At 43.1% G+C, this 144,179-nt stretch overlaps 1 protein-coding gene across 1 annotated transcript; it reads right to left on the minus strand.

Moving 5' to 3' along the window:
* Nucleotides 1-1,579: 1,579 nt before the first annotated feature.
* CASTOR2 (cytosolic arginine sensor for mTORC1 subunit 2) lies at nucleotides 1,580-114,120 on the minus strand. Its single transcript, XM_079324926.1, has 9 exons — nucleotides 113,687-114,120; nucleotides 52,334-52,404; nucleotides 9,647-9,840; nucleotides 8,824-8,956; nucleotides 7,439-7,562; nucleotides 6,740-6,850; nucleotides 5,293-5,375; nucleotides 4,258-4,352; nucleotides 1,580-1,710 (listed from the first exon to the last, which is right to left on the minus strand). The coding sequence occupies exons 1-9, from the start codon at nucleotides 113,797-113,799 to the stop codon at nucleotides 1,645-1,647; spliced, it is 990 nt and encodes a 329-aa protein (XP_079181052.1). The 5' UTR covers nucleotides 113,800-114,120; the 3' UTR covers nucleotides 1,580-1,644.
* Nucleotides 114,121-144,179: the final 30,059 nt, after the last annotated feature.

Consider the following 144,179-nt stretch of genomic DNA (forward strand, 5'->3'; position numbering starts at 1 on the left):
TATCTGTGTGTGTGCTTGAATGTCCTACTCACCAGTACAAACCATGGCCACAGCATGATCCCAGTGCTTCCTTACTGCCTCCAGATGAATGCAAAACCCTGGCTCACAGCTGGATATGGCACAGCCTCAGGAAAATCCTGCCAGAGGCTGTCTCTGAAGCACAGCTGGAAAACCCTGGAAACTGCAAGATCTGCAAATTATGTCAAGACTGAAGTGGAAGAAGTGAAGACATGCAAGATATGCTGGGGCTGGTAATCACAAAAGCAAGGTGCTCTGCAGACAGCTTCTCCTTTCAGCAGCCCTTGCTGCATGGTCACACGTGAGGCAGACTGCTGGCAGCCACATCCTGGGTCACACCAGAGCACTGGGCTCTGCTGTCCTCACACTGCTGGCAGTGGCCATGGGCACAACCTGGACTCTGGTGCCACTATGGCCCTTGATGCCTGGCCCTCAGCTGTGGTACAAGCCAGAAAAAACACACTACTGCTGCCCCATGAGAAGAGCCCTATCATATTTTAGGCATTTTCAGCACCATTCTGCTTTCCCCAAACAGCAGCAATTTCCACCTGTGTGATGAAGGAGCTGATGAAAAACTGCAGGGGGTCCCCACAAGACTCAGGCACCCTCCTGGCCCTGGCAGGGGAACCTGCTGTGGCTCTTGGCCAAGGTGGCCTGGGATGTGCAAGAGCAGCTATCCAGGGGCTCTGGGCAATCCTTTGTTTCCCCATGTATGCACACTGGATGGGAAAAAGCCTGAGGGGACAGGAGAAAAGCCTTCCCCCTCCTGCTGGCCCTGGGGAACAAGGGCTGGGGGAAGGCTCTGATATGGGATAAGGGGACAGCAGCTGTCCTGGAGCAGGGGTTATGGCAGGAGAATACTGGGAGCAGTGAGAGGGTGACTGGGAAAAATTGACCAAAGCCAGACAAGTTTCAATGCAGACACAAGTCTGGTGACACCACCTGCCAGGAGCTGGCCAGAGCTGAGCTCCCCTGCCCAGGCTTTCTCAGAACAGCCAGACTTTGACTGCAGGAAGAAAGAAAAAAGGGGAAATGTCAAACAACTGGATATCTTCCCCTTTTCCAACACCAAACTGTTCTGTCAGGGGAAACAGAACCCTTTGCATCCCATCTCAATGCAGGCAGTGATGGACAGTGCTCAGGAAGTAGGATGTGAGGAGACAAGCCAGGATTATGCCACGTCCTTGCAGTTTAATTCCAGATTTCATTTTGTTTCTGGTTTTCAGGGCTCTCTGAGCCAGAGGCCTGTCCATCTGCTCTTGGCCCATCCCACTGCTCTTGGCAGTGTGCCCACAGCCATCCCTGCTGCCAGTGGGTGTCCTGGGCAGCTCCTTCCACACTGACAGCACAGCCAGGTGCACTTCACATCAGGAAACCATAGGAACTCCCCTTCCTCCTGCCCCTCATTCATAAATTTAATAAAATAACAATAATAATAATAATAATAATAATTAAAACAAAGGCTTATTGGAGTTGTTTCTCATCAACTTTCCACAGTCTCTTTTCATGTCACTCTCTGTAATCAGATTTTTCAAGAAATACTGTGAGAAAAAAAGAATAATAATAATAATAATTATTATTATTACTAGAATAATAAAAAGCATCTGGAACCAGCTCAGAAGATTTCTAATGCTTTTCAGCTTGACTGACTTGGAGTGCATTGACCACACCATTTATATTTTCTTCAGGTACCTGCAAGAAAACAAAAAGAAAGGTCATGTTCCAGGAAAAGGGATGACAAGTAAAGAGAGGAAAGAGACAAAGGCAGAGCAGTCCCAAGGAGGCAGACACTTTGCTGTTTTTTGCCCACCAGAAATTCACTGAGAAAGAGCTCCATGTACAAGGACGCCCCTGTTCACCCATGGTACCCCCAGAGCAAACACTGTAAGAGAGATGCAGAAGGTTTGCTGTGGTATGATGGGTGCTGGTAGGAGCCAACTATTTTGGGCTTTCTCTTTGTCTCTCCTCTTCCTCTCCCCTCCTTTCCCTTCCTTTTGTTGCTGAAGCACTTGCACACCAGGAGCTCACTCATGCAAGGTGCCTGTGCTGATGGATTGATGTAGCTGCCTAAGGGCTCCATGAGGCTCTCAGGGCAGCCTACAGGTTTGGAACCCCTAAATGTGGAGGGGAAGACCATGGTGAGTGACAGGAGAACACACCCATCAAAAGAGGAAGGGTGCTACCAGTCTGTTTGTGGTGCATCTGTGCTTTTTATCCAGTCTTGTGAGGAGACTTAACCATAGAAGTCTGTATTATTCATGGGTGTCTTTTCAGGCTTACTGCAAGAAAAACCTCTCATAACAGAAGATGCAAAAAAATCTCAGAGTGACTGTCACTGGCAGAAAAGAACATCAAAAATAAAGTTACATCTGGCAGAAAAAGTATGTCTGACCTCTACATAAACTCTAAGAAACTGGCAGCTCTTGAAGAGTGGAAAGAGGACTGATGGAAAAATAAATTATCTGTAAGATGCTGCAAGAAGCCAAAATAATTCAGGTCAGTGTCTTGGCCAACAAAACCACCCCAGAGCCAACAAGCATCCAGCCCAGCCAGCACACCCAGAGCAAAACCAGGCAAAAAATGGCCAAAGGATGGAAGAGTTTGACAACTAGGACAGCACTGTCCAGGTGAAAAGGCTTTTAAAACCATAAATAAAGAAAATGGGAAGTAGCAAAGAAAAACACTGCAATACTGCTATGAGTAAGAAGACCTGCAGACCTGCATGGCCCCTCTAACAGCTGCCAGCTGCTGGGAGGCAGGGACTGAGGGGCCTGCAGGATCTGAGAACTCTGAGAAGATCTCAGCACTCTGGGAAGCTGGAGCTGCCTGCAGAGTCATGGCAATTATATGGCCTAAGTTTTCAGTACATATCTATTTTAACTGATAGGGCTGAGCTCTCCAGATATGGCTTGACATGTAGAAGCACTCTGCACCTTCTGCTGTGCACAAAAAGTGCACACCTGGGGCCACACAATGGGCAGAAACGTGAGGCAAAGCTAACAGTATTGATTTTTAAATGGTGTTTTATTAGCTTATCTTATCAGCACAGTTAATATTAAAAAAAAAGAGACAAACATATATAACACTTTGACCTTTGCTATCTGAAATAATATTTACTTTCACTCTTTACACACATGACCTATCAGCTGTGAATGGTTCACACCAACCGTGAAAAAACAAAGTAATGAAAAAACCCCCAAACCTGCTTTGATCTCATTAGAGCTTTTACAGGTCAAAAGTAGGACCTGAACAGTGAATTTGCAAGTGATGGAGAGAGAGGTATAATGAATAAAGGGCACATTTAAGGAAAAAAATGAATAGCATGAAGCAGCTGACTCCCTCCTTCAGGACCAGGGAAATGGGTTCCAAGACAAATGCCATCCCATCTGTGGCTACAGGCATGGCATTTTCCCTTTTTAGGGGAATTCCTCATTTTTGAGGGTGTCTTCTTCACAAAGAAAGAGCAGAGCTAGGCCCAGAAAGTAAAATATCCATCAGTAATGATGAGAACTCTCTAAGGATGGCATGACTCATGTGTTGATGACTGTGCTCCAAGTGCTTATGGGCACTCATGAGAACAAACATGGGAACAGCCTTATCTGCTCCAAAATCTCTTGCTGTGCTGGCCATTATTGCTTGTTTATCAAAAAATAGGAAGATGCAGGGACAGCAGAGCTAATAGATGGGTCTCAGATAGCAGAGGACAATGCAGGCATCAAGAGATGAAGGTCTGCTACTGGTAGACTGTCCAAAAAGTTCCCAGCACACAAAGGCACCTGTGATGATCCACCCTTAAGGGGAAGGAAGCACCTAAGGAAGCACCTTCCCCTTAAGGGAGGGCTGTCAAAGCACTGTCCTGAGAGTCTAGAGCCTACAACTATTTTTGGAGGCAAATGTAAGGGTTTGTGGCTGTTTCTAATAAAAGATACAGATGCAGTGGAAGAAGCTGCTTGGGGAGGTTGTGAAGTCTCCATCACTGCAGATCTTTAAGGACTGAGAGCAGCCTCTTTTGAGAACAACCCTCACTAACAGAGCTGGCTTTGGGTAGGGCCAGGCTTGGCTCAGGAGCCTCTCATGCAGGGCAGTGACAGCCAGGAGGCTGAAGACAGGAGTGTGCTGGGCTACACTGCAGCAAAGGCACTCCAATGAGCTCTCTAGATGAGAAGTGACATTCTCATAATGAGTTTTCTCCTAAATAAAAGATCCCCCCTACTCCAAAGAAGCTGTATTCATACTCACCAAGGCATGATCAAACTTAAAAGTACTGATGTAGTAGGCTGGGATGTCAGCTGCAGCCAAAGGCTCAGAAATCTGAGCAACAATTCCACATTCATCTGTGGGGAGAAAAAAATCAAACATTGCCTTGAGGGCTTGCAAAAGGCTCAGAGCTCACCAGCTCTGTGCCTATATACAGAGAAGTTTGTCTTCACAAGCTCCAGTCAGAAGGAATATGGGTAATAAAATGTATTCTTTCTCACAGAATCAAGTTTTTTGGCTACAACAATACATTGCACATTTAGTTTTATTACCCTCTTTTTGCTACAAAAAAACCACACATTCTCCAAAGGCACAAAACCATTAGAACTGGAAAAATTTAGAGGTCCAAAGAAAGGCACTGAATGATGTGCAAGAACAAAGCACAAAGTCCAGCCCCATATATCCTTTACATTCATTTTTCTCTATTATTGAACACTTGTTTTTGTTGCAGTATTCAGACCAGACTCTTAAAATTTCAGGGGACATAGAAATAACAAGAACACTCCTGCAGACATGAAGCATTTGGTCTATGCTACTTAGGACCAATATTCTTTTGAGTAGAGGAAACATGCACGCCTGGATGTGAAACATCTGTGAACAAGACTTCCACTTGGACTGCTATAAACCTATAAAAAGTCTACTAGAAACACAGAATTACACAAGCACTGCACTGGAGTATGACAGTGCTTTATGACCACTGATTTCAGTAATCTACAATGAATTTCCATGTCACCTTTTAGTCCAGTTTTTCTCTTTTACCAGAGCTCCAGTGTAGCCACCTCCAAAGTCCAGCAGACAAATGCAATGTAGCTGGAACTGTTGAGCATGCAGCACTTTCAGTATATTCCTTAGTCAAACTTAATAGGAGTCAGGCTTCTATTTGAAAATCTCAGCTCACAAAGTCATGGTAAGCTGCTGGCTCTTAAAAAGCATCAGCCTCAGATGGGTTTTTCCATACCCCTTGAAGGCCCTGAGGGGACTGCCTGCACACCAACTGATCCTCCAAATGTTACTCACCAAAGCCAAGAGGCTGCCCACCAATCCGCACCATCTTCCAGAGCTCACCAGATGCACTTGTAAACAACAAATTATTAGGAAATCTGTAAAATAAATAAATAAAGAATGCCAAACATAGCAATTAAAACACAGCAGTGTGTCAAATTCTGCCTGTGGGGGATCTGCTCTTCCTGCATCCTTGAGATGTTTGAAGCCAACAATAATGGGGAGTAGCCTTGGCAAACTGGGAAAAGTCAAGGCAGGTGGGGCAGATGCACCTGCCTGACCTTCCAGGCATCCTATGGCAAATCAGCATCTGCTGCTGGAGGTGGGATAGGTACCCAGAGAGGCATGGGAAACATTTCTAAGCAACAGGCTATGCCCCAGCTTTACAAATGCTGAGACTGTGAAGGTTTGATTTGAGCTGCATTTGGAAACACCTAGGGATGGAGTATGTTTCCATACCTGCTCCCAGGAATGTGAGCAGTAACTGCTGGGTTTGTGTCTGAGCACCATCAGTGGCTTTTTCCATACCATCCTGGGGGGCACCACTGCAGAGGTCCCTATTTCTTAGCAGGGGAAAGGAGACCAGAGGCTAAAAGATTTGCCCAAGGTCAAGCAGGTAGCCTGTGAAAGAAGAATTGGCCTCCAGATTTCTCACTCCAGGCTGAAGCTCCAGCCCTCTGGCTCCTCTTAAGACACACAAAGGTTTACCCAAATAAGGTCAAAGAAACTTTCAAGATTTCAATTAATTTGATAAACAAGTCCCTGGGGCAGGAGACTTGCCCCCAAGAACCAAACCCAAACTGCACTCTATGCCAAAAGCACACCTAAGCAGTGCTGAGTACAGCATCCCTCTGGGCTCCAGAGCTCAGAGCCTGCTGTGCTGCACAGCTGCAGAAGCACAGATACACACACACACACACAGGCTGGCTGCTCACCAGCTCACTCCCTCCTTGCTAGGCAAACAAATCATGGGCTCCCACTGCACAGTGATGACTCAGGACATTATCATCATAACAACACTCACCAAGCCCATCTATGTGTAAAAGCAAAGCAGGAGGAACCCATCACTCACATCCCCACCCTGTTTTTGGCCTTTAGCAGGAAAACTTCAAACACCTACACCAGGTTTTCCTTTTGGGTTTTGCTCTTAGAAGCACAGCTAATGAACAACAGAATAAAAATGTCTAAATCACTTTGCTCCAGTATTCCTCTTTTGAAAGTGAGATAACCCTACAGACACTGATTTGTGATTTCACTGAGGGCTTGGACAGATCAGTCCAAAATTTAGACACTGGAATTAAAATGGCAGATTTTACTCAGAAAAGTGACAGGGTGTACAGGCCCCTGACACCCATACAAAGACAGTCCAAATTATTAACACAGAGGAGTCTAAGCTGCTTCCTGCTCCTTTCAGAACATCCCTTTGTTTGAAGGTCCAGGTTACTCTAAGACCAAAGCTCACCTCTGCTGTGTCTGGACATCCATGACCAGGGAGATGTAACCCTCAATGAGAGAAAAGGAGAAAAAGCGAATATGTCCCGAGTCTTCATTGCCCACCACTGAGTCCTTTACTCTGAAGAAACAGAAGAGAACTACATTAACTGCAGCTAGAAGAGCACATAAAAAGGTTTTGAAAGCATATATAGCCAGTGAAACCAGGAATGTTCTTACAATGACTTAGGAAGTGACACTGAGTCCTCTTGTATTATACTAATTTGATTGGTTTTATTTTTATTTTGCAGGTGGAAAACTATCCAGTCCCCACAACTGACAAAACTCTCCATCCCTGCCTCAAGGTCCCCTCACAAGAGGCTGTGGGCCAGGAGCCACAGGCAGCAAGGGGCAGCAATCCAGCCAGCTGTAGATGCTCCAGCCCTGTGAGGATGTGCAGCACACTGAGCACAAGGCTGCTCTTACCTTCACTCTGAAAACACCCAGCTTTCCAAAGCCAGCAGATGTATTTGGACACTCTCAATCACCTATTTGGTTTCCACCTGTTAGAACAACCCTCTTGAGCCTGTGAAACCTCCCTCCCTCAGTACAGAGTGCTGGAGCAGCACAAGGCCACAGCATATCCCTGGGCACCCCAGAGGAGCAGTGGGATCTGTGCCTCCAGAGTGGGCACATCTCTCCTGGAAGCCCCTCTCCCTGCAGGACCTACCCATTGGAGTAAAACATGACATCCATGAGGAGTGTAGCAACAGTGGGAAGGGTATCTGGATCCAGGCTGGTGACGCAGAACATGTTACTTGGGCTGGAAAGAGGATGAATGACAGGCCTCTGAACTGGAAGAGACACACAGACACACACAGCTGTGAAGCCACATCTGCAGCAGGCTCCTGTCTCCATCACTGGTATCCATGCACTGGCAGTGGTCACACAGAAAACTGCCAGTATTTCATTGCTGAAGCCCTGCTGGCTCTCAGACAGGGAATGAGGACTGTGGATAATCTTCCCCTGTGCTGCTCTCCCTCAGGTATAGGGTGCTGTTACCCTCAATACCATGTCCAGCTCACTGCCCTGGGGCTTTCAGGCCATTGGGAGAATCCACATGAGATGAGGGGCAAACTAAAGGAGGTGCCAAGAGAAACTGAAAAGTGGACAAAAATGCAGGCTTCCACCATTAAAAGGCAGGGCTATGGAAGGCATTTCTCCAGCCGTGGTTGGTGGCAGTCCATCTTGTTTTCCCATATTTCTGGGGACCTATTTTGCCATAATATCTTGAAAAATTAAAACACAGCTGCCACACAGTAGTTTGTCTAACAGATTGCAGTCAGTGGCTTTTTAGGATTTAGCAGCCAGCATTTAGGCACGCAACACTGCACAGTGATGCATTATCAACATGCATTTCACTGTGCCCTTTCTTGATGTCTTTTTATTCTTTAACACTCATTTTCTTAAACAAGGTGATTGTTAGCTCTTGAGTGATGAAGCTGAGTGTCACTTCATAATAATTGATCCCTGCTTTGTCTGATTATGGGCAAAAAATTACACATGTCTGTAGGCAAACATATGTACATAAGTTGATCCTTTTCCTAATTGTGTCCTTTGGCTTGATACTTGTTCATCTAACCTGCAAACATCCTAAGGTTCTGTACAGCCCTGGCCTCATTGTGACCTTGATCCTCACTGACATTGAAGTGTGTAAATTGAAAAACAATCTTCTCTGTGCATTACTGCAATACTTGAACAAGCTTTTAGAGAAGCCATTTTTCTTTGGAATGTTGAAGCATGAAAATATGGGATACAGACATCATTTTTGCAGCTACAATGAACTATACTTTAACTTTCTGTCCTACTAAAGGCATGTCTTCTCTGGAAAAACTAGCATTAAAATGCCAACATTTAACCAAACTTACTAATACTGCTCAGAAAGTTAAAAACCTACCCAAATCCTTGGTTGCACTGGGATGGGGTTGTAAAGTTATAATTTTAGCACAGGATAAATATTCACTCAAACATTGAAGGAAGCTAGGAGGCAGGACTTCCACCCCATGTGTCAGGGAGACCAAATCCCTGGCAAGCTGAGCCTGTGCTGGTCCTTACCTAGTTTTGGTTTGACAAATCCATTTGTTACCCCAAAGTCATCGGCAGCCACAGTCTCCCCATTGACTACTCTGAGGATGGTGAACTCGGCAGCCAGCGTGTGCATCACGAAGGGCAGGTCTCGCTCACGCACCTGAAGGTGACAACAGGATCACCTGGTGATGGCATGCACCAGAAATGACAAAGCACTGCAGTGGAGGGAACATACTTTAGTGCACAGCAAAGTGGACATGACTCCTGCTTGAGCCAGTGGATAGTTACATTTAGGTGTATCTTAAGAGAAGCACCTTTGGTGATATCACTGTGAGTATCAGTAGGATGAAACATCAGAGTGCTTTTATGACTGTAAAACAATTGTGGAGATTTCTAAGTGGGAGATGCTTCACCTCTTTTCAAGCATTTCTTCAACAACTCAGCACTGCCTGTTCTTTGGTCTTGTTTCCTCAGGAAATAAGGCTACGTTGTATAAACTTTGAAGCCTCTTGGACACCACCAGCCAATCTAACAGCAGACACTATGTTCCTCTAACTTTCAGAAAACCAGTGTCTGAGTGATGGTGGGAAGTGCTACCAGTATCTCCATATCAGGAGAGACTGTAGTGAGCGCTCAGCACTCTCATTAAACACCAGACAACCCATGACAACAAATGCTTCATCCCATAGCAAAAACTCCTGAGATGTTGGAGACCTAACTACAAGGAACAAAGCTCTGGGGAAAGCAGACTTTGGTATTTCTGCCACTCCCAGACAACTTGCTCCCAGAATTGTCCAACTGAACTTAACTCTGAGCAGTAACTCTGCCTGGTCCCCTCGTGTCCTCTTACCAGGATGAAGTCCGTCTGATAGGTGGAGAGCATGAACACTGAGATGTTTTGGTCAGCTAGGGGTGCTATGACTGACTTGGCAATTTTGGTCACTCCGATGGGCTGGGAGCTGGAGAAACCACCTCCACCAGACACCACGTTGAGGGCAAGCCATGTTGCATCGGCCACGCTCAAGTGTTCCGAGGAAGGGAGCTCTGCAGAGACAGAAGGGGAGGACAGAAGCTTGTTTAGAGGCAGAGAGAGCCATGTGCCACACTATGTGCTTAGCACAGAGCTCAATGCAATGAGTGACATGAGCCCCCTTATCCCAACCATGCTGCTCCACAGCTTCGCACTGTGACACTGTTTCAGTATGGATTGCATCAATTTCCATGGCAGGATTCACACCCACTGTCAAGGACAGCACAGGGAACTGCTGGCAACTCAGCAATTCACTTGGATGCCAGTGACCAGTTCTGTTGACCTTCCCAACTGGAAACAGCCTGTGGTGCCTGTCCTGGTTACATAAGGAGAGTGCCAATGTGGGTGTGAACAAACTGTGTATTCTACTCCCTTCTGCACCATTCCTGACAAACTGTTAATTATAGGTTGTTACAGGAGCTGCCCATCCCACACCTGACACCCCAGTGTACAAGCTGGGTGTTAAGAGAAGAGGCAAACCCTTGGAGGCAGGGAAGTATTTTTTCTTCACACCAATGACCCAGCTATGATAACTCCCCTCTTGGAAGCACCAGCACAGTCACACCCATACTGAAGGGGGTAATCTCTACTGGGCACCACCAGAATATGGGGTGTAATTTTGATCATCAAGAACCCCCCAAAATATCCTATAAACTCACACTATGACATCATTCCATTGTGAAACTCCACACCTGGGGGAGGTACTGAGCATTCCTGCCTGAACCTGGGTGTATATAATCTTGGCACCACCATGGGATGGATCCAGAGGAGGACCAGAACTTCCACAGGATCACAGCTCTCGATTGCCATCACTTCAACAGGACTGTGATCAGCACCCTGACCAGCAGACTGTACTCTGTGCCAGTCTTCTGTTATCATTGCATTTATTGCAATCTTTCCATTAAATTGTAACTCCAACCTGAAATCTCTCTCAAGGTAATTCCATTGGGATTGTCCCACTGGTTTGCTTTCAAAGCAGCACAGTGTTCTTGGACTTAAATCTTTATCATACAATTTCTCCAAACATTTTACTCAAGCTGTTCTGGCCTCTTTTTTTTTTCTGTTTTTCCACTCTAATCTAAAGCCAAATTTTGTACTCTTGGACTGGAAATAGAGGTTGACACAGCAGCCTGTCAACCTAGACTTTGAAGATGCAGAGCAGGCACCCTATGCATCTGCAGGCTCCTGCCTCCATCTGTAAAGCACAAGAGCCACACAGCTCTGCAAGGGATGGATGGATGGATGGATGGATGGATGGATGGATGGATGGATGGATGGATGGATGGATGGATGGATGGATGGATGGTGTAACACATATACTAGGATTATGAAGTAGGTACTTACTAAGATAATGCAAATTACTTTGGAAACATAAAATACTAAGAATAATCCCATTCCACTTGCTTCTAATCTGTTGTGGTTAAGTAGTTAAAAATCTGTAGGTAAACCATTTAATACAAATTATTAACTGTTTTAAAAAACCCTTAATGTATTAACAGAAAAACAGATGCAGACTCTGGAATGAAGGCATACACTGCTCTAGGATTCTCTAGATTTTAATTTTTTGTTTGGCAAATTATAGAAACAAACAGTTCAGATCCAAACTAACAATTGTATAATCTCAGCTAAATCTACATGGCCCAAGGAACCTGATCTCAGATGCAGATCCAGGCAGGAAGGGCACAGCAGATGTTCCAGGGGTGGCCTCCACACTGAGCTCAGAGGTGAGATGCAGTCAGGAGTCTGAAAGCAGGAACCTCAGCATCCCTGCTCCTGCAGTCAGAACTTGGCACTTCAGGCAAGTGCTTGCAGTTCTCCATGTGCACACTCCTGGCTCCTCCATGCTGGATCCTTTCTTTGTCCTTCAGTGAGACCTTAGGAGTTGTTTCTGTACAGCCTCAGACACCGTGTAATAAATTCCTAACATCACCTTCTCAGAATCCTCAGGAACCACTTCCCTGAGACACTGACAGCACTGAAAACCCAAAATGATCTGAATAACAAACATTTTGCTCTCTTCAATAACCTCAATTGTGTGGAGCATGAAAACAACCCACAGCATACACACTGCAAACAGTGGGGACACTGAGGGGTCTGCTTCTGCATTTTGATGTTTGGCTTCATAAGCCAATGTTTCTGTTTTCATAATTAGAATTTATATGGAATAAAAACTAGACACCAGGGAGAGGGGGCAATTTTGTGCATTAATCAACAGCATATTGTATCAGAGAGACCTGTGCAAGGGGCTTGAGGCAAATGATTGCAGCAAAATACCATTTTTCTCATCAGCCCTTTGCACCTCCAAACCCAAGCTTCCTGCATCACCTGGCATGGAGAAGCTAGAGCTCAAAACAACTGCTGCTGAGCTCCATCTTTCAGGGTCCTGCTCTCACCTACTGATCCCACTTGCAGCAGGCACATCCCAGGTGTGCCCAAGTCCACCAATAACTCCCTGCTGGCAGCGAGATCACAGCTCATTTCCTGCTCTGTAAACAGAGTAGATGATATTCCTGTTTTGTACAGGTGGTAAGGATGGCAACTCATTAAACACCAGTTTAAACACAATTTTGTGCCAGGGATGTGATGGAAGATGCAGTATTTAGTGGTGGACAGAGGCATTATCCCATTTCACTCCAGCAGCAGCTGCACTGGATGAACTGCCCCAAGACTTCATGAAACTCTTCCTCAGGGGGAAGGAAGGCTGATTTGCTCATTACACTCATAATTACTTGGAAGTGTTAATAATTTCTGGGTTTATGTGTTTAACAGGCCCTATGAAGTGTGACAAGGGCCATTGCTTTTACTTAAGTAACCTGCTTCTCATGATTCAATTAACTTGGAAAAATATATAGGAAGTGATTGAAATAGCAATTTTGGACACTATTTTCACTAGGCAGCCAAACAGAAAAGTACAGCCCAAATCTGAATGAAACAAACCTAGGGTGAAGGTTCAAAAAATTCATCTAAACAATATTAAATAAGCCACGTGGGATGGTGCTTTGCCCAGGAATCTGTTGAATGCTGTAAACCTGAAGAGAGCCAAAACCATCAGTTGTAACATTAGTGCAGACTCAGTGAGGCAGAGTAAGGTAATAAATAGAGAGCGAGATGAGGAATTGCCCACGTTCCAACTCACCATTGCCACTTTCCCCACAGGAGAACAGAGCTCCAGGCCCCCACAGCTTCAGCACTGCCACATGCCTTGTCCTTCCATCGGGCAGAAATCTCTCTGCTGGGCTCTCAAGATCCTCTGGTTTATCAGAGTGCAGTCACTCCCACTTCTGATCATGGGGGACATCTCAACTCTGGCTGAAAAAGACCTCTAAAAGGTCAGAGATTTGGGCTTTGTTTATTATAATCAGGGTTTTCTTTTTGACCTTTCATTGGGATGAAGTCTTAAGATTTTTCTGATTTTGCTGTGTAAGGCTTTGCAGAGTTGCAGAGAAGGCACCAGGAGCAGTTCAGCTGCCTGCAGGCTCTGTAACCATCATTTGCTGTCCAACATGACAACTACAACAGTCTGGAAGAGCAGGGTTCCAGACTCAAGCTGTCATTCCATCCATGGTCTCTGGCATGGAACACCACCAGCCTCAACAGGATGTGATCATTGAGAGTCCAGGATGAATTTCCCTGGCAATGTAATGCTGGACACCAATTACTATGGGCTCCAAAAGCCTGTGGGGCTGCTCTCCATTGGCACAAGTATCAAACTAATGCCAGTCCCTGTGCAAACCAAACCCAGCCAACATGCCAAATAACATTTAGGGTGTGAGTAACTGCTTATTCACAGCACAGGTGATTTACAAGGTGAGGAGTCTATCCAGAGCCTCACTGGCCCATCTGGCAGCCCCAGCCTCTGCAGCACATGTCACCCTGGGATGTGAGGTGGTGAGTATCATATCAGCCATAATTGGCTCCTGAGCTCCAGTAATCAATATCATTTCCAAGGAGGACAACAAACATTGGCTGAAACCCAAATACAAGTGAATTGCTGCTGCTGGAGCACTATGCAATGCTCTAAGTACTGTGAGCTGCTGCTCCATGTGACACTCCCAAAATATCCTTGGGAGGATGCTGGGATGATGATGAGATTCCAGCTCATGGGTCTTTGCAAGCAGCCAAGGAAATCACAGAAAGCAGGGAAGGAAAATCTCCATGCTTACAACCCTGACCAAAGAGTCAGTCTGACAGTGTCAGTCTGCACAACTGTAGAAAAACAACATTCTTTCTGCTTGTATTTTCTACCCTGAAGACTCCCGAATTTCAAACACCCTGCATAGCAGGAGGGACAGCACTGGGAGAGAGCCCTACCTCTCCAAAAGAACACTGAAAAATGTGCAAAATGCTCTGAGAAAGGGCAACACCACCAGAGCTTTTTTCCTTTTCTGTACCTACTTTAAATGAGTCCACATTTCTCATGGGAAGGTTATAGCTAAGGAGGAAATAACTGGAAAATGCACAGTTCCACAACAGAAATGCACTTCACCTACCCACACTAATATCTAGATGAGTCCTGTGCTACATGCTGCTAACTCCCTTCCCACCACAAAGACATTCTGTGAGCTGTGTTCTGTGGACTCTTCCAACTTTATGGCAATCAGACACCTCTCAGCTTCCAAGTGAAACTGTGAATAAATGATGGATTTATTGTCGTGCTTGGAGAGAAATGAAGACCCTCAGCTGGTTTCCTCCTTTGGTGTGGTATGTTGGATCATCTCCTAAGCACTTACCTTCACTCAGGACACAAACTTTTACACTAGAGTGGGATGCTCTGAGTGATGTGTTACTCCCTGATTTCTTCTGGTACTCTGAATGAACAACTGCTCATTTGATTCATCATTATGAGATTTACTTTTGCAGCCATAGTTAACTCCAAATATTAAAAAATAATTAAATTAAGATATATTGCGGACTTTCTGACCAGTGTTCTGGCTTTAGAAACTTCACATTGTACTTATTTCACCTTTAAATTTCCCTTTGCAAAAATGGCAGGTAGAGTCTGGCTTGCATTAAAAAGATACAGAAAAAGACTCCTGCAATAACAGGACCCCACTTGTAAGTCATTAAAAATATAAGTGCTGCTAACTGCAAAAGTCATGATAAACTGGGAGAGCTGTTGCCCAATGCTACCAAATGGCAACACAGTTCATGTGTACATATATATTTAATAGAATCTTTATGTTTAGTAAAGGGTTCTCTTCCCACTCCCCACACCGCTCTGCAGTTTTAAAATCCCATCTTAAAAAGAAGTGAGAGATTATCTGAGGCTGTAAAGCCTGATCCAAAGCCTGGGCATCTTTCCAGCTTCCCTGTCAGCAGCACCCTGGAGGAGCTGGAGAGGCCATGGGGAGCAGCCAGTGGGTGCTGCCATGCAGAGTGTGCCATGCCCCAACCATCAGCAGGAGCTGGGATGCCCAGGACCCACTGCCAGCACCCAGCTGCTGTGTTTCCCCTGACATCTGCATGAACACACGTGTTTGACCTGGATATCTCTGCTCAGGAAACATTTCAGGAAAGTTTTATTCTTGCAGGCACTGTGGAAATTTGCCATATGAGCTCAAGATCCTGAAAGGAGGGTGGGTGGAAGGTAACACCTGAATCTCGTTTCTTTTGAGAAATCAGGCAAAGTGAATATTCCTTTAATGTTGTAAAATGGACTACTCTGTTTCTCAATTTCACACAGAAAGCTGTGTGAAAGGGGTTAAAGCAGGATAAAGATATTTATTTATTTATTTATTTATCTGTTTTTATAGTGTGCTAAAATCCAGAAAGAGCTCTAGAGCTGGTCCAATGGCTAGCTTTGTGTGTTCTGGTCCTTACTCCTCTTGCAGTATAGAAAGTTTTCCTGCAGAATACTTTGCTCTGCTGCATGGACAAGCCAGTGATCCAGCACTGTGCTTCCTCCACAGGAGCCCACTGGGGCAGCAAAAACATCCTGGAGATGTTGCACTGCAAATCCTGACTTCTCAGAGGATGCAAACAGCCTCTCTTTTGGCCTCAAAACACAGGCTGCCAGCTTTACACTTAATAACTGTGAGCAAAGATTTTTGCTGCCACATAAATTCTAAGTAAATCCTGTGGGCAGTTTGCAGCAGAGAGAGGTGGCTGCCAGGTGGAAGGCACTTGGTAGGAATTTGATCTGAGTGCCCCCCACACAGAGCACTCCCACACCAAGGGACTTATCTAAGCACAAGAGCCAAGCAAGATGAAAGTCTGTCACTTGGCTTTGAGCTGGGGAACACGATTATTAGGTCCAAAAAGTTGTTGCTTGTGTGCACAGGAGGAGGAAGAAAATCCCACAGCTTCAATTCAGCCAAAATCATCTCACATGCCAACAAGCTTGAGATCATCCTGGGGACAAGTCAGCAAACCCATGACCAAGCAGCTTTTGCTGTTTTTTCCATTCATGCACTGTTTGGTCAGCTGTCACCTTCCTCAGAGGACAATACTGGAGGTGATCAGAGAATGCTTTGGGTGGGAAGGGACTTTCACAAGCCATCTAGTGCAACCTTCCTGTGATGGGTAGGGATGTCTTCAACCACAGCAGTTTGCTCCAAGCCCCATCCAGCCAAACCTTGAATGTGTCCAGGGATGGGGCATCCACCACCTCTCTGGGCAAGCAGGGAGGCTGTGCCAGAGGCAGGAACAGAAGTTAGCTCTGCAAACACTACTTGAGACATGAGGAGTGCAGTGCCCCCAGCACCATGTCTCTGCCTGCAGAGCACTCAGGCTCACACACAAGCCAGCAGCAAGACATCCAGGGCATGGCAGGGATTTTTAAACCTCCACATGAGCTACCAGCAAATGTGACAGCAGGTTTCTCCAGGATTGCAGCAATAGGGACTAAGCCCTTTGCTGGAGGGAAGGACAAACACATTCTTTATTTTATAAAAATCAGTAGACTCAAACTTTAATTTCTGTGTCCTTTATTGCTCTTTGTGCATCTCAGATTTGCTCTTGATGCACCTGGGCATGTGCCTGGGCATCTCTGCAGGAGTGGATTTACAGCCAGGGAACCTTGCCACCTCTAACTGTATGCTTCTGTGTTTCTGACACTTTCTCCTAACAGAGCATGCAAAACTGAGAGGGTTTTTTTATTCCAAATACCCTCAACAGGGAAGCTGTGAAACCTGTCATCTCATTTTCCTATTTAGGTATTATCCCACTCACACAACTGTCAAAAGAACATTAGGTTCATAAACTCACACACTCTGCAGTGAGGAACTAACAGCTTGATGTTTTATATATCTGGCCTCAATGCTTCTGTGCCTCAGTTTCCTACCTATAAAGTGGGCACAAAGCCCCTATTCCTTCTAAATCTTGCTATCAAGACCCAGCTGACCTGTTCAGCAGAGGTTTATATACATCTCACAATTGAAGCATTTCACAGCATGGAAAATTCCCACACAAAGATTTGAATGTCTAAAACCAGTTTAGAATGGGAGGGACTGGGAAGTTCTGTTCTGACCTCTCTGAGTATCTTTTCTTAGTCTCTGAGGGAGAAAGATGTTCATGCTAGTGCTATTCTAGGGATAATCAGGTAGGTTTGAAAAGCAAAGGTCTCTTAATTCCACTATCAAGACCATAAAACAGACAGAGAGAGGAAAAATGGAAGCAAGGAAATGAAAAGACGAAGTAATGCACTCTGGAGAAAAGCAAGCACCCTGAGCCTGACAAAGTCCCACTCTGTGAGCTCTGAGCAGCTGTCTCAGAGCATCCAGTACAGACCAGCTCTCCCCAAGCCCACGCCCCCTAGGACTGTTCCTGGGAGGAATTTCAAGCAGTGCATCTTCCCTCACTTCTCACATGACATTTATTTTGTACTAGTTCTTGTCTGCTGCTACAGATTTTCTTTCAATTTATGGAGTAATTAACTCTAAAGGCTATTTACAGATTTACACTAGAATGAGTGAACATATCAAATGCGATTTTCTCATGTTGTCCTGACAATTCAATACAATCTCTACCCAGTACAATAACCAGTTTGAATTTTCAACTATTCATGTGAATAGGATAAATTACATACACAGGGTGTTACCCATATGATTCGGGGTCCTATGTCCATTTCATGGAAACCACTGTTACTAGTCACACACAAGGGAGTCCTCTAAGCCCATTACTGGAGAGCAATGATGAACACATTCATCCCACCTTTATTTTACAAAAATCTGTAGACTCAAAATATTGCTTTAAAGAGCACTGAGGTCACTCAGGGCATTTTTTCAAGCCCCGTTCTCAACCAGAGAGAAAGGACTCCTAACTAGATACATGAAAGGATTTAATACAGGGTATTTACAGCCACCTCAGGAACTACAGCAGACACCGTATCAGCTCAGCCATCTTCACTTGTGTTTACCTCATTACAACATTCACTGAAGCTTCAGTGTTCATGTAAACAATCTGCAGGGGCAAGTGAATATTCTGAAACAGATGGAAACTTTTAATGTAAAGTACCTACTTTTCCTAAACTGTTACATCCCCTATCCCCTAGATCACAACTATTTCTGCAACCACTATGATCCAGCAGCTCCTGAGCAAGGCCTTTATAAAAAAATTTAGTGAAGGGAGACTACACTGCTGTAAAGTTTCTCCACTGTTATACATCTGTCCACATATCTGCATGAGATAGGAAAGTCTGACAGGAAAGTGCTGGAGGTGTCACCTGTGAAGATGGAGAAATATTTTTACCATATCTGTATTTTTACCACGAATGGTACAGTTACAGAGACATCCCAGGCACAACAACTGTACCCTGGGATGATGGAGGAGGACAGCATGGCATTGCATCTCTACCTATTTGGGAACACAGGCACCACTTTCTCAGTAGATGCTAAAGGATCCTTACCTCTGCTGGCATGGATACACAGCCTTAATAGATTTTGAGGGATGAGATGAGGTAGATCCTGAGATGTGGCACTGTCCTAGAAAGTTTAGTAGCTTGTCTGCTAAAAGCAGCAGAAGTGGGAATGTATTTATGCTAGTTCCAGAGCTGGCAAGGGAGCATGTGCTGATTAATATTTTTTTCTGCTCAGCATGTCCTCGACTATATTTGTACAGAGCAGAGATGACGCCATGTGGCTGACTGATCTATTTACACCTCTGGAGTCCCCCGCTCATCCCCATCCCTGTTTCTCAGTTAAGGGTGCAGACATGAATCTGGGCTAGTTCCAGCAATCCAATACACCTAGCACACCACTGGGACTGGACAAACCAGTACCTAATATAAGCTGTTTGATCTCTCTACTGCCTGAATATGGGCAAGCAGAGGAAACTGAAAAAGCCCTTCTGGAGAAGAGCTAAATACAGTGAATGTTATTGTTAGAGCCTGTTGTGAAAGCAAAAAGCAGCAATAGCCAGATTGATAATCTTTGCTGCTCTTGCTGACTGTAAGAAGCAGAGGCAAGAAATGCAGTGTTCATAAATGCACCATTTCTGTGCAGCTTTTTTCTCTTTTTTCCAGATTTCTTTATATTCCTTGCCCAGCTGGCTTCTGGCTTGATGTTTAAGTAGAGCTGCAGGCTATTTCACTGGTGCTTTGTCCCTGTCAGACAGAGACAATCCATGTACAGAATGTTGGGGCAGTGGCAACAGCTGCAAATGGATGCTGTGAGTCCATCAGGGTTGTCTGGCCCCACAAGATATGACTTACCTGTCATACTCTGTCACTAGCTTGTGAGGTGATCTTGAGTGTATCACATCCTCTCCCATAACTGTGCTTTCCTTTCACATTAAATATTTGGTTGCCAGAGTCCTTCTCTCTTGCACTAAATAAGTATGTGAAATATTGGCATCACAGAGCATCTGTGGCTCCTGGGTGTTACAGTAACAGCACCAGAATAAAGTTCAGGAGGTGTGATCTGGCCAGCCACCCTTGTGTACTTAAAGGAAGCAGCTCTGATTTACTTGTGTGCTGGTATTTCCATTTCATGCTGTTTTCCCAAAGCCTCCTGTGTCTGCAGCAGGGTGGCACCTCAGAGCCATCCCCAGTAGTGCCTGTGACAGTGAGGTGAGGGGTGTCCATGTCTCTCCTAACCCTCTGAAGTGGGAAAATCAACAAAGGCTGCAGAAATCCAAGCAGCTGCTTTTTCTTCATTAGGCTCCAATCTAAACCCAAAACAAGTGACTCCTTTCATCTTCATCTGGATAGCAGTTGGACTAAAGAAAAGCCAGAATTTCCCAGGTGGAAAAGAATGTGTTTGCAATGCAAGCCTCCCTTGCAGAAGAGAGAGATTCAGCCATGTGAAACATAATATATTTCCTTTAAATCAGCATATATTCCTCCAAGTCTCAGCTTCCCCACCCTCAAGAAAAGAATTAGCATCCCTGTGCTGACTCAACAGAGGGCTGAACTTAACAACCACCAAGTGCTGCACTGCCTATCTCTGCCTATCCTGCACTAACCTAATACCTAAGCAGTGGCATGTTCTTCTACATATCTACCAGACCTGCTGCAGCTGAAGCTGCTTCACCAGAGGCATCTAGCACAAATCTCTGAAGACCCACAAGAACTCATGTGCCTGTTTTTTTCCCTTCCCCAGCTCAAGTATTTAGTATCTGATGAGTGTATGCATGGATTGCTGCTATTGTAATTTTCTTCTGGCCTTGTGTAAGCCTTCCTGGGCTGCCTGTGGTCCTTCCTGGGCTGCCTGTGGTCCTCCAAAGTCCTTCACTTGGGACTGACATGAAGGTTGCAGCAAGCAGTAAAGTCTAGGTGAAGCTGTGTCCTGGGTGGATGCACAGGACTGCTGTTTTTGGAAGTGCTGCTGCAGTCCTGTGTTCTGTCACAGTGAAGTCCTGTGTCCAACCTGGGTCACATCCAGAACTATGGGCAGGCCTCAGGCAGGGAAATGAGTAAGAAATGCCATTTTAAACAGTCATTAACTTTACATGAAAACACCATGTTTTGCTAAATGCCTGCCTACCCTCCAGGAGATGTTCTGGACACACAACACTCACTCATGCCACCTTAGAGCTGTCCTTCCCTTCAGACTTAGACCCCTTTGGGTGAAATGCTGCAGGCTGAGGCATGGGCAACTTGGATCCGAGTCTGTGAAGGGGCTGCTTTTCTGGAGGGAGATAGGTGTTACATTTTACAAAATCTGCTTATGACTGAGGGGTAGACAACTGCTCCTTGTTTCTACTTACATGCATACACCACCTGCAGACAGAAATAGGATAGCAAAGCTCATCCTGCTCCCTGCTCTGGAGGGGCACACGTAGGGTGCAGCCTTGCCAGCACCTTTAGCCCCATCCTGCTCTCCACCACTGCTGCAACACCAGCCTTACCCTGGGTAAGAAAAACAACCACTGATTTTATATAAAAATACAAAAACAAGTCTTACAGGTAAACTGAACCGATTTATCTCCAGCATACAAGCTGGAGAGAGAAATGAATGCAGATGAGGGTTTTTTTTACCTCACCTCCTCCCACCAGTGCAGGAGTTGGCAACATTACATCATCCCACACCCCCGCCCCTCGGATCAAACCCTGCAAAGCACAGCTTCTGCTGAGGCTGCTGGAAGCAATAGCCAGGAAAATTAACTCTCTGCTGTGCAGGATGCACTTCCCAGTGACCAATACTGACCCAGTGCTGGATTGTGTGGTCAGCTGTTACAGACAGGGATGTCTGAATCCTCAGAGATGTGCAACTCCAGTAACTTCTGCCTCAAAGTATTTATCTAGCTGAACAAGTATTTTTATAACCGGACAAAAAGTGTGAGTTGCTCCCAGTCTGTCCCAAATGCAGGACTAAAGATGGGCAAAGAAGCCACCTGATACCTCAGGGACTAGGCTAACAGTTTTGATAGAGGGACACAGTATGAGTGAGCAGGATTATCAATTTCCACCCACAGACTTCAATTACACAGAGTTGGGTACTGTGAGTGTCCATTTCCTCCAGCCCCACGTGGCCTTACACAGCAGCTGCTGGCGGAGGCACAGGCATCTTATGGAGAGCAACACAAAAGCTTTTCTTTGCAGGAAATTAAAAAGCAAGGAAACAAACATCAGCACTTGCGCAAGCCCCAGACTGGCTCAGATGGAAAATTACCTTGAGACTGTTTGTGTTCCAGATCAATGGATCAGCTGCAGTGCGGGGCAATTAGCACCTTGAAACTATTCAGCAAGTCAGGGGTGGGAATTTGAAGGGAGATGGCGAGGGAAGGGTGAGAGCAAGTAGGAATAATAATACATTTTTCTGGATAGAAATGTCAATGCCTGGTGCTGGCTGAGCCCAAGCTACAATGAGAGTGCTGGTTGTTGGATGCTTTTGTAGCCAGGCAAATGGGGGACAGAGAGAGCTGCAGGGGCTCAGACTACATCCTGGGAATGGGTATATGGCCTGAACATGGAAAGCAGAGCCCTTCTTCTGTCTGCAAGTAAAGACATCTCCTCCTTAGTTATACTATAAGCCTATTTTCTGCTGTATCTAGCACTCCAAGGAAGGCAAAATTACTCTGTAAACAGATCCTCCCTAAGTGAGGTGGGAGGGCACAAGGTGCAAACTGGCCATTCAACACTTCAGGCAGGCACCAGCTTGGTTAGGGCTGCATCCAGGTCTGGGACCAGGCTCAGGACCAGCTCCCTACAGATGAGTGAGTATCCTCAGAGGGGCTGGGTGGCCATCTCCCATCATGGTCTTCAGCAGCACACATCTCTTTGTCATTTGGGATGCTATGAAGATACTGGTCTGATTATTCTGGTCACTGTTCAGAACAGGAAGATCTCATTCTTTCCTAAGTGCTGACATACATGCAGCATGCCTTACTGCTGCTCTCAGAGAAGGAGGGAGGGAGGGAAGCAGGGATGATGGTGGCTGGCTCCAGTGTAACCTCTTTCACTTCTTTACACAAATCACATCTCCAAACATCCAGGAGAAATGAGACATTGCTCAGATGGGCCTTGTTACCCAATCACAGGGACAAACAGGAATCCCTTCTCTTCATGTGCTGGGGAAGCACATGGGGGCTTTGCCCACTGCTCCTGAATATGAACCAGTAAAACAGTCAGATAACACAGACACAGCTAGGATTAAAGCAACTGCAGAAAACTTTGCTCCTTTCCAATAGGTCTCTATTATTAATCCAGGATGAAAAGCATCTCTACCCTAACAGTTTTCTGTCATTCAATTTTTTATTATTATTATTAGGTCTGCATCCAATCTGAGACCAAGGCAAGCTACTGCAAAAGAGTTTGAGGCATTGATGCTCTTAACACTTTGAAATCATGCTAATCTGATAAGGCACTGAGAGACTTATGCAAGTAAACAAAGCTGGAGCTGATAAAGGACCATGAGAGCCAGAGCACACCAGGTATTTAGTGCTGGGAGAGGGGAAGGCAGGAGCAGTGCCCAGCACAGCTCCCCACAGCCCAGTGCCAGAGCTGTGGCAAGGCTGCAGAGCAGCTGGCATGGGGAGGGAAGGGAAGGCAGCCTGCCCCAGCCTCCGAGCACTGCAGCCCATGACAAGGAACACTACACAGCAGGATGTGAGCACTGCTGCTCACAGCTAGAATCTGAACATTAACATTTTATCACAGCACTTCCTTCGTCAGGACACAGAGAGATGGAGCTGGAGCACAGGCTAGAAACCACGGATAAAACCAACCAAGACAGAAGAGGTAGCTGAAAATGAAGCAAACAGGACACAGAAGGGTTTCTTCTTGCCTCTGCATAGTTGGATGAGGCTTAGCAAAACGAGAGTCCTCTCTGCATTGCCTATGGCTAACTTTGGTGTTCCTGAGACAGCCAGGCTTTTGAGTAATCCAGTGCTAAGTGCCATTGAAACAGCATTAGCAGTAATTAAAAATAAGATTCTTTCAACACCAGGCAGTGTACTTTGGAGGCAATGTTATGATGGCTCAGGATTTTACATCTTTATTTCCACCCTGGGATCAGTGCAAACAGTCAGGGAAGAAACAGGCACAAAATTCACTTTCATCAAGATGGTTCTGAAGTGGAAATGTATTTTTCCCCTCTTTCTCCAGAACAGACAAGATAAATACAAATATGGAAAGGGACTGACACTGGAAAACAGGAGCCTTCCTTGGAATGGAAAACATGACCCCTTTCCCTCTGAGTTATTATAACTTTGAAATTAAGGGGCTTTCAAGCAGAGACAGAGGAAAAGGAATAACAATTCCTTACTAGTATATAGGTATATAATAAGGCAAACAACAATGGCAACAACAACAAACAACAATCCAAATAACAACCAAACCCAACCAAACAGAAAACCCAGTCAAGGCTCTGAGCGCCGGCCCTGGCTGCAGTTGCGGGCACGGCCGGCAGGGGCGCTGCTGGCTCCCGGCGGGCAGGCTGCGGGGGCTCCCCGCGCCGCCAGGGGGGCGCTGTGGCGCGGCCCGGGCCCCACACGCTGATGGCGGGAAGGGATGGAGGGGAAGGGATGGGGGAGAGGCTTCGCTCCGCAAACCCCCCGGGCAGCCGAGCCCGGGGCCGCAGCGGGAACCCCGGGAGCAGCGGCAGCAGCGGCAGGAACCAGCTCGGCCTGGGCAGCGAGAGCGGCTGACACTCGGCAGCTGCAGCTGAACTGCTGTCCCGGCAGGCAGGGAGTGCGGCTGCAGGGCAGCCATAAACCCGCAGCAGCGGCAGAGGCGCGGCGGGGCTGAGCAGCAGCAGCCCGGATCGGAACAGCCCGGGAGAGGCTCCCTGGGAGGGGAAAGGAGCTCGGGGATCCCGGGGGTTCCCCTGAGGCACCCAGCAGATGGTGAAATCCCTTTTTTAGCGAGGCAGGCTGTTAATGAGGCCCAGTGCAATGGCTGCTCATACCAGCAGAGCTGCGCTCACGGTAGAAGAAAGGCAGAAGACAGAACCCACAGCGGTGGGGAACTCTCCCCACAGCGACCCTAGGAATGCTGAGAGAACAGAGCCAGCAGCTCCATCCAACCCCAGCCCAATTCTCCCAGTATCTCTGCCCCTCCAGAGAACCCCAGGTAAGAGTGCAGCCAGCCACACCCGGGGGAAACTTTTTTTGTCTCTCCTAAGGACCCAGTCGTTATTGTCTCTTAGCAACAACAAAAAAAAGGAGAAAATTCTCTAAGAGAAAGAAACAAAAGGAGAACTTCTAAACTCCAATACCCACACAGACCTCAAAGAAGTACTTTACTGCATAGGTGAAAATAACTCTGCAAAAGCAGTTTTGTTCAGGGCAACGGTAATGGTTAAGAACCTGGGAAATTAGAGATAAAACCAGAATATACGAAGGAAACCAGAATGGTTTAAGTGGGAAATCTCCTAAATGGAAGAAGCAGTTGGGCTGTGTTGGTCTACTAGAACATAAACATGTAACGTGCTTATGTGCATCGCTAGACAGGCTCCTCTAGAGAACATGTAAGCACACAGCTATGCTCTCTCCTCCTGACCAGCACCATTTTGAGAGAGGAGCTGGCTTGCAGGACAGAGTTTGTCTTCAGGCCACACATGTGAGTTGGCATCAGAAACATTAATCTCCTTTTTGACCCCAACAAGTTGGTTCATTCTATTTATGCATTTTTGATCTGTAACCCACAACAGAGGTTTTTGGCCCTGTTGCTGGAAGGTCAGGGAAGGATCACAGAAGAGCAAGTCCCAGGCACAGAGCACTCACAGCATAATCCATCAGCTCCCTCCGTCAGGAATTTGCTATGTTTTGAATTCAAAGAATCTCTTTCAAAAACAACAAACCCACTCAGGCATTCATGCCAAGATGGCAAACTGGTGAAACAGCACAGGGAGGATCCCACATTCAGACAGGGAAGCCAGCCTTACAGAGATGCTCAGCTACAAGAGCTGTGAGGAGATGGGGAGTGGGATGGGATGGGGTAAGATGGAAAAGGCAGATTCATGCATGAAGAAAAACATCCTCTGAGAAAAACTTTGCTCCTGCCTGGCTCTAAGCACACTGCTGGGCAGCCTGTTTATCAGCACTCCTGCCTGGAGCAGGACCAAGTGCCTAAAGAGCTGATAGGGAGCTAAAAACCATTCCCTGGATTTCCTTCTCCCTCCAAGAACCATAAGGCATTTCAAAACTTGGACCCTTCTTCCATGAGGTGCCGTAAACTGATTATTTCTGGCACTGTTTTATTGAAGGATTCAGTAGGAGAGTCCAGGACATGTACCAGAAGAGAAGGAGATTCAGCCAGGAGGACAACTTTGGTCCTAAGCCATTATGAAATAAATCAGGAACAAGAGGAACAAGAGACAACTACATGAGAAAGAGCCACGAATATCAACAGTGTAGGGGAAAATACACCAGATGATGCTACCAAATGTACATTCTCTCCAAGATCTGCCAGGTAAACTCAAATATACATGTTGGATTATCTCAGAAGATGCTGTGGGAGAAGGTGGAAGAAAGCTACAGGAATGGGTTTTCAAACAATAGAAAAGCATCAAACTGGAAGAGATGGCACTTAAGAGTTTCCAGTAGTGGTATTTCTAAAGACTTAATTCCCAAATGTCTGAAGAAAATGAATACTGGGGCCAGGAGCTTCCCCTTGCACAAAGTAAGCATATATTTAAAGAAGCAATAGCAGAGAAGAGCTGGGTTGTATATTCCTTACTGGAGACAAGCCATGGCATTCTGTTTTTCAGGGCTCAGGCTTACAAAAAATCTTCCAAACATGACATTTCATGTCACTAGGCAGTACCAGGGGATTTTAACATTACCATTACTTCGTCACAAGATCAGCTCTCCTGCAGCTTCACTCCCCATGGTGAAGGACTGACTTTCCTGGGAAGGGATAATCCCTTCAGGATAAGAGCATTTCAGAGAGTAGGCACACATCTCCCAGTCTTCTCCAAGCACACTACTGAACACATACAAGTGACAATACAAGAAATAAGTATGATGGTGATTTTCCCTGGATGGATAACAGCATCTTCTCCCCTCTGGAGGCCCACCTCCAGGCTGTGCTGGATATAAACAATCAGGTGTTCCTCTGGCCATGGTGGGTGAAACATCATCACTCACCCACTCGCATTCTGGCACGTGAATAAACTTCCCTGCAGTTTGTGTTTCTCAGTAACCCTGCAATAGTAGTCATGGTGACAAAACTGGGGTCCTTGGCAACACACCAGTGATGCTGCAAATCTACGATGACTAATCCTAAAAGCTTAATTTACAGAAGTCATTTAAATGCTTCAAGATATGCATGTCACTGCAGGGGGTGATTTAACGGCTATGGCATATTTGGTGGTGAAACAGTTGTACAGGAGGAACAGCCAGGGCATCTTCTGGCCATAAAATTACATGGATTTTTAATGCAAGATGTAGACTAAATACAATTTAAAGGAAAGCCAATTTAAACCCAGGCACAGTAATAAACCCAGCTGATTTCCAGTCAAAGAGTTGGTCAGAGCTTCGAGATGAAACAGTGTTTTGAAAAACAATCCCACACAATATCACTGATACAGTACTCCCTGGTTTATTTCAGCCTATTTAGAAATGTAATGAATGCTTTCCTCAATGCATCTTGCCCATAAGCATGTAAAACCATGCAGCAGACCCAACTCCCAAGATTGGCCCTATTAAAAGCACACTGAAAACCTCCAATGCAGTGGTTTCCAGCTTTCCAAGGACAGCCAATGGTCCAGCATCTCCATGCTGGCTGCCCCTGTGCATTTCCCACAGGAGAGCACATGCAGGACAGTGGATCTTGTTCCTTATCCAGCGTTTCAGACCTCCAGCTTTTTAGAATTAAAAGATTTATGGTCATGTCTTCAATTCATATGCTGCTGTTGTCACCAAGGGAAGTGCACCAAAGTGAGTGTATTGTGAGTGCTTGGCTGGCCCAGCAAGGCAGCAGTAAATCCACTGCCTCTTTTTTCCCCAGATTTTACATTTTTCTTTTCCAACTGTCTGCCACTTGTGACCCAAAACACAAACAAATGGAGAGTGGTTTCTATTCACACACACCTCAGCAAAAAGTTTTTGCATAGACTCTCTCCCTGTCTTCACACAAATAAAGGAATAAGCACTGTACACTGTATCTTACCTCACAGAAAGCAAATCATTCTGGCCTGAGTCTGTAGAGTCCTAAATCTGTATCCCAGAGTGCTAATTATGACTCACCTAATTTGCTGTGATTTTGAGCAAGCATCCACATCACTCAACAACTACCAGAGACAAGCATCAACACACAACCAGGTTAAACATCTGATCCCACATGATACAATTTCTGTGTCCTGATCCACTACTTTAACCCAGTACCCACTGCCCTTCCTGCACAGGCATCTTCCAGCAGAAAGTCTTCCTGCACGTGACCAGGAGCTAGGATGTGAAGCACATTCATGTGACAGAAAGTAGGCTCCTTCAGTTAAAAGCAAGCAGACAAAAATACCTGTTGGATAAAATCTTAGTTCTACTTATGAGGATCTCCCCCCAATTAAAACTTGACACAACATAACTGCACTTGTCATTGCAGCTGAGTTGTAGCCAATGCATGCACAAAGCACTGTTCATTTCCTTCATTATTTGTCAACATTTCTGTTCCTGCAGAAGAAATTGAGTTTAAGTAGGAGTTACATGCGCTCCTGCTTCATTCTGTTGCTGCAATAATGCAAGAGCAATAACAATAACTACAATAGGTACTAATGACTTATGCACCTTCAAGAATAAAACGTGTCACTTGATGTACACAATGCTTATGTGGATGCAGTCACAAGATGCTTCTTGCCTAAAGTCATGCAAAACAAATACTCTCTAAGTCTTGAAGACAGACTAAACCTTTGCTCTTCTGAAAAACAAAGCCCCTTGCTGATCCCATTTGGGGATTGAAACAGTGATTCTGGAGGGCTTGGACAGTTCTCTCCTCACCTGTTATGTCTGCAATGGAGCCATTAGTCTCCTTGACCACTGTTCATTAACAGAATGCATCTACTGTAGTAACAAAACTGAATATAGATTTATGCCATTGCACAGTATTAGTACTTAGGTACAGAACAATACCATGACTTCCCACTAATGAAGGACAGAAATGGGAATGCTTTACATCAATTACAGCACAGGATGGGAGTCTAAACCCTGTTTTCTGAATCCCTCTGTGTGAAGTTGCTTCAACCACAGCTCAGCTTCATCTCTGGTGATAACATGTCTACTACCCTCCCCCAGCACTATCACGAGGTTTTAATTAAAGCACTCACACAATTCTGTGATACATCATGTTATTTACAATATTGTAAGGCTCTGTGCAGACTGAAATCCTGGATATAATTTTTTTTGCTCGTGGATTTTTCAGTCAGCACTACTAAGTCTTCAGTTGTCCAAATCAAGAAACCTTGCTGGGTCCCTATCAGTGGTGCAGCTCACAGCTGATGTCTGGGTCACCTCCCTGCTGCTCCTCCTTGGGTCACTTTCAGCAGCCTGTCATGTTCCTTGTGTCAAGGGGACAGCTGTCACACTCACCCTGTGCAGGGCATCAGAGCTGATGTCTACTACGCTCCCTGGAGAGGCTGCCATGCCCTCTAGCCCTGGCCAAAGCACTTCCATCCTGCAGCACTGCTCAGCCTGGGCTGCCCACTCTGCCTCTGGAAATGGTGCTCCAGGTTCTGCACAGCCATGTTGATGCTGTGCTTCAGAGAGGAAGGGCAAACCACGGTCTGCATCACACCAGGGTCAGCTGTGGGGTATCCTGGGGTGCCCATTTCTGCAATTGTAGCTGGACTGAGCATTTGGGCATGATGGCAGGTCCTGTTGGCAGTTCAAGGGGAAGCTTAAGGAAAAAGGCAAGTTACTTTTAGCCACAGCTCAGCTACAGGAGAACAACCTCCTGTAAAACATTACCTATGAAACTGTCAAGTTTTCTATGTCTGCAGCAAAATCTAATCCCCGCTACACTTTACACTCAGCTTCCCCTGAAACCCAGCATGTGCCACAGACATTTAAAGCTTAGTTGAACAAAGCATTAGGAGAGAGGCTCTATGGACCAATGGCATGGTCAGTGGGATGTGCAGAGAGGTGACCTGAAGAGGGATTTACCATTTCTAAAACTCCAGTTAGAAGAAAAAAATCAAGAGTGGACAAGAAGAGGAATAAAAGGCAAAAAGGGTTGCTGTGCTTCCCAGGGGACTTGTAAGCTCTTCTCAACATCTGCAGAAGGGGTTGGACCCAGAACCAGAAACACTGGGATGATGCTAGTTAAATGCTTCAATGAATTGGAAGTTATCTTCCAGTATATTTTTAGTTGGCACCAACAGACATTACATAATGGCTATTATATAACAGCACTACAGCTACAAATACTGTCTTCTGAGCTTTTTGTTTGGTTCTTTTCCTTTCTTTCTCTCACCCTCTTTTTCTTCATGATCTTATCCTTAGTGGGGGATTGATCAATAAATGCACTTTACATCAAATGAGGCAGGCAAATCCTTAAGAGAAAAAACAAATGGAGTAAAAATATTGCTACTAAGCCTGTGAGCGCTTCTCTCTTGCCCAACCTTAAACAGAATTAACTATTCCCAGAATAGAAATTCCACTAAGGCTTCCCTGTAGTTTAAAGGGACAGGCTGTGATTCTGTGCAGACACTAAATTTTTCAATACCATTTTTTCTCTATCTCACAGTGATAGTTCAGAAGACAAAAATAAGAGGGTGGGGGAGAAGCACTACATAAGAGATGCTGAGGAAAAACTGAAGGTTTTTTTATCTGCTGGTAAGATCGTTGCCTGTTGGTGCTCCTTTAAAATCTTCTTTGGCATATTTTTATCTTTTCTTCGTAACAGCCATACTGGCAGAGCAACAAAGACTTTTGCTTCCAGACTATGTGCTACATAAAAAAGAGAAGAAAGTTTGCAGAAGCTAGAAATATTTCCTTTCCAACATTTCCTATCTCTGAACCTAAAGAGAGCCAAAGCAGGTACACTGCCTCTGAATGCAGAAATAAAATCAGTTCAGTGGCACACTACAAACTCCCATATCATGTCACCCTACCAGCTTAGGCAAGGGCCCTCTGTGCTTCTGTAATTCCAGTACAGAGCTTTCCTGACAAACACAGCCCTCCCAGGACTCCTGCCTTTCTCATGCTGGTCCTCTAAAACAAATGAACTCAGTCCAGGAAGAGCAAGAGACATAATCTGACAAATAATCTCTTCTTTGCTAGCAAGCTGCTCCCTTCTGTTGTTTCTCTCTTCCACCTCCCTAAACCTGGAAATGCCACTCATGCTCTCCTGACCTATAAATAAACTGAAGCCTGGACTACCTAGATGGGAAGGCAGCATGCTGTGCACTTCACTGGTGTCACACACAGGAACAGAAACCACCCTGGGAGAGTGGAGAAAGAAAAAATACAAACAAATGCAGCTACTTGGAGAGCACTGTGTGAGCTCAGGGAGAGACTTCTTGGCTTTAAAAGCCACAGCAGCACACAGCAGACCCCAGTACCCACAGCAGTGCTCTGAACATCAATTACACACATTACTGTGTGGAAGCACAGCCTGGCAGGGCTGCTCCTGTGAACATGAGCAAAAACCCAAGAAAGCAGGACCAAGAGGAAGCAGAGATATGAAAACAAGTTAGCTGGCATGACAGTGTTAGGTCTGGACTAAAGCAGTGCAGTTAGGGGAGAAGGAATAGCATACTAAAACTTAACAAATATACTAAGATGTATTATTGCATGGAGAATACTGCCTTGTTTTGTGGACTTCTGCCACCTAGATATTATGATCTTCAACCATTAACCTCAGGAAATTTGCTGGAAAAGCTGGCTTGAGAAGTTGTTTAGAGCTGTGAAGGCATGAATGCATGAGACTTCTGCAAGTAGTCCGTGCTAACCACAAAGAATACAGTCCACTTGTCATTCAGGACTGAAAATATTAAGAGAATTAAGTGTCAAAAGCAGTAGGTTTACTTGCATTTGTCATAGATTTCTTCTCAACACAAACTACTTAGAGATTTTACAATAACTGATCACTTGTAGCACTGAAAAATAGCAAACACACATTCAACTGAGACAAAGGTTCATGATTCTCAGGAAAAAGACTCCTAGCTCATTTCAAAGCTCCTCCCTGCTGAGCCTCCAGCCCCAGGTGCTTGGGATAAAGGCCCTTGATATGGTAACAGTGGTGTTGCTGCTGAGTGCCCTTCTCAAGATCAAAGCTCTGCAGGCAAACATGGCACAACTGCTAAATCCCTTGTTAATGAACCCTTTGGCATGGCTGTACTAAGATAGCAGTGGCTTCCTCAGGCATGTATGCAAAGCAGGGAGAAACAGCATCCTCAGGAATGCACAGCTGAACAGATGGAGGGGCACTGTTTATCCAACAGTGACTGCAGTTGCTGCTGCAGCACTGGTGCCAGAGGCACAGCAAACAGCCTGTCCCCAGACAGTGCAGCCACAATGGCAGCACGCCTGGGGGTTTTCCTGCCTGCAGGAAAGAAAAGGATGTTTCATTTAAAAGGAAGGGAGCAGCATACAGACTGTGTGAACTTGTAAAAATCAGCTTTCACTCTGACATACTCAAATTTTTGGCCAAGGGAAACCAGCTGGACTTTGCAAGGTGATCTCAGTGAACCCAAACATGCATTCCCATTCCCACCCAGCCTCTCTGCACATACCTTTGTGACAGCCTGACATAGCAAACCTCTCTCCTGGGAGAGCAGCAGGGTTATCCCTCATAGCCTTGAGGCATAATTCACTGAGGTTCAGTTCCATGGTGTTTCTGAGCTCTTTGGTTTCTGACTTTTAAGAGACTTCCAGGGAAGTGCATACAACGGGATTGTGGAAGAAATCCTACTAACCAGCTGCATGTCCAAGCACGAGCCTCTGCAAACATGCTGCTGCTGCTGTGCAAAAAAAAAAAGCCAACTCCACTGTAAAGACTGTTCCACTGGATTTAAGATGGAATTAAAACATATTTGACTCATATAAGTAATATGTATTAAATTTAAGAATTAAATAAAAAGTCTGAGATCAGCAAAATATGAACCATTAATCAAACAGACACTGTAAACAACTTCACTGTGAAATCTCTACTGATTAGCTTTGGGCCCTCAGCCAAGAAGGCCTGTGAGCTCTGTTTCACTGACATGTATTTTTAAACAACCTCCAGCAAAGAGGAGCTCCATTTGGGGCACAGAATACCAGCTTTGGGGGCTGGGACCAGTGTCTGCACAGATCATCTTGCAAAACATCTAGCTGGATCCCAATTCTACAACTAAAATACTGTGCCCTGCTCCTAAATACTGCCTAGCTTCTACAGCAGAATTTGCAGGGCATAACCACCTCCTTCCTGCACTCACACAGTGCACTGCTGTCCCTGTTTGGTGATGAGAGCTGTGTACATTTGTAATATACACCATGCAGACAAAAAAACCCACAGGTGAAAGATGCTCAGGTAAAATAGAGCCAGTCTATGGCAATTAGCCCTATCATTCCCAATTGTATTTAATGCATCATCTGAAATCACCCAGCAATAGAGAGCCTGCAGCCTCTTTAACAGCCTATTGATTACATGTATTGCACAATCCATGATGCAAACTGCTGGAAGCATCTCTCAGATTGCATTAACATCTCCTGCACCTCTAGGCATGCCAAAATCTGCCCTGGCTAGGTAAGGACAACTGACATTTTGTCAACCTAGTGGCCCCTGCCTACTTGTGCTGAGCACATTATGTATTAACTTCTCTGTTTGCAAATTGCCCAGAATGCTCCAGAGACAAGAGTTTACACTTGTAACAAACACAGAATTAAGCTGACAGTTTAAAAAAATAAGTAAAATGTTGCTTTCCATTCAAATTAGGGAGAATAAATGATTATTTATAAGCAAAGAACTTCTCCTACAGAGTGTTTACTCTATCCTGGAATGCATCAAAAGGTGTCTGCATTACTGCAGATTGTCATCAACAGAAATGCAAATGTTTAGAAAGAGGGAGAAACAGAGGAACAAGATGATCTTTTCCTTCCAACCCAAAGCATTATATAATGAAAAATAACACCAGTTAAAAGGTTTTTCAGATTGGTCTGTATGAAGGAAAATGGGCGAGCAGTGCTCATCTAAACTCTGCCAAAGCAGTAACCACTTAAAAAGTACAAAAGCCCTGCAGCACGGGGGAAGGACAGGCTGCCCAGTGCTGGCCCCAGTGGGAGCCCAGTGAACCAAGCACTGCTCAGCGAGGAGCAGGCAGCAAACACACTCCTCTGTTCTGCCAGAGCCACCACTGCCCTCCCTGACTGTGACCCTGGGGGTACAACCCCATAGTCAGTGCTGCAGCTCATCCAGATCCTCAAGCAGAACAAGGCACAGCCAAAAATATGTCTGGAAGGGCCAATTCTTGAGCCAGAAGCACCACTGTGGCTTGGCTTCTACCTGCCCACCCTGCAAGACATACCAGATGGAGAAAACAAAACCCTGCAGAGGAAAGTGAGGTGCCAATTATATATATATATTTTAAAAGAGCAATCAGAAAAGCAGCATCAAGATGTTCAGCATGCCTCACCAACTGATAGTGGGTTGATATAAGATGCAGTTTGGTTTGAAATGCTTGCACGATAGAAGTTTTTAATCTAAGTTTTTATTGATCACTTGCACCAAATGGAGCAGACACAGCCATACTCCAAAGCGCCCTGCATTGTTTCCAAGAGGTGTTTCTTGTCCCCAGGAGTTTACATTTCCATCTAATCCACAGAGACCAAGGATATAAGCAAAAATGCTTTCTGGCTGCTTTCAGGAGCATGAGAAGCAAAGGAGAGCAAAGAAGAGGAGCAGAAACAAGAATAGTTTAAATTCATTTCTTCAGACATGATCCAAGAAATGCAAAGTGGAACTCCACTGAACATTGCAGGCAATCAAAAGCAAAAGTCAGTCCCATGACAGGGCTTAGCAGAAACTCAGCACAAGCTCTCAAGCAAAGAACCAACCCAGACATCTTCAGAATAAACCAGTTCTGGAAGAATTGACTGAGAGAGGTGATGGATGTCCCAGAGAAGGAGGTTACAAAGTGGTGCAGACTAACACCCTGCTCCCCAGCTTTACCCTCTCCTTCCAAGCTGCTCAGTCTATGGGCAGACAGGCACACAGCCTGTCAGGGACTGAAATGGTTCATGCCTTTAACACTGCTAGCAGGCAGTTTTGCCCAGTATAGTAAAAACTGTATAAAGATGCTACAACCACGGAAGCCTTCTTGAAGATGCCTGACTGGAACTTTGGACTGTAAGTTAAGCTGCCTAGATAAGATAAAGGGGACACTATTGTTCAATCATCTCAGGTCTAGGGAGAAACAAACAAGACTGAGAGAAAGCAATGCATCCACAAGAAAGCCAAACCCAGCAGCTGCACTGAGAATCACCTCTGGCTGGGTTTGGGGTGGGGGAGACCACAACCCACAGAAGCCAAGTTTATACAGCCTCCCCCTGAAATGAGTGGGGGAGAAGGAGATTTTGGGTGCATGACATAACCTCTGGTCAGAGGCACTGAACACCCATCCTCCCTTACACAAACTGGCCCAGCTGTGGAACACCCAACCCATAGGACACATCCACAGGACATTGACATGAGAGGCAGATGAGGGGTGTCATAATCCATCAAAAACCCCCCAAAGCACCCCCCAGACTCATTCCTGAGGCTTTGCACCACAGGACTGCATGTGATGCAAATGATGCAAAATAGTCTGGCAAGAGACTGGGCCTTGCCCTGGGGGATGTACTAGGGCATTCCCACCCTGAATGTACATATTAATCCACTGGATTCTGTGTTTTTCAGGGGACATTCACCACCAAGACCATTGAAGGTGGAGTGGATCCATGGAACATTGTTGGGGTCCATGGAATGGTGATATTTTCTTTATTCTGCCTCTCTTTCTGTCCCTGTACCTCTTTTCCACTTTTTTCTCTTCCCTTTTCTCTTTTTCTCTCTCGTTTTTACTATTAAATAAAACCCTTTATTTAATTTAATATTAAATAAAAATACTACTGACCTTGGCATATGGTCTTGTTTGCACCTTATTTTGGGTAGAGGCATTTCTAATAACTTTAAAACTGGATCATGACACAGCCCCAGCAACACCTTCACACCTCAGCATGCTTTCAGCTTAGACTCTTTGCTTCAGGCTGTCCTCCCCAACTCTGTTCCCAAAGTGCTGCCTTGACACAGCTAACCTCTAATTTGTAAGAATTAGAACTGGACCTCCAAATCTGGAGTCCTAGAAATCAAAGGATAGATAACTTTTTCAGCTCTGCTGTGCCCCACTGTTGTTGTGAAATGCCATGGGACAGCATGGTATGAAAGAAAGCATAGAAGAGAAGCATCTTGCAGAACAAAGCTGCTGTGTTTGTATTGGACTCATATGACCTCTTCCTTAGAGTAAACAAGTCTAGACCTCTGAACCAGACACAGCTGGAGATGGATCTCCACTCCCAGAACCCCCAACTGATCCTGAGGATGAAAGGGAGCAAGAAAACACTAAAGATGGGGTTGTTGCAGCCCAGTCTCTCCCAAGTGTGACACGGTGCTTCAAACACATAGAAGCAACTTGCACTCGAGTTAATCATCAATAAACTACTTATTTGTTTATTAAGCTTTTATAACTTCTCTCTATATATGTCCATGATGAAAAGGGTGATCCTTCTTCTCAGTGTAGCTGGACATCACCTGTACATTTTCTCCATAGGGTCAGTTTAGCTTGGAAAGCAATACATTCACCATCAGTCAGGGATCCTGCTCCACAGTGCTGGTCAGTGCTCAGTGGAACAGCCCATCCTGCAACTGCTGCAAACCAGCTGAAGTGCTAATGCATGTGCCCCAGCCCCTCAAGGAAGGTTAAAGACCCATTTAGCACCTGGTGCTGAAAATGGTGGTTCCTTGCCGACAACTCACAAATCATCATCCTGCAGCCTGCTTTACTCAACCACTCTGGCACGGTAACTGAGGATTTATTTTACACTTAAAAATGTTTAAAGTGGTGCAATATTGAGTGCTTTGCAGGTGGGAGGCTGCCAAACAGAGGTTGTCACAGGCAGGGACACAATCCAATTTATCATGAAACCACTATTTCTATTCCTGCCATTTGCTTTATTTAGTCTCCAGCTTCCCACAGTGGGAAGGACAGGGCTGTCTCAGCCTCAGCCACATTCACCACTGAGCCAGGTGCCACACCAATGCCAGAGCTCTGGGCACTGGAACAGAGCTCAGAGCAGCACTCCAATGATGCAACTGAATGCCTCATGAGGCACATACAAGAGGAGGTAAATTAGCACAGGCAATCTGAGTTTTTAAATAACCACAGGCACTTTTAGTAATAGTTAAACAAAATGTTCAGAAACAAAACCAGCACAACTACCATCTTGGGCACTGAAAGCTGCTGAAAAACTGCAGTTATATTACAGCTTCATGGCCTGCTGCACATGCTGCTGCTTTAGAGCCAGCCTGTCTCCTGCCACATGCATTCAGATGTAGCTGGCCTTTTCCACTGCCCTGAGCTGATCTGAATGAAAGACACTGTTTGTTGTCTGGCAGGTACTTGCTGCCTTGTGTGTCCTCATGGGCAGTGCAAGGAGCAAGTGCTCTAGGTGGCAGATTTCTGCCCACCCACAAACTCAATATACACCAGCCTGTTCCTCTGTCTTCTCTGCCCTCCTCCCACCACTCCACCCCAGTCACCCTCTACCACACCTCAAACTGCATCATCTCCTCCTATTTTCCTTGTTGCTATGTCCATCTTTACTCTTTTTTGTCTCTTCTTGTCACAAGAGAGACAAGAGACAGTGATCCTGTACCCTGTCTTCCCTGACACTGGATCTATCCCCTCACCCAACCAGCCTGTCTGTACCTCCATCACTGCTGCTCTCACAGATCTGTCACCTACAACCTCAGACTAACTACTTATACCTTTCTTCTGCTTCTTCCTCTGAAGAGGTAGGGTAACACCAGGGTCAGAAGCCTCCCCTGCTTCTGAACACCCCTGAGGATCTCTGTTCCCAACTGCACCATTGAGCCCACCCCCACAACCAAGGGTACAGCATCCTCTGCCAGCATGAGCTGCACTACAGACTGCAAAAATCCCACCAGACCTGATGTCACTCCTGATGCTGTGGCTGAAAAACTCTAGGGTACACAAATCTCCACCTGGGCTGAATTACTTCAATGAGGTGAAGGCACCTTCTCATGCAAAGACACCTCTGCTGCCAAAGCATGACAGGATTAGAGCTCTCCAAAAAAATAAATTGTCAGTATTTTGCAGTATTCCCTTCCAAGCTACTCCTGAGAACGCCTTAAACAAAATGAAAAAAAATTGAAGGAAGTGGTGGTAGAACCTCCCTCCAGGTTAGTGAATCTCACAGAGATTTAGTCAAACACCATGGGCATTTTACTCGCTGGCTAAGTTACCAGAAAGCTGAACTGTCAGCCCCACCTAGAGAAGAGTTAAACTTTTGCTGACACAGTTCATTATCTTGCAAAACAAATTGTTCCAAGTGAACTGTGCCATTAATGTGTGTGATTCTCCAGTTGTTCAAGCTATTAATGTATAAGATATATTAGAAGTAAGGGTAGAAAATAGCCTTTGCAAAATATTTTTCAGACCATTAGTTGGCAGAATTTTCTACACAATTTCACTCTCGCATTTCTGAGTCCAAGTGCCTTCTTCTTATTAAGTGCTTCCCAAGCTACTAAGCATGATGTGTTTTCAGTGGTTGAACTACTCACACAAAGTGTATCAGTGACTGCAGCTCTTACTCCACTATTTCACCCAGCTGGAGAAGATCAGGTCAAATTAGGCTTATATTGACAAGCAGCTGCCTTGTTTCACTCACCTCAAAGGAAAAAAGGCCAAATCAGAATCCATGAGTAGCCTAACTGTTATAATTGAAGAAAGAAGCTGGGAGAAAAACAGTAGATTATTGCATATCTGTTCACTGTAGAAATTATATTATTGTGACTGTTCAGCAACTGAACTTAGTCACATACAGATCAGTAATGAAGCCCTTTTCTGCATGGGAAACTGGTCACATTAAGCCTCTCTGCCTTCTGCTCATCATGGCAGTAAGGACCTTCTGCATTTTTGTTCAAACCTTTCTTGCCACCTAGAACCTTTGAGCTGCAATAGTCACTTGGAAAAGAAGTACTTGGTAAACACACAAAAGCCTTTCAGATTTTTGCTTTCTGGACCATATGACTATCATTCTTTATGCTGTGGCAGAGGCTAGGAGACCTAGTCATGGACCAGAGACCAGCAGCCTTAAGCTCACTGCAGGAAAAAAAAAAAGGAAAAATTCAAACCCACAGAAAGCAGCAGATGAAAAGCAGTATTTAACTCTTTTCCTTTACCCAATTTTCCACGGAGTGTTTCAAAGCATCACCTTTCCATCTTCAATCAGGAAAGCAGACTGCACCCTATGCCAGGAGCCTAACTAATCAAAACAGACAACAAAAGTGTTCCAGTCTAAAAGAGTCCATCAAAACCCTACTGAACTCAAGCACAGGAATCTCTATAGAACATGCTGTTTTTTCCCTAGTGAATTTCCCCCCAGAACTTCTCAGCTGAAGCTTTTTCAAAGCAGCTGGGTAAGGACTGAGAAGGAGTGACAAATACCATGTGAAACACTGCAGTGCTCTGCCATGAGTAGCCACCCAGGCCTGGTGTCCAGCTGCAAACCCAGTGTTTGCACTGCAGCAGAACAGAACACCCTGTGTCACAGGCCCCAGTCACACCAAGCCACCCAAGGAGACTCCTGTGTGGAGAAGACATCCCCTCCTCCTCCCCACTGAGGAGAGCCAGCCTCATCCAACTGCCTGCCTTTCCTCATTTCTGCAGGGCAGGACAGGAATCTTTGGGATATTTAAACCATGCCCAGTGCACAATGGGCTTGCTAAAACCCAGCTCAATATGCTTAAAATTAAGCAGGTGCAAATGCCTTAAAGATGTAGCCACTACTCCACAAAGAGCTATTAAACCTCCTGCTCTTGAGAACTTGGTGTCAGTGAAGTACACTCTGCAGTTCCTTTGAACTTCATGTTCATGAGATACACAAATTGCACTTTTGAAAGCAAACTGGTTTCAGTTTGTGGTTTCCTTTCATCCAAATGGGTGGTAATCTGAGACAATCTGGGAAGCTTCCATGGATTGTCCTTGATTCTTGGATACATAAATACATTTCCTTGGAAAGAAAGGTACATACAAGCCACTAAAACCAGGCACATTGTGGCATGTTGGGAGCACTCATCTAGGTCAATAATTTGTCTATACAAATTCTAAAAATGAATTTTGGGGGGAAAATGATACCTGCTCTGTTTAGAGCATGAAAAGCCATGGTAAACATCCATCAGAGCAGGCACTCCTGTCTGCTGCAAACAGCACAGAGCATGTTTAAGAGGCTACTTTATTTTTTTTTCACTGGCTAAAATGCAAGAACAGGCATCCAACAGAAGGTCCACATAAATTCTCATCCCACTTCTCCAAAAGCTCAATTTTAACTTCTTAAAAGAAACAAAATAAAACACCTAATGCACCTAAGGATTTCAGCAGTACAACAGCAGTACTCAAGAGGTGAGGATACAACCTGTCATCTAGCTCCAGAGGATTCCCTGCTCTGCTGGGGGAATTTCCCCAATTATGGATGTCACTGCCCGTGTGTGAGCTGCTTTTTTTAACTTGCCAGCTACAGAAAAACTTGGTTTGGTCCTGGCAGATACAGTGAAAATCCAATATACTTTTCAGTTTTAAGCTAGAGTTGAAGGAAAGGTTTCTGAAAAAGAAGAGCTAAAACTGCTTCCTCTTAAACCCCTTCTCTATCCCTGAATAAATAAATAAATATATATATATATACACACAAATATAGGTATATACAACAACATACACAGGCTATACACACACACACACACACAGAGAGAGAGAGAGAGAGAGAGGGAGAGAGAGAGAGAGATAAATTGGCAACTCCTAAGTATACAAGTTCAGCTCAGAGAGTTTCAGTAAATAAACATCTTAACCAAGCCCGGGGAAGCAGAAGAGAAAAACAACTGTGAAATAAATACCTTGCAGGTACAGTTACTTTAGCAGGGCTCCAGAGATTAACAGTTACTTAGTGCTTGCAATCTGCTCAGCAATATGAAAGATACAAAGATAAAGAAATCACTTGTCTGGGGACCCTCCAAGGGCTCTTGTCAGCCACAATGCTAGTGCTGCTGACACCTCCAGTCCTTGAAAAGTCACCTCTCACATCTTAACAACCTCCTCAATTTAATGTACTCCAAAACCAGCTCAAACAATAAGTGCAGAATGTGACTGTGGAGATACAGTTCTTTCCACCTGTAAAAATGCAACAAATTTGGAAGTAGGCAAGTTGGAACTGAAGAAGGGTTGGTAAATCCTATAAAATAAACATTAGAATATTTTAGTAGAACATAGTGATGGAAATACTAGAGAGAGCAAACCCAAAGAAAAATGGACAAGCAAAACTGGGAACATGTTTACCACTGTGCCTAGATAGTCTGCAGAAATCTTAGAGAAGGATTATGTAGGAAAATAAGCCTGAGTTTTACTCTGAAGGAAGCTAATTACATCTCTGAAGAAACACGTTGCATCTTTCACTTAACTTTGATTCTAGGATTTACATTCACACTCATAAGCACATTCCTAGAGAGAGGTATGGGGAAAGAGAGAGGGAGGTATGAACCCAAACATATTGTAATTATTTTGATTTGTCTTCTCAGGATGAAGTATTCTTATTTTAGAATTTTATTCTTTTCTATCACAAGAAAATCAACTGGATTTTTTCTGTGAAGAGTACTATAGCTGTAATACAGCTGTCAGAGACAGGATTTTAAGGGAAGATACATTGTGAAACAGCTCATCAAAAAGCAGAATTTGTGTTAGAAAGCAAAGATCTTCCACTGGACTTTTAAGAAAAATAACAATAAGTAGTCAGTTCTCAATGGAGGAACATTTGCAGGATAACCTAGCATCAACCTTTGTTATTTTGTATTTTTATTATTGCTCTGTTTATCCTCTTTCCTAAGAGCCTTGGAGACACTGTGGATAGCTCTTTGAGAAACAACAAGCTGATGCTCAAAGATCATTAAGAAGTGTTGAGAGAACTGAATCTGACCACAGATACCATCAGCTACAAACAGACAACACCTGAAACCAATGAAATGATATCAGAGTGCTGACAGAGGACATCATGGAGACCCAAAGAATGAAGAGGCTTCATAAAGGGTTAGATAACTCTGTGTTGGATTGGTATACTGGTAGCTATTAAATAGGGTAATACAGATTCAACCTGTAATTCAGGAATCCCTCAGTTATTGACTGGTAGGAAACTGTAGTGAGGAAGGAAGAATAAAAGCTTCCTGCTCATCTCCTACCCCTGCTGATCTCACACAGAAGACAGCCCATGGGCACTGCTCATATGGCCACAAGCCAATCTAAGCCAAACATCCACAGCTCCTTCAAAGACACCAGCATCTCAAAAGAACTGGGTAAGGCCAGATTATTACAGAGAATAATTTTTCACTCTTTTTTACACTTCAATTGATGCAGTAATCTCTCTTTCATTGTATTATGGTATCTGAGCAGGGTCAGTCACCTAAAAGCAAATGGCTATAGAGAATCCATACAGAAACCTTCTGAAGAGCTCCTGGTCAGTGGTACAGGCCATGATGTAACTAGAGCTCAGCCTGAAGGCAGGGATAAACTCTGACTGCACGTCAGCAAACACGTGATTAAAGCTGCAAAACTTTTGAGTAGGCATTTGATTTATCAGAGGTGCAATTCTGCATCATGGTTATATGAAGAGGATCTTAAAGAACTTAAAAGTTCTGCAATGGTAAGAAGTGGTATGGGAATTGTCAGAATTGTGAGCTCTGGGAAAGAATTAAAATAGGGAGCAAAGCAGCAGAACAAAATTACCTATTTTCTTTTATATTCAATATTTCATGGGATGCCTAAGAATTAAAAGAGGTGACAGACCTCCCAACAGCCACTTTTTTGCTGTCACAGGAGTCTATTGTAGAGATCATCACTTTGTACAGCCTAAAGCATAAGCCTTCCACAAGCATGGATCATGTCAGGATCTAATTAAGATAACCTGATGCTAACACCCTTTCTAAACTGAATAAATGATTTGGAAGAGTAGTTCACTTGTATATTTATTTCTATCACTGCCTGATTTTGTACTAAGTGCATGAGCCTTTAAAGCAACATCTGGGCAGCTACACAGTGTAACAGAACACCCAAAAAGCTACAACCCTCAGCTACAGGTAAATCTCACCTGCTTTCTTCACCCTGGAATGCTCTGTAGCCTCAGCTATGCAAGTCATGTTAGTCCTGCTGTGCTGATAAAACATATTTGTGGAAGGTGGTTCCAGGTGAAAGGCAGATTTAGGGATGACACAGTCCAAAACAATGAGAGGTGTTTGAATCATAGGGGCAGAGGAGCAGACATGCCTTTGGTGTTACTGGGGATCACAAGAGAGAGACAGCTCTGCCAAAGGAAGCTGGAAGTCCAACTTGCTCGACTTTCTCATCTCCAAGCTGCATACAAAACATCAGTGTCATGGTCAAAATGAAACATTCTACCATTTTAGGCACACTGCCTAATTAGAAACCATTGTTATCTGAGAACACTGTTTTTGCAGCTGTCAGGAAATTAAATAACCCAAGGGTAACCTGGAATTAAATAAAGCTGTACAAACACATAGCCCAGCTCTGAAATCCTGACTCTGACAAGCATCCCCTCTGCTTTCCAAGGGACTCAACATTTAACTAGGGCATGCAACTATCATTTTCAATCAGGCCATGGGATAACAAACACTGGTCCTTCTTGAGGGTCTGATGCTGAACCTGAAAATCCATATACCAGAAGGCTGCCTTCTCTCCACTAAAAGCAGCAGCACCTCCTGAGGAAAGAGCTCCATAACAAGTGTCTACTAAGAGACCAATCAAAGACTGATTAAAGGAAATGCTTATACAGAAATTCCTGCTTTCATCTCACTTCTCGTCTTACAATTCTTGTAACTTGAAACTTGTCAGCAATCTAAACACTAAGCTGGTTCTACTTTTACACTGACTTTTTAAGAATTAAACAAAAAGGAGAAATGCATTTCCAATGAGATTGATGCAAATCTCATTTCCAATGAGATTGCTGTGAAATGCCCACTTGGAAAATCTGTTTCTGGTGGCTTCCTTTCTTAGCTTTCTACTTGTGATTTCTGTTGCGAGAAACAAAAAACTCAGATGCAAAGTCTGAGTATAAGAGAAAGAGACAAAGTTCTTGAGAGGCCAGACACTGACCCAGCATTAAAAGGTATTGCACAGGAAAGTCAAGTCTATATACAAAAGCTGTCATAATGTGTCAACACAAGTCCCACCTGGCCATGGACACACACTAGGGATGACCTGAAGGATCAGGAGGAAATGACATTTTACAGTAGTGTCTTAGTGGTGACATTCAGGTCATTGCAATACAGTGGTAAATAAAGCCTGATTTTGAAGTTCATATAAGTACATGTCAGTTTGAGCTTCCAGTTAAGGCAAAATTTGATTTGTGCCACAAAGTATGTATGTGACCTGAAACAAATAATTTGGTCTCCTTTTTATCAGTTTCCTCATATGTGGGAGAAAATAATTCTTACCTCACAGAGGTTTCATAAGAGAGGAAGTATGAATACACTCCAGAAACAAAGCATCATTATTATGTTTGGCTAAAAATGTGGAACATGGTAAGGCAGATTCCAAAAATAATCATTATGTACACTCTCACTGGAGAGCTGGGTTGGGAAGACAAATCCAGGTTAGGCTCTGGTCAGTTTTCAGGAAATCAGGCTGCTCTCTTTCTTCCTCTTCACAGGATAGCACACCACTAACAATAAGCAAACCTGGAAAATTAAAACCAGATTCAATCTCCAAAAGCTGACATTTGCTCATGAGAATGAAGAAGGGAGTAAAAATTGGCTTTTTTCTTCATTGCCAAGCAATGAAGATGAAAAGTTTGGCTCAAGATGTGCTCAGAACATGGCTGTGGGTGTGTCAGCCCTGTTCAGGATTGCTTCCTGAGTGCAGGGACCTCGATGCCATCTCTGCTCTATGATCCAGAGCTAGGTCCTTCCCACCCTGGCACCCTTGGCTTTTTACTCCCAGCCAGGAAATCACTGCCATGGGCAGCCTCTCCTCACCCTGCTTCATGAGCAATTGGGATCCACAGCCCAAAAGAACTGAGGATTTGTCTCTGATAGTCCAGTCACAGGAACTGCAGAAATCAGCACATTTCTCACTTCCTGACAAAACTTCCCTGTGTTTCAAAATCTCCTGGCAAAGGCTTTGCTCTCAGACTGCAAGCCAGGGGTGGAGAGGACCTATCCCAGACAGTCAAAGGCAGATCTGGTTACTGCCAGCAAGGGCACACAGGTAGTGCACTCCACTGAAAAGCCAAACCCACAGAAATAAAAGAATATCAAAAGAAGAACCAATGTAGTCAGACTCACATTTACAATTCCTTCTGCACTTTCAGACAAAGTAGCAAAAATTTTTTTTTTTTTTTTTTTTTTAAATCCTGTGCGAGATTAAATCTGATGAAAGAGATTTTTAAAAGATTATGTAACTTTTCCCATAAAGGGTATTTCCCCCACCACAATCTCCAGTCTGTTTCACTACAGACCTGATTTATTCCTTAGGCTGCAAGTGCACCCATTGTAAAAGGGAATTCTGAGGGACAGAAACTCCCTCAACTATAATTATTTACAAGGACCCTTGCTTGTTACATTATCAAAGTATTTCCACGTGTTTACTAATTACTCTTTACAAGACCTGTTATGAGGTGATTTAATTGGATTATCACTGTTACTAAGATGAGGAAACTGAGATACAATGAGAGACTTGTCCAGGGTCAAACACAAAAGCCTGCAGCAGACCTATGAGCTTCATCACAGTGCCCTGGTTCCCTGTGCCTTCACCCTGTGACTGCAACAACAAAGCTGGTCCTTGAGAAAGGTTTGCTTGCCCTTGGAGAAGCTCTTCCACAAACCCAAGATGACTGAGACTGTCAGGCCAAAAGCCTGAAGAAGATGATGGCTGGTCAGTGTGTCATCAACAGCTTAATACTTCATGCAAACAAAAAAACACTCCCCCTTCATTTTAACTGCACAAGAATTAGCTCAAAGAAGCCAGCAAATTCTCCTCAAAAGAGAACTGTTAGTCTAGAGTCATGTACACAAATCAGTCTGCATTTCTAGAGTCAGATAGAAGATTTCAGATGATTCTAGTGAAAACCAAATAGCTAGACATATTGCACCAGGATTATGAGTTACCCTTGATCCATCATTAACTTTGGAGATTTTATACCTGGAAATCTGGAAAAGACTGATCACTGGCACCAGGAGAAAATAAAGCTGGTAAGTTTTTGGGCACAAAACCTACAACCTCTGCCTGAGAGTATCTGTCTGGGTACAGACAGGATTTATGTTTGTTTTGTTTTCCAAAATAATTTGATCAAGAGAATCCTCCAAGCCTGTCAGGAACAGAAATTTTCTCACCCTGATGAATGACTGCTGTTTCTTGGGAAACCTGAGGCATCCCCTGCACTCATGAGAACATCTGGCAAACCTACTCAGAGACCAACACTGGGGAGTGCTGCACACTGGAATTTTGCAATGATTACCACAAAAGAGATGTTTCTCTGTTTGCAGATGATGAGAAAACTGTTTTTTTTCCCCGTGGGTTACTGAAGATTCCATTTCTAGACTGAGGCCATAGCATTTATACCAAGGTAGAGGAAATCCACTTCCTCATCCAGGTCATGAACTTGAGAAAAGTATGGCTTAAAGTAGATTCACAGTTAGCAAAGATTGGGAATTGGTGGTTGAATGTTTTCAGCCATGGGAAAAGGGATCCATTTTGCTGCTTGTACCACCTATGACAGAGGGCAACAGCACTTACCCATCTCTCACAAGGCATTCCATATAAAATTCACTTAAAAAGTAGGGAAAGATGACAGAGTCTTACCAGACTTACAATATATAAGTGCTTCAAAAGGTCTTAGAGCATGTGTTCAGCCTTGGCTCTTTGTTGCACATTTAGCACCCTGGTGTGTCTCCTTACAGCTGGCAGACTGTAGCAGCTCCAGTACAAACAACACAAGCTAGTCTCTCCTCTCAAGTCCACCCTTCAGAAAAAAACCCAGAAATGCACCAGTGGAAGAACAAACAGATGACCAAATGCTCTCTAGTGAAAATAAAAGTAAGGACTGCTACTTTTCTGTTGAGCTGCACACTGATCTTAGAGAGCAACCTAAAATTTCAACAAATTATTCCATTGTTTCAGTCAGAAAAGCTTTGTAGATCCTGCATTTATGAGAGGGGTTGATAAAAATGAGCCCTGGTATCTTTTTGCTCATTTATCTTGGACTTTGGAAAGTACTAGGAAGCAGCCAAGATGTAATAAATTTAAAGGAAGAAATCATAACCAGTCAAGTGGTTCAGGAAGGGAAGTCTTGGCTTTCTCACCACTGGCTGTGAAACAAAAATAGATATCAATACACACCCATCAGCTGGAGGAAACAGTGAAAAATATGTACTACTTATGCAGCACTTCTTTAAACAGGAGTGAACAGAGAAACTGAACCAAAAGACTTTATATGACAGGTTACAAACATAAGGAGTAATATATGCTGTCAAAATTTGCAAACCCACTCATACACAAGCTTGAAGAAGTGCTCCTTTCCCCATGTGATGCAAAGCAGACCTTGGAATATTATATATTTCTCATTTTCCTCCCTTCCCCCAAAAACTTTAACCACCAAATCCAGCTGCCTCTTGAGAGAAGGCAGAAATCTCATGTCATCACAGACCCCCAGAACATTCATTGATCTATATCAGCAGAGATGCATTGTAGGAAAAGCCTTCCCAACCAAACACACATTTCTAATAAGGCAATAGTCAAATCTTCACATTTTAATTTCAATTTAGTTCATTAATACCACATTACTTTAAAATCCCCCAAAACACAGACAAAGCATAGTCTAGCCAATACAGGGATCAGAAGAGAGTGATTGTACAACTGTTTAGTAGAGAAAAACATGTTCTGCCTAGAAACCACAGGCATTCCTGGCTGTCCAGAGGAGAAATCCAGCACTATAAATGTCAGCAACTTATGCCACTGTGCCTCAGATACAAAGGCCTACTCACTGGGCAATTGAAAATTAAAGAAAAAATAATTATTGAAGGAATATTCAGAAAACCAGATGCAACTACTAGTTTGCTTCCCTCTGTATCTTTAAATAAAGATTGCTCCTAGCTAGATGGGTTCTCTGCTTGGACTTATTTATAAGCTGTTTTCTTACCCAGGTTATATACAGGAAAAGAGAGAGGACACTGAAAGCAATTTACCATTTTGATGTTATTGCAATAGGAACTCAATGTGCTAGTAAAGTGTATGATGATCCTGAATCCAAGGTTAGACAAGGTTGCCTGAGGATGTTAGTTATCAAAACAAAGCCCTGCCAGCAAGATTTTTTTTTTTTTTATTTTTATCCTTTTCTTACTAGAATGAAATTTTTTCTGCCACTGTAACTAGCTGAGATTTCTCAAATAGTTTCATTATTTTTAATGTACTGGACAATTTATTGTGAGATATGAGTTGAGAATCTCCTCCTAGAAAATGTGTCCACGAATGGATTTCTGGCCTTGGAGAAATTACGAGCCATATCAGGCAGCCAAAGGTTTAAGGGAGGAGTATCAGGCTCATCTTGCAGATGAATCTCAGTGTGAGGAGACCAGGAGTCTTGTTCTGTGTTCACAAAGTGGATCTGCACCTCAGAAGAATGTTTCTCACTGCTGCTTCAGTACAGAAATGAAATGGCTTTTCCTCCCTGGTTCTGATCCAGAAGAAATCAGCCAGGACCTAAGGTCTGCTGACTGCAATAATTGACATGAAATGGGCTTACCAGCTCTAGGAGAAAGAAACCAGAATACATGAAGGTGATGTATCCCTCACCCCAAATTTCCCTGAACCTAGAATATCCACGTTTACCAAACTGAAAATCACAATGATTCACTTCTCCCTTGACCTCAGCACTTGATTTCTTTTTCCCCTCTTCAATATCTTCCAAGTCCACTGTATACATAAAAGATTGCATGCAAAGAACCAAGTGCCAAGGTCGAGAAGCCAGTAACTTCACCTTGAAAATGTTAGCAACATGTTGCTTTACAATAATCCACCTTCAGGACAGCTTCACCTGGGTGACAGACTGTCCCAGACCCCATTTATGCACATGTTCACAGGGTTTCCAAGACAATGGCTACCTCCAGGTGTGATGGCATGTGTTTCCTTTCAGTGTGTAAAAGCTAAAACCTTTGATGAACAGAGACTGCTGGGATCAGCAAGACCACAGGCTAGAAGTTCTGTTCATGCAGCTGCCCAGAGACAGCGAGTCTGTCCTTGCTGCTCTCTGAAAAAGGAACAGACTACACAGAGAACACAGGGGTATGGCCTACCTGCACATGCACAAACACCTCCTGCTTTCAGACAAACTTTGGAAAAAAGCAAACCAGCAAAACAAATATTCCTGTATTTCAAGGAGCAGCTGCCACTCCACCTTTCTGCCATGTGCTGATGGTGCAGCAGGAGGATAAATGCCAGGATCATACATGGCTATTCAAGCACCCCACCAGCTGAGACATTTGTCTTCATGCAGGAGGGCCCATGGCTAAACTTTTCCTGATGGTTCATCCCAGTATCAGCCAGGAAAAGAGCTTTCTGTGCACAGTTCCCTGTGTTACTTGCTGAATAAAATTCGTCCTCATGAGCAGGCCAAAGCCCAAGAAACAGCCACTGGAACAAACAAGGTTCTGTGCAAATATAATCCCCACCTCACCACCAGGGAACTAAAGCCAAGAATTAGGCTGTAGCTGTTCCTTTTCAGCACGATGAATGCTTAAGCAGGTCACAGCTTTGCACTGTGGACATTTTCTGGGGAGAAGAAATAAAAACTTTTACCAGCCCGACTCACTGCTCTCAGTGGAACAAGCCTAGGGATTATTTTTTGACAAAACCAGTTAAGAATGACTACTGCATGTCAGTATGTTTTAAGTGTTAACCTCAAGGATTGATGAAAGTGCCAGTATTTCTTCAGCCTGCTCTTTTCCCTCAGCACTATTTGTGATGTGCAGGAGAAAGGGCCTGGCTAACATGGAAGATGCCAGCCAGCAGGACAACCTTCTCATTGCTGCTGCAGCAAAAATTCATACAGCTGCCTGAGAAAGAAAGGTTCTCATTTTCCACATAGAAAAAACTGTCCTTCAGAGACTTACATTGAGTTTGCTAAGCACTGCAAGAAAAAAAGTTACTTGGAAAGAAATAGGAAGTAATTTACTGCTGGATTTGCCATCTGAACTGTTCATCAAAGGTGCAGATTTACCCTGCAATTCTTGAGCTGAATTTGACACATCACTACTCAGGACAAGAGGCAGCTGATGCACTCGAGGCAGGCACAATTGGTGCTGCTTTGCAAGAAGGTGGGATGTGCAACTCAGGGATTTTGAATCTGTTCATGTGCTGATGAAGCCCATGTGCTGATTACAGGCTATACAGTGGAAAAGTGAAGTTTCTCTTGCTGAGATATTTCTAGCTAGACTGTCACTTTTGGATTTCTCTAGACTATGAAAAACTTATACCACACTGAACTGAGGAACAGGGATGGAACTACACACAGAGGCAACCCTGTGATGAAGCTCTGAATGAGGTGGCAACAATTCAGAAAGAAGAACTCGAGCTAGACACAAGCCCAAAGGATATGGTGATCATGCCAGACCTGGGATTTGCTCCAAGCACAACCAATGGTGCACAGTGCAACAGTCCCTCAGTATGGATGAGCAAGAAAACTGCTTGAGCTCACCTTTGTTTCAAGCTGGTATAATTTCCAGATGAACAGCAGTGTGGCTGCTGGAGACTGTACAGGGCCTGTTGCAATTCAACTTGTCCCCAGTGACTGAACTGAAAACTTTGTGTCATGCCAGCTAAGCAGAGAAATGAGTGCCATGAATGTCAGACCAGACATGATGCTGGAGATGAGCATGCCCCTGGCACATCCCACCTGAAGGTTCAGTGACACAGACTCCCTCCTAAGAATGAGAATCTCTGGGTTTCTTGCTCTGCCATATGCTATGCCCCTTGGAAAAGAAATCAGAAACTTTCTCTTCCTTTAGTGAGCCTTCAGTTAAAATAAATCTCTTAGAGGGAGGCTCTGCATCCTACTATTATGGCAAAACCAAATTAGAATTGATTTTCCTCAGTTGTCACTAATAACAAAAAAGCTGATACTACCAATAGTAGTAAAATTATCGTGCATATGTTCCTTAAAAATATGACAAGGGACACTCTGGCAGCAGAACCCTATGTCACCTCTTCTGGGATCAAAAGTACGTGGCATAGACTTTAAATCAAACCTCAAAAATCCCAAATGATAAACAGATACAGCTGTAAAGACCCATTCAGCATTCTCAGCCTAGCAATTGATTTACTAAAATCTTCAGGTATTACTGTACTGGTCTAAAATGTACTTTGTTCTATCACATGTTTGTGAGTATTCCTGAAGCAGAAAAGAGCCAATTTCAGCAAGGCTACTGATCATAAAACTCTGTACTAAATAAAGACGTTGTAGTTTCAAATTTTTTCTTTGTGGTTTGGACACTACAAAACCATTGAATATTACAGTGTGAAGAGTTAATTCCTATTCAGGAATGAAATCCTCTTTTTTCACATTTTAATGAATTTTCTCTGACCTCAAAATGTGTAGATTTTAATTCCAAACACAGAAAGAATGAATGAACAAAAATAATAATAATAGCTGCCCAACACTTCCTCATTCCCCCACCTCAATAACAAACAAAATCTCCACACATGATAAAAGTTATTACAAAACTATTTCCATCTACAAAGCCAAGCCATTCTCTATACCAGCTCTTGCACAATGCCAAGAATCTGCAGCTTCAAGCACGTGCCAACCACTTTGTGTGACACACGACCAACTCCAACCTTTGACCCTGTCAGCCAGCCCAGGCAAAGATGGCACACCTGTACAGGGAGAGCTGGGTGTCACAAAGGGGGATAAATCACAGCTCATGGTGATGAGCCAGAGGAGCCAAATCACAACTCCACAGCACTGTGGTGGCTGCAGAGATGGTACAAACTACTCATGTCCAAGTGCTCCTTTCAAAGGTAGATGTTGACAGAAGCTGGAAATGCAAGATGTGGTAGGTATACTTATGGAGGCTTGGGGACACAGGCCAGCTCATTTTAATGCAATCATACACAGATGGCTTTGCTTTTTCAAACCTGCTTAAACTACTCTTTAAGACTTGTGTGTGATCCTCTCCCAGCATTCAAATATATTCATATTCCATGTCTGAATGCCTTGTACAGCATGGCAGCAGAGACAGTGTGCTTAAGTGATCAAAGCACCTTTCAGAGCTGTACTACCAGCACTGACAAACACTTGTTTTACAAACATTTTGGTTATCAGTCTCAGCTGGATGACACGTTTACCTTGTCCACCCCCATGCTGGATACCAAAGTGGCACATGCTGACACTCACCTAGAAAGCCCTCCTCATCCACAATGATGGTGTAGTCCTCAGGGGTTTCTGTGAGGCTGAAGAACTTGCACCTGGCAAAGGCAAACAGCAGGAGAACAGGATTAGCACCTGGACTCAGCAGAGCCTCATCTTTCACCTACAATGGAAGTCCTTTGCTGTCCAAGCTGTGCTGAAGGAAAGAGTCACAGTCTGATGTTTATGGAGAGGCCTGAGGCATTAACAGACCTGGATTTTATTTCTGGGCAGCTCATACTGTGTGACCCATATACCCTGCTGCCTGCCTATGCACAATGAAGCTGGTAAAAGTATTATTATTTTTATTACTTAGTTCTTAGTTACTTTTCTTAATGACCATATCCCTTAAGGCTTCCCATCACATCCAGGACCTGCTGTGTTGCACTGACAGAGAGCAAAAAACTCTTCTTGCTCCTTCAAAGGCTTTTGCCACCAGCAGACAGCATCCCAATTTCCTGTGCTGGTCCCCTTCCTGGTGAAGAGTGGTAGCAGCCATCAAGCCAATGGACACAAGGCTGAGCTTTCCCCCTCCTGAGCCCCTGTGGCCTCTGTTCTGCTCCCTCTTCTGCCATCCCAGGCCACGTGCAGTGCAGCACCCCCAGCCTGCTCACCATTTAACACAATGTCACCTCTAACAGGAGATACAAATCAAATGTGACATGGGATTCTTCCACTGGAGACACACAAACAAAAAAAGCTTCAGCCTTAAGGCTTAACATCACATAGAGTTGAAAAGGGTTTTTTTTCTCTGACACACCAACATATGTACATCAACATCTACTGAAAAAAACCCAACTTTTATCTATCTGGTCCCCAGCAATGGCAGGAAGGTCAACATGACATTTTGCAAGATCATGTTCACCTTCAGCAGAGCATCAGCACAGTGCTGGTCAGCGTCCTCAACACCCACAGGGCTCCCAGCCCCTCCAGGAGAACGCCAGAGCACATGGACTGACTGTGCTTGTTGCTTAAGAGCAAGAGAAATTTTTCCCTGTAAATTGGGTGCAGCAGGAAGAGCAGAACCGAAGAGCAGGATTTCACAGTTATACTACAATACTCTTAAATTTATCTGAGACAATCTACAGAAAATATTTTAAATACTGGAAAAAGAGAGATTGTTCTCCATGCCCTCAAATTTCACAGCATCTTCACAGTGTAATTTCTTCATGAAGCACAGTTCAGCAGGATTCAAGAACCAGGAACTACCAAGGCTTCTCAGCACTGCTGAGCATCTGGGTCCAAAAGTCTTCAAGAGTGCTGAAAGTCTGGAACCCCATATTGGTGGCTCAAGATATCAAAAAATGAAAGCATTCACTTCATTTCATCTGATGATGAAAACCCAGCTCCAACATTCTTCTGACTGGCTGAAAAGAACAAACATAGCAGCTATCCCCTCCAAAAGCAACAGGGAGAAAAATGAGATGGATGCTGCCCTCCTCCTCACCTCATCAGAAAACAGAGAAAACAACACACAGTTCAATTAGTGGTCTGCCATGTAACCAACAGGATTTCATGTACATGGAAAGTATTTGACAAGCTGCCTTTAGAGACCTGTCCTGTTTTCCTGGAAGCATCCATCACAACGATCAAGCATAACACTCCCTCCTAGCACAGACACATCATTATAAAATACAGACGTGGCCCCACCACAATAGAAACCACAACTTAATTATTTTGTGTCATTGGTAATAGCTGCTGTGACAGTCACATTTACCAACTCAACTCTCTCCAGGAATAGTGCCAAAAGAAGCAGAAAATAGCAGCAGCTTAATTTTTTACTGTCACTTCTGAACTGCATGAGGCTGCTACCAGTGCAAGGGGTAATACAAGCTGGGCAGAAAGGACCTCTGGGATGCTGCTTCAGGTGGGTTCCAGAAGGCAGAGTATTTGTTGCAGAGAATGAATTCCCTAGAGAAGTCACTGAAATACAACTCTTTGCTACTACTGCCTGAGTCGCATGCATGCTGACTAGGGAGAAACCAGAGGTCTTAAAGGAGAAAACATTAATATTAAAAACCTAACCTTTCCTGATCTGCAATGGCATTTATGGAACATTTTTTTTACTAGAACAGTAATATGTGTGTGTGTGCACATGCTAACCCCAGCAGAAGAAGAATGCTTGTGACTGATACCAGTTTCTGGGCACACGTCTAAATATGCTGATATTTAAGGGATATGTACACATTCAATCCCATAATTACTGTCTCAGAACTCATGTCAAAACCTCATATCTCCATATACCATCTCGAAGTCCAACCCCCAACTCAGTGTAAAAAGTCAGGACCACAGAGCCATCTGAATTTAAAAGTGGTCTTTCACCAGCACAGAGACCAGTGGTTCTTGTGGAATACATTCACTTAGTACAAGCCAATGATGCATTCTTTTCCCAGAGGAAATCTAAACATGAAAAACTGGAATTGCAAACCTTGTGTGATAGGAAAAAATAACTCAATGTCATCTCTATCTCCCGCATTACACTACACTTGCCTATTCCCTTCAAGTTATTTCAATATTTTCTATTTCCTCTTAAACCAGTTTTTGATAAGTTGAATGCCAACAGCATCTGCTATAATCACACTAAAGCAAGAAAGGAAAAGAATTACTCTTTAATAATATTGAGACATCAGACAAACAGTATTTCTTTAAGTACATGTGGAAACTGTATATGTGGGAAGACAGTATTTTTAGTTTCCTAATAGCCAAACCCTGGATGGATTATTTTGGATTTCTGCCTTCTCAGTGTTTAAGCACATTTCCACTTAAGCACTGTTGCTGACTTCAACTGCCTGACAACATATGCCTTTTTCTGGCAATACCACAAATGTAGACCAATCTATTATTAGATTAGATCTTTGGAACTGCAAAGCTTACACTGTGTATGGAAGAAATACTCAAGCTTGCACAGAGCAGGAAAGTGCCTATGGGATGCAGCAACAGCATCATTTCAGTTTGCAAACAGTACTCCAGTCTCCATGGGAGAAGTGAGCAGGAAAGTGGAGTGGTTAGCTGTGCTTGTAGGTCCATACCAGAAGTGTCTCCTCAAGACATTTGGTCTCCTATGTCTGCTGAGATCACAAGAGTGGTAATACTGGGATGAATGTGACTTTTATTTGTTCTGGGTCACACACAGAGAACAAGTTTCTGGGAATGCTGCTGTGGGTAATTTGAAAGTTCAGTACAGACAATGGTCTCCTTAAAGACCACAAATCCTACCTTGTTATTTATAAAGAAACTGCAATAACAATTAATTAATTGTTATCTCAGTAGGGTGAAGTTTTGCAAAACTGTTTGCCCTATGGAAAAGGTTCATTCCAGAAACACGTGGGCAGCTGGTGTCCCCACATGTAGGAAACCATGGGCAAATGCCATTCAAGGCAGTCAAAAGTAAAGTCTGGAAGCAACACACAAGGTTGCAAAGAAGCAATTGAACTGAATAGAAATTTAGAAGCAGCACAGCAAGTTTATCTGTGTGAATGTGAAAGACATAATTTGTTGGGATTTATTCCAGGCTGTCTTCTCATTTTTGATGAGGAGGGATTTGTACACTTCACTCTGTATGTTCTCATGACAACGTATATTCTTATTACAGAATGAGTTTTATGCTAATCATGTAATTATTGATGATCTTTTGTGCAGCTTATAAATAATGACAAGAGGAAGATTCAATGCAGCATCGTGTGAGACATTACTGGAGAGCAGTAAAGGACACCTGTGCTGTTAATGATGTAGAGGCCATACAGGACTACAGAAGGGTGAGCAAGTCCTGCTGAGCACTCCCTGGCTCTCCAGCTCTCGACTCATCTTTTTCCTAAAAAAACCAACAGACTGCCAACAAAAAACACCTCCCTCCAAAACTGCAGTTACACTGTTAACTCCAGAAACTGAGATTGAATGCCTTGCTCCATTCTGGTCCTCCTGGCCAGCTTATGACTCAACTTCCATTTGTGATACAGATCTAAACCATCCCTGTTGAGAAGCATAGGGATATAAACCCAAAACCAACCTCATCATACTCACATCTACTGTGCTAATGGGAATTAAATGAGCATCTCAGGCACATTGCTTATATTTTATTGCGGTTGTTCCTCCAGTATTTTTTAAAGCAACATATCAGAAACAGCAGTGTCTTGGGGCAATATCACCCAGGACAAGCTGCAGAGCAATAGCAAAAACCTCTAAATCCCTAGATTTCATAAAAAAATTTAAAAACTATTTTCATGAAACTACATCTGATGCATTGTACAGTGCTGCCTGGATAACTGTGTAAGTGCACATCACTTCCTGAAGTCCTTTAATCTGTTCATCTTGGTTTGATACCCCCTCCTCCCCCCAGCATCTTTAACAATATCATTTACAGATTTATCATTGTTAATGACAGGAAAGCAATGTTTCAAATCTCCACAGAGAGTCAATGACTGTTTACACCAAAATGGCAAGAGCTCTTTGCTTTGGGAGAGAATGCTGCAATCAAATCTCTGAAGGGGAAGTTGGAATAGTAAATGAAAAAGAGGTTTAATTTGTGTGCAATGGCAAAGAATATTAATTTATTATCTAACAATTAATTAATTGATCTAGACACACCTTTTCCTCTTCTCTCTTTGCTGTGCCTGTCTGCCAGCATTCTTGGAGGCCCCTCTATTGTGAGTCAACTTAGTCACATATGAGATGCAAAAGCAACTCTTTCCATTTGAACAAGACCATAATTTATTTAAGCAGAAGGTAACTGTGCTTTAAAAACTTAGTCTGTACAGCAGTAACAATATCCCCTGATCACTGTCAGAGCTGAGCTAATTTTCAACACAAGAGAGAGGTGGAGTACAACACTGCATTTTCCTTAACCACAAAATTCTCTGCTACAACCCAAAATCTGAACTGAGAAACAAGTTACAGATGTGGGTGTGGGTCCTAAGGTTTACAGCTGAAAATAAAGTATGATCTAACTTACAACAAAGGCCTGTAAACACATCACACCACCTGGATCCTGAAGGATTATCCTATCAGAACAATGCAAACACTGAGAAAAGGATTAAATCTCGTTTCCTCTTCCCTTCCAAATCAGGCATTATACTATCACTCCTTTAATGCCCTCTGCTGCAGAATATTGGCTTTTAAATCCTACCAACACTACAATATACCTGAGTTTTCATCAAATGTAATGCTGCTGTACATCCAGACTCATCTATTTGGGGTTCATAGTAGCTATTATTGTGATTAGCCCAAAACAAGTGATTATTTTGTGGACAGCAATGAGAAACAGACTGCAGGGCACATGCTTTTTATTTCAAAGAAGGGAGCAACCCATGCTCAATGCACTGGGGTAAGAGGTTCTTACAATATTGCTCCAAGATACAAAAGAAGGAAGAAACAGAAAATCTGCTGTGGACTAAAATGAACTTGTTTTCCTACAGGAACCATAAACACAATTTTCCCAGCATGGGACATAACAGTTCCCCCACAGATTTCTAAACTGTATTTCCAGTGCTTAGTATAGAAAGTCAGATGCACAAGAAATGTTTGCAGCTTCAGTGCAGGCAGTAATTGAGAACATGTGTGCTGGGGGAATTAAAGGCAGAGGAGGAGAGTCAGCAAGCCATGCTCCATCAGAAGGGAGAGGCAGGAGAAACACATTTCAGGCCTCATCATTTTCAAAGAGCTTCCATTTGCAAGCAGGCCCAACACCCCACACCAATCTGAGGAGGAATGCTGGGAGGTTGTATGTCAACCCCAAATTTAATGCACATTAACAATTTAAGAGCCTGGATAAAAAATTAAAAAACAGAGTTTCACCAACTTAAAGGAAAGTTTAGAGAGAAGCTTTAGCTTCTTGTACAACTAAGGGCACCTTTACAGCAAAAGCAACCTCTGACTGTTCTCATTCTCCAAGGCTCTGCTTTTGGCTCCTGCTCAAGAGGATACTACCCAGCCCAGTGATGTTTAGTATTTCTGCATATTCTAGCTCATATTATATACAAAATAGTGTTGTAAATGTACCTGTACCCAGCTTTCCTGTAGTTAACCAAATATACAACTCAGAGGCACCAAAAGGAAGCTTCATTTGCCTCCTTTACTAATGAAGTAAAAGGAAGCTCCTCTTGTGCCAATTCTTTCTTCCTGGATAAAGATCCCCATAGACATAAGCAAAACAGAAAATGCATTTCAAGAATTTTAAGGTTTTTAAAGTCAGTCAATACTGGCTATCCAGAAAGTTTTAGCCTTGAAAATATCAGATGGTATTATTTTTAACAATGCTCTTCCAAAACACTCACTCTAAATTAGCCTCTTCACACTGCAAAGGAAAAGCCCATTGTAAAGGTAAAAGCATAAAACTTATTCCCAGGCCTACCAGACCCAAGGAAAACATGAGATATTATTCAGCAAGTCAGGATTACATGGCTCAGATGGAATTTTGCAGTTTTTGAATATTGTTCCTAAAATCCAGCTGCCAAATCAACACCCAAAACAAAAGCCAGAGCTCCTGCAGAAGTATATATGTCATAAATGGTAAATCAGTGTGGGTCACTGTTTGGGTCAGAACCAGTGTCATGGCCAGCACCATCCCACAGATGTTTCTTGTTGCTCCCCCACTCTAAGGAACACATCAGTCACTCCATAGGACTGAGCTTTGCTGGGTCTGACTCAGATCCCTGCTGGACCACCAGTGTGAGAGATGCCACATGAACTCAAAAGCAGCTCAAATCAGGGCCTCAAATCAATGCTCCAAAAGTCTCCAGGAGTTCATGGAGTTACCATTCCCTTGCCATGTTCTGACATTTGAGATACATTTGCTGGCTGATCTAAATGACTGCAGTGCCTTCGTATTTGGCTTTTGATCCTTTCAGAGTTTCAGCACCAGAATTCTCGTGCTCTCTGTGCAGCACCCAGCACAATGGAGTGTGGACATTTCTAGAGAGCAAAGTGTGCTTTAGGAACATGCTTTGTAGGGCTGTTCAGATTGCTCAGTGATGAGAAAACAGCTGTTTAGAACCAAGGATTCATAAACTCAATTTCCACCAAACAGCCTGGTGACTGAGTAATAAGATGACAGGTGAAATACAAAGTCACTAGATGGAAATTAATGCATATAGGGGGAAAATAAATTAAGTTCTGAATGAAGAATATGAAGAATGACAGGCTCTAAATGAGCTAGTACCAGTAAAGAAGATGCTGGAGTCTTCATGGCTGTTCTCCAAAAGGGTCAAGGCTTTCACAGATGCTGGAAGAACTGGGATAAAATCAGGCAGGGAAGTGAGACTAACTCATTGCTCCAATGCAAAAACTTAGCACAATCTCAGCTGCTAAATATTTCATGATCAACCATCACAAGTTACCAAACAGGCTGGAATTCAGGTGGAAGAAACACAGATAAGATGTCAGTGGTGATCCAAGGCATGGAGAATGAAGCAGATGAGAACAGTCCAACTATGGGATTATGGGAGAAATTATTATGGCCAAGGTGGTTAAAGAATAATTCACTGTTTCACAATCTGAGAAAGTGGAGCATACAATTAATTGATCTGATAACACAAAGTTTTCCATTTAAAAACCAGCATGACTGTGTACCTGCATGAGAGGGATGGTCAGATAATAACAAAAAAGCCAATATACACAAGGAAGAGATGGGTTCAAGGAAGAATTAGAAGATCTTAAAGATCATTTCCAACTCAAACCATTCTGGGATTCTAAGATGAGTTCACCAGTGAACATTGTGCCTCTGGTGGTACCTTCCCTTTAGGACATGTCTTGCACTTCTGGCTCCAGGGTATGTAAATTGGCCTCATTTTACATCCCTGAGCAGCCCAGTGAGTGCTATGGGACACATGGTGCTGGGAAAAATGGCTCTTGGGCTTGACCAGCCTTGTATTCCAAAAGACAGCACGGCTCAAAGCACAGGTAAGTCAGGAAGATAAAGCATGAAATAAAACCCTGCAGGCCTCAAGCATTTTTTTCCCCCTCAGATGTTTTATTACTGTAGGGAGTACTTATGCCATCTGACAACCTCTGACACCTACCACTGTTCAGGTAACTGGCCTCAAGGTTAAACAGCCCCAAACACATGCAGCCACAGAGCAAAGCTCTCCCCATTGTCATTTCACCCTCTTGGCCCCTCTAGGCATGGATCCTACAGGGACTCTTTGATACTTTGCTGCCATTTTGGGAAGAATGTGTCAGCCCCTTCCCAGGGTGGGGAAGAGAGAATTAGTAACAATAATCTGAGCTGTTTGTCTGGCTATGAGGCAGCTACCTCAGATACAACCACAGAATTCCATGCTCCAAATCCTCATTCTCATATTCATACCTCCAAGCCCATATATCAAGGATGGGTAAAGGATGAGTGTGATCTTAAAGCCAGGTAAAGCCTGTTATCATCAAACATCCTCTTCTAATAGATATAAATTACTAAATTTAAAGTTTTTTCAAACAAGATTTTGGGATTCACGAGTTCTCATTTTGTTCAATACTCTTAGTGAATTTTCTACCATTTTTGCTGCTAAGACACAAAAAATGACCGGCTATGTAGGAGAGACGAAGTTGCCAAGCTCAGGGGAGAAGGGCACCTGGCTGCACTCTTACCTGGGAGTTTCTCTCCTTCAGAGATTCTGGGAGAATTGGGCTGGGAAAAAAGGGGCTGGGGCAGCTGCTGGCTCTGTTCTCTCAGCATTCCTAGGGTCGCTGTGGGGAGAGTTCCCCACCGCTGCGGGTTCTGTCTTCTGCCTTTCTTCTACCGTGAGCGCAGCTCTGCTCGTATGAGCAGCCATTGCACTGGGCCTCATTAACAGCCTGCCTCGCTAAAAAAGGGATTTCACCATCTGCTGGGTGCCTCAGGGGAACCCCCGGGATCCCCGAGCTCCTTTCCCCTCCCAGGGAGCCTCTCCCGGGCTGTTCCGATCCGGGCTGCTGCTGCTCAGCCCCGCCGCGCCTCTGCCGCTGCTGCGGGTTTATGGCTGCCCTGCAGCCGCACTCCCTGCCTGCCGGGACAGCAGTTCAGCTGCAGAGTGTCAGCCGCTCTCGCTGCCCAGGCCGAGCTGGTTCCTGCCGCTGCTGCCGCTGCTCCCGGGGTTCCCGCTGCGGCCCCGGGCTCGGCTGCCCGGGGGGTTTGCGGAGCGAAGCCTCTCCCCCATCCCTTCCCCTCCATCCCTTCCCGCCATCAGCGTGTGGGGCCCGGGCCGCGCCACAGCGCCCCCTGGCGGCGCGGGGAGCCCCCGCAGCCTGCCCGCCGGGAGCCAGCAGCGCCCCTGCCGGCCGTGCCCGCAACTGCAGCCAGGGCCGGCGCTCAGAGCCTTGACTGGGTTTTCTGTTTGGTTGGGTTTGGTTGTTATTCGGATTGTTGTTTGTTGTTGTTGCCATTGTTGTTTGCCTTATTATATACATATATACTAGTAAGGAATTGTTATTCCTTTTCCTCTGTCTCTGCTTTAAAGCCACTTAATTTGAAAGTTATAATAATTCAGAGGGAAAGGGGTCATGTTTTCCATTCCGAGGGAAGTTCCTGCTTCCTTAGCAAATATCTGTCTTTCAAACCAAGACACAAGATTAATTGTGCTGGGGAAGGGGGGCATGACCAAACTGTATCAGGAAACAAGTCAGTACTTCTGTAACAGTTTATGGTTCCAAGTACCAGAAATCAGTACTAGCTGTCATCTTAGTCAAATTAAAAAGCACCTAAATGGCAGTGGGCAGCTTATGTTGTAAAGAGGCATTTCAAGCCTATGGGAACCAATCCAATGTATTTATAATGCTCGGACAACCTTTCCACAAGCAGAGGTAGCATGAAACTAAGTTCCAAGTGAGACCCTGAGGGAGACAGACAACATCTATTTCCACTCATCTTTGACTGGATAGGGATTTTGGAAGTTAAAGGAAACGCCATGCCCCTGGCAGATTTTAATACTTTAACTAGCAGATTTTCCCTTGCTTTATGCTCTTTCCTTTAAAGCATAAATGAATTGAGTACAGCTCCATTTTAAATATCACTTCTCATGAAATTCTAATCCCCATTTAATTTTTTGTCTTACTTCATTACCTGCATTATCACAGAGAAGGGGAGAATGAGAAGAGGGAAGAAGAGATGCTTCAGTAACCAACAGAGTCCCTAAACACATCCTCTGGAAAAGCCAAAGACTTCAAAATGACCAGGCCTTATGAAGACCCAGCAGGCTGTAATCATGTACTCATATCCTGCCCTCACCAAGTGTTGTACTGGCTAAATATTAAAATAGACTGAGAAAATTAAAACAACAAAATAACAGGTGCCAAAGATTTACAGAAAATTAAAATTGCAAAATCAATAGCTAAGATTAAAAAAACAACACAATCTTCCTCTTGGAGGAAGGCTTGGGGAAGAACAAATACTCTCAGAACAATATAAAGCTGTATCATCAAATAGTCTTGGATCTTCTTCTTTGTGCAGCTATGTTGAGGCCCACCAAAACCAAATAAGGGTAATGCAGGGCAATGTCCATGCCCCATCTTTCCATGCCTGGAAATGCTCTGACTTCATTTTTCCTTCCAACCAGCAAGAGGGCAAGTGGACACAACAGAAAATATGCTGTCAGATGTTGCTTTTAATTTTAATCAATAAAGGAGTTGAAACTATCAGATGATTCAAAAAGGGGAAGATAAGATACTTCCAGACATGTCTAGCCCTGTGACACCTGCGTGCTCATGCCACACTGCCTGTGCTGGAAAGCTCTGAAGGGGATGTTCCCCTGCTGTGGAAAAATGCAACCAGCTCAGGCATCCAAGAGTTCAACATTCAACATAACAGTGTCCAGACTGGAAAGAAAACAAGTCAAAACTTCAGTGAGCTGAGTCTATTATGTAAAAGGTTCTTCTGTCACCTCAGTTCTGTACTTTTTAACTGAATTACTTTGGCAATATAGGATTCCAGGACAACAGACCTGTGTAAAATGTAAGAATCTATAGATCAAAGGGAAAACACTGCCCTGTGAACTGAGGGAAGTGTTGAAGTATGCTAACAATCTGTTTCCACTGAAGTCAGGATTTGAAACACTCTTTACAGCTACACACCAGGGTTCTCATTCATTGCCTGTATGAGTCCCTTCTGTCATTGTTATTTCAAAACCCATCAAAGCATGATCATAGGAAATTATTTATTGATTCATCTGGGTGAATACCCTGAATTTTGTTTAATGCTCCATAAATACTACAGCGAAAAGTTTGTTTTACTGACAAACCACCATCAGAATAAATGACAAAACCTCAGATGGGAGGCAGTCCTGGACTTTGGGTAGTGTAAGGCACAATGCAAAGTGCAAACTCATAGCCTGACTCACCGAGTACAATACTCCCATCTCCAGAGCCAGCAAATACCAGTGATTAGCAGCACAGAATGACAGAATGGTTTGGCTCGGAAGAAACCTTCAAATCTCTCCTCTTTCAGCTTAAAACCAGTCCCTCTTGTCCTATCCCTCTCTGCCCATGTAAAAAATACCTCTTTTTTGTAAGCCCCTTTAGGCACTGGAAGGGGCTCTGTCTCTTCTCCAGGTGAGCACCCCAGCTCTGCCAGCCTGGCTCCAGGGCAGAGGGGCTCCAGCCCTGGGAGCATCTCCATGACCTCCTCTGGACTCACTTCAACAACTCTGGACACAGTACTCCAGGTACTCACATGAGAGGGGGAGAATCCTTGACCTGCTGGCCACTCCTGTCTTGATTCAGCCTGGAATGTGCTTGGCTTTCTGGGTGCTTTTCATCCACCCCAAGTCCTTCTCCACAGGGCTTCTCTCAGTGAGTTCTCCCTGTCTCACCCTGTCTCTTAAAAATACATTTCAGTCACAGAAAATATTTGAATACCCTAGAAAAACATACAAAACTAAGTAAAATGTTAAACCAAGAGAATAACAGATGGAATAAGAACTAAAGAACACCAATTCTTTAGCTAGGCTGTGAGTGGACCTAATAGAGAGGTGAAAAGATTTCAGTGCAATTCCACCTGGTTTCTGTTTGCTGCTTTTCAAAAGATCTCAAAGCATTTTCTAAAGAAAATAATGATTTTCTAAAGAAAGTCAGTATCAACATCAGGTTTTATTGCATCTCATCTTTACAGGACAGAGCACAAAAGTAGATATTCACTCTGGCCTCACACAGCCCAAACAGACCTTAACATTTACTGCTCTTCTGCTAAATTCTCTGGTAGAATAAACAGTGTGAAACAGTTAAAGGATATTTTAAAACTATTCCGAGATAAAGGGAGCACAGCTTTCAGCAATACATGAGACACTGCTTTCAAGCAAACATTTGGCTTTTTTCACAGCACAGAACAACAGAAACAAACCCACCAGGTACTGCCTGTGCACTCATTGCAGTGATAAGCAGTGAGGAGAGAAAAGCACAGGCCCACAGGACAGCAGGATCACAGTAGCCTGCCAGCTTCATCCACAGATCAATCCAAGCAACAGCAGAAAAGCTGGCAAAGGAAATAATGACCTGAATAATAGATTCAGGCCTCTAGAGAGGATGAAGATGAATAAGACTTTTGTAGCATAACTAGGGATCTACACCTAATTTGGTCTGCCATGGTGCACAGGTCTCCAGCAGGTTCTCACTTCCAGTAATCAGTCTCCAGCAGCAGTTCCAGGAAGTTTCTGCAGACAAGTGCTGCCTGAGCTTCTGTCCCAGAGAGTACTTGGAGGATTTGTAAGAAAAGTGTCTGAAACCTGGACTTGACTGGGAACAGAGAGTGCAGGACAGTCTGGGAAAGATAAGATCTCTTCTTTCAATACAGAACTCCTATATTATATATATATATAAAACTTATATATGTATATATTACATATAACTTTTTGCTGAGTCCAAGGCTTTATTGTCAAGCTTATGTTTGGAGATACAGTCTGCAGGCTTTGTTCTGAGAGAAATAATTTTCTTAAGTCACCATTTTTTTTCCTGCTGACATATATGAGTAAAGAAACAACATGGAGGGTTTTGAACAGGGAGTGAGGGGGTGAAAGCTGCTCAAAGAAAAGAAAACAATCATAAATGACCCTCTGATCTTCCAAGCTCTTAGGAATCAGGAGGGGGAGCAACAGACAAGGTATTAAGAATTCCAGTGGTTATTGCATAAAGTCTCCTTCACTCATGCCAAGATTCAAATCTCCCAGGAAGTTTAGGAGCTCAAAAGCCTTCTCCACTGGGTTATGAGAGTGTGCCCAGTTGCCAAGCTGAGAGTCTCCTTTGTTATTCCAGCACATTATCACAGACAAGACCTCAGACTCCAGTATTGTCCATCTTAGTCCAAATTTCAAGTTGTTGTTGTTATTCTTGATGCAGAATATCTCAATCCACAATCCTGGTCTGTTTGGCCCCCTCTGATGCACCTTCTCCCATTGCTAAAGCTCTGCTGAGCAGCCCTTCCTTCCTCAGCACACTCCCTGTGGGGATGGGAATTGCACAGTGATGGAGCTGCTGAGGAAGGTGAGCTGACACAGTTCAGATACAGTGTCCTTGGGGCATGCACTATCTGTAAAGCTCAGCAGGATCCTGTTCCATAATTAAACACATCTGATCTTGTGACAGTAAGAGAGATATCAAATTGGAACATAACAATATGATGATTAAAATTCAGGTGTGGTACAGGTCACAGTAGTGTAGCAGTGATGAATGTCACACCAGGGGTGTTTCAGAGGAACAAAGTAACTTATTTTCACATATTTGTACAATTAAAATTCCCTTAAGTAGTAACACAAAAGCATACTTAAGTATTTCTGTGTTAAACCACATCCTATTTCCCCCTCTAAGTTGTTTCTAAAACCACTTACACAAAGCTTCATAAAGATCTGCTGAAGACATCAACCAAGCTTCCTTATGCAGAATGACTGATTTCTTTGGCCATCAAGAATACATTTATACCTCAAAGAACTGAATAAATTCAAGAGAGGGAAGTTACCATTCATTTGCCAGCAAGCTCTTTGCCTTTTTGCTCCATTGCTAAAAGAAGCAGTTCCATGAATTTCAGAATGATTCTCTGATGTACAAAGCAGTCAAATCCCATCACATCAAATTGCCTAAAGAACATTTTGCAACATTAACTGCAATTTCACCCATGGATTTAGGTGCTATGAGTGTGGGGTCAAGAGTCTAGTCCATGATGGAGCAGAGACAAGAGTGACAGGAATGTCTTTGCACTGCTGTCTCCTGCTGACCACAATGACAAGAATGCTTTGGGAATGTGAATTTTTAATTTCTGTCTTCCCTGTAACTATATTCCACTGGTTAACCTGAGCAGAGGATTTGGATGCCTGGGAGGCATTTGGAGAAATTGTCAGTGAGCAGCTGAAGCATGACCCAGGGTGACACACCAAGGTGTTCCTCCAGTGATGTGGTGAGTGTCAAGAGTGGCATGCTGGCTCTGAGCCAGGGAGCTGCCTGCAGGCAGGTGGGCTGAGCCATGAGTCACTGAAGCTGCCTGCAATGGAAGAGAAGCAGTGACCTACTGAAGAAACTAAGATATTATTAAGATGAGAAGACTGCTTGGGTTTTTTGCTGTTCAAGTGCTCAGCAACAAGTGAAGCAGGGAAGAGATGAACACTCTCTTGCAAAGACAGGGCAAGGAAGACTTGAGAAAGAAGTGCAAACAGATCCCCTATTTTGGGCCTAGTTTCAAAGTGGGAGGCAGCATTAATGAAAACACACTATGCCAGTTGTTCTTTCCATGTAAGTTTTTGACCTATTGCCTAATTTCTATTAAATGCCACAGTTACAGATTTCAAAGGCATTAAATTCAACCAAAGTTCATTAAAATGAGTGCTAGATAGAAGAGGAAAACCTGCCTACTAAAGCTGTGGGGAAAAGGTCATAATGCAAGCACAAACCTTCTTACATAGTAAAGAATCACAGGATGAACTAGGTTTGGAAAAGACCTTTGAGGTCACCAAGTCCAACCCACGATCTAACACCTCCTCATCAACTAAACCATGGCACTGAGTGCCACATCCAGTCTTTTTTAAACTCATCCAGGGATGGTGACTCCACCACCTCCCTGGGCAGACAATTCCAGCACCCAGTCACTCTTTCAGTGAAGAATTTTTTTCAGATGTCTGATCTAAACTTCCCCTGGTGCAGCTTAAGGCTGTGTCCTCTCATTCTGTCAGTGGTGCCTGGAGAAGAGACCAACCCCCCCTGACCACAACCACCTTTCAGGGAGTTTAGAGAGGGGTAAGGTCTCCCCTGAGTCTCCTTTTCTCCAGGCTACCCACCCCCAGCTCCCTCAGCCCTTCCTCACAGGGTTTGTGCTCCAGCCCCTCTCCAGCCTCGTTGCCTCCTCTGGACGCGCTCGAGCCTCTCAAGGTCCTTCCCAAACTGAGGGGCCAGAACTGGGCCCAGCTCTCAAGGTGTGGCCTCAGCAGAGCTGAGTGCAGGGGCAGAATGACCTCCTGCTCCTGCTGGCCACTGTTCCTGGCCTTCCTGGCCACCAGGGCACCCTGCTGGCTCGTGTCCAGTCAGCTGCTGAGCAGCACCCCCAGGTCCCTTTCAGCCTGGCACTGTGTCCCAGCCTGCAGCACTGCAGGGGTTGGTGTGCCCAAAGTGCAGGACTTGTTAAACTTCATCCTGTTGAACTCTGCCCATCCATCCAGCCTGTCCAGAATCCACAAGAGGCATGTCCCAGCCACAGGAAACCTCAGAGCTCACACCATGCTAGATACCAGAGAATCTCACCAGAAGAGAAAGCAAGAGCAAACCAGCTTTACTAGTTTGGCTGCTCATTCTCAACAGAGAAGTACAGCCTGGGCAGACTGTGAGCCAGAATCCTGCCTGGTTTAGAAATCCCACATAAAGCCATGGTGTTTCTTTATTGTTTGGAGAGGCTGTGAGTGTCCCCAGCCAAGGGAAGAGCACATGTACAGAGCACAGGCTGTACTGGTGGAAGAGAGCTATTAACAGACCTGAGTTGGGGACCACCCTAGAAGAGAATCAGACCTGACCCAAACACATCTATCAGAAGCCCAGATGTCCATGTAAGAAAGACTGGCATGACTGAAGAGCATCTCTGCAAAGGACATGGTTTGGCCAACACTCCTGCCCTGCCAGGTCACAGCAGGCCTTGCTTTGCTCCCAGAGCTCTTTATTTATTCCAGAAAAAAATTTCCTCTGCTAAGAACCAGGGACACTCAAAGCTAGCTCTATGATTTGGGAGGAAAGAAAGCAAGCGGAGGTATGAGTTTTTGAAGGTTGAGGACTGCCAAACTTTCATTAAAGCAGTCCTAAAGTTTTCAGTTACTTAAACATCTGCCTGTATAAATAGAACATTTTTCTCAAAGTCAACAGTGGTCTGTTTATATCTTCACTATCCTTTGATGTTTTTGCCCAGAGGGCTGGAAATGCTACTTAGCAGCATCACAAAAATGTAGCAGGATCTTCTGCATCAATAGCTGATGACTCAGGAATCTGATACAATTCAGCCTTCACATTTGGCTGTTTCTGTTAACCTGGATTTTACCACACTGCAAAACCAGTAGAGAATGCTCAGTATCTTCTCCTAGGAAATGGCCATCTGTTAGTCCTGACACAGCTGAACTAATTTCAGGTTTCAGCACTGTGTATTAGCTGTAAGGCACCAAGCAAACAAGGTTTGAGGAGAACCTCCCAGAAATCAGACTGGGGGATGGTACATCTTACTCATTGATGTAAAGGGAAAAACAACTTAGAGCTGCTGCTTCTGCCTCACTGATGGCAGGACTTTTCCACCATTACTTGCCATCCAGACAACTTCCACACTAAAATTCAGTAGCCCACCTTGCAAAGGTAGGCAGGGTTGGTTACTGTGAGGTTTCTAAAGCGCCCTCTGCTTCAAGAGAAGTGGAAAAGGAGTCAGCATTTCAGTACCTCTCAAAACCCATATGGGTAACCAAAATGAACTGAGCTCCTTTGCACCTGGGTGTCAAGTCTCACTCTTTAAGTGTAGGGAATTTCTGCTTTCCATCCTAGATGCCACTGTACCATGGGATCTCTTCCTCAATGAGATGAGAAGGGACTTCACTGGAGCTGTTATAATTTCTAGACCCAGTGAATCACTGAGCAGAGGCAGTAGGTGAGGGAAACTTCATCTAAGCAATTCTTGCTTTCATGAAAGTTAAATATATTTGATAAACTCTGAGTAAACCACAGATCATTCCTGTTGAGTTAATCTCATTAAGGCACAGCTGCAGCTCTTTTCTAAGTTGGTAGGAGGCAGAAGACACAAGAAGTGAAATCAAAATGAGCTCGTGGTGCCAAACGATTCCATGTTACACATGGAACAATGTCACCCCGCACTAATTTGTGCTATGGTTTCTTATTCATTCCACTGCATTGATTTCTGATATATTCAAGATGGACTAAATGCTAAATATAAGTTACAAAGCTAACTAACAGTTATGGTTTTTAATTTATTTAAAGACATGATTGAATCTAGTGCTGTTAGTTTTCCCTCAGCACTCATGTTCATCATAAGCAATTCCACTCCAGAGCAGGTGAGACAGGTAAGGAAAATTTCCCTCACATTCCTAAGAAAAGAATTTATTTCTTAGATAAACACTATTTACAACCTTCTATGTAAATTCACATCTGCACCACTACAAAGATCCATCAAACTAATGCAAGATTTAGAATTTTCCTGCTTTTACTATCCTCACAGTCTTTGTATCCTATCAGCCATTTGGTAAAACCCAGATACCCAATAAAGGGCACTCTGCATCACCTATGGGCAGTATTGCAAAGTCAAGCCTTTAGGAATTACATGTACAATTGATCATGAGGAATCAGCCAAATCAGTCTCACCAGTTTATCCAGTTACTCTGCTGGCTTTGCAGAGGGCAGAACTTAAACAGTTTACAGCATACAAAGACTTTTTTCTAAGGTGTTTGTATAGAAAAACCCCACAATAAAAGGAGACATCAGAGACAAGGAACCTCGAAGATAAGAAAATGTTTTTTCTTAGTAAAGGGCATGCTTCACCCCTTGGATCACACAGGTGCTGTAAGACCAATCTGCTTTGTCAGCAGAGGCCAGAATTCTCTTCTACTACCCCATGCAACAACACATTTATTTCAGGTTTCACTTAGAGTGGCTTATCTTTTAAGCTGTGTACCTGAGAGAAAAATACAGTTCCACAGCAGTTTTACCAACACTAGTTCTCCAAAGATGGGTTTTGAGGGCTAAAAGGAGACATTGTCCTGACTGATCTCTGTCCTACACACCCTCAGATTTTGACATCAAGTCCAAAACCTACATATAAAGCAGAACATCAGGTGTGGGAAAGCAACTGCACATACAGGTGCTGAGTTCTCTGGAACAAAGTCCTGTGGCTGTAGTGAGTAAAAAAAGGTCAAAAAAGGTATTCTTCCATTTTAAGACGCTTTAGTGTGTAAGAGAGCTCTTGTTCTCAAGAGGTAAAGGGCAGCCTTGTTCCCTTGGGAAAAGGTCAGCTCCTCTACTCTAAGAAAACACCCCACAAAATAAGAATGCAGCACTTGCCCCTGCATTTCTCCCTGGCTTTATGTCTATGACTGGAAAGGCTTTTGTCTCTCAAGCACAGGAACAGGCAAATTACTACATTCACTTTCTGCCTAGATAAAAACAGCATGTCTGAGAAAGCTGGAGTGAAAACTGGAACAGCCACAGGAGTAGAAGTGTGTATGTAGGTGCTCATGGTCATTCAAGCTGCCAGGATGAGCCTGGATCTTTACCTGCAAGCAATGGAAGAAACCTAATGGAAAGAGCAGCACTGAAACTTGGGGCTCCTGGATGCAGCTTATGGCTCCAACATTAATTCAATGCAGTATTTTGGGCTGTCTGCTGTCTGTCACACATTTTTTCCAGTGAAAAATCCAATTACAAAAAAAATCTACATCAACATCTCAGGTACCTCTGTGCTAACCAGCTGTGGGGAAGCACTGTAAATTCACAGGCAAGTCTTTCAGCCAGCATCAGTAAATGAGTAAATCAGTAAATGAGCCAATTTATTATATTTTTTAGATGATAATTGATGATATCATCAATAGAAATGGCAAAGCACTAAAATCATGGAGAAAAGCCAGAAAGCATAAAATATATGCAATATACAGTAACACACTCGGTTCTGTTGCTACTACAATTTAGGTAGTAGTTTCTGACAACCTATCTATTCAAGACTAATTTAGTTCTCATGAAATTTTCAATAATCCTTAAAGTTCAATAAAATGAAATGCACTGAAGTCAAGACATGGAGAAAATGATAATGAAAGGAGTGTTCAGCAGGTGGGCATATGAGAGCTCATGTATATGCTCTAAATGTTCACATACCTGTCCCTCAAGATACAACTTCTTTATGTACATCTGCCATTTAACTGGAAGCTGTAGAATACTTCAATTCAAACACAAGCAGTTGCCAGTGCATATTAATAAATATTAGCACTTACAGCATGCTATAATACTGTCATAAAGGGCATCTGTGCAACTTGCTGATTTCCATGATTTTGGAGCACAGAGGTAGATGGGTTTGTGCACATATTATTCAGCTGTCCAAGGAAAAAGAACAAACAACCCATTATGTCCATCTGAGAAAGAAAAAAACAATCTGCTGTGGCAAAGACAAATCCGTTTTTAGTGATACTGCAGGGACACTGGTGATTACAAATGCTGGATTCTGGCTTCAATTTGTGGGGTGGGAAGATTAAACGTGCTCTGCCATTTAATAAACTTTACACTAAGCTCTGCTTTTCTCTGCCTCGCTCCTTTATCAAAAGAATGAAGCCACTTATCAGATATTTCCAGGCATGCTTCAAATATTATTACCAACTTAAATAATATCAATTGCCTCAGCTGCTAAAGAAAGAAATAGAAGGTGAGACACAGGTCAGAAGCCCACAGTTTGGACCATCACCAACTTAACTCCTGTTACAATCACAAAGGCAAGATTGCACATAAAGGGTCATATTTTAGGCATCAGACAATTTCAACACGCAGAGAAGAAGCAAAAGCAGCACAGCCTTGGTGTATTATTAACCAAGAACCAAGTACAAAGATATCCAGTTAATCACAGAGACTGCTGGCATTTTATTCACATTCCCTTGTGTGTTCAGACAGCTTCCATCCTGTCCCAACAACTTAGAAATTGCTGGCACAGAAATGAGGAAGCAGCAGTGAAAGCAATGCTCCCCACTCTGCTTCCACCAAACACCAGCAATTTGCTGTTGTGCCATGCTATCAGATTTCTATGGTTTTCTGATTATCAAATGACTGCCTTGATGCTGATGTATCTAAAAACAGATGAAGTTTTTATGCAATCACATGCCATTTAAAAAAAAAGCCCTTTTTAAATGAAGCAGCTCAGCTAGACTTCACAGGTGTGGAGAAGGGTCCTGAAGCATTACTCCTCAATTCAAAACCAGGATGCCAATTTCTGTGTGTATGTGGAGAAAATTGCCTCTTGTTTGTATTCAACTAGAATCAAGTCTGGTCTAATTCTTATCACACACCAAAAAAAGAAAAATTTACTGAAAGAGCAAGGAGGGAGAGAGCAAAAGCTAATATACCCCCATGAACAATTAACCCATTCCTGTGCTTGAACACCCATAAGAATTTCCACATTCATAGCTCTGCTTTTATTGTTTACCAAATAATTCCTAGAGGGAATATTCAATTAGCAGTGAAGATTCTAGAAAGTGCTTGAAGATATTTTTTTCTTTTAAATGACCTGAAGGTCTATGAAGAGGATGACTCTCTTGATGGAAGGAACAGATCTCCACGAGCTAAAGTATTTCCCTAGGTAAGAGAAGATTGATGTGCAGGCTGACTCACAGCTGTATGTACTGAAAAAAAACCTGCAGAGAGAATTATGCACTTGTGTGCAAAAAGCAGAGCAATGGGCAAAAAAACAAACAAGAAGGAGAGAAGAGATAATGGCAGTAGATGCAGTAAGCATTTACAAGTATATTCAGTCATGTCTTTAAAATTTAACTATTGCATTTTTAATAGAAATTATAATGCTGTATTGTACCTCAGTGTAGTGCCAGACAGCCTCCACACTGAGAATCATTGTCTTGTCCTCCCAACACATCCAATTGTCCACCACTCAGCTTTCAAAAGAAGAGGAAAATAAGGCATATATTGTGCACTTCTGCTGCTTCAGAACAATGCCTATTATATTATCAAGTGCTCACCTGAACCCTTTCTCCCTCAGATATGCCAGGAGCAGGCAGGGCTCTCTAAAACTCCAGATTTCCTGCTAGCCCCATCTTGCTCATATTTGACAGTGTGCTGGCACACATGGCAGTCCCAGCTGGGCAGTATCAAAGCAGTCTCCAGGTAAAAAAGCCTATCACATTTTACAGTGAGAAAGGTTCACTGCCCTGCAACATCAGAACTGCCCCACTCCCAGATAAAAACAAGTTTTCTGCAGATGTGTGCTCTGGGTGAACTCAACAGGGAAAGTCCTGTCTGAAATAAGGGACCAAAAATTGGGGTTCTCTCCCTGTTCCCTATTGCAAACTCAGTCAGAACAGGTCCTGCAGGATAACATAAAGGTAAGAAAGGATACATTCTTAGTGACTTTATTGTGCATATGGAGAACAGAAATTTTGTCACAAATGAGAAGAGGATTAGATTAGGCCAATGTGGAGGTGGGACTTTGTATTTTAGGAATGGTATTCCCCAATTTAGTGTTCCCACTGGAAGACTCCAAACCATGCATTGCTTGCTCACACCTCTCCCCCAATCCTGCAGGGGACTGGAGAGAAGAATTGGAGGCACAAAAGGTAAAGATCAGGGGCTAAAATAAGGAAAATTTACTGAAAAGAGTAGTGAAGTAAAGAAATGAACAGTAACAGCATCAATATTAGTAACAGGGTACAAGGGAGGTGAATGTTTCACCTGCAGTTTGGTCACCACACAGAGCCAGCAACACCTGACTGCTGCCAGGCCCCTCCACCTCCCCAGCAATGGAGAGCTGCTTTAGAATAACCTCCACATGCTGATCATGCCCCCTCCTCCCCACTGCAAAAATTAACCCTGTCCTGGCCAGAACTGCCACGTGGGTATAAATCAGAAGCAAAAGCTTGTGATTCATTGGGCTGGAACAATCTCATCAAATAAGATCAATGCAACAGCAAGCTACCAGCCAGCTGCACTCAACTCCCAAGCATCAAATCACCATGAGTGATGTAACACCACTGTGAGTTTACACTGGCTGATTTGCTACTCTAGGAACAGCTATGAAGAAAAAGTTAATTTCCCATAACATTCATGGCTATCATGAATTTCTTCCTCTCTCCATCCTGCTTAATTTGTTGCTATTTAATTATATTCCTTTGCTATGGAAATTAAGGCCAGTATTTTCAGCTTCACTGATGAGAGGCAGTCATCATCTGCTTGCAAGTCCTTCAGCAGCTCCAAACTGCTGAGCTACTGGTAATTCCTGTTGTAAGCAGCTGGAGCTGCAATTGCTCAGCACCTCTGTAGAGAACAACCTACTCAGTGTTTCAGTGCTAACTCAGTGGTAATTTGAACATTCACATGTTAGAGTTTTATTCCTGATTTCAAACATTCCAGTAGATAAAGCCACAGAACAAAGCCACTGCAACCCAGCCATTGGCAGCCAGGGATTCCCCCTGGTTGTCAACACTCCCAAATAATCCTGTGCATAGAATGGAACAGAGGAGGAGCTTCACTGTGTTCATGCCCCTGGCCTCCCAGGGATCAACCCAAACATGATTTAATTGTAGTATTATTCTAAACAGTGTAACAGATCTCCCTGTAACAGTCAGGGAGATCTTACTTTATGGAGGATAATGCTGCTTAAGAAGCCCTTCCTTCCACTCCCAATCATCTCCGAGAATTTAATTCATTTAATTTCATTTTTTTCCTATATCTCAAATGTGGAAATCAAGCTTAAGTTACTAAGTAAGCAGAAAACTCCAAGGTATTGCATAACCCCCTCAAAATTTCCTCTCTGCTTTGCACAGACCCAGAAGACACTTTTGCTAGTGTGCTTAAAGCAGTAGCCTCAAACGAAACACATTCCTAAAATCCACCTTAACTCCATGATTGCAGCTACAGCAGACACACAACAGTTGGATCTTTTGAGGTGATAAGAATCTGGGGAGTCTGGAGCATCCCCAAGCCCGAAATACAATGTGTTTATATGGTTATCAGAAGAGAAATAACTTATTCTCTGAACTGCCCTTGATGCACTTACCTTACAAGACTCAGGGAAGAGACTGCCCCCACTTTGTTTTACAGATCAAAATTGAGAATTCAAAGTTGCCTGCAAGTATCATTCTAGGTTTTCTTGTGTGATCTTAGGCCAATCTCTGCTCTGTGAGGTCCCTTTCACATCTGCCTCAGAAAAAAAAGTCTGAGAAGACTGGTATTATAACATTGCCAAAAAGCACAGAAGCTCTAGTGCAAACTGAACAGGCTGAGCCTTGTCAAGGATGGGTTCAAGAACGTGGAGCACAATTACTAGAAAACAATCAGAAGATGCTGAAATTCAATTAAAAGAAAAGGCAGAGCCCACACTGCAGAGAAGCATATATGTATGTCCTGCTGGGATCAGCCCCTGCTAACAACCTGTCAGCCTGGCTTTTTCAGGTGAGGAATTGTAGAGATGCCAGACAATGAGGAAAGCAGCGAGGACCAATTCAGTCAAACCAGAAAATAATTCTTATAATCACTCAAAAGTCCAACTTACACAAAACCCCTCACATACACAGTATGTGCAGCACAGTAACCCCTCCCCCAAGCCTGCAACTCAGACTGTGGAGCAGAACTGAACCCATTGACAGTGTTCATCCTTCTGCCCTCCCCGCTTGCAAGGGGCCAGAGTGAAAACTGAGTACCTCAAGCCCATCAGTGAAAGAATTAAAGCAAGAGCCCAGATCTCTGTAAGCAGGTCCTTCCCCACATGCTCACCTTTCACAGCTACAGCCACTGGTTTAAGGAACAAGAGTGGCAAAAGCATGGAGATCCAGGTTAGGCAGTATGAAGCCCAGCGAGTGGCTGCGTTTCCATGGGGATAGCGGTGCGCGCCGAGCGGGCGGATGAGGCGGCAGCAGGAGCACACGCAGGGCTGGACAGCGGCAGAGCAGCACACCGAGCCGGGACAGGCACACTGACACACAGCACATCTCCCCAGCCTGCCCTGTCGGGCAGAACGGATGAGGCGGCAGCAGGAGCACACGCAGGGCTGGACAGCGGCGGAGCAGCACACCGAGCCGGGACAGGCACACTGACACACAGCACATCTCCACAGCCTGCCCTGTCGGGCAGAACGTTCCACAGAGCACGAGCTGCTGGAGGAGCTCCCTGCTAGCTCGTGTCTTCAGATCACACAAGCGATGCTTTAACTCCTCCCCGGATTTGCTGCTTATAGAAATCCCAGCGGAGGAGGCCTGCCACATCTAAGAAGTGCCCTGACTCCTCCCTCTCAGTTTGGGAGTGCCAGAAGCATCACTGGGCCTCACAACTTCATGCCAGGAAGGAAGGTAAAGCACAGGGGCTGACACAGTGCAGGGTCTCGTGGTACACACGGAGAAGAGCCCAGGGCTGTGCAGGAAAGGAGGATGTAGCAGGGGACCAAGCACTGCTTGCAGATGACTCTGCCTTGCACAGCACTGTTTTTTGGCTAAGCCCTCCACGCTAAGCTGGGGGCAGACCCCAGACCAAGCTGACACCTGCAGAACCAGCAGGCAAGCCTACAGAGCTGAGAAGTCCTGAAACGAGAAAAAGCAAGTGAGTTTCTTTCTGAGCATAAAGCCTGGCAGGGCTGCACGGCAGCAGCCATCTCCCAGCAACAGCCAGTGCAGCATCCACAGAGCAGTCACTGAAACATTCTGTACTCTACCACACCTCAGCTGTATGCTCAAAAGCAGAATAAAGGACTGCAGTAAAATTAATAAAAATATAAAACTTTTCTACCAACTCAAATACTTTGAGGCCACTTCTGCACATGTTTATGTCAATAAACTTGGGCAGGCTGAGCAGCATGGGGTGGGGATTGGGGGCTGGCTCCTTACACAGCAACACAGTTGTGCTAATTCCTTTATGAAAGTGAATGAGCCATTTACAGGCAACCCAAATGCACACAGACACAGCAAAAGCATGAAACTATAGAGGGCTTGATGAAATTAAACTCCCCAATGAATTTTAATTCTATTCCTTCAACTTAATAAAGGGCAAGCTTAAACTACTGAAAAAAACAAAGTCATTTGACTGGTCATTGAAGTACATTTCTATGACTTATGCAATTACAACCCCATGGCAAAGCTGCACCATTTGAAGTACCATTTAAAAAAAGGAAATAAATTAAAACCCAACCAAGTACTGCATGCCAGCCCAAAGATTTCAGTACAAGACTCTATGCTGGAAAGTACCCTGCAATCATCAGAGCAGGGAATAATTTGTGTCTGTTGTTGGCAAGGAAAAATGGGGCTCCAAATGCAGACATCTTGCCCTCCTGCCCCCTTCCCCAAGAACAATGCAGCATCATGCACCAGGCTGTTTCCCATCACTTCCTGACACTAGTAATTCAGGACATGCACTGTCTGCAAACAGATTTTACAAACAGATTTTCACATCTCCCTGAAGCAAATAGGTGTAAATTGTCCTTAACTTCATCACTTTCATCTTCCCACATGAAAACAGGTGTAAAACCTACTTCTAAATACCAAATCAGAATCAGGTTTAACACTATTCAAGCTGCCACATCCAAGCTCACCTCACACATCCCACCCCTTCACTCCCATATCTGTTCCACAGAGTACAATGATGCTGCACTCCTGCCACCAGTAATATAAATGGAAAGCAGCTGTCAGGTAAATTCAAGGGCTCCTGAATTGGGACAGTGACCTGTGGAAGCAGTCATGAGACTTTATTTTTTTCTTTATTTAGAAAACAAAGCAATCTTTACCGCAGAATTGGAAGAGTGATAAATTGCTAAAAGAATTTTGAAATTTACAGTCTAAGGTCCAAAAGACCATTTCATCCCTTAATCCAGGTCTCTTTTAGTGCTAGTATCACCCTGGAGCTGGGTCTCAGGAAATGGAGGGTAAAGGACTCTCAACAAGAAAATTTCTCAAGACCATTTTCTGATGCTGTCCCACACTGGGCACCTAGCAGGTTCCTGTGAAACCAGCACATCCAGAATTCCTCAGAAACACATGTGGGAAAACTACAGAACACACTGACACACAACAGGCAATTTAGGACCAGGAATCAGGACAGTATCACCTACCCAGAACTGCCCAAGCATTCATTTTGGGGGAGCTTTTCAGGCTGATCCCAATCCTCCGGGAAGTCCTCCTCACAAATTTTTGGTCATTTGCCAGGTAGTTCCTGCCACAGAAATCAGGTAACCACTTTGTTTCTTCTTCTTCTTTCCCATTTTTTTTTTTTTTTTTTTTCCCCTTTAGGGTATTATCTAGTGGGGAACTCCAAACAACCTACAATCTTTTGGTCAGCTGAAGGCAAAGGCCACACAGCTCCACCCCAGTGGGCAAGAGGCCTTTGCTGACACAGAGCCAAGGCACCAGGCGGGTGCCAGCTGCAGAGCCAGCACTTACCACTCTCCTTCTCAGACCACAGCTGCTGAGCAGTAAATATCAGCATAATTACAAAGGAGAAAACACACAAATAAATATAACCAACCAGGGACGTCAGCAGCACTACAAGAACCCTGTCCTGAAGGCAGCTGCTTTCTTGGCTTGCTGTTGATGCTCTAAGGCTGGAGGATTACAACCTGGCAAATTGGGAGAAGTGCCCCACATGTGACTGTACCACTAGCAACCTTCTTATCTACAGACTCAGCAGGAAGGGTAAAGATAGAAGCACATTTATCCTTCTTTGTGGATAGGAAAAGGAGTCTCAGAAATGAAGGCCAAAAATACCACTACTTGGCTGCAAGAAGATTTTCATTGCCTAAAGAAGGGCTGTTGCTCTTAAAATCTGTGAAGCAGCTGTGGCAGTACTGAAACTAAACTGCATAAACCAAGCCTCAGCTCAAAGATTAACCCAAGTCCTCCCTTTACAACCTGCTTGTGAGTCCTTGTTTATAGCCCAAAGACAAAGCCCAGCTGTTGCCACCATCATGTCTCCATTCAGTCCAGGCAAGTTCCTTGTGCCAAGGCTGCTGCTCCCTCCAGGAAGGCTACAGACATCTCTAATTTCTCACAGGTCTGTTTTCACTAAGTACATCTTAAAAAGAGAGAAAACAGGAGTCCAAATTCCCATCCCAGTGAATACTAGAAGTGTCTCACTTTTTGCTGGTGGACAGAGAGCAGCAGAGCCTGGCACCACTCCCAGGCTGCTGGGAGCAGAGGGGATGCTGCACTCCAGACTATGCCAGGGACCCTGCCTCCTGTGCTGAAAGAAATCATGGGCATGACAGAGCCACAGGCATCTCATGCTGCCTTCCCACCGACAATCAGTATTTAAAGCTACCATGGGAGAAAATGGCTACTTTTTGGTACAAAATTATTTAGTTGTGGCAATAAATCCCAGCTGAGCCACAGAGAAGACACATAAAGAGAGCAATTTTTCCTACCTGTGTAGTGACTGAACCATGTAATTCCCACCCCCCCCATAGATATGTTGTTACATATTTAAGCAACATTGCTACAGTCAGTGATTATGTCTCCACTACAGTATTTGTTTTTACTGGGGCACTTCCAAAAGCTGCACTGTAACACACTCAGAGGGGAAGAGCACGAAGCACTGTGAGATTGGATGCACACAGCCCGTGCTCCCCTTGCACAGCCTGCAGCCCTGCAGTGCAGCAGATCAGAAGGCTGCACGCTGCTTGAAGGATTGTGCATTAAACATAACTGCTAGAGACTGCTTGGTCTGGGAAACAGATAACACCATAGCAAAGGGAAGGGATCACTTCTTAAAATTATCTAGATGCCACTCAGTCATTCAGAGACTTCCAGCTGTCATCTGTGATGCATCTGTCTGCTTACACTTCACACCACCCCACTCTCCTCAGTAATAAATACAACAGCACAGTAACTCAAGTTTTCTTGCAATTTGATCTATAAAAAAGCAGCTGGCCTCCTTTCCTTCTCCCAACATTACCCTGGGTTTCTTGATACCCTTGGAAATCTTACATACTTTTTATCAAGCAAGTTTGCACTAGGTAGCTCTAAACACCAGTTCTAACCAAATATTAATGTCAACATTTCTCACTGTCTTAGGGTGATTTTTGATGCCTGTATCCCCAGTCCTCTGTTCTGTTTATGCTGGATATTAAGTTCTGTACCTTTAACACTTTCTGAGAGCAAAGGGTGGGAAAAGAAGCACAGTTTGTTTTCAGAAGGTGCACTTGTTTTCCTGCATTCCTTCTCACAGACTGTGTTGTCTGTAGCACAGACAGCAGGAGAAAGGTCTCCTTTGCTTTTTAATTAGATTTTTTTTTTAGCTAGCTGAGACAGAGTAGTTCCCTGGACTGTGTCTTTTCTTTTTCTTGGAACTGATCAGTCCTGCTCTGGGCTGAAAAGGCAGAGAAACACCAGGAGCTCATACCTGAGGTCCACCAGGGCCAGGGATGTGGCACCTTCCAGTGCAGGAGGGACAAACAGAGACTGAGGGAGCTGAGCTACACACCACAACAAGGACTCTGTGAATCTGCCATCCCTTCAGAACAGTGAGAGCTTTTATTGTTTAATATGATCCATTTTTTATGCTTGTGAATACTCTGCTTGTTAAATAAACAGGTTTTTCCTAAATTTTCTCCAAGGAAATATTTTCCTGAACCAGCTGGGGGAACCAGAGGGGCCACTTGAATCTGCTTTCTAGAGGAACCCTTTGGAAGTTTCCTTCCAAATTTGCCCTAAACCAGGACACTCACCTATCCTTCAGCCTGCCCTGCAAAACAAATCTGAACAAGCTTTCTTTAGCTTCTTTGGAGTTTTTGGGAGCTATTAATCATAAATTTAAGACACCACCTAATTAAATACTCTGCTTAAATGTGTTTGGCTCACATGGAGAGAGGGATCATATTCAATAGCCCCTGAATGCAGCACTGTCAAATAAGGGTAGACTTCCCACTCACTAGTAAAATAGGAGCAGGCCAACATGGAAGATGCTTGATCCCAAACAGATCCTTATTGCCTTCTTCTTCTTCCCTGAAATGGTGCTTGTAAACCAGATAATTGAAGGCATCCCTTTTGGAAAGCTCATCCTGTATTTCAGCAGTTCTCTCAGTCTGTTGAGATGCTGGGATGCAAGAGCAGTGGCTGTATCTCAGCCCTACACCTTCCTGCCAGTCAGGCTGGGAGACACATTAAAAGTCAATAGGAAGCAGGACAGAAGGAAAGGAAAATACTGCAGCAAGCAAGAGATGAGGCATAGAATTAACCTCAAGTCAACTCTGATTTTTGGAAGTAATGAAGAAAGAGTAGATTTCAGTCCCTAAGTGCCTGGCTATGGCTGAGCTCTAACCCAGCCCTTCATGCTCTCTGCAAATCTTAATGCTTACCCTGAAGGGGAAGGAAATCCCACTACAACTGCAAGATTAAGTGAACATGTCTCATTTCCCCACATTTTGTCATACTTTCATCTATTGCAGTGTAGCCTCCTTTTTTCAGCACCTTCAACTCTCCTTGGATTAAGCTTCTCCTTGGACAGTTTGTCCTGGGTCTGGCCAGGATAGGGTCAATTTTTGCAGTAGCCAGGAGGGAGCATGGCCAGGTTATTCTAGAAGTTATTCTACACCATTCCATGTAATTGCCAGTGGCTGGGGGGAAGGGAGTCTTGTGGCAGAGGAATGTGTTGTCAGGGGTTTTCCATGTGAATCATTTGCCTCTGTTGTACCCTCTGTCACTAGTATTGTTGTTGTTACTGTCCCTTTTCTCATCTCATTGCTGTTTCCAGTAAAGTGTTCTTATCTCAACCTGTGCTCTTTACCTTTTGTGCCTCCAATTCTCCTCTGCCTTACACCATAGGGAAGGAGAAGGGGATGAACAAGCCAGTGGGAGCATGGTTTGAAGAGTCTCAGTGGGAGCACTAAATTGGGCAATACCATTTCTAAACCATGACAGTTTCATCCCATCTTCTACACTAACACTAAGCCTATTGGAAGAGCCAAAGATCATCCTTTCAAGTCTCCTAAAAGCTGTACCATGCTAAGAAAACCAAAACCTAGGTTTCCTCCCCCCACTCTGAGTCACATGTATTCTGAAAGGGCCAAGCACTGTTTGCTGACTCCCTTCCACTGGAACAGACCCATGGAAGGGGCTCAGTATGGCCCATGATCTACTTCTGGGCCATGCACTGCACAGGCCTGGCAGGAAGAGTCCAGTACAGGCTGTTCTGCAGTAGCTTTGACCCTCCTCAAGGTCATCCATTGCCTTGTTTTAAAAAGTAGAGAACTTTGTGTGTTGTATTGGTGAAGAAATACTTTATTATTTTTTGCATGTTTTTTCCAGGAAATGTATATATGTAAAAATATATTTAGGCTTCAGTATAAAAGTGGGCTGAGAGTACATCAGGGAGTAAGAATGAGTTGAACTAATGACTTGCTGTACTAGGTGTGGCTGAGATGCAGTTCATTTTCCCCCAGCAGCCCTCACAGTGCTGTGCCTTGCACTGCAAAGGAGGTGGCCAGGTGTTGATGACACACCAGGGTTTTGGCTGCTCAGCACACTGGCACAGCTTCACTGCTGTCTCCTCAACAGTCCCCCCAACAAGGCAAGATCCTGGGGTGACACAACCAGGCCAGCTGTCCCAAATTAACCAAAGGGATATTCCAGACCATATGACATTAGCTCAGATATAAAAGCTAAGCAAAGGAGGAGGAAGGAGAGGGGGGGTGGCATTAATTATTCAAGATGTTTGTCTTTCCAAGCTACCACCACATGTACTGAAGCCCTGCTTTCCCAGAAGGGGCCAGAAAGCACTTGCTGATGCAAAGTAGGGAATAAAACTCTTTCCACTCTTGGCTTGTGCACGTGCAAACTTTCCAACTTTAGTAAACTGCCTTATCTCAACCTGCAAGTTGTTTTGCACTTAAATTTCTCTCCCCTGGCCAGCTGGGAAGGTGAGCAATAGAGCAGCTAGATGGGTACTTTGTGTCAGCCAAGGTCAACCCAGCACTCTTGCTCAGATCCAGCCTCTGCTTTCTGCACTGATTACTGTGGGAATAAGCTGCTCCTACAGCACAAGTGAGGATCAGACCATTTGACTTGTACACAGCATCTCCTCCCTGCACTTCACACACAAGTACTCTGGGATTTGCACATGGCTGTAATAAGAGGGAAGTCATCAATACCCTCTCTCTCCCTGATCCTCAAGGAATATTTACCCAACTGTCAGATAAAGGAGGCAAGACTACATTGTCTTGTTCCCAGAACCAGCCCCTCTCTATCAGGTGTTAGACACATTTGTTAAAAAAACAATTAGAGCATGTTAAAATACATAATTTAATTAAAAACAATCCTCACAGCATGACAAAGGTAAAAGTAATTCCATGTTTTGGTTAAACCCTGAAAATAGAATTGAAGCTTGTGCACATAGTGCTTTATTTTTGAAGTATTCTAATGGAGATTTGAATTGGCTTTTTGATTCACAACTGATCCTGTAAATAACTACTAAATTCATCTGGACCCAGCTAAAAGTCAGTGTAGAAAGCTTATTTTCATTGTTAAAAACTCGTTAGATGCATCATCAATATTTTGAATTCCAATGAAAAAACAAAAGCAGAAAAATTCAAATTTCTTCCATCCTCTAGGGCCTGTCTCTTCTCCAGCTTTACAAACAATACCTTTAGTAAATACCTGGCTCCTTGCATGAGCATGACAGAACAAATCCACTGCCTTTCACAAAATGTGGATAAACATATCCAGAGCTCCCCCAAACTCTCACTTGCAAGCTCTCCCCATAACATATGCTGGGCCATCTTCTCCCTCCAGCCAGCAGGAGCAGCCTTCAGTGTCCCACTGATGCCTGACTGCAGATGGTCAGTGAGCTCTGTGGCTCTCCAGCTGCAAGTTCATAAAGATAACTGCTGGCTATGAGAAGCTGAATGGAAAAGAGAAAAACCCCAACAAAATGAAAGAAGAAAAATATGGAAGGAAATTTGTGGTAAGCCTTCTTCATTTAAAATTAAGTGTGGTACAATAAGCCAGCACCATGACTTTTTTCAACTTAACTGTTTTTTTTCTTCTGGTCTCCTTCATGAGGCTTTCAAAGAGAAAGCAACATACAGCTTAACTTTTCCAAGACTGGGCTTTAGTTCCAACTCTCTTAGGAAGACACATAAGTTATTCATAGGAAAAAAACAGAAAAACCAAAACCAAACCAAATTACTCATTTCTTGGCATTCAGATAATAGAAATGCTCTAGGAAGATAAAAACAAAACTTCATTTTTTTTCCTCCCATGTGCCCCTGTGTAAGAAAGTCAAGTCCACTGCTCTGGACAGTTTTTAGTAATTTCATTTTTACTGTTATAGTTTGATGCCAAAATATTTTTTTCTCAAACAAATATGCACTTAAATCACTAAAGCCAACATCATTTTTACCACTGAATTCAACAAAAATCAAGATTTAGGCCATGATGCATAGCATATCTATGTCCAGTTATTTTGAGAACATAAATTAACATTGAGGCATCCATCTGGCATAGCAGATTGTTTGGTGTACTTCATCCCCTGCTAATTAATGATTAGCTCTACTAGGTAACAAGAGTTTCCCACCAGGTTTTCCAGTTTCAAAGGACAGGGAGGACAGGCTGCCTGACTGCAGAATTGACCAGCAAGGGCTCACACTGATCTCAGCTCTTTGAAAATCCCATCCATAAAACTGGATTCACTGTAGTAGACAGCAAATTCTTTGGCAAGAAATATTTTGGAGAGTTGGTTTAATTTATGGGTTAAAAACTGTCTTTGTGTGAAATATTTAATAATATTTAACCTTACCTTATCCCCAGCCCTCTTCTGATGAAGCAATGCCTGAGGAATCTTCTCAGGGCCCTCTGCTTGTAAAGCTCACCCTCATCCCCAAATATAAGCCCACAAGAGCAGCACTTGGGATGGAGCCAGGTGGGTCATGCTTCAAGTGGAGAGTGATCACACCACAGGGACACAGGATGGGCAAGGACATTCCAGTGCCAGCCTCACTTCTTATCCCAGCTACCAAAAAAACTTGCTGAAAGCTGAAAACAGAGTTCCATTACTCTGGAAATGCAGAAAGCCCAAGAGATTTGATACCCCTTTGTATGCAACATGCCCTGGGAAGCACTTCAATAGGAAACAAAAAAAGAAGTTAATCTGCTGAAGCTCACATGCCAGTGTATTTCCTGCAGTTTTGCTGGGTTTAACCCCTGCTAGATATTCATCTGCAGTTTTTTCCAACTGCAAACTTGTACTGCTGCAGGAGCAAACACAGCCCTGGGGAAGCTGCAGAGGAGTAGAGTAGAGCTTCCCTGCCCCATTCACTGGGTGCATGTTTCCACCTGCACTCACAGTGCTGCCTGTGCCCAAAGTGGAGCTTTTCCAACAAACCCAGGAAGCCAAAAGTGCTTGTGTCAGGAACTGGGGACTTAACTTACTTGAGACACTAACAATAAAGAAAATATTGCACATGAAAAGGCTCTTTAAGCTTTTTTTTATATCTCAGTTCAGTAAGGTAAAGTGACATAATAATTTTACTCCTCTATCTGGACTGGCCTGTTTGCATAAGCTAACAAGTGAAAATTCAAAACAAGCTTGAGGATTAACAATTTTTCATCAAAATCAACCCATATTTCATGGTTTAACCCTGGATAGCAACTCAGCCCCACACAGCTGCTTGCTTCCTCCCCCCACAGTGGGATAGGGAAGGGAACTGGAAGGGTAAAAGACAAAACTCGTGGGCTGAAATAAAGACAGTTGAATAGTGAAAGCAAAAGCCACATGGATAAGAAAAGCAAAGAAAATCAGGGAATTCATTCCCACTTCCCATCATAGGCAAATGTTTGGGCATGCCCAGGACAGCAGGGTCCCATCCCCTGTAAAGGTAACTTGGGTTACCAGTGACTCAATGTCCACCCCTCCCTTCTTCCCCCAGCTCTGCACGCTGAGCAGGCACCCCATGGTCTGGGGTGGCCCTGGGGTCAGCTGTCCTGGCTGTGTCCTCCCCAACTCCCTGTGTGTCCCCAGCCTCCTCTCTGCTGGGGTGAGGAGCAGAACAGCCCTTGGCTCTGTACAAACACTGCTCAGAGGGAATGGAAACATCCCTGAGTTATCATCACTGTTTCCAGCAGAAATCCAAACCAGGGTCCTATACTGGTTGCTGTGAAGAAAATTAATTATATCCCAGCACAGCACATCATAAAAACATTCCAAATACACTTTTTAGGAAATACAATGCTCATGGAAACTATCTTTCTAAATTACATTTATCTCCTCATCAAAACTGCATGCTAAGACAGGTCTTAGTGATCTGCAAAAGTACTTTAGGGCTGGGACCATCTCTCCCAAACCAGGCCTGAACTTCCTTATCACACTTCAATGTGGTACAACAAAAGACAAACCCCAAAATCAGAAAGACACACAAAATCCCACAAAACCAAACACAACAAAAACAAACAAAAAACCCCCAAAACCCCCACAAGTCAAGTGTTCTGGAAAGATCTCTTACAAGCCAATGAAATAATTCTCAAAACAGGAAATTGATTACATACTGTAGTAATGAAATTAACAGCCCAGTTCTTTGTCACAGGGCTCCCAATTCATTGCATAGCATCTGACTGCTAGGAGGGCATGTTGACAACTTCATTTTGGAGAAAAGGAAGTTGCTCTCTGTACCTATTTTTTAAATATCCAACATCAAAACCAAAGGACTTTTAGTCCCTGGGATCACCACAAAGCTGCCTCAGCCAACAAGAAGTCTGTATAGTGCAGGATATGATGCAAAAAGAGTGTGAAATCATGGCAGGGAGCCATTCTGGTATGTGGGCTGTGGTCAGCCTGGCCTCTCACAAGGAAAACAAGGCACCTGTACTCATACTGGGTCAGGGTCTTGAGCTTCCCACCTGTAACAGGAACCAAAGCCCTAAGTGCAAGGGAGAATATTCCCATTGTGTGTGCTGGCCAGCCACCAAGCCAGGGATGTGATGCAGAAGCTGCTGGAAGGACTGAGTGTAACTTTAAAATAAATGCCTGCCACAAGGAAAACAACTGCAAAACAAAATGCCTTCACCACCCCACCCTCCTGCCTGTGCTCAGCCAGGTGTGCTGAACCTCAGCTGAGCACAGGGCTCCAGACAAGTGATCCTTGGCCATGAAGTGAAGCCTCATGAATGACTAAACACTACCAGCACACAACAATGGCCCAGAACTTGTCCCAGCCCCAAGTATTCAGATAGATGATGAGGCTTATGTGGTCCCAGCACCACCCTAACTCCTGGGTTCTGTTTTTTCCCCTGCTCACACTCCCCCAGGAAACACCAGGCAACACAAACTCTACTGTGCTGTCACACAGCAGCACCACAGCTCAGAGGAGCATGACATGAGGAAAAGATCAGTCACTGCTACAAAGACATGCAAACTATGGCCTGCCTTAGGCTGAGGCAGGACAAGCCTCCTGTGACTGCCACACAAAACCTCCTGGAAGTCAGAAATGCAAAGATCAAGGTCAAGAAAAAGAAATTAAGTGCTACAGAAGGGAGATGGTTGCCTCAAGCAGCTCCAAAATGTCCCTGAATAAAACCTGCACATGTATCACACACGCCTGTGTCTGCTGGCTGGAGCAGATCCTGGTGCTGGCCCAAAGACCACAGAAGCCAGTCCAGCACATGGCACTTACAGAAGGTGACCACTGGGCAACCCTGTCCATCATGCTGAAGGGCTCAGCCTGCAGCCCTTCAAACAGGGATTTCATGGAAGTTACTGGTTGATGGCACTGTAGATCTTTTGTAACACAAAGGTGTACAGCCATTTATCCATTCAAGCACCAGCCAAAATGACAGGAGCAGTTATAATCCTTCAACTGCACAGGCTCAAAACTTGCAAAAATGGCAAATTTTCAAAGGAGGCTTCTTTCTCCATCATTTATTTACTTGTTGTTTTAGTTTCTTCTGCTTGTTAACCAGGGCCTGCCATTGTTCTTCCAAGAAGAGTTTCCAACAGATCTCCTTTGTTATTGAATCAAAGTATTGCTAACCACGTTGATCCCATATCACACAGCTACCTACCTCCAGTCTCCATGCAGGCTTTGTCAGAAATTGGCTTGAGACAAGAAATAAAAGCTCTTGATATTCAGATGTCACATAAGTCTTGTGACTACTGCTTAGTCATGAATATTTAATTTAAATCTCTATTTTATGAGAACCACACCTTGATTACTCCTATCTCAAAGTTAATTGAACAATGCTTCTCTGGTATCCAAAGCCCCCATATCAGTTTTCTTCAGAACCATATTCACACCTAGAGTTTAAATCAAAATCTTTCGGGCCGTGGAGAAAGCAATGGGAAGCAGCTTGAGAAAAGGAACAACTTTTTCTGCAAAGGAGTGGAATCACATTCAGATAAGTGATTTCCATAAAGCTAGAGAGGCCAGGAACTCTAAGGTACTGCAGTTTTGAGGCAAACCTCTCCCCTCATTTACCTTTCTGCATAATCCTGAACTATCACTCATTGCAACATGGTTAACATAGCAATCATATTTTCTCCAAATCTCTACCTCAAATAACATGATTACACAAGACAAAATTAATAAAGTAAATAAATAAATAAATAGGCTTAGGCTTGTTTTAAGACACATCCAAATTGAAAGCCTGGACACTAATCACAGGAAGAAACTTGCTTTTTAAAACCAGTCTTCCTGTTTCTCAGGGCCCAGCCTCATGGGGATTTTGGTTATTTGGATATGTTGGTGCTGAAAAGGGAATGCCCAGCCAGCACCTACCTCATGCAGGTGTTCTGCAGCTTAACCACTCTTCATGAAATGCTACTGCTCCTTTGTCAATTATTTCTGCTCAGAGGTTGTGGTAACACCACTTTTAAAGCAGCTGGCCAGCTATGAGAGGTCCCTGAGCAGTGTTTTCTCTGACTGTGCCTGGCTGTTGTGCAGCACTGACCTTACACACTTGGACAAGTAACTCCAACCAGCCCAGTACATCACATTCTTTCCATCTGGCCCCTGGCAAGCCCCTGACTGTTGAGCAGATGCCATCAGCACTTGTCCATGTTGTGCTGTTTTCCTTCTTATCACACCCTTCTTCTTAAAAGTACAAACTGGGTTTTACAATCTGAATGGCCAAACATGGATAAACTTCAAACCAGAAGAGTTTCCCATGCAGATCCCTTAGCACAAGCCTACATTTCAGTGTTCTATCCAACACAAGTGACACTCTGCAGTTACACTTGTGAAGTCACAGTAGCAGCTGTTCCAGGGGTGCCCATGGGCAATGCTGGCCCTTCACTGAGAATTTGGGTAGATTTGTTCTTCAGAAATGCAACCAAAACCCAAAACCTTGGCTGAGAGTCTTCTGAGAATCCCTAAACAGGCTCAATCACTAAGTCAGATCTTATCCTGCTGTTCAGCTGAAGACACAGTTAGACACTCAGCAAGCTTTAAAAAACAGTTATTTCTGTATCTTTTCTTTGGATTTCCAACTTACGACTGTCAAGGTACCTATGACACTGTTTGTGATTCCACTTGCAATAAAATTCAGGATTGATGATTTGCTTTACAGTCACTGATCCTGTGACATGAGCCTTTTTTAAAGCTTATAGAAATAATCACATGAAGCCCAAGGATATGTATGCTAGGCACTTGAACAGAAAAAGCAAAATTGATACAATGCCTGTTAACTGAAGAAGCTTACATTGGAACATAAATAAAACTAGGTCTATCTTTTTAAAATGTCTATATCAAAATTTCAAAATTAATTGCATTTTTGGATAATGTATGTGTAGTTGATCTAAGTGAAAAATGCTTATTTTGTATTTTTTTTTATGCATGAAAAATAGCCAAAGGTGTGTGCAGGCTGTAAAATCACCCTTGGTACAAAGCTTGTAGCTCCACAGCATTATTGTTTTTTAATATCTTATTTATGTATCTTGTAAAAAAAAGTCTTGAGAAATATAAGCACTTTCAAAAAGTTAAGATCTCTGAAAAACATTTATGGAATTGTAATCCCTCTATCTCAAGTATTTAAAATGGTTCAGAAAGCCATGATTTCACACTCTGTTGGAGAGATTTAAAATTAATTTGAATTTCTGTTATTTATGAGCATGAAAGCAAAGCAGTATTTCATTCCCACATCCTGCACTATACAAACTTCTTGTTGGCCTGGGGTAGATTTGAGCTGCTCTTTGTGATGCTCTATAGAGCTCAGTTGCTTATAAAGTAAGTTTGCTGGCTTTATTGCCTTTGAATCCCACATGATCATCTTCAAAAGAATCACCTGACTTTTCTTCTGCCAAAGGAGTCATGGCCAGATGAGAGACCTGGGGACACTTCCCCATTCCCTACTGACACCTTGCATCCCCAGTTTATCAATTTACTTACCCATCTACCTAGCTAATAACATTTAAGTGGAGTGACTAATGTGCCTGAAGTTTTCCATGGCCTGAGGCAGCCTGATGAACTGGTGATGTTGGGAATGCAGCATGCTGACCCTTGAGCAAAACCAACCACTAACAAAAACCAAGCTTTCATCAAAGCAAACCTTCCTACCAAGACTGATGGTTACAATGAGACATTCCCAAACTATCTGAGATTTACACTGCATTCTGGAGTACTGCATTTTCTAATGCCTAGACCAGGTAGAAATTTTATATAAAAGTTTAATGACAACTTCTTTAATCAGAAGTGGAATATGATTCCTTTCAGCTTAGTCAGTCTTCTGTTACATGAGTGAACCCAAGTGCAAATGTTCCCTTGGCTCTATAAAGTGGCATTTGGGGAGGAGCAATAATCTTTTTCTTCCCACACTGCACAGCACTCTGCCTTTAGGTTGGAATCCCTGTGAAACATACATTTCCACTGAAAATTCTACTAGTGCTCTGAAGTTTCCTGATGTAGTTTCTCCCTCTCTTACCAAATTAAGGCAAGAGAGAATATGAAGGGAGAGACAGGAAGAAAATATACACTTTCATTATCTAGAAGACATCAGATAATCAAAGCAAATCACAAGGTTGAAACAAGACAAATACATCCTTTTATATAAACAATAAATATCCATTAAATTGTAACTGCAAAATTATACCCAGTGAGGAGCAAACAACCAAACAGAAAATTGTGTCCACACAGGCAGAGCTATGGAGTTTAGAGCTTAGCTCCTAATGTTTTGTCGTCATTACACTAAGAAGAATAAATTCAAATCCAGAGACTTACCAAACACTTCTAGGCATTTAAAATTTTTTTCCTTGCTTTTCTCTTTTTGAAAGATTAAGTCCCATGCTTTCTTACTGAGAGGACGCCAGAAGGAAGTAATTAGCCTTCATATCATGGCTGAAAACAAAGCCCTAAATCACACAATGCTCTAGTGTCAACAGAAGGAGATTAACACAAAATGACCAAAAAACTGCTTTATGGCTGGAACCTTAGTAAAACTAATGGAAAAAACCTATCAGTGTAGAAAGGAGTCAAAGAGTCTCTATTAGTTTTTGGGCTGGCTTTAATAAAAATACTCAAGCCAGCCAGTGCACAACTTAGCCAACAGTGGGCTACATTTAAGCTCACCTTGAGATGCTAGTCCAGTGCAGTGCTTGGAGAAGCAGAGCAACAGGTTTTTTTTCCTGGTCCCTTTCCTGATGCCAGTTTCATTGGGGATGAGCCTTCCTGCTCTTTTGTGGTGAGAAGTTCTCAGGGCTGCTACCTGCTCTACCAAGGAGGTGGGAAGAGAACTGAAAGCTCACAATTAGTTCAAGTCCTCCCAAGACAAGCAAACCAGCCAACTTACCCCAAAACTCATCCCATGCCTTGCCCACAGGGGTACTGGTGCCCTCAGGCAGAACTGCAGCAAACAAGTTCCTTCAGCCAGCCTTCCCCTCCAGGGCAGAAGGGCTCTAGCAACTGAGAGGGAGAGAGCAGACAGGAAAGCAAGAGACTCCTACACTTTCAGGAAGAGAAAATACATTTGGATAAGCTTAGAACAATATGAGGAGAATCTCTTAAAAGTACAGGAGACTGCTGGACAAGTGCTCCAAATCACAAAGACAGTATGATAGATGGTATTGTTGTTGTTATCAACATCATCACTTGGGGAGACTGACCCAGCCCTAGTGCATCAATCTCAGAGAACACAGCACTAGGGTGGGACATGGGCACTAGCAGGTACATCCCTTGGTGAAGTTCCATGAACACCAGGAGTCACCAGCACTGGTGGCAGCTCCAGTCCACTGCCTCAAATGCAGACAGAGACAATAGAAAACTGCAAAGCTGGAGAGATACCAACAAACTGACATGCATATTTAAAGGTACAGGCATGTAGCTCCCAACAAACTAGAAGCTTCTGACTGCCCTTCGTACCATTGCCCCTTCTGCTCCCAGAAATGATTTGCTGTGGGAGACAGGATAATATTTTCATTCACTGAGCAGAGAGGAAAGGAGAGTATTGTCCCAGCCCAAGTGGCATGGAAGGTAATACTTCTGCTCTTGTGTCTCTTATTTTAACTAAATAATTTATTCAGGAAGGCATGCCTACTTTTAAGCCCTATTTGTCAAGCACCTGTGAGCTTTAGGACAGCCCTGTCCCTTCACAGGCAAGGGCACTACACTAAAAAATTACCTACCTCAAAAATCCCCTACTAGGCTCTGTGATTTCAGAACTAAGTTTACAAAGAAACCAGACTTTCTATAATATTATCAAAAATTCAACTGACACAAAAAATCAAGTTGTGTTTTCTTCAAGCTGATCTCCCCTCAAAAGCCTACTAAGAGATTTCTGCTGACAGCTCTATAGATTAATCCACCTCTGTCCCTGCAGCAGGCAAATAAAGCCTTACACAAATCAGCAGAGCAAGATGCTGCACTCAGCAGATACCAGAACAGCACATGCTACAAAATACACACAGCTAAATGTAAAGGCAAGGAGGTTGCAGATTAAAGTACCTTTTTGTTATGGCCTTTTATCTTACAAGGTACTCCTGAAATTAACTCCTAGCCCAGAATGTTTTTTACACCATTTCATTTTCAGAGTGCAGCTCAGATTATTCTGAAGCAAAAGTACCACAGAAAAATGAGCACTGCTATTCATCTTGCAAAAGGGTGGGGAATTAAGGTAAAAAAAAAAGCAGAGGTCTCTGTAAGTATTAATTTCCATCTTGCAGAATTTATCAATAGTCATAGAATTCCTCAGTCTCTAGCTGTGCCAGTAGTGTAAAGAGAGAAAAGCAGCAGCACTTATCCTGGCACACAAAGCAATTGAGCAAGGTCCACGCTACATTGACCCTGCCATCTGGACAGTGCAGAGGCATTTCCAGCATTATCCTGTATAATCATGTAAAATTGTATTCTGATGAGAGAGGCCAAAAATCCTGTGCTCCAGAGATCCAGCTGATAACAGCAATCAATCAATCCATCTCCCATTATAGATGCAAGATCACACAGTGATGCCCACAACACTGCTTCATAAACATGAATGATCACACTTTCTCACATATTTTTCAATTCACCAGTTCTCCAGAGTGCAAGAGAAACAGAAGTTAAGAAGCTGATCCTCTGTCCCCAGTGAAAAACAGAAAGGACTTTGTTGGGGACTGCTGTATGTGCAGGATTAGGCCTGAATGATTTGCCAAAGGCTTTACAACAAATTGGTTGCTGAGCTAAGAATAGAAGCTAGGAATCCTGGTTCCTGGTGCTACACACCCCCTGCCTTCTCCCAAAGAGGGCACTTGGGCACACAACTGGACTTGGATGTAGCAAGAGGACACAGTGCCCTTGAGAGGCTTCACTCAGGAATCTTCTCCCAGCTAAAATGCAAGAGCCCTGTGCTGGAAACTATTAAACAGCTTCAGCTCCTGCTTCAGCATTACACACCAGCGTTATCAGCTTCCTTCCTTATGCCAGGAATGCTGCAGGAATTTGTCTTCTGCAGAATAAAGAGAAAGATAAATGAAAAAGATGATTGTGTGTCTGTGTGGATGTGAAAGAAGAGGAGGGACAGAGAAAGAGAGAAGATTAAAGGTTTTGTCTAAATAGTTTAATGTTCTAAAAACAGATTTAGTAATCCTGCACCAAGACTGTGACTTTGGTGTAAGTTTTATCATGCCATTGATCTTGCCCACGGTCCTACCACCTATAATGCAAGTTCCCAGCCTGCATTCCAGCTCCTTGCACAGTCTCTGCCCCCAGAAACCTGCTCAGCTACATCTGACAATGTCAGTGCTTCAGCAGCAAAGGCTTGAGCCAGCTGAGAACTTCTTTGAAACAACACATTCTGGGAAGAACCAAGTACCTCCAAGGCCTGAGATACAAAAGATAAATGACTTAAAATGAGATTCCCTCAACAACAAAAATATATACAACCATCTCCCACACACCCTGACATAACAAGGCTCTACAGAGCTTGAGGGAGCCAGTAGAACAGTTATGATATGTTGAAACAAGTACAAGACAAGGAATGAGTGGCAACAGATTGAGGAGCCATCAGTACAGAATCTGCAGACTCTTTCAAAAGGCAGAGAGCTAGAGGCAGTCAGTGAAAGAACCAAAATTGTAATCTGAAAATGAGTAAATACTCCCCAAAACCCCAAGCACTTAGTTTATTTAAGGACTAACTACTCAGAGCAAGAAAACCAGGTTAATTTTGAAAGAAAATGACCAAGGGACATTATGGGGTTCCAGGAAAGCCAGAAATGAACCAGTTAACCAGAATATCAGATAATTCCACTGAAGCCAGCCTCCCACAAAGACACTTCCCAATTTTGGATGCAGACATTACATTCACTGGTTTGGTGCCATGTGACACTGATTTCTATAATGCATCAAGGAGGAAACATGTTCCCAGCCAGTATCTGCAGACTGGGGAGGCCAAAAACATTTCAGGAGGAGGCTCCATGTGCCCATATGAACACATGTGTGAAAATACCAAAATTAATGTTACAGAGCTCATTGCTTCACATCTGTCAGTATGCAAAGCTGGACTGGAGTTTACTACTGGCTTAATAGCAATGTTAGACATAGTGAAGGTGTGAAGGTCAAGGTGAAGCAGTTTTGACAGATTTTCTGGGAAGCTCCAGTTGGATGGCACTCACTCTGTAAGGAAGGATGTTACCTTCATAGGAATGAACTCACACAATGTCAAAGTAATAATTTTGTGCTGAGGTGAATAAATGGCAGGGGAGACAAGGGAAGGAAATCTTTTAGATTAAATCATAGGCAAGCTTTCACCACAGCAGAAATTCACCAGTATGCCAAGGTTTCCAAGCAAATCACTGCTGACCAAAGAAAAGCTGAAGTGTAATTTACTAGATTTCTGTAAAATAAGCTTCATTTTTGACTGAGGCTACAAAAGGCAAAGCTACAACTGCTGTGGGGTTTCAGTTGGTGCAAGGCTTCATTCTAGAGCTGTGTGAACACTGGGCAGCATCTTCCACTTGAGGAACTGAACATAAGTGCACTGGAAGATGCAAGTAACACCTGAATCTACCAACAGATAGGTACAAGTGTATCATTTCTAAACACATTAATGTCAATGTGGCCACTGCTTGTCACTGACTCAAGATTTCTCCTGTTATATGATAGGCTTAGCTTGCTCACTGTCTATAAAAAAACATCTAGTATTGGGCCATGCTCCTGTTAACTCCTCCCTCAACTGAGAGCATTGCCTGGATTACAATGAGCCTGTATTGCTGCCAGCTGTAATACAACCATTCAGCTACCTGAAAAAAGGATAAAATGAGGCTCCAAAATGAAGTGAGATCCAATAATTTAATCTTTATCAAATCCTTGCCTCCAAAATGAGGCAAACATTTGGTGAAGATAAAATGACTGGATGATTTTACCACAATTATTTAAGCAGTAGCAAAGTTCAGACTTTCCTGCTCTAAATAATGGCAGTATAAAGAAGTCAACCCTATTGTCACCTGTACTAAAGGAATTATCTTTTCATCTGGGCTTAAACAATAGATGATTAGAGAAGATGTTCCTTCAATTAAAAACAAACAAACAAAAAATCTCAGCCTAAACCCAAAATTTGCATGCAGGTTTTCTTAGACCCTTGCACCCTTTCTGCCCCCCATCCTCACCCTCCCAGCATGGCAGTCCACTATTGCTGAGCAGTCTGAGAGCTGCTCTGAGGCCATCCTCTGCTTCCTCCTGAGCAGCACAGACAGCTGTACAAGTATCAATAAAAAAGCCTAATAAAGCTGCAGACTCAGAGCTTAAATGGAGTAAAATTTCCCTCTGGCCAGATTCCCAGGCAAAGGGGGTCCTGTGCTAGCTACACTCTTAACCAGCAGTTTCATGCCCAAGGAACAAAATAATTTCTTCTTAAACCTCTCAATCAGAGCTTGGTGGATAGCTGTTCTTTGAAATTATGGCACAGTGCCACCATGGATTTTTTCTTCAACAAACCAGCATTGAACAGAATTTCACAGCCACAGAGGCAGCAATAAAAGAGGAAGAACTAGCAGAGCAAGGCTTAGGGAACCATCAAACCAAGTACCAGCACCTCCACATTCACACTTCACAAAAAATAATGGCTTCAAAACACAGTGGAGTTGCTCTTGCAAAAAGATGGGAGCACTGTAAGCATCAGTTAGGCAGGAGAACAAAGGAATGGGAGAACCTTGGTGAAATAAAAGTTAAAGTAGCAGAAACCATATATATGAGCTTAGAATGTGATTCTTGGGAAAGAACCATCAGTAATCCTGTCCTTGCTGATTTTCCCAGGTTGGGAAACAACAGCAAAATGCCATGTTGCTTCCAGTCTGCTCATCTAGATGCAAAGGGGATGTTTTGTCCTCTTAGTACAGGACTTTCAGTATTTACACATTTCACCACAGATAATCAAGACCTGGCTTAAATATAACATGAATTATCCAAAGATCCAAATGCATAGTACACCAAACAAAAAAGGCTATTTCCCCAGAAACCTCAAGCATACTGATATCCAATTTGCATGAACAGGGTTTTACAGAAACATTCCTCTAACATGCATATTTCAGCCTGGGCTCTAACACACCAACATCAACACAGACAAATTTGTTGACTGCTGTGCAGAGAAGTGTGTTATCAGGTCATCCCAAGCAGATTTGTAACAAAATCATTGCCTTGGACATTGACATTTCCACTTTTGTATCTATAGGCAGGGCAAAGAAAGAAGTACTTTGTGCAAGAGAAAGCTCTGGTGAAGCATAACTACCAAGTCAGACACATTTCAAAACACACAGGAAAGTAAATCATTGAACAGCCATTGTGTTGTATTAAAGAACAGGTTGGCATTGTTTAATAGGAGGTTTTAGACCTTCCAATTCAATTCTATTCAATTCTATTTTTTCATCTGGCAATGTTTTTCAACTTTGTAAAGTGCAAAATACTGGTACAACCTTGGAGTTTGGGCTGAATGCCATTTGTTGGCTCTACAGCAAATGAAGCCAATGAAACAGGACTGACTTGCAGCCTGAACAATTGTTTTCAAAGAAAGATGGCAAACTCCTGGAGAAGTGAGAAATATTCCCATGGAAAAGAGAAAGCCACACCTGTAAGGTTCAGGTATTTCCTTATTACAGAACTTACCTTGGGGACATGATGTACCACTCAGCATTTTTTTCACTTCTTGCTGCCAAAAGTAGGTGATGTATTTCAAGTATATGCAAAGGTTAGTCTCTGTAGACAATCACCATTTTGTAACAACCTGATCTTTTCTGTTTATTAACAAAGGCTGGATCTACATTTTTCCATACAATATACAAACACCTATATAATTTGAGCTACACTATTGCTATAATTGACAAGAATAGGTGTGTTTTCTCATATGGTTCAGAGATATCACAGACAGCATCTTCTCAAAACATGAAAGATGACACTTCATCAGCCATAGATGTGCCAGGTAATAAATCTTGGAGCAGAAGGGTCCTTATTTTAATTCTAGTCATCATTGATCAAGAGATACAATTGTCTTTCCAAGACCCACACAGGAGAGGTGAAAACAAAGAAAACCACAAAAATGCTCTGGGTTTCATTTAAATCCTGAGATACTTGTTCTGGTCTAGTAAAAACAGCAGACCCCAGAGTCTGCACAATTTCTGAGCTCAGGAGACACTATGCCACAGCTGCCTGCACTATTCAGAACAGCAAGGAGGCCTGTTTCAGTCAGGCACATGCATCTGTTTTCCCCTCCCCTTTTAACACTCACCATTTCAGTCCTAAGCATGGAACAGGTTGAAGATCTGCTCATGTGACTTGCATGTCTGTGCACTCCTGACCACAAAAAGGTGTCCCAACAGGTTTGGTACTTTGCACCATTCTAGCATCTTTCATATCAATGTCTGCAAATGAAGCTGTGGCCACTCTTCTTCAGAAGAAATAGTCCAAGTCTCCTTCAATGGTGGCAGCTCAGAACTCACAAATAACCCTCTGGTAAGAAGGCAGAACACACTCAGCATGATGTAAGGCCTACTGGGATCAGGGCTCAAACCAGCCTGCTTCTTCTTCCTGTTCTATAGCTCCCTGCATGGCTCTGGGTAAATCATACTGTCCTCCTATTCCTAAATTCTACATTTGTCTAAGAGGGATAATCATTCTTCACTACTAAAGAGGGGCATTCTCAGCAATAGATAGGAACCCAGGTACTACAGACAAGCACCTAAAAAAACCAAAAATCATCCCTCTGCCACAAATGCTTTATGAAAAACAAATGTTCCTTAAAAAGCAGGTTTCAGATACAGTTCCCTAGTAGTTACCACAAAAAAACCCCACAATTTAACATAAACTCTATCTAAAAATATCCCAACACAATTTGATAATGTCCTTTTGACCAGACATTTAAAAAAATCCACAGGCACAATTACATATGACAAAGATAATGACAAAACAAGAGAAGATAAAAGGTAGGCAATACTGTTTTTTCTAGCTAAAAAAAAAAAAAAATTACAGTGCACTCAGTTTGCTGGTTTAATAGGTGATGTGATGGGTCCTTAGTTCATCTTGGGATAATTTAAGAACAGAATGATTAGCAGTGTATGATGACAGTGATCACTAGCTGGTTCCTGGAGAGCTGATAAGTTATTAAGCTAAACAATGGATCGCTATTATGAGCAAGTCAGTGCACTAACTGTAATTTCCTTGAAAGCTGAGTGGTGCATGATTATACTTGTCCACTCAGACTGCCTGCTGGCAGCTCTATATTCTCTTATTGTTCTGAACTGTAGAGTCTTCCCAGCGCCCAGGATACAGCCACAGAAAAATGTATTCTTCATATTCAGGCTTCATTGTGGCAGCTGTCATCTGAAGGACAGTGGGAGAGAGACATTCTCTGTTCTGAAGCACAACGATTATAGCTCCTAAAAACATGTGGTTTTATTTGCCAGCAGGAGCTACCTCTACTTTCTAGCTGAGGCAATTTCCATTTCAAGAGAACTCTGACTTTGGAATGACACATGTATATAGCTACAGACATGTTCATATTTATGTGTGTTTATGTGTATTTAAAAGCCACACATACATATGAGTACATTCCTGGTGGTTTTCTTTGTGAGTTTTAGGAAGACTGCTGTTACTACTGCAAGCTCATATGGACATCTTCCAACTTACGTTGCTCTCTCAAGGTACAAGGAGAGACAACAGAGAACACCTCCATTAATGAGCCTACCAAAACCAGGAAGAAAAAAAAAAAAAAAAAAAACTCAAAAGAAAGCAGCAGCTGGATGACAAGGATGCCAAAGTGGCTAATACACACATGGACTAAAAACATGGCCTTCACCTGCCCTACTAAAAAGTGCTAGTCCTAGTGGTGAAGACTGTGCAGGATCTGGAAAACAAGAGCAAGATCCTACTGCAGAGCTGCTGAGTGAGATGGGGAAGGCACTCACTCACCTTCCTGTGTGCCTCAGTTTCTTGCTCTGCAAAGCAAGCCAGCAGCCTCTGCCCAGTTCCAGAGGCACAGCCAGCACATGCTACACTGGGTGACCCTGGGGCACTGGCACTGCAGGACACTGCTGAGAGGCCAGAGCTGCTGGAGACATGGAGTGAAGCCAGCCTATAGCCCAGCTGGCTATGGGAAGAGAGAAGAACAGACATCCCCATTTTTGATGCCCTATATATAATTCTCAGAAATATATCTTCACTCTTGCCCACATGAGCAGCCACATTAAGCATTTCCTTCCCTTTGCTGCATTTTTACTTCACTCCTGTCCTGAATGTTACCAGCTAGTCTGAGCAGGAGGCAAAATTTTTAAAGCTCTTAATCATCTCTTCCTCAAACAGAAACAGCCATTTTGGAGTCCAAGCCCTCCTGGCTTCCAATGAGCCTTGGGGTACCCAAGTGCTTGCTTTTTTTTAATGGGACTTAGGTGATTCTCAAAGTATTATCATGTACCTCACACTGACTTCATATAATGTGAACATTAAGTGGGAAGAAAACCTGACAATAAGAATCTTTGACAAGTGCTTAAAAGGCAGGTCCTAATGAATTTTAAACTTTATTTTACGTAAGGCTCATTTAAGGAGCACATGAAATTTTTTCACTGTCCTTTTTTGCTGAGCTGATCCTGCAAGGAATATATAACCAGGAGTATGTTTTAACAGGCCAAGGAAAAAGTATGAGTAGCAGTCTGTTCTGAATCCAGGAACTGTTCTTGTCACTGCATTTTTTCAAACCCCAGTGAAAGGGAAAAATGATTACTGTAAAAACACAACGTGAGAAAATGTAATATTCAAAGTGCAACACTAGTAACACATATAGAAAAAGCCTCCCCTATTGTTTTGAAGAAAGGTTAATACCATTGCTAGTTACACACATTATACCTATATAAATAAATAGCTTTTCTCCCTACAACAAGATCTAATCATCTCACTATTCATTCTCCTGAGTAAAAAACAGGTTAACAAGTCAATCATTTCCACTCCAACTCTGAATTAACCAGCCCACAGCCACACTACTCCAACTGTGACTCTGCTCCATAAACATAAACAAAATGAGGTGGCTTCAAAGTGTAGGGAGTCTGATGTTTGGTTTTTTCTCTCCTGAATTTGGAACACACACATCAAGTTAACAGCAGCTTCGAAAACACTGGAGATAGAAACTCCAGGGACAGGAATTTCATCAACTGCTTTGCTATGACGCTCCTAATACACTCTGAGTTATCCACCCAATAGTGATTGTACCTAAAGATAAATCCCTTCTGTGTAGTGTGGCCATCCACACATCTCTAAGAAAATCACGTGGTTATGGTAGTAGGAAATCTCAAAAACAGATAAACAGCAACAACTTGCCATGGAAGGCTATCAAAAATGGATTAACAGCCAATTATGCACCAGTTTAAATAAATCCTCAATGCTATACTATAAACATAGAAGAAATTAATTTCAAGCATAGGCTCATGTACATCTCAGGATGCAAATTCTACAGAAGCATGTAACCTATACATGCACATATTATTTAGCATTTCTGAATTCTTTCCTCTTTTTTTTTCCCCTCCACCAATAGTTAGGTTGTTATCATCTTTATAATGAGAGATCCATTCAAAATACATTGCTTCACAAGATCATTAAAAGCCAATAGGTGACTGTATTGTTTCAGGACTACTTCATATTTAAATCATTGCCTAAAATTACAATTCAACTACCATCTGAATGAACAAAGCCATTCAAATGGGTACAGAACACATTAATTTACATTTACATTAATCATTCCAGTCTGATTTCACACTCCTGTGCAAACAAGAAGTATTTCTGGCCTGTCACAGCATAAGAGCTACCAGAGGATAGCTCAGCAATCCCATGCAAACCCTTGCCTAATAAACTTACCCTTCCTCAGACATGAGGCTTTCCTTACATAGAGACACAGAGCACTTGTCCTGGGATCAAACCTCAGCAGTCCCTGGAATACAGCACTGGGATGGGTAATGGGATAAGGCATAAAGCCAACAGCATAACTGTATGTACAGGAATTATAAGAACCACTCAGAAATGCTTGGAGTAACTTGATACCAATAGGAAGGGAAAACACTTCCCTACAGTGAGGCTCCATCACATGACCACTCTTACAGTGGAATTTCAGAAACTGCACAATAACCAAAGCACAACATTTACTGCAAGGCGTGCAGCATGCAATACTGCACATTAAAGTCAAACTAAGTCACATTTGGACTTCATGTCATTCTAATACTTTCCCTTACTTAGGTCAAGGACACAAATGAAACTTATGTAGAGGGCTTGGGTAGAAGTAGCTTCATTAGTCTTGTACATCTATCCAACATCATTACAAATTGTAATTAAGTTGTCTGCAGCAGCACAGAAGTGAGTAGATGCCCTTTCCCAAGGCAAGCTTTGCTTTTACCAAGCTATGGAATTTTTTGGTTTCAGCTAGTTTTTCATAGTTTAAAGGCAATAAGCAGTTTCACCTGGAATGTTCACAAAACAGCACAAAGGACCAATGAACTACTGCAGTAAACAGCCTCTCATTCATACCAACAGTTCTCTCCATAACCAAGAGGTTGCACAGTCTCACTTTAAAGTTTAAAAACCACTTTGTCGTGCTGAGATGAGACATTAAATCACACATTATAATGCTTTGTGGAAAGTAATGCCAAATGGACAAAGCATTACAATGTCAATGAGGTCAACACATGTTAACACAGCGGAGAGCAAAGCTCCATACATGGCTTTAAGCACAAGATCCCAATGGACAAAATCCTGAGCAAGCTGCTTGAGTAGCCTCTGCCTTGAGCTGGGGGGTTGGGCTACATGATCTTCAGAGATTCTCCTTGACCTCACATATTCTGTGAAGATATGCTGTTTTCTAAGTTTGTGACAATGTACCAGGCTTGGGCTGAAAACTGCACAAAAGGGCTTGAGGCTCCACTGCTGCATTAGCCCTTAGTCCCATATGAGGCCATTCATGCTCATTCACAAGGTCAGCTCTGGCTCTGGTCTTCCCTTCATCTTTTTCCCCATTAAACCATAAAGCCTCCTCTGGTCAAGCCAAATTCTTGCTTACTTTTTTTGTTTTTAGCCAACACTACACTGGTGTAGCAAAGTAATTTCTGACAGTCACCAAAATATTGTTTTATTGTATGCCAGAAACACAAGAAAAGAATCACTGAAAAACAAAAACAGTCACTGAAAATGCTAAAAATGATGCTGTGTTCCTTAGAAATCCAGTTGTTCTGCACATCTGTACCTACCATTACCTTGTCTGCAATGCAGGTAACTACATCCATTTTATTTTCCATAATGAAGCATTGATTTCGTTTGCAAAAAAAAAAATTGCTGTAACCACTCTAGATTGCTGGCATTTTACCTGAAGAAAAATCTCTTAACAAACATAATCTATGTCAATTTGTGACCACTTAATTTTTGAGGTGGAACTATTGCAAAGCACATAGTCCCACCACTCCCAGCAGAAAAGCATTCACTACCTAGACTTACCTGCAGTAAGCTCAGGAGAGACTGAGCCACAAGTGTGTGGTTTCACACCTCGCTGGCTCAGCAGATACAAAACAAACTACACACAATAAAACCCTGCTTGGTTTACAAAAAAGCCAAATGGGTAATAACATGCAACTCACAACACATCATCTCAGTATATCAGAACTTGCCTGAAATCTATCCCCACAGCAGTGAAAGGCCAATTCTAACACCACCTTTCTGCAACCAAGTAGTTTGAATATGAAAACAATTAAGACCACAATTTTATTTTAGCATGAGCTCATCTGACAAAGATACCTGAAATCGAAAAATTTTTGCAGTGACATTATTATTTCAGGTGTGAGATAATTTAAACAACATTTATCAAAATATGTTTGCTGCTCCAGGCTCCAAAGCAAATTAAACAAGTCAGCTGAGGAGGAATCACTGACAAAGCCACTGTAACCAGTCCACTTATAAAATACATCAGATTTTGACAGCATATTATCTTCCACAAGATGAGTGAGTATTTTCCTCATTTCAAATTACTCAGTTTAGTTCAAAATGATCACTAGTTAATTCCAGGTTGGGAAACAAATTAGGAACTGAAAAGGCAAGTAAACTTGGTTTTCTCCTTCCAGACTGTAAATAAAAAGCAGGTGTGGAAGGCTGAGACCTCCCAGCTCCAATGTTTTGCCAAGCACAGTCTCAAGTCACCACTGGCTTCATTTGTTTAGTACAGGTCATGTTACACTGCTTAGTTATAAATACAAAATAAGCTGAGATTTTTTTTTTCCCTAAATACTTAGCACATTTAATACTTTGTAGTATTTAAAAAAGAGCAAATCAAAATGTTTGCTTTCCATGTTACAAACTCCTATTTCCACCCAAAAGCAGCTTGAAAAAGATCACAACTGGAAGACTAATCACATGATAAATCATCCACCATTTTCAAAAAAGCACAAAAATAAAGTCTAAGTAAATCTATGTAAATACATACAGTTGCTTAGATGCATGTAGAGTATATCCTTCTCAATATTAAGAGCTACCTTTTTTTCTTCCTGTCAAGATTACATTTACTTGCAAGTGAGTGCCTTAGAGGTTATCTTTTCTTTAGGAAAAGAAATAAAAGCTACAGATGTTAAGCAAGATTAACATGGACCATTTTCAGTCAAGCTCTCAGACTTAACAACTTCCACCAACTCACCCTGTAAAAACATGCATAGCACAAGAAAGAGTTGCATACCCATCTTTTAACCACAGAACTAGGATAAATAGTCAGATATTGCCAAAACCAGTGCATATCATTACCCAGATTCTCATGTAACATTTTTAAAGAGTCTGAACAGAAAAAACAAGGAGAGTCACACATACATTTTTAACTGTTCCACCCATGTCAAAACTTGCAAATTTCCCCCTCTCAGGTTAAGAAATTCCCCCAGTATCAACTTCTTAAATTCATCTATTTGAATACTTTGAATAAGACTTAAAAGTTGCATTTTAGTCCTAAATAGACACATTATGCCATCTCTAGTGTCCTCTATAATAAGAACACTAAAACTTTACAGGAAAAGATGAACTTTTCCTTTACAGTAACATCTCAGTCAAATATACATTCAAACTCCTGAGAGGGTTTGGCTCCTATTTTATAATCAATTTGTATTGAAAATATTTGGGTCAAGTACAGCTTACCATCAATAACAGCCCACATCTCTCTTCAATTACTGGCCAATGAGTAGCACAAGTACCATAAAAACATTTATTCCATCACATTACCAAACATTAATTGGACCACAAAATTTCTAAAAAATCACTTTGCCTGCCCAGGCATCCCCACAAAAGGATACCTCAGAGGTTCCCAAAGGATTAGTGAATGGTTTTCTGCCACCAAGCAAACTTGCACTTCTCTCTTTACATGCCAACTCTGTGCTAAACAGCAACTCTGGCATCTGCTGGGAGATCTGGTATCTCTGGTATTACTGCTGGGAGCTTCCTAAAGGAGGCTGCAGATCAAAAGTAGGCTTTTTATTTTAATCTCTAGTAAGCCACATTTAACAGACCAAAGTAAGGTTGTTCTGGCTGGTGAGGAAGTTTAGGCATTCACTGCATTTCTTTGGATGTGAAAATAAAACATTAATAACTAGTACATAATGTTTATTATATGTCAGACCACAAAAATGAGATCAGATTCTCTGTTTCAATGGTCAGTACAGTTGAACTTTGTGTAGTATGCTTTGGATAGTCATATTTAATCAATCATATATTACATAATCATATTTTATCAATCTGAATTTCTTCTGTGCTATAATAGAACATTTTTGCCTGTTGTTTTCTTTCTTAACAAATATATCTTATCTACACAAAACTAAGCTGAGCTGAAGGTGGGGAGAAGTGATCTTTTTACTTTTAAATGATAACAGCAGCTTAGAAGCCTTGCTCTGTTGATTCTGAACTATAATGAATGGAGATATTTCCTCACTTTCCTGTTGGATAATTCTTCCTTTACCAGCCTTCAGTTACCAGAAGATCAGAGACAGAGTTTACTCTTGAGTTGGCAGCAAACACAAAACCAAATCTATACTGTTTCTGCTGAGAAAAGAAATTGTAGCCCTTGTCTAAAACTCTAACATGAAGGATGATTAAGAAGATGTGTGTTGGATAAATGAGGTGGTGTGCTAAACAGCATTAAAAAAAAAAAAAAAAAATCGCTGGAAAGACATACATGTTTATAGAGAACGACCAAGGCATTGTCAAGGAATTTAGCCATCAAATTGAGCAAAATTTAAGTTATAATTCAGTAGAGAGGTAGACTGTGGATTCAAACTATTTGCTAATGAACAATTCAGCTGTTACTTCTAGATGACAAATGCACAGTATTCATACTTTCCCTTAACAGACCTGCACTGGCTCTGCTGCTGAAACATACCAGAACCAGCTTGCAGGAATAGCCATCTAACCTAGAAAAGCCATATTTTAAATTTAAATACTGACTTTCACCTCAAAATAATAAAAAATATTAATCTGAGGGGATTTTTAATGAATTCCATGGCAAAGATAAATATTTTTCTTCTTTTCTATTTCTCATCTGAGCATGAATGGGCACCATTGATGTTTCTTCCACATAACTGATGTTGTACCTTATCCACAGGTGATGCATCTCATCTACGTGACAGCTTTCCCAATAAACTGAAACATGGGAAATAAGGATAAACAACTATCCCACTACAAACTACAGGCAAATTTCTATTTATTTTAAAGTACAATATCTAAATCAACATTTTTTCCAGCACATAGTGCTGCCCAGCATTACACTCTGGCTTTGATCTAGTACTTCTACCTTTTGAATCTCATTTAGTTTCTAAGCACTCCTGTCAGTTTCTGACTTGGCATCAGCCTCAGCCTGATGGGACCACATGGTAGGTTGAGGACTGACTGCATGACAGAACTGCCAGGCAAAGAAAGAAAATCAGGCAGAGCCCCACTGGTAAGCCATGTGCCAGAAGCAGAAAATAAAGGGAAAAAATAACATTTGTAGATAAACAGTAAGAGACCATCGGGAAGGAAAAGTGTTCCTTCCAAGGTTTAACATGTTAAACATTGCAGAATGCTCTCATAGCCAGCAGCAGCTGAAACACCCAGCAGCCTTCAATACAAACTGATGACATCCACAATTAAAGAGCTTATATACTTTCTTAGCCCAAACAAGTAAATTCTGTTCTTTCCACCTACTCAGCTGATTCTCACTAGCTCTACTCATCCTGAACAACCACCATAAATGCCCATGGTGCCACAAACAGGCAGCAGAGTGCTCTGGGGAAGGGCAGGCAGCTTTAGCCATGAGGCTTCCCATCACTCCAGCCTCCTGTGGTGTCTGGACATCAGCACTCAGTCCTTCTGTAACAGATGGTCACCAAACCAGACTGAAAAAGAAGTCCCCAAACTTGAGATATCACACACATATACACACCCAGAAAACAAAATAAAATACTCAAGGCATTTGGGAGTCTTTGCCACAACAAAAGAAAACACAAGCTATGTGTTTTAGATGAGTAGATATGATCCTCTAACTGGCAAAAGCCTTTACTCAGTGGTCTTCCTAGGATGCATGGGATGGCAGCAGCCATGAGAGACAAAAAAAAAAAAAAAATTAAAAAAAAAAAAGGGTTTTAACTATAGGAGAAACTTGCCTTTGCCAGATAATCATCCAGTGTTGCAGGCCGATCTGTTTCTCATATAAGGGTATAAACAACATGTGTTTGTCTGAGTTCATACCAAAGGAAACAGACTGCTGATCTCAATGTCCTCAAATGATGCATGGATACATTTTAAGCACTTGTTTGTCCTATTCTATTCTGAATTCCAAAATAGATCTTTTATTACAGTATCTCCAATTTCAGGACACGTATACAGTAAACAAGTGATCAGGGAATGAGAAACACTTATATTAATAGCAACAGCACACTGTTCATAAGTCAATTATTACTAAGCAAAATGGACAGATTACCAAAAATACCACCACAAACTTAAAGACAACACAACTAGTTTTATTTTTTGCTCAAAAATTAAACAAAATTCAACTTATACAGTATATTTTATCACCATTCACTTTGTGCTACATTTTTATTGGAATGAATATTTTTAAGGACTTCTCCACACTAAGAACACCTATCTCCAAACATCCCACTGTAGTAGCTGCCTGACAAGCAGAATCAAACCTGAAGCAGAGCCCAGCATGGTTACAACATCCCATCTAGCTTCTCTGGGACATGGGCAGCTGTCTGTATGTAGTGACAAACCTGTAAGCCTGCAGTGTCTGTAATTCCATGTCAAGACAACAATACAAAAACTGGAGCATCTTGAAAAAGAACCCAGAATGACAGATGCTTTTGAATGGCTGCCTTCAACATTTCAGGTGACCAAGGTCTCATCATTCACACATGCAGAACTTTTTCCTTCTCTTCAGCATTCAGAAATAATGACCATCTCAAACCAAAGAGTATAAAAAACCCTCAGATATCTTAAAATCTGTGATGCTAGACACATAACCTATGATTACTTTAACCACCAGCCCTGTGAACAAACAAACTGCTCAACTTTATTCTAGTTATAATTTAATAGTTTTACAACTTAAATAATGTCTTTCTCCCTCAACAACTTCACTGCTTACCACCAAATCTTTATATTAGGCACTGGAATAGACAGGAAAAATGACTTGTTAGCCTTGACTCCAGATGTTCAGGGGCCTACTAAAACATTATCCAGAAATCAGGCTAACTATATTACATAGAGCCAGTGCTTGGAAGAACCCTGAGCACCCTTCATTCTCCTGGACTCTCCATGTAGTTTTATATAATCTCAAAAGACAAGGGTAGGCTCACCTTCCTACTATCTATTGCATGCACTGGCGGTTCAATTGTCCCAAACTGTGCTCCATTCAGATTTAACTCCTGTGCACTGAAAGGAATCACAGAACATGCTGAGCTGGAGGGACCCACGAGGGTCATTGGGTCCAACTTCTGGCCCTGCTCAGCAGCACCCCTAAGAGTCACACCCTGTGCCCGAGCCTTGGCCAAACACTCCTTGAGCTCTGCCAGCCTTGGTGCTGTGACCACTGCCCTGGGGAGCTGTTCAGTGCCCAGCCACCCTCTGGGGAAGGAAGAACCTGTTCTATCATCCAACCTTAACCTCCCCTGACACAGCTTCAGGCCATTCCCTCGGGTCCTGTCCCTGTCACACAGGGCAGAGGTCACTGCCTGCCCCTGCTCCCCCCCTCCCAGGGAGCTGCAGACTGCACTGAGTCTCCCCTCAGTCTCCTCCAGCTGAGCAGACCCAGTGCCCTCAGCAGCTCCTCACAGCTTCCCCTCCAGGCCCTTCCCTGTCCTCATGGCCTCCTTTGGACACTCTCTAATAGCTTAATATCTTTTTTATACTGTGGTGCCCAAACCTGCCAACAGCACTGGAGGTGAGGCTGCCCCAGAGCAGAGCAGGACAATTCCCTCCCTGCCCCACTGGCAATTCTGGTGCCTCAGGACAGGGATGCCCCTCCAGGCTCAGATGCCCCTGGCCATGGACCAGGACCCCCAGCCAAACCCCCTTTGTGTGGTGCTGCTTTCCAGCACCTCCTGCCCCAGTCTGCACACACAGCCAGGGTTGCCCCAACCCAGGTTCAGAATCCAGCACTTTTCCTTGTTGGATGCAGTTATAAAGTATTTTGCAATTAGGGGGGAAAAAAAAATCCAGACAGGAATGTAGCAAAACAGTATTTGTATCAAGTCCTCAAGCAGGCTACTTGTGGCACCTCTCCCAGTAGCCTGAGACAGTTTAACCAAGGAAGCAGAGACACTTAGTTTTGGCATGAGGGAAGCTGCTCATTTTGCAGCACACAGGGAGATGAAGACAGGTGTTTTTGGATGAGCACAGTTCTCAGCCCCAGAGAACTAACATTTATAGAGGCACACACACAAGAAAAATAATGCAATGGTGAAGCCACACACAGCTGTTGTATTTACATGCATAAACACACTGCACAGCTTCTGAGTAGGTGAGAATCCTTGGCACCAAGGAACATTCAGGTCAGACACAGAGACACAAGGATTATTGAGTCCAGCTCTTAGATGAATGGCTAGTACAAGGGCTGAATCCCCAACCCCGGAGCTATTATCACCATATCCTAACCAACACAATCAATAAAACACCAGAATGGTGATGATAGCAAGAGCAAAAATATTAGACACATGCAAATCTTCAGCATGCAACCACAAAAGACATGGATCACTCCTCCACTGGGGTGCCTGGCAGAGCCTGCTGAAATCAGTAGGCCTGCACTGACAAAAGCAGAACACCAAGAGCACAGTACTCAGTGTAACTGCTTAGCAGTTCCACTATTATTTATTCCTAGACAACCTTTCTTAATGCAATTTTGGATAAAACACCTCATGCCTAACTTAAAGTTATGATTAATAGTATTTTTCTTTCAGCTTAGTTCAGCCTACTATTTCATCCACTATTGGTCTCACCTCTTCACCATGTTAGCTGCTGTCTTGCTTCTGGCTATCAGAATAGTCTCAAAACTGCTGTTCTCTGTACAAGAAAATATTGCTATTGTAACAGAAGCTAAATTAAAACACTTGTGTCATGAACAAGGGCAAGAGTGTGGCAGAGAGGCAAAAGGCCAAATGAAAAGAGAGATTCGTTACATTTCCTTCTGAAGATGAATAAGAAAAAGTGCAAGATTTAAAATAAACTGTTCCAGTCCTTTTCCCCAGTGTGTGACAACATGAAAGAGACCCTCCAAATCACTTCTCACAGGAGGCTATGTAAAAACCTTAGTTTTTTTGCACGACTTACATCAGAATACTGATGATGTCATTGTCACCCCTTTGGATCACATCTGTCCTACAAATCATTATTTCTTACTGGCAGCCTTGCAGCACCAGTAAAACTCTGTTTAAGGGCTCACTGGGAAAAACGTAGGTGATGTAGTAACTGGTATCTTTGCTATCTCATCAGAAAAGATTAGCAGGGATGTGGACCACCTCCCTCTTTCATTCATTCTCCTGAGGGGTTTTTGCAGATGGGGTGTGTGGGACAGGAGATTTGTCTTGAAAAAGTTGGGCATATTCACTTTTTAAAGGAGGAGGAAAGAGAAACAGTGGGGTTATAAATTTATAGAGTTACATCTCCTGGAGACCCTCATGAAGAGCCTGATGTTCATCAAAGATCTGTGGGGCAGGGACCTTGTTTGTCACAGGGCATGCAAAAGCACCCAGGAGAAAGCCTTTCAGTGCTGTCAGTTGTCTCAGGAATGACACAAACAAGCTTCCCCTGCATCTCTACTGCCTGCAAAAATAACGAAATGAACAAAAGAGAAATAAAGAGAAGTTTGCCATGCCAACAAATCATTCCACAAACATCTGCTGTGCCTGATCAGAGAGATTCCATGGAAGGTAAGGAAAGATTGATAATCAGGGTGTATATGTCAAAAGACAACACAGCAACCAGAGACAATATAAAACTGTCAGGTGCTGCTCCCAAATGCTGGACAAGGTATCAAATCCCAAAGGGGTTATCTTACTGCCCTGACCCTTTCACAGCTCTCTAACATTGAAAATGTGAAATGTAATGTGAAACGAAACGACAGCAGGACCATCCCTGAAGTTTTAAAAATATAAACAAATAAATAAATAAATAAATAATCCCAAACAAACAGAAAAAGCCCCATGAAACGCCAGTCTATGCATAAAGAGTGACAGATTAAAGACTTCATTGTTGACAGTAAGAGTGACATTTTAAGCATGGGAGGGGAAGCAACAAGACCTTCAAAAAATCAGCAGCAACTTTAAATTACAATGAAACAACACATAAAAATAGAAGTTTAAGACTGAGGACCCTTTAATGCCCAGTGAAGTATCCAGGGACAGCATTAAACAAGGTGCAGATATACTTTACACTGCAAACAATGTTAGTGGCAAGCCAAATGGGACGAGCCCCAAATCAGAGTGAAATTTCAAGGCATGAAGTTTAAGATAAGAGGCTGTAATCAAATCACACCACAAATGGGTCCATTCATCTGTAAGCTTTTTAACAGAGAGCACTGAATTACAGTTTGAAATAGAAAGCAAATTAATTTATTTCTTAAATATCTATTCATTATTTTCCTATTGCTAAAGAAAATTTTCCACCTTAATAGAAGAATGAACATGGAGAGAAAACTGAAATACTAATTATCAGGCAGGAAAAACAAGAAGAGTTTGAAATGTGTTATTTACATTCCCATTCCTCTTTCTGAATAGCGTGAAGTCAACAAAGTAAGTGAAGACAGAAGAATCTGCAATTGCAATTCAAGTTGTTTTGTGCAAAAGGCCTAGCACCTTACGTACATCCAATAAACTGGCCACAGTATTTTCTTTCCTCCCTCTAAATAAAAATAATAATTCTCACAGTGCCTTCAGTGCCTTCGACTACGTTTTTCTTTTTCCTGAAAGCTATCACAACCCAAATTACTTAATACCACAATTTTTAAGTGCAAGGCAAGCATTGCCCCTCGTCCTCCCCCAGTTTGCAGCACAGGAAAAGCACCTTTTAAACAAACCCGCCTGTGGAAGACCCGCTCTTTTTGTAAGTGCTGCAAGGAACAACAACCCAGAAAGAAAAAAACAACAAAAAACAAAAAACCCACCAAAACCCAACAAAAAACAGAGAGAGCGACAGAGGAAAAAAAACCATCGCGGGCACTCCTCCTGCTCGGGCTGCTGTTGCTGCCTTTGTTGTCCGGCGGCCGCCCCGAGCCTGCAGCCGGCCCGGCCGGGCCCCTCGGCCCCCACCTGCTCTCATTCATCCGCGGGGCGCAGCGCCGGCGGGCAGCGGGCAGCGCACCGGGGCTGCCCCACGGCTGCACGGGGACACCCGAACTCCAGCGCCCATCCTCACCACCGCCTCTCCGTCCTGGCATGTACGGAGGGAAGCGCAGGTGTTGCCCTCACCCCCAAAACCCTGCCCTTGGCGAGGAGGGCGTCCCCGCTCACCCAGACTTCTCGCAAGGAGGGTGCCATCACCCAGCCCGGCAGCCTGCCCCTCTGCAGGAAGGACGGTGACCCCCACCCCAACACTGCCCCCTTGCAAGGAGGGGTGCCCTCCATCCCAAGACCCTGCTTTATTTATTTTTTCCCCCCGGGAGGAGAGCACCCATCAGCCCACCTCCTTTTCAAGGAGGTTGCCCTGCTCACTCTCAAGGCAGATGCCCTCCAGCCCAGCCCCTCTAGGAGAGCAGGGTGCCCTGCCAGCACCCAAAGGAGCAAGGAGGGAACGCCCCCAACTCTGTCCCCTCGCAAGGAGGACGCCCCCCGCCCCCAGGCTGCCCCATCCCCAGCACCTACCTCGTCTTAGAGGACAGGAAAGCAAGTTTGATTAATCCATAGGTAAACAACTGGATGCTCTCCTTGGCTATGCTGGCCACTCGGAGCCTGTGCTCTAGGATGTGCAGTTCCATCTTTTCCTCTTTCTCATTTGTAGTTCATCTATCCCTGGGGTTTATGTTGTGTTTTTGAATGGGGAGGGGGAGGGAGGGCTGTTATTGTCGGTGCTTTTTTTTTTTTCCCCCCCCCTTCCCCGGTTCCGTCTGTCCCTTCCCGGCTCCGGCGGGGGAGGCGGCAGCAGGGGATGAAGGAGCAGAGGGTGCAAAAGTTGGAGCGGCGGGGAGGCCGGCGGGGCGCGGAGCGGAGCAGAGCAGCGGAGCCCGGAGTGCCGAGCAGCTGGTGCTCGCTGGAACAAACAACTTGCCACTCAAGCCCGCCCGGCGCGCCTGCGCCGCGCCCCGCCGCATGCCGGGCCTTGGAGTCCGCGCGGCCGCCGGGCCCCGAGCGGGGCCGCCCCGCCCAGGCAGGGAGAGCGCCCGCCCCCAGAGCCAGCCCGGCCCCTCACAGCCCTCAGAGCCCGCCCGGCCCCTCAGAGCCAGCCCGGCCCCAGAGCCAGCCCGGCCCCACACAGCCCTCAGAGCCCGCCCGGCCCCTCAGAGCCAGCCCGCCCCCAGAGCCAGCCCGGCCCCAGAGCCAGCCCGGCCCCTCACAGCCCTCAGAGCCCGCCCGGCCCCTCAGAGCCAGCCCGGCCCCTCACAGCCCTCAGAGCCAGCCCGGCCCCTCACAGCCCTCAGAGCCCGCCCGGCCCCTCAGAGCCAGCCCGGCCCCAGAGCCAGCCCGGCCTCTCACAGCCCTCATAGCCAGCCCGGCCCCTCACAGCCCTCAGAGCCCGCCCGGCCCCTCAGAGCCAGCCCGCCCCCAGAGCCAGCCCGGCCTCTCACAGCCCTCATAGCCCGCCCGCCTTCACATCCCGCCCGGCCCCTTCACAGCCCTCAGAGCCCGCCCGGCCCCTCAGAGCCAGCCCGGCCCCTCACAGCCCTCAGAGCCCGCCCGGCCCCTCAGAGCCAGCCCGGCCCCTCACAGCCCTCAGAGCCAGCCCGGCCCCAGAGCCAGCCCGGCCTCTCACAGCCCTCATAGCCCGCCCGCCTTCACCTCCCGCCCGGCCCCTTCACAGCTCTCCCGGCCCTTCACAGCCCTCACAGCCCTCCCGTCTCCCTCAGCCCGTCCGGCCCCTCTCAGCCCGCCGGGCCCCTTAGCGGCGGCTCAGACAACTCGCTTAAAAAATAGTAAAAACACCAAAAAGGCCATTAAAACTGGAATCAGCGCCCAGCCGGTTAGGGTGTTGTTTTGGTTTGTTTCATTTTCTTTGCGCCTATCGGCTTGCTGGGAATTCTCTCACAAGCTAAAAACTAGCAGGAAGGAGAACTTTGGAAGTTTTCATTAACGGCAGGGAAATACTCAAATCTTACCTTCGTGTGGTAAGATGGGAAATCCTTGTCCATTTCTCTGTCAGCAATAATAATGTGGAAAAAGCGGTAGACTTTGCATGTGAGTGTTACAGAGGTAAAATCGCAGCTGTCAAGAAGATAAAACTGGCCCTGTGTGTGGCAATGCTGGAAGGGTGAGCCCGGGAAGGTTTGTCCCCATTCTTCAGGAGGCTGAGCAGAGGTGGGAAGGGATCCCCAAACCCGCACACCAGCAGTGCCCCATGACACCAGCCTGGCTGTGAGCACAGACCCCTCTGCTCTGCACGGGCACCATGCTGGCAGCACAGCTCTAAGATTCGGTCTCAGGCAATTCACAAAACACGGCTTAGGCAATAAAACTGATTCAGGCTCTGTACAAGGGTCCCTCTGACTTCAGATCACACTGGTTCTGCCATGAACACACCACCAGCGCCTAGTCACTATGGCCCTTTTCACCAAAAGATTTTAAATAAGCTTTAGAAAGACTATCAAGAGAAACTTTTTTGTTCTACACAGAGAAACTGAGTCATAGGATGTGTCCAGGCATCCAACATTAGAGCTCAGCCAGCCAAATCCCACTCCAAGTGACTCCTCTCCCCTGAAGAGCAAGAAGAGCTTCTGCTTAACTTACAAGTGAAGTTCTTTAGGGTCTGTCTTGTTGCAGAAATCTCTTGTCTGGAGACAAGCTTCCAACACTAGGATTTCCAAGTCTTTCTGTTCTGTTCTGTTCATTCCCATGGGATGGCTGTATTTTCCCCCTAGACATGTCTATTCTTACTCTGTCTGTGGCTATACTCCTGAAAGGCTGTCTTAATTTTGTCATATCTAAAAAGGAAAAACTTGAAATTAGAGGTATTCCTATTGATAGTTTGTCAAAATAATTTAGAGGAAATGTAACCAACATAAAGTATCAAATTTCTACTTCATTTTTAAAAAGCCCTTTAAAAACTAGTTTTCCTTCATGGCCTCACAGTTCAGATGACTCTCGGCATTGCATTTTAGGAAGCTGAAGAGGAGTTTTAATCTGCTTCCACTGCCAGTTGAAGGTCTTTGACTTCAAAGCTCTGAATGTGTCTGTGCCCAGCTACAAAAAATGCCTGCACCTGCATCTACAAATCACAGATACCTGTGTTCCTCTGGGGCAATGCAGACCAGAGTCCAGAGGGAAGCAGCCAGGGACAAAATATGCACACACTATCCTGATTGATGGGATCTTCCAGAGGAAATCAGACAATATCTGATCTGAAAAAGCCTAAACCATTTCTAGGAAATGCTGCAAAACTCTCCTATTTTAAGAGATGTTTCCATCATAATCAGGACACCATTCACCACATCAACTCTTCCCTTTCCCATTTAGAAAAAAATGCTGCCCCCAGCAGAGCTTTCTCAACCCAGAGAGTCCAGACACTCCAGGAAAGCCACCAGGGATTATGCTATTACAGACTAATTGCCACAGAGAATGCTTACATGAAACAATGAGAAAGTTATAACAGACCCAAAGGTAAAATCAGTGGGAACCTTTTGAACAAGCAACTCATCAAAGACTTTGTTCTGCCTGCAGGGAAGGAGAAAAGGAGGCCCTGAGTTAGTCATCTGTATTTACTGAAAAAATAGAAGAATCAAGCAAACAAGTGAAAAAGAAATATATCCCCCTGCAGCCCACAAAACACACAAAAATACTTCTTCATTTTCTGAGTTTACATCTGGTGCTCTCCAAAATTGCAATGTGGTTTCTGGGCCTGTTCAGCTGCTGCAGTTTTCCAAGTCTTCCAAAGAAGGCCTAAAGGCATTTGTGCTAGAAACACTGACCTCATGGCTACTGTGAACCTTCACACAGTTGACTGTAGGAAGCACTAGGAAAATATAAAACCCTACCAACACTCAATAAAATTTTCTACGGATGAAAAATATGTCTAGCTCAGCACAGGCGTATTTTTCAAGAGCAGGCAACCTGGCAATTAGCCAGAATAGAAATAAGAGCCCCCTCCTCCAGCTGACATTAGTATTCAAATCTCTTTCTCCCTTGTTGCCAGGTACATCTGGGAGATTCTTTGCAGGGAGCAGCCTAGAATGTGTTGTTAGTATACATAACATACTATAACGTTTTTTGATTACTGCAATTTCAAATTTTCCTTATTTTTGCAGTTTGGGAGGACTTAGTTGGCCCAGCCCAGCACCAGAGCAAGGACCTGTTGTGCAAGATGATGTAACTGTCCATTTTTACCAAAACCAGAACTCATTCCCTGCCTACACAGCTTGCAGTGTCAGTAACCACAGCACATGCTGGGCAGACAGAACACAGAAATGGGGAGCTCAGACAAGAGCACAGGCAGAGGAGATAGCAGCAAAACATCTCACTAGGTTCTTTGAGTCATCTCCTGCCTGGATGGCCAGCAGAGCACTTATGAGCTGCCAAAAGTAGATGAGATCTCTAAGTGCTCTGGGTCAGATACCACCTGTAACACCAAGCAGAATTTGGGGGTTGAATTCTTGAGGCCAGAGGTGGTGGGGTTTCTCCAGTAAAAAAATAGAGACTGTGCATGGACCAACAAGGATTTCTCAGATATCTTGTTTTCTGCTCATGATTACAAGGACCTTCTAACTGATGAGCAGTGCAAGAGCCATGTCCAGCTTGCCCTGGAGCATGGTTTATCTGGAAGTGAGGTGCTCAGAAGGAATGGGTTATTTTATGAAAAATTGAGTTCAAGGAGACACTGCATTTTTTGTCTTGAACGTTTCTCTCAGCAGCAGCCAAGGTACAGTTCACCAACAGTTCTCCAAGACTCTGCTCTTCTGAGTCTGAATTTTGTCTGAGAGCAAAATTTCTCATAAAGTACATGAAGTTCACCACCCAAGTATCTGCATGCAATTTGCATTGAAACCTCACTGAAACACTCCGCAACAATCAGCTTTGGCAAATAGAAATTGAAAATATGTAGAAATGGTTTAGGTGAAAGGAATGTAATTGCACACTGTGACAAACAGTTCATGAAGATCAGCACTGCACACAGAGGAAAAATAAAGGAGAATTTCTAATCATGTGAATCATCATGTTTTATGCAGTTGCTACAAACTATAGCAGATATTTCAGCATTATTTTGTTTAGATGGTGGAAATTTGTTGTTAAATCCTTTTGGAGTGTTTTCTGATATGATGAAAAAGTCCCAAATTATCTTATTTAGTTCTCAAAGATGAAAGTATGGTAGCCTTTTCCAGATGGAATTTAACATGCAGTATCTAACTTTTTGTCAATTAAACATAATTTTTAAAAATTAATACAATTCAGATTGAATTATCTTTCATGATTTGTATGACATTGCACTGCTGCAAATCTAATGTTGTTGGTAGAACTATGTTCTTCTTTCAAAAAGATCTGAAGATCAACAGCATCTTGACCTCTGACTAGAGCTTGTAACAGCTGCTAAGACTTAAAATAGTGGAAAATAAAAGCCTAATGTGAGTGATGTAATGGCAATGCCCTGGATAGATATGCCCAAGGCAAGATGAATCCAGCATCACAGTTATTTGCACTAGCATTTGCTTTTCTTCAGCAGACAGAACATATTAAGTTCTTAGCACATCTGTAGCTCTGGTGTGAAACCAGGGTCAGTGTGCATCTCTGGGGTCCCTTTCAGACCCAGTACAGAAGGGATACAGCAATTTGTTCCAGACCCTAAGGTGTTCTGTTGAGTGCAGACTCTGTCTAAAGGTTTGGGAACTGGTGGTACCTTCAGGTCAGTTGCTGATTTTGTCCAAAAGGGAGCCACATTTCTCAGCAGCCTGAACCAGTTTGCTCTGAGATGGAAGTTACTAAGTAACTATAATTATCTGGGAACTCCTTGCTTAGATTAAACAGGCCTTTTTGACCCAGGGATTGTAATGCTTCTTTAGACAAACAGGTAAACAAAGGCAGAGAAAGGCAGGCAATGATCCGAGGTCACACCATCAGTTATTATGATTTTGGAAGTACAATTCATAGGCCACTGCTTGATCACAAGACCACTACAAGGTTTCCTGAGGCAGACAGAGAGGATGGGTTTACAAGTTGCTTTTACTTTAGTGACAGTTAATCTCTTAAAGCAAAAAAATCAGTCCTTTAGGAACAATCATGTGTAATATATTAAAATGAAAATAAAAATTTTTAAAAAGGGGGGGAAGCTTCCCAAATGGTAGTTTCTGATCTTGCTTGTGGAAAATTACTCATTTATTTAATTGAAAAGAGCAATTTATTTCAGACTAATTTCCTTCTAGCAACAAGAGACCTTTCAAAACTTGATTGCAGTTAATATCCCAATGTTTCAAAGCATTTTATTCATCTATCAAATAAGATAATGAAGACTAATTTACTGTTGAGGTACAAAGTGGGCTGAGCAGGTCAGACACTTCATGCTCCCAGGGTAGCAGGGGTGTGGATGAGTCTGTGCTGTGCATCAGCTCCTTGGAGAGGCCAAGTCCTGCAGGAGAGCTCAGGGGGCCACAGCAATCAAAGAATGTGCAAAGGCAGCTCCTCCTGTGCACAAAGCCACATTTCCCCTAACCTGAACAGCAGCAGAGAGCTCCATTAAACATTCCCACACCACCTTGCAAATGGAGATTGTCCAACTCAACAGCTTGGTCAGGGAGGACAGAATGTCCCAACTCCCCCACCTATGTTCTGTACTTTAGTGATACCTCTCAGCTGCTGCCCTGGAAGAACAGAAAACAATGGGACTCCCACTACTGGCCTGAGGAAAGGAAGCTTTGGCACTTGTAATCAGTGTCACATAGCCTCTGGATAGAAAGGAAGAAATTGCATGTACCTGTTATGTATAGCTGGACACGGCGACTCCCAGATGAAGGACTCACCAACTGCAAAGTACCTTCCCAACACTCACATACCATAAAATGCAGGTTTGTACTGCCCCCTCTAAGGTAAGCAATATTTACTTACCTTTAGCCTGTGAGAAGCCAAGCATAAATATTTGGTCTTCATATTTTTATTAAATTCCTCCTTCTCTTAACTAATGTCTGTCAAGGCTTGTCCCCATCCTTGGATATTACTTGGGTACAGCCACTGAATGAAGCCCTCATTTTCATTTAACACCTAGGTGTGTTGTGAAGTTGAACCTTGACTTTGCTGGAAACATTTAAAGACTAGAAGGTAAAATGATTAGTAACAGAAGGAGGAAAATTTGTGCATGTGTTGCTGAACTAAAACATCACACAAGATAGAAGCTGGTAGTTTCCTAGGCAAGATGCTGATCCTGCTGATTTGTTGAGCAGGTGACTTAGACCTGTTTGCTGCAATAAGCATTATTGAAACAGACCCAGTGCATCTTATTATCTCTACATAATTCCAGATGAAATTACTAAGGTCATGTCCACTTTATGAATGCTGACAATCATTGTTGATACAAAACTGAGAAAGTATGGCTCAGGATGTGGGAAAGACATCTTCACAGCTACTAGGAGGTGTTAAAGATGACCTTATCTTCTCATTTAGTGTTGATACTGAAATAAGCAGTTGAAGAAAATACTGCCTCCCCCCTTCCAGCCCCAGACTGCCAGCCTCCTGAAGATCAACACATCTGCAAATACATTCTGCAAACCTCAGGGAAGAAAGCCAGATTGCAGCCTGCCTTATCTCTTCTGACTGGCTGAATGTATTTCAGGCCTCAAGCATCACATGACTGTACATAACATATGAATACAATAACTAACATGGCTTTTATAACAGATCAGCAGGGATCAGCAGTGTTGAACAAACACCCTTATTTGCAAAAGCACCTTCCCAGCCCATGAAGCAGGTGACCTTGTCTCCCAAGGGTTACAGTGCAGAGTTAATGATCCACAAATTAAGGATTTCAAACTTATCCACAGCTCCCCTCTTAACTGCACCATTTTGCACCAAATCAAATAAACACTGTCACTGCTCTATAGAAACCCAGTGCAGTAAGAGAGGCCAGAGTTCAGGAGGCAGTGGACAGTGCATTTTCTGCAAGAAGGCATCTGCTGGTGGGGACAAGATTTCATGAGAAAGCATAGATCAGTATCTTGTACAATGTTTTTTGTTGTACCTCCCACTGGGGAACACAGTGCATATCTCACTGTCTGCTGTGTGACCAGGTTAGGCTATACAGTGGCCTGGGGACTTCTAAAGACCAGTCCAATCTCCAAACCATTAGTATTTTCTAGGAACAGGTTTATACACTGGAAAGATCTGATTGTACAGGACAGAATCCTTTATGCTCTGCTGGATCACAGGATTCACAAGATTTAGTTCCACATGATATACCATATGGAAAAATCTCCTGTATATGGAAAAAATCCCCTTGCCTCTTGCATTCCAAATAAACTACATCCCTTCTCAATGGTGAGAAGGCCTTATTTGCCCATATATTTATAGAGTAACCCTATGTGCACAGAAGGCAGTACACTTCTGACCAGACCATGCTTCCTTTACAGCTGGTGTAGCTAAGCTGAGCTCACATGGTTTTGTCATCACCATTTGAAGACCCCCAGAACCTGTCAGTCAATGTAACCTCCAGATAAATCCTGTGGGCTTTTGACTTTGTGGGCCTGGAACACCATGCTCTTTCCTCACTAGGGAGCTTTTGGCTGTGGCAGTGCATTTACTGCTGTTGAAGCTGGTTTTAGAAGTTGCAGCCTGCCCTAAATGATTAATTCCTACACATTTGCTGTGCTAGTCAAAGCTTTTGTCTGGCCACAGGACAGACAGGGAGCTCCTGTGGTAGAAGTTTAACAAAGAAGAGGAAATGGAATATTTTAAATCCACTCTACAGCCTGCCCTCTTTAAGAGAAGCTGAGGCAAGCAGGCAGGAATCAGTTGGACAAGGTGGCTTTGCTTGGACAAAGTAAAGCCTGTTGGTCATTTGTCTGTAAAAGACAGCAAGGCTGAGCCAGCATGTCCAGGTCTCTCTTGGCAGAAGTTCTAACAGAGAAGCAGTCTAGTCTGTCTAACCACCTCCATTTCCTCCAGTGCTTTATCAACATCCATTCACTCCTCTTTGTCTTCTCCAGCAGGGTTTTTTAAAGATGGTTGCTTTGATACAAATGAGCATTTCTGCAGTGATTTAGAAGATAAAGCCCAGTTGTTCTCATAGTTTCTAACATGGGGTCTTCCTTTAAATATCTCAACCCTTTTGATTCCAGACAGCAAAATCCAGCAAATACTTGAAAATACTCTTCTCCTCTTGCCTCTCATACCAGCATTAACTTTTCAAACCATTGTTATCCCTTGAAAACAGTCTACAGCAGCATGCACAACTGTTCTCATGCACTTAATGAAGTTTAATAGTAGACACAGACTAAGACCAAAATGAAGGTTATACTAAAAAGACATTAAAACAACTAAAAAATTAGGAAATGTACACATATTTACTTACACAAGACCCACTTCTGCAACACTTGGGAATCATGTATGATTGTTTCAGGTTCCAATTTGCAAATGCAAGAATCCTAGAAATGTATCTAACAACAGGATACCTCTGCAGAGAACTAGAAATGTGTTTTCACATCATCAGATTGTGTGTTCCACCATGGTGACATAGGAATACTTTATACTTGGATAACACACTGTATTTGTAGGTTCATAGATACTGCAAGGGAGGAGTTACTGAAACAAATTCAGCAATGAACATAATGAGCTGTAGAACTGGACCATCTTGCCTTGAATCCTGTTTCACACAGCAAGTCATGGCAGAATGTAAAAATAGAACATTTTTGTAGCCCCTCCTGCTGCATCCAGTCTAGAGTCTAACATGCAGAAAAGCTCACATTCTTCTAAACCACTCAGTCTTTATTTGAAGAGTAAAATTTTAGTAGTAATAATCTGAGTGCCCTGAAGAGCTAAAGCTGAATTGAGGAACAAAGTCTGTTAGACAGCAGAGGAAAAAATCACTGAAATGTTTTAAAATGGAGCATTACAAACACTGAAAACAGTCTAAAGAAATGGGACAGTGAGACACAGGGAAGCAAGTAGAAGGAGGCAGAGTCAACTACATTGATCTCTGTACAAAGTTTGCTTTATAGGAAACAGTTCACTGCTAGGTTAAATCTTGGCTTTCTTCTGCCACTGGCCACAACAGAAAACAACAGCAACAACATGAAGAATCCCAGCTTTAGAGATCAAAGGAGAAATTCAGGCACACTCTTGTATAATATGGTCACACATATCCCCTTTACAACTGTTTTCTCTCCCTCTGTTATAACTCCCCATATATTTGTCTTGGGAGTTGAGAGGTTGACTCGAGCTTATAAAGCTGGCTGGTTTCAAGGTCCCCCTGCTGCCTGTATCAGCCAGCATGTAACACACTTCTTCACACTCAGAGCCACTTCTCAAATCTCAGTTTTGATTACCTCAAGGCTGTTTCACGCTATGCTGTTACTTATTTTAATGAACTCTGCCTACTCCATCATTTGGTTCAAACTAGGAGATCTTTGGAGCTGTAATGTTACACTCAAATACAGGATGATACAGCAAAGTAACCTAAGTGGAATGAGGCCAAACAACATGTAATCATGTCTAACAAGGAGGGAGGGAGGAAAGGGCAGAGGGGGATGGGTGGGGAGAGGTGAGATGCAATAAATCCCGTGTGAAGAAAACCCATGCTTCTTACTACTCATGAGGCCTGGCAAATAAGCAGGAGGACAGCTCTGGCTGAAAGGGAAGAGGAGGGTCTGACAGTCAGGTGGATGGACAGTGAGAGCCATTTACTGCATTGGTAACTGATTTTTTTTTTTTTCCTAGTGGCCAGTTTTCACTAGGGGAAGACAAGAGTTCTAGAGAAAAACCTCTGCAAGAAATTGTTCTTAATTTTCTTTCTTTTTTTTTTTTTTTTTTTTTTTTTGCATTGCTGTTCATAACTTGCAGAAAGCAGAAAAAGGAAGAAAAAAGTTACACCAAGAAGAGAGTCTCCAGGCAGCTACCTGTTTCCTAATCTCTTTGTTACCTGATGATTAAACCTTCTCAGTTCTTTGCATTAACTAGAGTCTTCTTTACCTCTCTTCCCATAAAACTCACATTAATTTCTTACTCTTTAAGTGGAGTGAGTAGGCAGTGATTTTATCATGTGCTTCTTGGGCAGAGCTAGAAATGGGATAAACTTCTGAGGCAGAAATAACACAAAATTTGTTTTCATGTTTGCAGAACAAATAGATTAATTGAAGGGAAGGCAATATGGTCACAAGAATATTTCACTGCCTAGGCTAAATAACAGAAAGGTATCTGCCCCGCAGCAATATATCCCGGGGGAAATGTTAATGAAATAAATACAACAGAGTGTTTGTTTAACTCAGAAATGTGCCAAGAGAAAAAAGAGCAGAGATGATGTAGCCTAAGGAAGAGCTGAAGTCCAAGAGTTTTTTGCAAGAGGTTTTTCCCCCTTCCTCATAACAAACCCCAGTCATGGAAACACTTCATCTTGTTCTCAGAATTCTTGGACATGAACCTCTAACTAAGCATACCAGAACTCCCCCTACTGAGGAGCCATCACAACCACAACTAAATACTTGGGGAATTTCTTTGGCAAGAGACTTCTCTGTTGGAAAATGCTGATTTGTTGAAAACAAAGCTTTCTGTGGAAAACTGTCATTTTCAACAAAATATTAGCTGGAAGATGTTCCTTTTCTCACAGTGCAATTGCTTGGCAGGACCAGGCAGATCCAGCATCTCGTCTGGGGTCCTTCTGCACCAGCCACACACTGCATGGACAGACGGACAGACAGACACAGCACAGAAAGAGCAGCCTCTTTGGTGCAGAAGGGCAGATTTAGAAGAAGAGTTTGAACCTGGCCCTTCCCACTGGGCTACTACCATATGGGAAGGGAATTGGTGCCTATTGCAGTCTCTTTCTCCAAAAAGTAGGCTTAGAAGCTTCTTTTTTAAGAAGAGCAAACAAAAAGACAAAATCATCCAACTTTGCATAAAACAGCACTCTGTTTCCACTCTCTAGTTTTAACACAAATTATATCATTGCACTCACACTGGGGATGGATAATTATTTTAGCTAAAGAAAACTGAACAAGGGCAAGATCTTGCAAACCTTGTGATAGCATTACATTTAGAAAGATTAAGTATAAAACTTAAAATGAAAGAAAGCCTCCATTGCTCTCTACCCCCCCACCCTGAGACTGGATCTCCTTGTGTGCAACATTTAATTTTCAGCACCACTTCAACAAATCACTGAAATGAGGTGCAAGCTGGGCTTCTCCCTAGGGAAACAGTGTTTTTTGATGATGTTTAAGAGCCCTTAAAGTCTGTCTAAAAGTGCCAGATACTTCTTTTAAATGATGTGGCTACAATAAGATTTTGTTTCCAATAATATAACTGCAGGATTTTTTTTTTCTTTTAAGCTCAGAGGGAAGACAGAAAGGCTCTTTCTGGTTCTTGAATCTTTCTATGCTATCATAAGCAACTGCATTGTTTAAATCTTTTCCCAAAAATCTCAGACCCTGTATATGCCAAGGAATTTTAAAACACAGCTCAGCTACTTGGCAAGTTCTTAGTGAGCTCAACCTGAGTGTGTGCTTGTCCATGCTCATGGCTGCATGGGACCCAGGGCTGAGGAGCTCAGGGTGCTGCACTGTGGTGCCTCTGCTCAAGGCAGGTAGTGCAGGTTTCACTCTAGCTGTTGTCCTGAGTCTGAAAAGAACTGTGCCTCCCCTGGTTCTGTATTTCCAAGGCAGTATCCTCATATAGCTTCAAGTCCCTATCAAACTTAGACAAAAAAAACAAATGAAAGAATGACCTTTAAAAAAAAAAAAAATATATATATATATATATATGTACGAAAGAACACACTATTTAAAAGTATTTTTGATTGAGTTTTTTTGGAAACCACAAACCATGGAAACAGAATACAGACAAAGCCTTACAGACACTACTTGCTGGAACACAGCTGAGTGTAAATTAATTGAGATTCCAAGCAACAAGGAAGGCCTGTCCACAAAACAGCCTCAGCCACCTTGACCCAAGTCTGCAGTTAGGATTAAGAGCTGAGCCACAGCCATTTCAAACACCATGACATTATCTCACCTTAAGTGCTTTTGCTGGTCCAAAATAAGGTTTATTTGTGGGTTGGTATTTTGTGACTGACATTTTTATGTACCTTGTTTTCTGTTGTGGAAACAACTCTTGTAGCAACAAGTGATAATGCCTTGTACTTCAGTGTTTGCTGATGTATAAGCCACTCCAGAGGCAATTGCCCAGGGAGAAAGCAGCAATGAGCCCTGCAGTGGCCATATAGAGGGCATTGAGAGGAGTTAGAGCATGCTGCTGTGCCACCAATCTTCTCAGCAATTAGAAAAAGAATGCTTGGCAGAGACACTCAGTCCCCAGAGGTGTTTCCCATCAGGTTTTTGAGCTGTAAAACTCAAGGGCTAGAAAAAGCAAAAAGAAACCTCAAGAGGCACTTGGTGAGAGGAAGGGGCTCTTTGCCAAAGCATGGGTCAATGGAAATCTGCTGTGACCAAAAGAGTAATAGAGAGATTGCCCCCATGGCACAGTGTCTATTAGCATAGTGATTCCAGCATCCTCATGGCCACTTCTGGCTGACAAGGTGGCCATGGCTCCATCAGCAATGTGTACACATCATGTGTGGTACTCTCACAGATGTAAAAAGGTGTATGTAGAAAGAGAATAGCAAACCTATCATCCCAAATAGCATAAAGAGATTATTTTCCTAAAACATAGATGCTGAATGTCAGTTTGATGCCAATCACTGATTGTTTTTTTTAAATTGCTTCACAAGACTTTTTCATGCAACTGCTAAGTGCTCCAATTTCTTAAATAATCCAGTCAAAATGTGTATAGATATGGCTTTATTTCAGCTTTTGACTAATGGTAGGAGAAAGATCCATAATATAATCTTGTAAGACTTGACTCAGAATTCGAAATCAGATTTTGGCACATTTATCATCTCTGTGTTTAGGCTCTTTGTCACAGATTTACAGCCTTTAAAATCTGTTTCTTCCCAACTTTCAGCATAAACATTTCCTTGGATACACAAAAATATCCACGACAAATTAAAATACATGCATTGACTAGCTGATCACAGAAAACTTCATCTGGTAGGCAAGAAGAATGTTCCTATTACACTGTTGTTGACAAATCTAGAAGCAAAGATTTTTTTATGAGAAAGATATATTGCTAGCAGTATGGGCTTGCCAGAAACTCAAATCCTGTGAACATAAATGGATTCATACTGAAGAGAAATTGTTTAGGCCACTATTGGAAAGCTAGAGTGTTGATTTTTTCTTTTTATCACTCAAAAGAAAAAAAAAAAATAATTAGTCAAGTGTCTTTGCTGTAAGTTATAAGAAATTATTACAAGGGTTTTTTGTTAGTTTGGTTTTGGTTGGTTTGTTTTTGTTTGTTAGTTGGTTTTTTGGTTGGTTTGTTTTTTTGGTTTCTCCTTTATATGGAATCTGAAGAGAATTACATTGATAAAATGTTAAAAAAACAGAATGCAGGCTGCCTCCCATAGTCTGTATATTATATCTGCTTTTGTCTGCTCCAGTAGCAAGAGGAACAAACTCAGGCAGCCAGGATAATATCACTGTCACTTCCATGGTATTGTCACTTTTGTGCAAGTCCCTCTTGGAAAACAGGTGCAACTCCAGCAGACTTCACTGGACAGCTCCAGTTTACACCAGCTCTGATTCTCAGCTTCAAAGAAAAAGCCAATCATTTTCTGTAGTAATTTCAAGTTTTCTTGTACTGTGCTTTTCCAATTTACAGATGACTTGCATACTAACCCAGTTTGCCCTTATGGTATCACAAATAATCAAGGTGCTGTTTCCTGCTCTGCTGATCTACCACTCTGTGCAAAAGCTGCATCTCCAATTAGATGAGAAAACCAGATTTACTGCAGAGTAGCAGCAAGCAATCCTTAGTATTGACCCTGCAATCTTTATCAAATAGGAATTCCCATGGAATTTTGATTGAGGTGTCCAGAATTCACCTTTAGAGTTCATATATAAAGTTCTTCATATAAGAAGAGAAACATAGCGAGGACAAACATGAGTGGGGACTCTGATAGTCCTGAGAAAGGTAAAATGTAACATCAAATGATGATATAAGGATATCAGGAATTAAAGTCCTTCTACAAAGTGCAGAAATTTTATTCTGTACATTTACTTTCAACTAGGTATTTCCCCATGCCTTTACTATTTTAGAATATAATGACAAACACCCTTCCAAGCCTATATGAATGTGATATTTCAAAAATATTTTCCCCATGTAAATTAGAACAAAAATATCAACTTCATTGTTTCATTGTGACTATTTAGTGTCTTTTTTTTTTAAATTTTAAGCTCCCAGTTATGTGTTTTAAATACTACAAATTATAAAAGAATTGTTCAAAACAGATGTTTCTATGTCAAAGCCTTTCCCATAAAAATCATTGTAAAAGAAAAAATGTAATAACATAGGCTCAGAACAAGACTTCTCCTGAATAAAAGGTTAGATTTGAATGAATTTTCATTTTACAGCACAGACATTTTGATAAGAAATTTGTGATTAATTCCTTTCAAAAACCTCTCAAGAAGGAAAATCCTTTTACCATCTGTAAGCCTGGAATTACTGTGCAAGTGTGCTGAAGAGTGCTAGAGGCAGAGACAGGTATGTACTCAAAGCCACCTGGGCACTTCTCCTTCTTGGCTGACTCTGAAAAGCTCAAAGGAAGCAGAGAGAGTGTTCCTCTCCAAATGACAACAGAACAATGCAATCCCCATGCCCTTGACAAATCAGGTCAGAACAAAATAGGCTGCTTCATTTTCACCTGTCACTGCAATTTCCTTCTGCATGCTCTTCAACAAGGAGGACAAGAAGGGTACATTAAGTGGCTTTCTCCATTCCACATTATCCTGTTCTGCATCTGCAGTGATGATACATGCTGATGAGTTAATCCTTTCCTTAGAGCATGCCTCTATATGAAGTTGTGTTCTCCAAGAATGGGAGCAGGAAGCACGTTCTGAATCTTGAGATTCTACTCATCAATGGAGTATGCCACCATTAGAGCACTAAGCTGTCACAAAAATAATAGCTTAATTACATTTTCATGATGAGAAGTTCCCACTAAAGCTGATTCAGTAATGCATTACACTATTTTCTATGCTTATGACAAGGACCTTGGAAATTGTAAAATTGTAAATGTTTGTCTAAGAGAATAAGCCAGACCTAAATGCAATGTCCAAGTGCCAGCCCTGCAGTTTAGTTTCTTCCCTCCCTATCCCTGAAAATTTCAAATCCATAACCAGTGCCCAAATGTAAGACTTATTATTCCCTCCTGCACTTATATGTTTGGTCTCCAATCAAGTCTCTCTATGTGGCTTAAGCTCTCTGTCTCAGTACAGGCTTTTGGACTTTTATAATTTCTCATGCAGCAGTGAATAATGTTGAAAAGGCTTCATAGAATATAGATACCATCAATAAAATAGTAGAGAAGAGGGAAAAAAACATACTGGTAACCACTATGATTAGGAAATTCCAAAACTTTGCTGGATGAACAATGGTATAGGCACCAAAGGGTCACTTTACAGTTCATTCTTGAACAGAGCTGTCTTGGTTTGAAAGAAACCTGTCTGTCAAGGAAGGGGGGAACCTCCCTTGGAATAGAAAATATGACTCCCTTCCCTCAGAATTATATAACTTTGAAATTAAGGAGCTTTCAGGCGAAGAGATGGGAAAAAGGCTACATATAATACTCTGCTCTTCATTAAAAAGAGAAGAAAAGCATGAATGGCTCCAGGAAATCATAAGGCCACAGACAACAGCAGGAATCCAGTTGCTTCCATGATCTGCTATGCTTTGCATTGGAAAGCATGGTAGGAATACACTTAAGGAAAGGCTACCTGCCCACTCCTATTGAATATGTAAGTTTAGCATTTCTTAGGGATCTTAGGCTTTAAAGACTATAGTTTCTATAAAGGAGCAATGAAAAATCAGTTATTTAATTTCTTCAACCACAGTAAAATAAATTACAGTTTCCAACACCACTCAATTTGGAGCAGGTCAGATTCTCCCCTCTCTTTTATTGAGCAAAAAAACAATCCCAAAAAATTAACCAAAACCCAACTTGTGGTGATTGCTGCAAAAAGCAACAAGATACTACTGAAGTTAAAAGCATGTGTTTTCCTGTGTAACAATGCAGGTTTTTTCTACTAATGTCAATGCAAATGACTATTGTGGGTCAATCATAGCCTTCCATGAAGTGTGTCTGTTTTGGAAAGGTGTGAGTAGAGATGTGGATGGATCAGCAGAGATGCTGTGCAAGGTAAACACTCAGCCTTGTTCTAACAGCAGCAGAGGAAGGCTTCAGTGAGACTAAGAACCACAGGTTTGGTGCCCTTTTGGCACTAATATTTATGCACAAACACTTTTTTTTCCTGACAGATGTCAGTATTTGCCTACAGAGGGTCATGGTGGGTTTTCTCCCAGCCCAGCCAGATCTGCTGGATACTCACAACTAGTTAACAAAAAGATGAGACAACACTGGAGCCCAATAAATCCAAAACCATTTACCAATCCCTCATTCCATTGCTTCCAATCTTTCCTCTCCTCTTGTTTTCCTGGGGCCTCAGGCTCATTTCATCAAATACTGAAAGGCAATAATCTATATCAAGAAGAAGGGAGTGAATTCTTTTGCTGAAAAGACCATGTGAGTAAAAACATCATGCACAAAGAAACACATCTAATTGAAAAGCTGAAGAACAAATACTCTCCCTTCCTGCTGAAAGCATTTATTCCATACCTGCTCTTTTAAAAAAACAAAACCAACATTGACCAAAGCCAGTGCTCCCAGGGAAATGCTTTGCTCCAGGTTACATCCCTATCTCTGCAGTCAGTTTCACCTGATTGCAAAGGGGAATATTATCTTTGTAAGTGATGGACACAAGATCTGGTTTTAAAAGTTCCTCTGCTTATATTATATAATCTACAAATGTGAGAACAAAATACACGTCCCAGGAAAGTTACTTTTAGAAGGAAATACAGAACTCTGGAATTGTATTTGTGATGCTGACATAGGGAACTGATTTGGATCCCTGTTTTATTTGTCAGCACACTGTTAGTGCCCATATCTGAGGATGCAGAGACTTGTTTCTGTCACTTTCTACAAGAAAAGCAATAGTTAAGTTGGCATGAGATTCCCTGTGTCATTGATAATTTCATAGTACTGGAATCAGGTGGACTTTCACTGTTCCATCTCTGTTCAGTTGTTTGCTTTGTAATCAGTCTATTTTTAAAATCAGAATCATCTCTCATGGATATTTGGCTGTGTCTGAGTGCTGTACATGAATTAACCTTCAAATGTGCAAATGTAACAGCCTGCAGTGATTGCAGTCATCTTTCATTACAGACCCTTTTGCACAAATAGGTTTTTTCCACGTAGATAAGCTTCCCCAAAATTAGCAAAACCAATACCACAGGCATCAAAGGAAGGAGGCACCAGAGACAAAAACCAAGAAGCAAGGTGAGCCCTATCTCTCAGCCCAGGGACAATGTCACCATCCTCAATGTCCCTCCCTGAGCCCTGCCAGGGGTTTCATGTTTGTGCTGGCCCCAGAGCAGGTGCCCATCTCCCCTTAGCACCTGAGCTTGGGCTGGCATTGCAAACTGCTTCATTTCCAGCTGGGCTCAGGACTCTGCACACAAGTGATTCTCCTACCACTCCAAAGGATCAGCAGAAGCATCTGGCCAAGCAGTGATACATACAACTGAGAGAGGTGATATCCAAAACTGTCGCAGCAATAGTCATCTGCTTTCCTCTACAAGAGTGTTAAGCATGTGGAGGGGCTCATCATGTGCTTGAAGAGTGCCAAACACATGAACTGAAGCACTTGCCTAAAGTGGGGAGATGAACTGCAGCCTGCAGAAACTGAAGAGCTATTTTAGAAGGTGGCCATGAAAGACAAGTGTTTTCCAGAAGGCTTAACATAACCCCCTCAAAAATACACTTTGGGTCACTGTAAATGCACCATAAACCCTGGATTTACAGGGATAATATTTTACTAGAAATCAGTGTATGTGCAGAGAAGGAAATATGGCAAAATCATTTGTAGAATTTAAATAGAATTTTGTGTTGTCTAATACAAAATATTTTTAGATTTCATGCTTCATCGCAGTTTTGACTTTTTGTTTTAAAATGTGATTACAGCATTCTCACTGCTTTGCAAAGAGGATTCATAGTACATTTTAATTGGTACTCAGGCATACATTTTGGTTTTGATTCTTTCCCCAAAATGCAATAGAAATGCATAATAAAGTCTCAAAATAGGTGATGAAATCTTCTTCATGGCAGTTAACTGCTTTAGAGACAGTTTCATCAACATATTCTCCAATAAACTGATTAACATATATTTAAAAAGGTGGAAACTGTTTCCTCTCTGGAATCTGGGAAAGGAGTTCTGTTCTCCTGCCTAAATGTACTAAAGTGATGAAACACTGCTGTCTCAGCTTCTAGAAACAAATAGCACAGCAATATTCTCTAGTGGGCCTGTCCCCACTTTCTTTTTACTTCATTTAAAACAGAAAGCTGGAATTTCTTCTGGTTTACCCAAATTGTAGTAGATTCTCAGATAGATGTTCTCTTCAGGACAAGAGTAAAGAAGTTTATTCAGGGACTATCCCAGAGTTATCAGCCAGACACATCACTGCCTGTGAACCCATCTGAGACTCAGGCATAGCTCCAGAAGCCTGAGACTATTTTTGCCATCTGCAATGCTTGTCATCCACTGGCAGCTGAGAAGTGCCTACACTGCTGCTTCCTCCACTGGAGGTTTGGAAGCACTACAGAGGGAACAGAAGGAAGCACTGAGAACATTTTGTATTCTTGTGTTTGGGCTATGCAGAATAACATGTTTGGTGGTTTGTTTCAGGCACCTGGAAAGCAATTACCCTTGAGCTGGTACAGGTTCTCACACCTCAGAGAGTGGATCATCCCTGTATTGATAGACTGACAGGGACTGCTGGCACTGAAAGAACAGGCTGGATAGCCAAGGTCTGCTGACCTAGCAGGTTTTTCTAAGCTTACAAATAACAATATCAGCAGGCATTTCTGAAAGGGTTCATGGGCCTCAGTGATACTAAAATATTTTGTTACACTGACCTTGGGGCTTGTAGTGCCACCCATGTTTAACTGGATATCCCTTAACAGATGGAATTAAGAGGGAAAACAAACAATTTCTCCTGCAACATGCCAAACAGCAAGAGGACAGATTGCTTATTGATTTTGCTCTTTGTCTTTCAAAACACAGGACTGTTTCTTGTGTGTCTGTCCCATTGCTTTGTGCCTTGTTTCAGCAGGGGCTGCCCTGACACCCTCTTGGTGGTGCTCAGGAGCAGCCAACAGCAAAGGAGACCAGGGGGTTCCATAGACCAAATCTGCTTTTCCTGACCATGCACAGCAAAGCTTTATTGGGAAAATGCCCATTTGTTCCCTGCTTGGCTGAGTAACCTCTTCTTCTAAAAAAAAAAAATAAAAAATATATATATAATTTTAGCAAGCTAAATACTCAGACAACCTAATATCTTAGTAAATGATATTAAAAGACATTGTTTTCAGTCCCTAAACTGAAGCTTAAGCATAGTAAATGAAGCTCAAGATTTTAAGTCCAGTACTTTGTCCAAGTAACTGCACTGAAGAGCAAAGAGAGAAATAATGTATTCCCAGGCCTCTCCCTCTCCAACAGGGTATTACAAGAAAATTGCACCCCATTGTCAGTGTAAGAATCAGCTGTCCTTTCAAATGCATGCATTCTACAAAGACTGCAATGACCAGCTTGAATTTTGGTCCAAAGGGCAGTGCTGGGCAGCATTGGTTTTTGTCCCAGGAGTGGCTGTGGGAAAGGCTTTAGGGCTGCTGAATAAATTAGGTTGTTGGCTGGCTAAACAGACTAATGCCACTTCCTTGGCTTTGACAGGGCTGCTGAGTGATGCTGACTGCTAGACATGCTCCTTTGCAAAGCAGAGCTGCAATAGACTTTTTGCTTTTGGCTCAAGGCCATGGGTGTGAAGATTTTGATGGGATGTGTTGTATGAATCCATCTGACCATTCTCAGTCTATTCACGCTGGCATTCAGGTGCTGAGGGACAGTGTCAGTAAATCACAGGTTGATGACAGCTTAGATTGGTTGGGACCGCTCTTAGGAGATTGGGGGTTTAGTGGCTGGATAAGGAACTTGGTTAAAGTAGCCATTTATGCTTTGGGTGTTATTTTGTGCATACATGCTTTAGCTTCTTGTGTTTTGCAATGCTTATAGAGACTGGTTGATAAATCAATAAAGAAAATTTTATTGGTACAAAAGGAAGAGGGAGATGTGGGTAAACAAATGGGAGATGGAACAGAGAGCATAGCAGAAAATATTATGGCCTTGGTGGGTTATAAGCTCTGGAACAGGAACTTGTAGATATGAAAAAGTACAGCATATCCAGCTAGGGAGGTCTTGAAATGATGTGGTTTTGTGAGGCTGCCAAGTAATGCAAACAACAGGCTATCTGTAGTGAGAAATTTTTGCTAGAGGCTGTAGCCCTGGAACTGTAACAGTATATAAGGCTGAACTGTGAGAACAATAAATGAGTTCAATGACTTCAACACCCTGGATTTCTGTGATCGGACTTCAAATACTCTGCCTCCAATAAACACCTTCAGCTTTTACTTCTTTTTCTTGGGCTGTGGCCCTTTGCTTGGATTACTTGTTGCACCCTTCCTTTGGAGTCCTGTCTCTCAGACACTGCCATTTATCTGCTAGATCTTCCTCCTCCTTATCAGGTGCTTACAGACAGCAATAGTATGATAGGGAAGCTGCTGCTTCTGCTGCATCAAAAAGCAAAAAGCAGCACAGATGTGTACAAACACAACTCAACCAAGCCAAGCTCCAGGTCCTCATCTGCTTGTATGAGGCCAATAAATCAAGAACCAGTTGGGAATACACTTACCTAAACCTTCACCTCACCTGCTGGAGATGGAGCATGCTGGAAAACCATTGAGTTTTATAGCAGCTGATGAAATAGTGTTAGAAGCATAGCCTCTTCAGGTGCCCTGACCAGCTTCATTATTATGCTTTATTTGTTGCAGAGACTGACAGACAGGCATGTGTAAATTACTGGGATCTTTGTGGGTCCTCTCCCTGACCTACAGGATGCAGGACCATGGTCCAGGATACCTTCATTTTCAGTTCCATGTTTGATGTGAAGCAGGAGATTTGCTGTAAAAGCAGAATGTACTTCAGTGCATTTCTGTTAGAAATACTGGGTTTAGTTCTTTGCTTCTGCTAGGAGGATTTCCAGTGCCTAGGGCTAAGCTACATCCTCACACTAAATGACATTCCTGAAGGCCTGAGAGTGGCTTTAACTCCTCATGCTGGCTGAAACCCAAGGGAACCAACCTGACAGAGGCTGGTGCCTACCCTGTAATCTCTGTGGCAACTGGTATCACATAAGTCATTGCAATTCATTAATCTTACTGTCCACATGCTTTGGGAACAATTTTTCCACTATTTCTCTGGGACAGGAATGGTTGAAGTGGTACATTAAAGTTACAGGGATCACAGTGTGACCCATGTCTTTTGGGGACAATTCATACAAAGGATGAATTGTGCAGACTTGAGCACTTTTCCCCAGTTTTACCCAGTAACACCAACTGATAAAATGTTTGCTCCTGTATCCCATGATACTACTCAATAGGAGGTAAAGATTATATTCAAGCCATTGTTCATGAATTTATGACAATATCTGAAATGGGAAAGCAGAAGTTGCCTTTCTTGCAATGAAAATCTGTATTATGTCTGTTAGAGCTTACTGGTTTGTATCCAGGATTTAATTTATTTTCTATGGAAGCAAATCAATTTTCAGCACTAAGGTATTTTGATGTATTCGTTTATCTCTGATTTATTTGTATAAACATGACAAATTTAAATTCTAAACACCTTCAACCCTTCACCCCTCTAATGGTAATTAATTCACAGTGTGTTCCAGTACCACTCAGTGCAGGCTTAATCAGATCATCAGTGGTGGATGTCAACCACAACATCTGTGACATTTGCATCAAACCAGGAGGAGCGTGGTGCTGTATGAAACCACTCTTGTGACACAGTTCATTTTGAGATTCTAAGTGGCCATGCTGCTTAGAAAGCAGGATTAGATGAAGATTCTTTAGTGCACTTAATCCATAACTGAAATATATTCATTACTCTCGTCCCATTGTAGGAGACAAATGTTTTATTTAAGCTCAGAATGACCTATCTGAACAGGACCTATGTAGTTACATTATAAAACTGAAGTCTGTCATGAAAAAGATAAGTTGGAGCTTGTAACATGGCAAAATTGTATATCAGCTAGGACACTGCTGTGTCAAAGGTGCCACCACTATGTCAGTGTTGTTCCTTTGCAGGCAGCAGGGATAAAATTTGTCATTTTTCCCTTTAAATATGGCACTGTGGTCTATATTGGAGAGGTCCAACCACTATGCCTTCCTTGGATATATCTGAGCAAAGCATTAACTTGTCAGACCACTGTCTGCTGGTATTTCCACAATATCTGTGCTGCAACCATGGCTTTGGCTCACACTCCAGAACTGAGCTGGAGGACTCCAGACTAAAACAATGAGTGCTGACAGCTCCAGAGAGGAGCCAAGCTCCTGTTGTGAGTGGCTGTCAGAGCACATATGCTCATGTGCACTGGGGGACGGGCTGGAACAGTGATGCTGTGCTTTTCTGCAGACACAAAGGCTGCCTGCAGGCCCTGTCAGAACTGCTTCTCCTGGGCTGGAATCAGCTGCAGGTCTCTGCCAGTGAGTTGCTCTGGAGGTGTCACTGGTGGCTGCCTTAGGCTGCAGTGAGTGCAGAGCTGGGTGCCTCCAGCAGGGCTGTGGTGCTGGGCTGAGGAGCAGCCAGGATGCACCTGCCTGGCTCTAAACCTCTCCCATTGCTGTGGTGCCTAAAGAGGCCACCTGGAACAGAGGCTAGACAGTGTTAAAGGAATAAAATAGGAATTTATTAGGAGGCCTTCAAAGGTTACACCTTGAGCAGTAAAAGAGCCTGGTCGTGGTTCCACCTAAGATGGACCCAAGGTGGACTCCAAGTCAGGAGTTCCCACACTTCTATAAGTTTTGGTCCATTTCTATATTGGGGTTAATTGTCCAGTTCCAGCTCCAGGTTCTGCAGTCCCATCCTCCCACATTCTCCCCTCAATTCTCTGCTGTTTGCACTTTTTGGGCCTGAATCTGCAGTGGTGTCCTTGTTTCTGGGGATGGAAAATGATTGTTTTGTCTGACCGAGCTCTGAGGAGAACTTGCCAACACTTTATCTGAAGGTCAGAGTTATATACTAATGCAGTACAGAATCTGAAAAATATGAAAGCTAATACTTAAGGCATTAGCTAGACCTAATTTGGAATAACAAAGAGGAATTAAATTTGCTAACAAAGTATTAAAAGTTTTCTATGTCTGGAATTATTTTAACAGCCCTCATGTACTTTGGTCACTTGAGACAGTCTTGCTGGAACAAAATGAGGTTTACATGTTTCACTCTGCTTTGGAAAAGTGAAAAGTGGTTTGCACAGGGGAGAGGCATGTACATTTGTGTCCCTTAGGGGCTACCACAGTATGACAGACTGGGGTGTTTACTTTCTATTCTCACTGATTCAGAGTAGACTTTTTTAATCCTGCATAATTTCAGATAATTAAGTGGGGATTAAAATGAGAATTTCCCTGGTCAGTACACCCTGATTAATTTTGCCCAACTTCACTTGCCTAAATGCTGTTTAGATGATGCTGAGGATAGTGGAGGGCAGGGGGGGGGTGGATAGGAATAGAAAAAATAATGATGAATTACTGGACCAGGTAAAAATACAGAATTAAACTAACTGTTGGTTGGTACAGATTTTTAAAAGAAACTCTTGCTGAATGACAGTGTCTAGCACAGAACAGGGAAGAGAAATGGAGGGGATGTAAAAATCAAACAATTCTATAACAGTTTAAGGTTGTTTGGTGTTTTTTATTGTTCTAAGAAAACAAAAGCAGCAGAGCAGCCCAGAATCTTGTTTGGATAAGGAGCATACCTGACTATGACCAACCTTTTGGTCAGATAAGACAAATCAAATTGTACAAAGGGAATGGCTGAGTCTGTGAAGCTTTCTGTGACAATGGGTGGAGGAGCCTTCAGGTTTTCTTTTCTGATAGTGAAAGATTTTTTTGAGGCAAGAACCATAGTGGACAGCCATAAAGTTATATTTTTTTAGTATACTTTCCAATGTCTGTTTGGAATTAAGAAAATCTAGACACTTTCTTGTTGCAGGCCTTTAGAGTGGTTAATAAATGAAAGCCTCTGTCTCTCTGAGAAAGTTTCCTTTATTTTCTGGTTCACCAGTTGTATTAATTTCTGTCTCTGGGATAGCACTTTAAAAATATTTGAAATATGTGAAAATGTGTTTTCATTTTTGGACATAAGTATAACTTTTATGTTAGTACTTACTGTTGTGGGATAACAATCACTCATATATTTTTAAAATTAGTTTTTAGTCACAATTTATATCCCTTTAAACATCTTTATCAGAAACCAGTGTAGCAAAAATCTCTCCATAAGAACAATACTTTATTCAAAATGTGTTTGAACAGCCAAACAAACACAAACCTTGCCAGACCAGCAGTCCTGGTAATGTAAGCTGTGCTGTTTAGTGGTGGTCAAGTGATGGTCAAGGGAGGTACCAAATAATTGGTGCCTTTTGGTTAAGGGGGACTGGGGATCCCTGGTCCTGTGGATGCTGTGCCTGCAGCAGTGCTGAGCTGTAGAAATTTGGGATCCCTGGCCCTATGGATGCTGGGACAGCAGCAGTGCTGAGCTGTAGAAATTTGGGATCCCTGGTCCTGTGGATGCTGTGCCTGCAGCAGTTTTTGGCTGTAGAAATTGGGGATCCCTAGTCCTGTGGATGCTGTGCCTGCAGCAGTGCTGAGCTGTAGAAATTTGGGATCCCTGGCCCTATGGATACTGGGACAGCAGCAGTTTTTGGCTGTAGAAATTGGGGATCCCTGGTCCTGTGGATGCTGTGCCTGCAGCAGTTTTTGGCTGTAGAAATTGGGGATCCCTGGCCCTGTGGATGCTGTGCCTGCAGCAGTTTTTGGCTGGGGGGATTGGGGATCCCTGGTCCTGTGGATATCTGTCTGCAGCAGTATTTGGGGGGCCCTGGGAGCCCTGGGCCTCCTGCTCTGGCTGTGCCCTGCCCTTGGAAGGGAAGGGATGGGGAGGGAGGAGTGGAAGGGAGTGGAGCCAGCTCAGAGTTTGGGCTGGGCACTCTGGTGAAAAGCAATGCTGGTTCTTTGCAGAGCACAGTGTCTTTGCTCACCCTCTGCCCTGAATGTGCCAATGTAAGCAGCAGTTCTGGTTTTGTGGTTTAAAAAATTTAAGAAACTCCTTGGTGCAAACATCTCTTGTAGCACAAGGTGGCAGCAATGCTCTATTATTGACACATGAAGTTGGAGCAGCAGAATGCAAAACTGAGGTTTTTTCCTTGGATGTTACTTCATCTCCTCCTTCCCCCCAACTCCTATTTTCCTTGATAGCTGGGAGTGGATGGGGTGGAATGGAATGGGAAATGGTTATGTCCTGAGTTTCAGTCTGGGGTCTCCTACCTCAAAATCACAGATAATGGCATCAATTAGAGGTTGATGCTGTAGGGAAATGGCAGGGAGTAAGTCTCTAGTGTTAATTAATTTTCTCACTAACCCTACTACCACTGCAAAGCTTGTGCTAACTGCAGGGCCACTGAGCCACCCAGGAGGAGCACTGTAGAGCTAGTACAGGTTGAAGTCCAAGGATGAGGAATAGTAAGTCACACTACAATAAAGAGCTGATTCTCTGTTAATTACTGCACCAAACAATGTTTTTCTTTGCTGAACTATTTAGAAATCTTCAGAACAGATGTGGATATTGAACTTCTTGTAACTTTTTCTCAAGACTGGCACCATGTTGACCATAAACACATCATTTTCAGCTGATGAAAGTTCCAGCAGTTCTTATTTTCCTTGTGGCTGTATTCTCTATTTCACATCTAGGTTGGTATCAGTGTCCCTGAAAGTCATATGGGACAGCTGTGGGAAGGATTGCAGTGGATGCCTTTGGCCTTTCACTCTCTGTTTTTTCTCCTTCACTGCTCTGAAGTGGACTCAGTTGTCCTTTATTCCTTACACAAACATTAACTGTTCCTTTTTGCTGCCCAGTTTTGATGTGCTGTGCCATTGTTGTTCTGTGTGATGTGGTGTAGTTTGTTTAGCAGCCTCTTGAGAGTGTGGATTCCTCTGAAGGGCAGCAGTGGGATGGATGTGTGTGTGTGTGTGTGTGTGTGCAAAGCCATCAGTGCTCAGCCACTGCCCTTGGGGCTCTCCTGGGCTCCCTGAGGTGAGGCCAGCCTGGATCTCAGCAGGTGTCACCCTTGGCTCACTGCACAAGCCATTTGTGAGCTGCTTTTCCCTGCTCTGCTGCTCTGACCCTGCCCTCCTGTGCTCTGGAGCAATGCTCTGCCTTGGCTGCATGTGCTGTGGAAGGAGACAGGATGGTGTTCCCATGTCTGAGTGTCAACATTCCTGCCACTGGGGAACACTAATTCAGTACAGATTGTGGATAGAGCTGTTTGGGATGCAAACCCACAGTTAAAAACCATCTGTGATTTCCCTGTATCTGCACTTTTAGAGCAAGCAATTACATTTCTGCAGTTGTTTTGGTGTACTGGAAACAACTTGATGCATTTCAATATGTAGCACCTTCCAAATGTGCAAATGATGTCACCCTCACCCTTCTGGGTGGCACAGATTGAGGATTGGAACTTGGATTTCTTGTCTTGGCTGTTATTATCACTAAGTGTTAGCCAAACCTGCCTTGTCTAGTTAGTGACAGTTTTTTTGACTGGAACACAGATGAAAAATTGCCCCTTGTCCTGGTGTGTTCCACAGATCTTTGCAGCTGTATGGGTGTGAGGAACATCTGGGTTACAGGGTGATGTCACAGCCATATTATGGAAGGACCAGAGACTTGCTGCACTCTGGGTGATTTTGGAAGAATGTCATTCTTGTAACCGATTTCAGCAGTTGTTGGGGTTTTTGTTTGGTTTTTTTTTGCTTGTTTGTGTTTTTTGTTTTGTTTTTGCTTTCTTTTTTATTTTTTTCTATTTTTTTTTTGTTTTGTTTTTTTAGGACTTTTCTAGGTTCTGAGGAAGTGGGACACTTTTTACCAGCTAACTTCTACATTGTTTAGTGCAGCCTAAAGTACAGTTTGACCAAGGATTATATATGTTATTGATTAATATCAAAGGCTACATAGGTATTTTTGACATACATAAATGCATCCATGTGTGTTTTTCTATACAGTAGGAAAGTCATATCATCACTCAAGAAAACCACACTGTAGCTATTAAACATATGCTAAAACTCAGAATTTCCATTAATTTAATATACCATGAGTAGCTGGAGAATAGACTGTACAAACAGGAGATGCCTGCTGCAACTGGAATTAGCATTCAGCATCTCATGTGTTTTGTATCATTTCCTTGCCTTGACTCCAGCTGAAAAGTATTGAAGTTCTTTTTGATGAAGTCCTCTAAGTTGCTTTTTTGCTTCCCCTCCAAATAGTTTCACAAATTATTAGCTTCAAAATTGATAGTGCCAAGTGAAATGACCAAATGAGATACTCCAAGCTGGTGGGAATGTGTGGTCAGGTTCTTGGCTTGTTGTTGTCTTGTCTTTTGCTTTATTGTTTTCTAACACAACTGGTCAGATTACAGGGATTAATGTAGCAGGTGATCCATATGCTAAGAAATTCACGTGCTTGGGGCTATCACTTCCTCTGTGAGGAATACCCTGGGAATTCACTGCTCCAGGAACCTTCAGGGATGTGTGTGCTCCTTTGTACCAGCACTGTGATTAGATTGAGCCTTTTGGGTCTGAAAGGCATCACAGTAACTCTGCTTCTTTGTTGTGCATTTGACATTTTCTCTCATCCCTGCCATGAATTGTGAGTGTGACCTCCTAAAATGCTTGTCCTCATTGAAGATGAAATTACTGAGCATGTTGTTTTAGGTAGACACCTTTGGTACATGCATTGTCAGGACAAGGCAAACTGTGTTTGTTCATGCATGCAGACCTAAAAATCCCTTCCACCCAAACAACTAAACTCTAGAAAATATATCACACCTGTGGCAGCAGCCAGCAATGTCCAAATCTGCTGCATAGCAGTGGGTAAACTCTTCTTTTCTCTTGTGACTTGCACTTGTGTTCTCTCCATTTCCCTTTTTCTGGATGGAGACTTAGAGCTGGCTGCTTGTCAAATGTTATAATGTGAAGTTAATCATGTGGCTTGTGGAGAATGACACATTGACACTTTTCATAATAATTGCTTCCTACACTGGAAACCTCCAGCTGTTTTGATGGAAATAAGGTGATGTGACTGTGACAACACAATCCCAAAGCCTCCAGATTGAACATTTTAGTAAAAAAGTATGTTTTTTTAATCTTTATGACACTAATCATCGATGACTACATATGGAAATTAAAGGAATACCTAGAAATTTCTTCAAATTGTTTGCAAATATATGTAGGTGATTGTTAAATGGCTTTATGGATAAGGATTACTTTTATATCTTTGCAGCAATAACTGTTAGAAATGCCCTTTGAAGGGGAATAGATTTTGTTTTGGAGAGTTCAAAAATCTGTACTGCAAGATCACTCTTTTCAGTTCTGATGCTATGCAAGTGTGGGCAGCAAAAGAATTTTGGAGGCTTTTACCTTGGAGGAGAATGTATGACCAGTCCAAGAGGAATGGAAAGTCATGTAAAGTTATTCTGTAGTGAGAAAACTGAGTACTTTTCATCCTATAGGCAAAATTATTTATGTAAATAACAGTCATTAAAGCTGGATGGGGAATATTTATTGTTACTGTTTTTTGCCCACATGAAACATTAAAGATTGGACAGGAAGTACACTTCTAGTGAGACACATAATTATTCTGTGAAAGGATGAATATGGTCAACTATATTTCATTTTCTATTTCTTTGGAATTATTGCTTCTGTATTTCCTCCTCCCTTTTCCACTCCCCAATAACACTAGGGTGAACGTACATCTGCTAAATCTATAATGTCTCTAATGACCACTTGATCATTTCAATTTCAGATCCTCTGATCTTGGAACATGCTGCTGATTGAAGTTGAAGGTGCTGATTATCATTATTTTTTTCTCCCCCTCATTCAGCTCTAGGTTGCAACAGATAAAACTGCTATTATACTACAGGAGAGTGCTGAGATTACAGCAACAAGAGTACAGGTTCTGCTTAATTGTGTTCTAAAGGGAATATGCAGTTATGCATCTTTCTTTTTGATGACAGTTATTCTAAGAAAACATTAAAAAAAGGCATTTCTTGAAGACTCTGGAAAGGCAAGTAGGCAGTAGTGCAGTAGTAGTCATTGCTTATTGTATTTAAAAATGATCCCAGAAATCACATCATGTAACTTGATCAAGAGATGGATTTAAAATCCCTTAAGTTCCTTGTGTTTTGTCAGTGGTGACAGATCTGTTGATGGAGCAACTGCTGGAAAAGACAACTCATGGGACTGAAATACCTTATTAAACCACAATCTGCTTTTAGAAAATATAAAGTACAGGCACTTGAGTGTAATTTAGGCTGTGTGAATATGGCCCTCAGAGGGACCTCTGCATAGAAGTTACTTTTTAACCTGTATCATACTGAGGCTAATTTTGCCAAATATCACTGAGGAGTACCAAATCCCAGAATAGCTTTACAGGAGCCTAGTCTGGATGGAATTCTCTGTGTCTGTCTGAAGAAGATCTGGAAGGTAATTAATTACAACAATTGATTTATTTTGACTTATGCCAGTCACTGGAGTATATACTCTGCTTTCAGTTTTCAGTGGTAGATATTGCAGTTTCTTTTCTTTTAGTTAGCTTTGTGTGAGGTACCTTAAAAGGATGCTTTTCTTTGAGGCAGGACAACAGGGTTGCAAGCCATTTGCAAAACTAGTTATTTACATCTGGGAATACCCATAGACACT

This window comes from Erithacus rubecula, assembly GCF_903797595.1.
Source record: "Erithacus rubecula genome assembly, chromosome: 22".
Lineage (NCBI taxonomy): Eukaryota > Metazoa > Chordata > Aves > Passeriformes > Muscicapidae > Erithacus > Erithacus rubecula.

Excerpts from the sequence above, each read along its gene's own strand:
- CASTOR2 (XM_079324926.1), bottom strand. The coding sequence starts at position 113,799 with ATGGAACTGCACATCCTAGAGCACAGGCTCCGAGTGGCCAGCATAGCC. Across the intron at positions 8,957-9,646 it reads ATCAGACGGACTTCATCCTG|GTGCGTGAGCGAGACCTGCC; the intron begins GTAAGAGGACAC and ends TGTCACCTTCAG. Across the intron at positions 4,353-5,292 it reads TGGGCAGCCTCTTGGCTTTG|ATGAATGTGGAATTGTTGCT; the intron begins GTGAGTAACATT and ends TTCTCCCCACAG.